General features: G+C 37.0%; 11 protein-coding genes, 1 long non-coding RNA gene and 1 pseudogene across 15 annotated transcripts in view; 8 read left to right on the top strand and 5 right to left on the bottom strand.

Annotated features, from left to right (window-relative positions):
- LOC107593578 (CLIP-associating protein 2-like) overlaps window positions 1-23848 on the bottom strand; it is a 62224-nt gene extending 38376 nt beyond the window's left edge. The window contains exons 1-8 of the mRNA XM_016283355.1: window positions 22982-23848; window positions 20280-20358; window positions 19342-19445; window positions 18988-19079; window positions 18109-18184; window positions 16965-17062; window positions 10960-11030; window positions 2353-2499 (exon numbers count right to left, since the gene is read on the bottom strand). Of these exons, the coding sequence (XP_016138841.1) occupies window positions 2353-2499; window positions 10960-11030; window positions 16965-17062; window positions 18109-18184; window positions 18988-19079; window positions 19342-19445; window positions 20280-20358; window positions 22982-23179 (865 nt within the window). The 5' untranslated portion in view covers window positions 23180-23848. The remainder of the gene's footprint in view (window positions 1-2352; window positions 2500-10959; window positions 11031-16964; window positions 17063-18108; window positions 18185-18987; window positions 19080-19341; window positions 19446-20279; window positions 20359-22981) is intronic.
- A 2631-nt stretch (window positions 23849-26479) lies between these two features.
- On the bottom strand, window positions 26480-37902 carry LOC107593554 (F-box/LRR-repeat protein 2-like). Its single transcript, XM_016283318.1, has 14 exons — window positions 37458-37902; window positions 36759-36820; window positions 36380-36434; window positions 36207-36281; window positions 35858-35952; window positions 35217-35381; window positions 33604-33730; window positions 33435-33509; window positions 33206-33336; window positions 33063-33123; window positions 32891-32935; window positions 31246-31302; window positions 30881-31093; window positions 26480-26758 (listed from the first exon to the last, which is right to left on the bottom strand). Exons 1-14 carry the CDS (start codon window positions 37485-37487, stop codon window positions 26651-26653), a joined length of 1299 nt encoding a protein of 432 aa, XP_016138804.1. The 5' UTR covers window positions 37488-37902; the 3' UTR covers window positions 26480-26650.
- A 2301-nt stretch (window positions 37903-40203) lies between these two features.
- On the top strand, window positions 40204-49364 carry susd5 (sushi domain containing 5). The gene is made up of 5 exons (XM_016283317.1): window positions 40204-40594; window positions 42795-42993; window positions 45391-45500; window positions 47326-47514; window positions 47669-49364. Exons 1-5 carry the CDS (start codon window positions 40519-40521, stop codon window positions 49138-49140), a joined length of 2046 nt encoding a protein of 681 aa, XP_016138803.1. The 5' UTR covers window positions 40204-40518; the 3' UTR covers window positions 49141-49364.
- Window positions 49365-52055: 2691 nt separating this feature from the next.
- Window positions 52056-55899, bottom strand: crtap (cartilage associated protein). Its single transcript, XM_016283371.1, has 7 exons — window positions 55118-55899; window positions 54504-54653; window positions 53523-53694; window positions 53304-53432; window positions 53041-53186; window positions 52863-52946; window positions 52056-52581 (listed from the first exon to the last, which is right to left on the bottom strand). Exons 1-7 carry the CDS (start codon window positions 55574-55576, stop codon window positions 52531-52533), a joined length of 1191 nt encoding a protein of 396 aa, XP_016138857.1. The 5' UTR covers window positions 55577-55899; the 3' UTR covers window positions 52056-52530.
- A 219-nt stretch (window positions 55900-56118) lies between these two features.
- Window positions 56119-63925, top strand: fkbp9 (FKBP prolyl isomerase 9). The gene is made up of 10 exons (XM_016283316.1): window positions 56119-56689; window positions 57568-57713; window positions 58377-58566; window positions 59496-59641; window positions 59729-59918; window positions 59995-60140; window positions 60227-60413; window positions 60560-60705; window positions 63208-63371; window positions 63465-63925. The coding sequence occupies exons 1-10, from the start codon at window positions 56487-56489 to the stop codon at window positions 63642-63644; spliced, it is 1698 nt and encodes a 565-aa protein (XP_016138802.1). The 5' UTR covers window positions 56119-56486; the 3' UTR covers window positions 63645-63925.
- A 1060-nt stretch (window positions 63926-64985) lies between these two features.
- On the top strand, window positions 64986-70429 carry sytl1 (synaptotagmin-like 1). Of its 3 annotated transcripts, none has more exons than XM_016283313.1 (15): window positions 64986-65170; window positions 66104-66246; window positions 66326-66468; window positions 66562-66727; window positions 67134-67188; window positions 67276-67306; window positions 67415-67479; window positions 67559-67648; window positions 67735-67901; window positions 68167-68269; window positions 68381-68542; window positions 68634-68712; window positions 69572-69686; window positions 69763-69962; window positions 70032-70429. In XM_016283313.1, the coding sequence occupies exons 2-15, from the start codon at window positions 66131-66133 to the stop codon at window positions 70172-70174; spliced, it is 1635 nt and encodes a 544-aa protein (XP_016138799.1). In that variant the 5' UTR covers window positions 64986-65170; window positions 66104-66130; the 3' UTR covers window positions 70175-70429. The 3 variants fall into 3 exon arrangements, 2 of the variants coding, with proteins under 2 accessions (XP_016138799.1, XP_016138801.1); XM_016283315.1 differs by having other exon boundaries at window positions 64987-65170; window positions 69587-69686; XR_001610098.1 differs by lacking the exon at window positions 69572-69686 and having other exon boundaries at window positions 64987-65170; window positions 70032-70113.
- A 6077-nt stretch (window positions 70430-76506) lies between these two features.
- On the top strand, window positions 76507-83185 carry LOC107593550 (digestive cysteine proteinase 2-like). The gene is made up of 11 exons (XM_016283312.1): window positions 76507-76729; window positions 76962-77021; window positions 77100-77192; window positions 77304-77476; window positions 77565-77814; window positions 77902-78097; window positions 80168-80358; window positions 80697-80788; window positions 81817-81978; window positions 82224-82413; window positions 82981-83185. Exons 1-11 carry the CDS (start codon window positions 76684-76686, stop codon window positions 83166-83168), a joined length of 1641 nt encoding a protein of 546 aa, XP_016138798.1. The 5' UTR covers window positions 76507-76683; the 3' UTR covers window positions 83169-83185.
- A 1806-nt stretch (window positions 83186-84991) lies between these two features.
- Window positions 84992-93016, bottom strand: LOC107593577 (solute carrier family 22 member 13). The gene is made up of 10 exons (XM_016283354.1): window positions 92287-93016; window positions 90566-90669; window positions 89767-89921; window positions 88645-88813; window positions 88096-88210; window positions 87469-87572; window positions 85743-85954; window positions 85548-85656; window positions 85202-85402; window positions 84992-85094 (listed from the first exon to the last, which is right to left on the bottom strand). The coding sequence occupies exons 1-10, from the start codon at window positions 92623-92625 to the stop codon at window positions 84992-84994; spliced, it is 1611 nt and encodes a 536-aa protein (XP_016138840.1). The 5' UTR covers window positions 92626-93016.
- Window positions 93017-95321: 2305 nt separating this feature from the next.
- Window positions 95322-99336, top strand: psmb4 (proteasome 20S subunit beta 4). Of its 2 annotated transcripts, none has more exons than XM_016283370.1 (7): window positions 95322-95479; window positions 96538-96744; window positions 96850-96996; window positions 97913-97994; window positions 98093-98209; window positions 98330-98418; window positions 99129-99336. In XM_016283370.1, exons 1-7 carry the CDS (start codon window positions 95355-95357, stop codon window positions 99139-99141), a joined length of 780 nt encoding a protein of 259 aa, XP_016138856.1. In that variant the 5' UTR covers window positions 95322-95354; the 3' UTR covers window positions 99142-99336. The 2 variants fall into 2 exon arrangements, with proteins under 2 accessions (XP_016138856.1, XP_016138855.1); XM_016283369.1 differs by lacking the exon at window positions 95322-95479 and adding an exon at window positions 95790-95949.
- Window positions 99337-112075: 12739 nt separating this feature from the next.
- Window positions 112076-115220, top strand: LOC107593549 (retinol dehydrogenase 12-like; annotated as a pseudogene).
- Window positions 115221-119807: 4587 nt separating this feature from the next.
- On the top strand, window positions 119808-125954 carry LOC107593545 (vacuolar protein sorting-associated protein 45-like). The gene is made up of 15 exons (XM_016283310.1): window positions 119808-120060; window positions 120320-120454; window positions 120567-120627; window positions 120758-120837; window positions 121017-121085; window positions 121602-121739; window positions 121879-121989; window positions 122313-122447; window positions 122686-122799; window positions 122933-123100; window positions 123500-123658; window positions 123776-123883; window positions 123970-124091; window positions 124366-124497; window positions 125696-125954. The coding sequence occupies exons 1-15, from the start codon at window positions 119968-119970 to the stop codon at window positions 125775-125777; spliced, it is 1707 nt and encodes a 568-aa protein (XP_016138796.1). The 5' UTR covers window positions 119808-119967; the 3' UTR covers window positions 125778-125954.
- On the bottom strand, window positions 125892-132654 carry LOC107593547 (uncharacterized). The gene is made up of 3 exons (XR_001610097.1): window positions 132645-132654; window positions 128998-128999; window positions 125892-125969 (listed from the first exon to the last, which is right to left on the bottom strand). It is a non-coding gene; the product is annotated as an uncharacterized lncRNA (long non-coding RNA).
- Window positions 125975-141838, top strand: LOC107593546 (pleckstrin homology domain-containing family O member 1-A-like). Its single transcript, XM_016283311.1, has 6 exons — window positions 125975-126139; window positions 127191-127337; window positions 136165-136305; window positions 136657-136761; window positions 138110-138211; window positions 140271-141838. Exons 1-6 carry the CDS (start codon window positions 126113-126115, stop codon window positions 141381-141383), a joined length of 1635 nt encoding a protein of 544 aa, XP_016138797.1. The 5' UTR covers window positions 125975-126112; the 3' UTR covers window positions 141384-141838.
- The last annotated feature ends 1956 nt before the right edge of the window (window positions 141839-143794 follow it).

Genomic DNA, 143794 nt, shown 5'->3' with positions numbered 1-143794 from the left:
GTCCTAATGGACTTCCTGTCTGTCTTCCTGTCCGGTTGCAATTGAATGATCAATCATGAAACCCAGAGGGGTTTTGGCCTGTAAGATCTGCCACACAGGGGGGAGACTCGAAGAGTCTGATAAACATATCAGCATCAGTGAGCTGTCAGTCAGCCTTCAGGAAACCCCATATCAAAGCATTTTGGGTGGACCTTTTTTAATTGAAAGCTTGGTAATGAGCCTCAGTAAAAAGTCAATTCATCTTGAACTGCTGATACAAACCAAGTATTTTTAACAAAAAAGGGATTTGTGCAAACTTTGTGTTCTGTAAAAACATCAATGCATACAGCCACACAAAAAAACCGAATTGCATTGAAATAACAAGCAAACAAAACACTTTGCCCACTTTCTTTCTTTAAGACACCTTTTTTACTGGTCAATCATTAAATGCCCATAAGAGGTTTTGATCTCAGTGGCAGCTTTTCCTTTAAGCCTTTAGGAATGGGTGGTTAGAGAGTATACATCTCATACAATAAGAGATTTTTTATGACTTTACAACCAGTAGAGATATTTCGTATATAGACGTAATGCAAAAACACAAACAGTAATGCAGCGTAATGAAAACATATACAGCAGAATGTGTCCCAAGCAAGTCAAGACATTGAAAAAAATGGCTATTAAGTTATTAACCATAATGCAAAACTATATAAATGTATGGGGGGAGACTCGAAGAGTCTGATAAACATATCAGCATCAGTGAGCTGTCAGTCAGCCTTCAGGAAACCCCATATCAAAGCATTTTGGGTGGACCTTTTTTAATTGAAAGCTTGGTAATGAGCCTCAGTAAAAAGTCAATTCATCTTGAACTGCTGATACAAACCAAGTATTTTTAACAAAAAAGGGATTTGTGCAAACTTTGTGTTCTGTAAAAACATCAATGCATACAGCCACACAAATAACATGAATTGCATTGAAATAACAAGCAAACAAAACACTTTGCCCACTTTCTTTCTTTAAGACACCTTTTTTACTGGTCAATCATTAAATGCCCATAAGAGGTTTTGATCTCAGTGGCAGCTTTTCCTTTAAGCCTTTAGGAATGGGTGGTTAGAGAGTATACATCTCATACAATAAGAGATTTTTTATGACTTTACAACCAGTAGAGATATTTCTCTATACTGTAGTAGATATTTCGTATATAGACGTAATGCAAAAACACAAACAGTAATGCAGCGTAATGAAAACATATACAGCAGAATGTGTCCCAAGCAAGTCAAGACATTGAAAAAAATGGCTATTAAGTTATTAACCATAATGCAAAACTATATAAATGTATGGCTACCAAGCATGTCACAACCGATGAGGTGTCTGTATTCCTAATATTTTACAACAGCACTGAATGCGGTTCATCAACTAGAATTTAAAACTGGAACAATCCATTTTATAATATTACTACTTTGTTCTCATTGTTACGTAATGTGAAGCTGTTTGTGCACTGATGCCAGACTGAATAATTTGTTAAGCGTAATACTCCAGTTTGTGTCCATCAAGTTCCAAATTAAAAGAGAAAATCAAACGAGATACCTTTCAAAGTACTAAGTATATAGACGTAATGCAAAAACACAAACAGTAATGCAGCGTAATGAAAACATATACAGCAGAATGTGTCCCAAGCAAGTCAAGACATTGAAAAAATGGCTATTAAGTTATTAACCATAATGCAAAACTATATAAATGTATGGCTACCAAGCATGTCACAACCGATGAGGTGTCTGTATTCCTAATATTTTACAACAGCACTGAATGCGGTTCATCAACTAGAATTTAAAACTGGAACAATCCATTTTATAATATTACTACTTTGTTCTCATTGTTACGTAATGTGAAGCTGTTTGTGCACTGATGCCAGACTGAATAATTTGTTAAGCGTAATACTCCAGTTTGTGTCCATCAAGTTCCAAATTAAAAGAGAAAATCAAACGAGATACCTTTCAAAGTACTAAGTACCTTTCGTGTGTGAAGTGTTTTCCCCCCCACTGGACTGTCTAAAAATAGGCTTCACCAAATGGTTATTTAATATAAAACATTTTTTTCTAATTCATTTCCATCCATTTCATTTCCACACATATAAAGTTAGCATTATATAACATTTCTAAACAAAAATATTTTTAGACATAACACCAAACTGATAATCTTATAACATCTTCCTGACAGCACAGAATAATGGAGTCTGTCATCAGTCAATTTGGACTTTAAAATGCACAGCATGTTTATTTTATCTAGATAACGTGCACAACAAAGCTGCTTAACAGCATCAAGGCTAAACTGTTCTGCACCCTAGGATATGTAAATGTAATGTCACACTCGTCTCACCTGTCTTTGCAGCTCCAGTGGCACTGGGTCGTCTGGAACTGCTGGCAGAGTCTCCAGGTTTCTTGGGTACTTTGGGCACTTTAAACGCAGCCTGAGCTGATGACGGCCTGCTTCCATCCACAGAGTCATCATCGTCAAAACTACGATCTGAGAAAAGCAATGAGAACATGAATCAATAGGATATCAAAGTCTGAACATAAAGGCAAAATATCAATAGACCAGCTGAGATCAAGTGCCTCAATTTCTGTTCCAAAATAGACGTAATGCACAATGATGATACGTAAAAACAATTTATTTTTGTACCAACTGTCTCATTCAAATGTATCTTGTTCAATAATAATCAGAATATATCAATAAACAAATCCATTACCACTGAAACCCAAGGCAAGTACAGGTCTGATTTCCTCCCAACCACAATATCATCTTAAGTAGGCCTAATCAATGAACAGCCCAGAACCAGGACCTAATAGAGGCCTGAACAGCAAAAACAGGAAGTATAGGCAACATTAATCACTCAAAACACATTCACACACAAAGAGCAATGCCTGCACAACTCAAAGACTCCACAAAGCCACCCACACACAAGAACAGATTGGGCGCATCCAGTAAAGAGCAAGGCTAGAAGAACACACACAGTCTCTCGTTTCATCCACCGGCTTTTAAAAACACCCCAAACCTCCACGGCACCTGGGCGACACCCTATTTCTGCACTGGTTCAGATGTCAACGGTCATTTGAAATGCCAGCAATATTTCAAACACCTCGAGAAGACACTCACAGTCACAGATGCGTTTGCAGATGAGGCGCCTCATGCCTGAAGGCGGGCGTGGCTCTCTCTCGTATCCGAGGCAACGCCCAAGCTGCCGCTCACATGACAGCGGGTCTCACGGTGGCGAAATATCCCGAGACGGATCAGCAAGGCACGTAACAAGGTTTGCAGAAACCACCACCCAAAAGCTGGTCGGCATCTTCCCTCTCAGTTACTCTCTCACTCCATCCCCCCTCATCTCCTCCTCCATCACTCCCTCCCTCGCACTTTGCTCCTCACCGCCCCCCCCTCCATCCCAGTACCCGAAGAGCCAATCAGGAGAGTGATGACATCATCTTTGACCAGCCAGTGAGCTTTGAGATTTGAGGATGCTTCTCGCATCTCAATGAGGCTTGATTTGTCTGGAGCTCAAGCTAAGCTAAGTAGCATCATGGTGCTGCATGATCATTGTAATTTAAAAGCAAATTCATGGTCAAACACACACATGGTTGAATAAAATGTGTAAATACAGATGAGAACAAAGGCCACACTCCTACAGCTCAGAAAGTGTGTGTGTGGGCAATCACACTGTGACCCCGTTACTAAGCCAAGGGCTGACTGCACTGACACATTATGGATGCTGACCCCACTAGCGGAGCTGAAAGGGCTCTGTGTTTAGCATTATCAGCATTGTAGCATAACCCGCCCTTTGTTCAGACGGGAGGGCGTGAACAACAATCCACCAAGGACGGGCCAATGACGACCCTGGAGAGAAAGATCAAGCGAGAATTAGGCAGGCCAAAATGAACAAAACAGCAACAGGAAGCGAGAGCGAGAAAAAGTGGGGACAAGCTAAAGGGAAAAAGGGGAAAAAGGGAGAAAAGGCAAGGATGGAGCAAGACAGAGAGACAGAGAGAGAGAGAGCTGGCCGCTCTCAAAGGCTGCTGCCATGACAACAAGAGCAGCCCGCATCAATGGATTTGAGACAAAAAAAAGACTGAACCACATTGGTTTGAATTTTAGTCTGCCAACAATGGTTAGCTGAAAAAAAAAATAATGAAAACTCTTCTATATATATAAATAAATAAATACACACACACACACACACACACATACATATATATAATTTTTTTTAAAATAATAAATTATAATAATATGGCTGAATCACATTGGTTTGAATTTTGGTCCACCAAAAATTATTAGTATTAAAGGCTAAATTAATTTACAAAGATTTACATTTTGGTCTGCCCAAAATTGCCAGCTGAAACCAGAAAATAAACGTTTATATTTATCATATTTATATATTTTTAGTAATAATATAATTTACATTATTATTAGTAGGAATGGGGGAAATATTTTTTTTAAGAATAAGCTTTTTTTTTTAAAACCAATATTTTAACCTCTAAAACAGTTTCGATACTTATGAGTATTTGGGGGAAAAGACTGCCCATCATGCAATCAAGTCTGTGGGAAATCACTGATGTGAAAAATTGAATGCTATATAAACCAAAAAATTTAACATTCAATTTTACAATGCACCATTCAAGGAAGGAAAAGATTGCAATATATAAATTCTTAATAACATTTTTAAATATTGTATCGTGACAAAGTTATCAATGTAATGACACATCACCCACCCACATTTTGCCAGTTGTGAAGAATATGTAACAGCAGAGGACATTTAAAAAATAAAATTTTTAACTTTTGACTGCACACTAGTATGTGATGTAGGGGTGTGCCATATCATACCGTCCACGATAATACGGGTATAATTTTTTACATGATAAAAAAAAGTGCCATTTAGCGATATCAATGATATAGTGACGCGATGACGTATGGCGGATATACATTCCCTAGCACGCACAACAACAACACCACAAACCCAATAGGTGTGTTCGACTTGAAGCAGCGCTGCGCAGACTGATCGGTGTATGACATCAAAGTATTGCGAGAGCGGTTCTAGAGCATATTCGAGCGCACACTCTTACCTTCAAAAATAGGCGAGGTGCATATCTTTAGCGAAGCTGTGCGGAGAGCCGCTTCTGAAACGTGCCGCGGCTCCGCTGGTGCAAACACAAGCATTGACTAGAGTGGCCGCGTCGGAGCCGTAAAGGCCCGGGTATACTTAACTTTCCGCGTTCCGTTCCGTTTCGCGCACAGCCGCGTCCGCACTACTTTCAAAGTATACTCAACCGCGTATACTTTGGACGAGCTCGACACATATGCGCAGTACCATCTACTCTTATCTCAACATTCACCTTGCACATGCGCTGTTGTACGGACGGGGTGCGTGGCTCTCCGCGAGCCCTCCTGATGACGAAAATGACGCAATGCGGACGGCCGAAGTACTTTTGGCCTTAACGCGCCACAAAGGATTGGATATTGCCCTTCATTTTGTTTGCACTAATAAATGCTGCAGCCAGCCATCTGCAATCACCAATAAAACATTTTCCCATGTTTTTTTTTTCTATATCGTCATAAATATCGTAATCGCAAATTTTTAAATATCGTGATATAATTTTGAGGCTATATCACCAACCCCTAATGTGATGCATTTCTCACTCAAAACTGACCTGGAAACACAAACTGTCAGTCTAACTGCCATTAACGCTATATTGCTTATTGGTGGGTGGGTGATTGAGCGTTGATGTCTAAATCCTCACTGGTCAATCTGTAACCTAACTGGCTATTTAATCTGGTTATCAGGATTACAGAGAAAAGGAAGCAAAGCCATTTACCCAGAAACACAAACAGCTAAAGAGCAGCCTGTGCAATAAGCACGCAAAATCGTGACAGAAGTACTCAAAATGCTTCATTTATAGTCAACGGACAGACAGCATCTCATTGAGTACTTAAATTTCCAGGACAAGAACTGAAGAGTCTAATAATGGGCAGCCGCGGCAACGAAATGCCCTAGAAACCGGGTCACACTTTCAACTCCCAAGGGACAAAACACACTGACGCAGAAACTAATATAACTAGTATATCACAAAGAGATATTAAGTGGGGAAAATATTTATTTGATCCCCTGTTTGCCCACTTACAAAGAAATTTAATTTTAATGGATAGAGACAGAATACCAACCAAAAAAATCTAGAAATTGATTTGCATTTCAGTGAGTGAAATAAGCAAGAATTCTGGCTCCACAGATTGGTTATGTGTCCATGTGGAACACAGTTTAGTTCTGCCGCTTTAAGAAGTTAAGGCTGATTTATACTTCTGCGTCGGACATACGCCGTAGCTTACGCATAGACGCACACCCATACGCCGTAGCCTGATGTGCACCTCTCCAAAAATCTAACAGCGCGTCAATTCTACGCAGACCGCAAGCGCTGTGATTGGTCTGCAAGAACCCCTCCCCCCATATGTACTTGAGTTTTGTGTGTGTTTATGTGCACTTTAATATATTTTAATGTTACACCTCTTTTATTAAATAAAACAAAGCAAAGAACAAGTGTCTTATCATTTATGATACTACATAGCATTATACATCAGTAAAATCTGACCTCAGAAGACTACAGAGAGTAGTCCGGACTGCTGAGCGAATCATTGGTACAACCCTCCCTTCTCTCCAAGAACTGTACTTATCCAGAGTGAGCAAAAGGGCTGGCAGAATCACTCTGGACCCCTCACATCCAGCACACTCCCTCTTTGAACTGTTGCCATCTGGTCGACGCTACAGAGCACTGAGCACCAGAATGACCAGACACGGGAACAGTCTCTTCCCTCAGGCAATCCATCTCATGAACACTTAACAATAACTGTGGAACACACACTATTTATTCACTCATACACTTATTTATCTAACACTCATACTCAGTCTACACCTCAAATTTGCACATAATATACAGTAACTGTACATACAAAACTGTCTATTGTAATATACCTGCACATACAATTGTCGATTCATGCATTTTTATTCCTTATTTACTTGTTCTATTTTTTATTGTTTATTATCTGTGTTTTTTGTTCGGTCATTGTCATTCTGTTACACTGTGGAAGCTTCTGTCACAAAAACAAATTCCTTGTATGTGTAAACATACCTGGCAATAAAGCTCATTCTGATTCTGATTCAGTAGTTGTCCTCAGCAAACCATGTTGATCTGCCGTGGTACAAGTCCTTGTGCAGATTGAAAGAATGCCATCATCTCCTGTTCCGTTGTTGTCTCCTTTTTGTAGTTTTAAATAATGATTTAATGATTTGATATTTATTTGCCGCCGTCACAGCTATAATGCTTCTCCGACGAGTCGCTTATTCTTCAGCTTTTGCCGTGGTACTGCGGGTTACACCAGCAACATGCCCGTGGACACTGCAGACTAGCGGTTTGCATGTGTACTGCACGTTGACGCGGACAACGACGCAGAAGTATAAATGAAAACTGACGCATAGCCTACGGCGTAGGTCCGACGCAGAAGTATAAATCAGCCTTTACTCCTAATGTCAGCTCGTTAGGTGTATAAGACACCAGTCCACACAATCTGTATCTTCCATTCCAACCTCTCCCACCACCATGGCCAAGACCAAACGGCTGTCAAAGGATGTCAGAGACAAGATTGTATATAAAGCAAGAAGCTTTGTGAGAAGGTCACAACTGTTGGTGCGATTATTCGGAAATGGAAGAAATACAAAACAACCATCAATCGGCCTCGGTCTGGAGCTCTGTGCAAGATCTCACCTCATGGGGTAAGGATGATCATGAGAAAGGTGAGGGATCAGCCCCAAACAACATGGGAGGAGCTTGTTAATGATCTTAAGGCAGTTGGGACCACAATCACCAAGAAAAACATTGGTAACACACTACGCCGCAATGGACTGAAATCCCGCAGCGTCCGTAAGGTCCCCCTGCTTAAGAAGGCACATGTACAGGCCTGTTTAAAGTTTGCCAAAGAACATCTAAATGATTCAGAGAAGGCTTGGGAGAAAGTACTGTGGTCAAATGAGACTAAAATTGAGCTCTTTGGCATTAACTCAACTCGCCGTGTTTGGAGGGAGAGAAATGCTGACTATGACCCCAAGAGCACCATCCCTACAGTCAAGCACAGAGGTGGAAACATTATGCTTTAGGGCTGTTTTTCTACTAAGGTTAAAAGGATGAATTCACCGCATTGAGGGGCAAATGGACGGGGCCATGTACTGTAAAATCTTGGACGAGAACCTCCTTCCCTCAGCCAGAACACTGAATATGGGTCATGGATGGGTCTTCCAGCATGACAATGACCCGAAATATACCGCCAAGGCAACAAAGGAGTGGCTCAAGAAGAAGCACATTAAGGTCATGGAGTGGCCTAGCCAGTCTTCAGACCTCAATCTTATAGAAAATCTGTGGAGGGAGCTGAAACTTTGAGTTGCCAAACGACAGCCAAGAAACCTTAAGGATTTAGAGAGGATCTGTAAAGAGGAGTGGATCAAAATCCCTCCTGAGATGTGTGCAAACCTGGTGACCAACTACAAGAAACATCTTACCTCTGTGCTTGCCAACAAGGGATTCTGCACCAAGTACTAAGTCATCTTTTACTTGGGGATCAAATACTTATTTCACTCACAGAAATGCAAATCAATTTCTAACCTTTATATAATGCGTTTTTTCTGGATTTTTTGGTTGGTATTCTGTCTCTATACATTAAAATAAACCTACCATAAAAATGACAGACCCTTCATTTCTTTGTAAGTGGGCAAACTTACAAAATCAACAGGGGATCAAATAAATATTATCCCCACTGTATAATGCAATATATTCTGATTAAACTCCATTGTTTGGACTTTAAGGACAAGTAGGTATACTCATTTTAACAGAAATGCACATTATGAATTGAAAGAGATGCAGATCATCACTAGAAGAGAGTATTTTCCGGACAATAACTCTGTTGTCGTCTTAATTTTTTTCCAAAATATTTGTAAACACATCTCTACACATCATATACACAAACACCACAACAGCTTACAGTAATTTCTATGCTATTTAATATATAAACGCACTCACCATCTCCATCATCACCCACAGACATGGCTTTAACGCTTCTGAGAAGAGGCAGCTCTTTCACTCTCTCCTTCTCTCGTCCTTCTCTCTCTCTCTCTGTCACGCTGTGTCAGAGTAATGCCGTGACAGGCACAGCTCTCAGCTCCCTCTCTATAACCCTCACCTCACAGCGGCTCCATTGGCAAAGCCAAAGGGTAGGAAAAAAAACTCTTTGAATGTCATCTACTTTGTCTTCTGCCAAATTTAAAAATGACTAGTGAGGAAGTTGGCTGCATGGCAATCGACCCCCTTCCTGTTCTTATACTGAATTCTGGCCAGATGCATCTCAAGGCACATAGCCAAGTGAAACAATCTTTTGGAAGTTCACCAATACTTTTGAGGAGACATTATTGAAATGTGCATGGTCCCTAAGACCAAAAGGAATCTATTTTTATCCATTTAATAGCCTATAGCAGCAGAGGAAAAGTCTTAAATCTGGTTTGGAGTTCTATTAACAAAGAAGTAGTAGCTAGCTAGTTACTACATCAAGAGATACTTACAAACTCAAGGGTCATTAGGTCCTCCACAGTAATAAATAACACCCCAAACTCACATATGTCAAAGGTCAAGCAATACAAGTAAATGTTTCAAAACATGAAGCACTATAATAAATAATTCAGGTAAGACCTAACAAGCAGAGACAAAAGAAGAGGTGACTGGAAAAGTTGGTTAAAGAATTAAACACGGCATATACTTAATTATACTGTTAACTAAGCATGTACTCAATATTCAAGGTTGGAGCAACTGTATGTAAAAATCGATATTATGATATTAAATTATTATAAATTACTTGTATTGTTAATTATTAAATTACTTCAATTATAAAATTAATTTAATACTGTTTAACTGATAAACAATCAATAAATATATTTTTTTATATGTCAAAAAATATTATTAATATTTTTCTATTAATATTACATTAAATAAATTAAAGATTAACACTTAAAAACTATTATTCATCTTGTAAAGGTTACCAGCAAATGTAGGCATCATATTATAATGAACAGTATGAAAAATAGATACTTTTAAGATTTTCCTTTAACTTAATAAATTATTTTGAATGATTTTTCACTGTTAAATAATTCCGATTAAAATTTATATTAAAAAAACTATAGCAAACAACCTAAATATAAAAATTGGGGAAATTAGCATGCAAAATTATATACCCCTCCTCCCAAAAAAACTCTACAATATGGTACAAATACTGAGCAATTTGATTGTTCACTAATCTGAAATCCTCCATGTCCCTCCACTCAAGTCAAAGATAATGCTGAACCCATAAACACCAGTATAAACACATGTTTACCCCCATAAAGTCAACAGCTGCAACCATGGTATAAGCTTGTTAAGTCAATGTAAAACACATAACTATACAAGAACAACTCTACACCACAACCAAATGTGAGCGGCATGAAAAGAGCAGCACAGTGCGATCCGCCTGGAGATCCAGCTCTTCCATCACATGACATATGCCAAACACATCATGGAGATTTCCAAGGCCATGAAAGTCTGACACCATCTCCCTTATTTAGATTCCAACACTCACGTTAAATCTAACTCACTGGAGACCGAAGGGACACAGAGAAATCCAGCATTTAGATGTAGCCAGTCACTTTATGTTGATGTTGATGTATTTCTTTTGGTAAAGAAAAACATGAGGATTAGCATTTAGATGAAAGTAGCATTGTGCTTAAAGCTGGGGCTCAGATGTCAAAGGCTTATGTTCAGTACTGTGGTCAAAGACACTGACAAAGACTAATATTAGCATTGTAACTGAAGCCAATGGAGACAAGTGTTGCAAACAGGATTTAGCGAGTTAACAAACATGGTAAAGTTAACTTACCTTGACTTAGGCTTAGAGCCATGTTCCCCGAATTCAGAACTTCATCAAAACGGCTTAAAATGGTCTGTAACCTGAAACACAGAACAGTAATGGTTTGAGATTACTATTAAAACAATACATACAATCTCAATAAACAGCACATAACTTTAATGTGAATATTTTAGTCATAACTTGCCATCTTAAGCAAGAAAAATTAAGGTATTATGAAAAAAAACAAACAAAGGTATTATGAGGTGTAAATGTGGGCAATATCAAATATACACAATAATTTAGCTGGTGATATACAATTAAGTAACAGTGAATATTAAGATTTTTTAATTTGCCCTTTACTTTTCTTACAAGTACGCAAATGTTAAAGATGTTTTAGTCAGCCCAACTTGTCAGTCAATTTAAATTAATCAATTTAAAATTGAGATTTAAAGATTCAATCGTGGCATCACTCAAAAAGATGACATGAGTGAACAACATTTTTCATGAATTAAATGTTTTAGTAAAAAAATACGTAGGTAAATATTACTTTTTATTTATTACTTAATTGAAATGTTGGTTTCTCCGTGTAGGAAGATTCAATACCGTTCAAAACCTTCAGGTCAGTAGGATTTTGAAAAGAAATTAATACTTTATTCAGCAAAGATGCATTACATCTTAAAAGTGACAGTAAATACATTTATAATGTTACAAAGATTTATTTTTGAAATACATTCTGTTCTTTTGAACTTTCTATTCATCAAAGAATTCTATTTCCACAAATATTAAGCAGCACAACTGTTTTCAACATTGATAATAGTAAGTGATGTTTCTTGAGCACCAAATCAGCATATTGGAATATTTCTGAAGGATCATCAAGAATAAATTACATTTTAAAATATATTAAAACAGAAAACATTTTAAATTATAATATTTCTGTCCCTTTTTTAATTGAATGAGCATAAGAGATTCAAAAAAACATTTAAAAACAATCTTTCCAACCACAGACTTTTGAATGGTAGTGTTCATACTGAATATCAACAAAAGGCTCAAAAATACGAGGATTTCTTTTCTTTTTTTGTAATATCACCCACCCTCATGGGATGGTACAGTGTAAAGACAATGCAATAAACGTGTTTCATTCTCTTTCACTGTGCAACAAAAAGGCCTTCTGAAGTAAAACACATCTTGCACACTTCAAACAGAATAAAACTGTGGCAACTGCAGCAAAGGCCTTAATCTGTCCATCACAATAATGCTGCTTCTGATGAAAACAGAAACAGATACAGACAGGTCTGCCTACACATTCATGCACTGCTGTCAGAGCCCAACAAATGCCACTCACAGAAAATCTTCTGCTAAGTAGCTTTAAAGGCCTTTAATTTACTTTTTTCCTTCAAGCTTAATTTTTTTCGCCATAAAGATATGCATTAAAGGCAATTAATATGCGAAGGCTAAAATAATACCACACAGAAGAACCACAAGCACAGTGATAAACATTGCAACAAATGAATGCATTACAAAAAAATACCAAAATTTAAAACAGCACATTTGCAGTGTGCACTTAAAAGTCATCGCTTAATTACTATCATATAAGTGCCTGCCAGGACTATTTTCAGTGCAACGAACAATTAACAAGACGCCGCAGCCTAATTACTGTCCCTCACCGGCCCAATGTATAGCAGATCAAATGCTAAAGTCCAGCTACAAATGATGCTTGCACCCTGCATGAGACTAAATGATATTTGATAAATGTGCTGGACCAGCAGACCGTAATAACATGCACACGTTCACTTTCTCACATGCAATATGCATGTAAATGCACATTCAAGGCCACATGCGAGATGTTGCATGTGTGTGCTTAACGCAGCGCTTGCAGTCCAGACGAATCTGGCATGTTCTTACACACGCAGAAACATGCACACACACACAAATCATCAATTCCTATTAACGCAACCGATTTAGGATCTCTGCTCTTTCTATTCTATGACACGAGAGGCTAAAATGCAATGAAACAAAGAAAGTGAATGAACAACCAAGAACGAGAAGACAGAAAATGCGACGACAGGAAGAAAGAGAAAAGGGTACAGAGGGACGGCATGCGAGGTCCCACCCACCTGCTCAGACATACTGCCCTTCATATGTGGCCGAGCAGCGCTGAAAACACTCGACTGCCGTGTGTCTGCGCCACGGAAAACTAAGAACTGCCCACCGGTGTGTGTATGTGTGTGTGTGTGTGTGAGAGAGATAGACAGCGCAAGGATTCTATTCCCCTTTACATAACCTCCTGTCTGGAACACACACCAGAGGGAGGGGTTAAAGCTGTGGCGCTCAGAGACGGGGCTCCCACCCCTCCCCCTTCCAGACACGGGTGTGCGCAAACACACACTTAAGCACTGATCGCATTCCCCCTCTCCTCACTGCTGACCCCCGTGTCTTGCCTTGGTTCAGTCGGTTCGGATTGCCCTCTCGCTCTCTTTCCTTCCTGTTTTGACTGACATGGCCCCAAGCTCGCGGCCCTGTCCTTTCAAACCATATCCATGTCAACAATATGCATGTCCTTTCTTGTAGCCGTTATCTCTTTGTCAGATGAGGGCAGCGCAGACACTGAATTACAGTGTTTGTATGTACAGTAGCTTAGAGTGATTTTCGGGCTTTTGTGCCCACCCTCGAGTGTGGGGATCAGATCATATCAATCAATGTGATGTGATGCAACAGGATTCCAAAGGCAAAGTGTAAGAGACAAACAACATCGGACCCTCATAAAATTATACATGCAGAAAGAAAGTGTGAACTCAAATGCTCTCTACTAAATCATGTATATTTGTTATACAACATTTGTTATTGGACCGATTTAGTTTTTCTTTTTTAAAGCAATATTGCATATTGTTCAAAACTGGATATTTAATAGGGATCTACTGATAATACAATTCTGGCTTATACAAAGAGCAGTAAAAATTATTTTTCATTTCCTGGGTGATAAATGCTAAATAAGATCAAATACAAATTTAATAAAATAAATAAGATGAATAAAATTCTATACTAATTTAACTAAGCTTTTTTATTATTAAAAATAAAGATAATAATATATCACTTAGCCCTAATATTCAAGACACCTTTATTTATATAGCACTTTATACAATACAGATTGTTTCAAAGTAGCTTCACAGTATTAAACAGGAAAATAACAGAATTAATGATGCAAAGTTATTAAATATGAGGCAAATTCTGCTGTAAAGCAGCTATACTAGAGACAGTAGTGTTGTTATTCAGCTTGAGTCAGTTCAATGTGGATTCAAATTAATTCAGTAAGTGTCGATGCTGCAAAATGTATAAATTATTAACAAATTCAAATCAGATATAAATCAACTATACAGAAGTATTTAATATGCCTCGATAGATTTTTTTTGTATATAAAATGACTTTTTAAAGTTGCAGTTGTATTGATTTATATTTTTCTACATTATTTTTTAAATTGTTAAATATAAGTAAAATATATTTGTGCATATATAAACTTTTTAATTTAAACAAAAAAATATATAAAAATGTGTGCACATACATATATGTATAATTAATTTACATTAACATTATTTTCAGAAATGTATTGGTATTTGTTAACAACATGAAAATATATATCAGCTTTTTTTTTCAGCCAAAATATGATGCACCCTTAGAAAAAGCAACGAAAATGCACAAATTACAAATCAAATAGACTTTCACATATCTTTCGCACGGGCAGACACATGAACTTTTGTGTTCTTGACCAGCAGTATTGTCCGAGATAATGTGTCAGAGTCACAACCAACCATGTCACACACCAGACAATCTGACACATCATACCATAGCTATGGAAACCAGGTGGAATATGTGGGTCATTGCAGACCCCATATAGTTCAGTTTGTGTTAAAACATCTGGACTACTAAACATGAATCATTCTGAACTTTAAATCTGATTCCTGGGAGAATTAATATAGTGCAAATGTGCCAAAATCTAGGACCATGAAATCATAAGAGGAAAAAGAAACAACAACATAGATTCCTCCTGAAATGAATCCATTATGTACAACAACAAAAAAACTTGATTCAGCATCATCAACTGGCATTAGAAAACTGATCATGAAATGTTGATGTCAAGATGCAGCCAATGGAGTCTGTCCAAGCGCCTTAAGGGTCTTACATCAGACAGAGTGGAATGCAGGAGTATTAGACATTAGACACAGTCTTCAAAAACTCAATTTACCACAGATCAACAGTGCACACTGATGTCAGCCTGCAAGATTTTATCAGATTATAAGGAATCCTTTTTTAAACAATGTAAATAGACTGTCATCATTCTATAAAAGGAAACCCATGAGTTAATTTCTTGGAATGTATACAGTACAAAGATTACAAATAACCTGCTTAGAATGTTCAGACTGTAATAGAGTGCACATACTGACATTTTCAATAGAACTGCAAAGACTGACTAATAAATCGAGTTCTGTAATAATCTAATGCCGTTTCTGTGCTCTTTTATTCAATCAAAAGGCTGATCTCAACTCAAGAGAAAATGGTCAAGTAATCCATTCAATGACTTCTGTGTGGAAAGATAATTCATGTTCATAGGTTCTGATTTACAAAAAGCTTTTATGAATAAAAACATGCAAGATTTTTTGCAAACACAGAAATGTCCACTCTAGTGTATTAATGTAGTCTAGTGTAGATGTAAAAAATATATATATGTATTTCAAATCTGATAAAATACACTCAAAAAATAAATAGGCTATACGCTAATACATGCATATGTTATGCTGTCATATTTAAATGAATAGCCTAGTTCACCCAAAAATTTTAATTTGCTGAAAACCTTCAGGCCATCCAAGATGTTGATGAGTTTCTTCATCAGAAAAGATTTTTAGAAATTCAGCACTCCATCACTTGCTCACCAATGGATCCTCTGCAATGAATGGGTGCCGTCAGAATGAGAGTTCAAACAACTGATCAAATCATCACAGTATTCCAAATGACTCCAGTACATCAATTAAGCTCTTGTGAAGCAAAAAGTGTAATAATAAACAAATTCACTATTAAAATAAACAAATTCACTATTAAAATAAACAAATTCACTATTAAGGCCTAACTTCAAATTGTTGCATCCGGCTAAAATACAAAGTCTTCTATCCATAATATTGCTTTCTTCAGTGAAAAAAAGTCGTATCTCCTGATACAGGAAAGTAATCTGAACAGATAAAGCACCATTCACAAGTGTCCAAAAACAGTCCAAAACAAAACAAATCTGATGTAAACAAACATCCCAGTGGATTTTGATGTGAGAGGACAACAGTGGATGGATGTTTTCACTGGAAGAAGCATTATCATTATTATTACAGCTAAAAGTCTTAATGATGCATTTGTTTCATAAAAACGTGCAGCTTTTCACTTCACAAGATGTTAACTGATGTACTGGAGTTATGTGGATTAATTGTGGATTATCGTGGTGATGTTTCTGACGGCACCCATTCACTGAGGAGGCTCCACTGGTGAGCAAGTGATGTAATGCTAAATTTCTCCAAATCTGTTCTGATAAAGAAACAAACTTATCTACATCTTGGATGGCCTTAGGGAGAGCAAGTTTTTTTAAATTTTCATTTTTGGATGAACTATTCCTTTAATGGTCATACCTAAAATCACTGGTTTTTAGCAAGAACCACAAATGAGCAGCACTCTTAACTTAAACACAATTACCACATGCAAAAGACTCCTTTAAATATAGGTGTGTCCAATCTATGTGAATGTGCTGCCATTTGTACAATTCTTCATAATAAATCACCCACAATACGCCTACGATGTGCACAAACAATCTGGTAGATCGAAGTCATTAAAACTGACTCATGGAGTAATTATACCATTCCTGAAACTGTCAACACAACTGTGGTGTGGGCATAACACGTGAGTGGGTTTGAGACGGAATGATGCTTGCTGGCTTAGCACAGTGTCATTAAATTGATAAAACTAAGATTTGTAAAAAGCTTGTGGGTTGAACAGTAAATCATACTAACCGTGCAGATGGTAGATCTCTTTTGTTGAGGTCTGCCCTCACTCTCTCTCCCACATGCCGATACACCTCCACTAGGGTTGTTATAGCTGCTTCTCGTACCTGTGGAACACAAAACACACTCTTAACCAAGAAACACAACTATAGATTGATCTTATTACAGTCCCTGTCACACAGAAAATTCACTCATTTTCAATGAGAGTTGGTGACATGCAGTATCATGAGTGACAGCATCCAATTAAATTGCTGTCTATGCGAATGCTGATTGTTACATAATATGCTATTATTCATAAGTTTGGGGTAATATTGTGAAATGCACACCAAGGCAGATTTATTTGATCAACAACACAGTAAAAACAGTTATATTCAGAAATGATATTACAATTTAAATAGCGGTTTTCTATTTTAATAAACTGGCAAATTGGTGTAGGATTTACTTTGGAATTATTTACCAGAAACTACTAGAAAAGTGAAAAGTGAGTGATTTAAAGAAATTACAAGTAACATGTTAAATCAAACTTGAAATTTTTAAGACTGAAATAGTACTTTCTTATAAAACACTCAATCTTTGTTTAATTTGTAACTTTGAAAAATCATTTTACAGTGTATATTTTAGCATTTATTCATGTGATGGCAAAGCAGAATCTTTCAACAGCCATTACTTCAGTGTCACGTGATCGTTCAGAAATCATTCTAATATGCTGATTTGGTGTTTAAGAAATATTCCATGTTAGCATTGTTGAAAGTTCAAACTAACAGCATTTATTTGAAATAGAAAACTTTTGTAACATTAAAGATGTCTTTACGGTCACTTTTGATCAATTTAATGCATCCTTGCATTAATCTTTTTCTAACAAGAGAGGAACGATTGGGACTGATCAGCCAATTTTTTTCTAAAAGATCTCTCTTCTTCTCATTTCTCCCATCTCAGTCTCTAAATCTAATGCTCTTCTCTGTGAGTGGAACATTCGCCCAGCGGGAGCTTGAACTCAGCTGTACATGTCTAGAAACCTAACATTAGCGCGGACTGCCTCCCTCCCTCCCTCACACACATACACAAAGGACAGAAACAGAGTGTGCACCCAACTCGCTTTACTTTTTCACACACATTCCAAGCATTACAAACATACACAGACTCAGATTAATACCTGGGGGTTTTGGTCTCCTGTTAGCGAACAGAGATGTGGAACAAATTTACTCAAACTCAAGGGCTGAGCGCCGTAACTGAGAGAGAGACAGAAAAACAAACAGTTCACAGCAAGTTCAAATTACCATGCATGTATATACACACAGTTGGAATCATAAGCTTATTTTGCATTTTAAAAAATACATGCTTCAGCTGTTGTCAATGAGCATTGAACCCCACTGACTTTCAGTGAATGGACAAAAAAAAAAAAAACAAACACTGAGATATTTTTCAAAATAAGTCCAACAAGTAAATTGGACCGACATAAGGTTGAGTAAACAATGACAGAATTTTTCATTTTAGGCTGAACTACCCCATAATGTAATACAAAACCCAAAGAACTGCAATTTCAAATTTGTTTTGTAATTAAAGCAAACTATATTGCACACAACATATTATTATTACAATAACAATGTAGCATAAGGCTTTTTAGATAATGTGACAGCTCTTTTGTGTCAACAGTGAGGCATAATGTTACTGAGAAACTAGTTTTGTTTGTATGCGAGTGCTTCAATGAGAATGTTAATCTGTTAATCTGACCATCCTGGTATCGATACAGGCAGGTAAGAGGATTACCTCAGTGGGCCGAGTTTTTTACGATGTGTGACAGACAAGAAACCTGTATGAGCGAATGTCTGTAGATTGCATCTAAATATCAGTGAATTTAGATGTCAAAACAGGTTGCAATGTCTGAGATGCTATCGGTGATAAACCCAGGGGATTTGATTGCATCAAAATACTGTGATATGGAAAACAAGTGCCCCCTGTTGGACAAGATTTCCAGGAAAAATGTGGGTTTGTTTACAAAGTGAGAATGTATGGGATTGAATGAAGGACTTACGCATTTAGTGTGGCAACCAAGCACAAGCAGAGTCCCTCTCTACTGCGGAAGTTTTTGTGTTTGAAGCCAGGACACAGCCTCTCCCAAACATACTACACAGAGACAGAGAAAAAGAAACAGTGTAACTGGTTCGTTACATATCCATTACTGCAAAAGCAGAGAGAGAATGAGATGATGAGCTATGAAGGAAATGATGAATCACTGGCAATAGTAACTGGCAAAAAGGATTCAATTTTATTCTATTCACCCAGCAGCTCTCACACACACACACAAAATCTAGACGGTGGCTTTATGGTTTTGTTGTCTGTATAAATGGGTGTGATGATCTGCCCACCCGCTGTACAGTTAGCTCACCATGGGTGTTGCCGTCTGCTCCATCAGCTTCAAAATGAGTGCTTGTGCCTGTTCTCGAACCTGATCCTTTGCATCACCCAAACGGTCAACTAATGCAGGCACCACTGAGTGGGGAAAAAAGCGAAAAAGAGGTTTAAAAGGCCATCTAAAAATGTAGGGCTGCACAATTTAAAACGCAATGTTTTTCAAAGAAAAGCTCCAGGTTTGCTGTACTTGCTTGTACGGTCCCATATTTTGTAATTATATCAATATGACTATAACACTACTGCTAATAATAAATGGAATAAATAATATGAACAATTTCTATTGCAATATTTACATTACAATAGTAATAAATTGTAATATATTATGATTTAATATTTTACTGTAAAAAAATTAAGAAAATAATAATTATTATTGATTATTTGATCCCAGAATCCAATATGCACATACAACCATTTGTAAACCAAACATAAACAACTCCCCCCCCCAATATGTTTTTAAACATCCCAAAGCTTTAACACAGTCTCAACTAATTGGGGACAAAACTATCTGTTTGGTCGACCAGAAATGTTAATTTCTACTTTTTTTTGTTATGGTCACGTTCTACATTGTTGTACACTAGGCAGACTCAAACAGACTCTTTGTGTTAAGTCATCTCATTCCATTCTCTATACTCCGTTTGTTCCATGTTTTCAGATGAATGAGGTATGATGAGTGAGGGGGGTCATCTGCTATAATCATAACAACCCGTTCCCATGGTAACAGGAGGAGGCGGGGCTCAAACAGCTGAGAGACAAGCACTGAGTCTGTGGATTGTGTCATATACATGGCAAATCATCCAGGCATTCCCCTTTCTGCTGATTAGGCTATGCAATGGAGAAGATCATTATCTAATGCTACCTTTTTGAAGCTCTGACTTCAGTGGAACAAGCAACAAGTGTGCGCACATCGCTTACCTGTGCCGATATAACCTCTGAAGCGATCAGTCATTCGATCCACAAATGCGCTGACGATATCGATCCCCAGCAATGCAATCTGACACCAAACAAGCAAAAGACAAATCAGCTGAAAACGTCAAACCTCACTCTTCCTCTCTCGCAGGCAAACTGTAGGACAGCATTTTCAAACACATGATTTTGCTTATTCGGTATCTGATACAGTATCAGTTACAGAGCTTTGTGTTGATGTGCGCTATGTCTTTAAGGACTATTGTTATTGTGTGAGAGTGGGTGAATGAAAATAAGACATTGTGAGACGGACTATATTTGAGGATTGCGGTGGGATCGCTGCAGTGTGTTTCTTGGCAGTGCAGGATGGAAGTTCACATTCCAGAGAAACAATCAAATATTCACTACATCCCAGAAGTTCCAGTTATGACCTATTTTAGGCAAAGCAGCCAGAGAGAGTCCTGAGTAAGGACAACAGAGAGAGTGCACCTGAAAGGCAAAACACCTGGGTGTTTCATTTTGGAAATTGTTTAAATGCGTTTTAATTGGACAGCGTTCAAATACACACTTTGCAATGAGTTCAGCCACACTTTAGGGATTAACCTAATTTCTTTAAGTTGATACAATCAGCAAGCATTTCTGGTTTCTTCCCTTGTGTGACTTATGGAGAAAATGTGCGTGTAAATCATGTCCATTCTTAGATCATTTCTCATTGAGCTTTGTCAGCATTTAACTCTACATAAACATTTTTCTCGACCTGTTCTTACCAAAAATGGCACCTCTATAACAGATATATTATACAGTGGTGTGAAAAAGTGTTGGCCCCCTTCCTGATTTCTTATTTTTTTGCATGTTTGTCACACTTTAATGTTTCAGATCATCAAACAAATTTAAATATTAGTAAAAGATAACACAAGTGAACACAACATGCAGTTTTTAAATGAAGGTTTTTATTATTAAGTTATCTGTGACTAATATTTAAATTAGTTTGATGATCTGAAACATTAAAATGTCACAAACATGCAAAAAAATAAGAAATCAGGAAGGGGGCCAACACTTTTTCACACCACTGTAGTTCAGAATAAAAGATCATCATAAATGTATAGAAAATTGTGATAGCTCTAATATATATTACCGTTTAATAGTTTGGGGTAAGATTTTAAACATTTTTTGAAAGCAGTCACCACGACAGCATTTATATGATTAAAAATACCAAAAATACCATAAACAATTTTTTATTTTAATATATTTTAAAATATAAATATTAATAACCAATATTAAGAAAATGTAGTGTTGCATATAAATATACACAAATATAATATTGCTATTAATAAGTATGCATTTAAATATAATATTTTCATTAAAAAGTTTAATTATAATTATGCATTCATTGTAAAAGTGTAAAATTTGTTTTAAATGTTTTTAAATATCTCTCTTACCAAGGCAATTATATGATTAAAAATACAGTGGAAAAACTGTAATATTGTGAAATATAACGTTTTCTATTTTTAAATATTTTAAAATGTATCTTTCCAGGATTCTTTGATTTAAAGAAAAAAAAGTTAAAAAGAATACCATTTATTTTAAAAATAAATATTTTGTAACATTATAAATGTCTTTGCTGTCACTTTTGATCAATTTAATGTGTACTTGCTGAAAAAAGTATTAATTTCTTTTTTTTAAAATGACTGACTCCAAGACTTTAAACGACTGTGTATATTAAATAATTAAAAAAAACTAAATTTACAAAAATATTTTAGTGGAGAGATGAAAACGGTCTACCAGATCTTCAACCAGTGAGCCAAAGAATTTGACACCCTGCATTTATCAAACCACATACATTTGTAGAAGTCTGCAGCTGTGTCTCCAATTTATGAATCACCCTCAATCATTTCTAAAATCCAACCTCAATGAGTCTGATGTCATAGCCATCCATTAACATCAGTCCCTGAAGACCACAACTGAACTACCAGCTGAAGATAAAACACAGATGAATGTCTAAAGCTGCTTTTAAAACATCAATACTCAATCATGTTTGGTTCCAGGCTTCCCGTTTCAGTGTCACTGTTTGCAGAAGTGACCATTTTCGCCTCAGCCTTGAACATTAGCAGCAGCATGAGCCAGCATAAAAGCTTCTGCTTGCATCCACTGGCCATTTAAACATGACTCACATGTATCTCCAAACACAAATACTTTTTCTTAATCAACATAACACAACAAAAAGCATATGTAAATGGATTACTCATAGAAACTGCAGTGACATGTGCCATTACAGCCTCAGTGTAACAGAACAATACCCCAAGCGACCCTCCCCCATCCTCACAACACCCCCCACCAGCAAATCCACTCTCTCCTAGACACAAATGAATATGTAATATATGTACATTGATATTAATGTACTATTTGAACACTTTTTACCTAAACACATACACAGAAGCTTCTCATAAATACAGTTATATTAGCATTTTTTTTTCAATCAGTTTGAAAGAATGGCACAGAAATGAATGCACAAAATAGCATTAACCTGATGCAATTAGTGATTTGCATGCAATAATAGACTTTATGAGAATAAACGGCTGGGTTTGGCTCAAGACTGTCACCCCAGAACAATGCAGGCATCCTTCATAACATATGTGCCAAACGGCTTATAACACAGCTTTTATGACACTTAATTTAAATATAAACCCCAAAGCAGGTCACACGCTATGTACCTTGTAATTGCTGGAGTTGACCCATCCCGTCAGCTCATCCATGGTTTTATCCAGGCGGGATTTGTCCTGATCCACATCCCAGGACCTCTGCGGGTCGCTCAGATAGTCTACGAGATCCGGGCCGACCTGCAGCCGCCGGGTCACGTCCTTCTGCAAAACCTGCTGGTAAAAATAGTCCATGTTGTCATTTTCCTCCATCGGGACGCTTTGTGGTCAGTCCTCAGGTTGCGGCGAAACAATAACAACGACAGAGTGGCTGTCGGAGTCGCGTAAACGGCACGAGAAACTGAAATGTGTGCAACGAGGAAGTCAAATACTGCGTTTAAAGACACTCGGAGGGTGGTTAGGTCTGTTGTTCAGTGCATTAACTATGCAGTAACGGAAAATAAACAACTTTGTCAAAGTTTTCCAGAAACAAAATGGTTAATCCCCCGAACAAAAAGTGTGTTTCCACTAAATAACAAAGTGACGCAAAGCGAAGTAAAAGAGATCCGAGGCGAGGCGAGTATAAAAACAGTGGAAATGTATCCGACCGAGTGCAGGCAGTCTCGGCTAACTGTGCTAGCTTTAACCCTTATGGTCGAGTATCCTGTGGCCTGCCGCGGGGGCTCTCTCCCCTCCTGGCCTCCATTTCAGAAAAGCCCGCGTCACGCCGCTCGGGTGATGAGTGGATGAGACACCGGGACGCGCGCTGCTCTCCTGTTTACACTTAATCCAAAAATAATCCGCACTTTGACAGCTGCCTTCTGAGCTCACGACGCGAACACGGCTAACGTTACTGGACCGCCAGTAGCCGCAATACTGGAGTGTTGAATAGCAAACGATCCCGAGGAAAAGTGATTGGGCCGAGGCTTTGAGGTCCTTCAACGCCGCACAGATGTCCAGCATGGCGCCTGAATGAAAATATGCTCATTGGTACACAATTAATTATTTATCAGAGGCTGTGCAGTGCGACACTATTAGAATAGAGACAACATGTATGTTTATTAAATAGTATCAGGAGAGACACTATACGTGCTTATTATTATTATTATTATTATTATTACCACTAGTACTACTACCACTGATCTATATAATGACATATAGATCAGTGACTACTACACATTTGAATGCTATTATTGTAAAAAATATTAATTATTGTTGTTGTTGTTGTTGTTATTGTTAACATTACCATTTAGTAAACACATTATTATTATTATTATTATTATTAATGTATCCATAATGTATATTTTTGATGATGATTCTGGTTATTCCAGTATGTTGACACTTTTCCTCATGGTACATTATCGACTGAAACAAGTTGTAGAAGATTTGAATATATGAATAAATTATGATTATTTCTTAATTATGACATCTTCGTATTATTATAATAATTTTATAAATAAACACAGACTTTCAACGAACCATTTTGTGCACTTAAAAGCACCATGAAGATGAATAAGAAACAAGCTTGTTTCCATACAACACAAATTGTATTTTCAATATGTTCTTCCGTCTCCTCCTAGTGGCATTAAACGTGTATGCCATACGATTAATTCATAAATAAATAAATATATATATATATATATTCACACTAAATGACCTTTTACCACAAACCACATTAATAGAATGTACTAAATATGGTGCATACTACATTTTAAACATACATATACATATACACAGTATTATTAACAATTAATTATTATTACAATACATTAACAGGTTACAACCAAAATCTATATCCCAAATATTTAGGTCTATCTTAATCTTTTTAGAAAAAAAAAAGTTCTTTATTCAATAATTTCATAAAATTTAGGTTATCTGCAGCTTATATGAGTAATCCAAAAAGTTATCTGGTTATTTTAGTATATGTTCCTGTTTGAATTGAGATCATGATTGTCTTTGCCATTTTTATTATTTATTCTATTTTCTATTTATTATAATATATTAAAATTAAGCCGTTCGTATGGAGCTACCTTTTTGTTAATAGTTTGAAACTCTTTTATCAAAACCCTATTGACATTACTGCAAGCTTGATAAGCTATGTCTACAGGACATACAGGTGCATCTCAATAAATTAGAATGTCGTGGAAAAGTTCATTTATTTCAGTAATTCAAATCAAATTGTGAAAGTCGTGTATTAAATAAATTCAATGCACACAGACTGAAGTAGTTTAAGTCTTTGGTTCTTTTAATTGTGATGATTTTGGCTCACATTTAACAAAAACCCACCAATTCACTATCTCAACAAATTAGAATATGGTGACATGCCAATCAGCTAATCAACTCAAAACACCTGCAAAGGTTTCCTGAGCCTTCAAAATGGTCTCTCAGTTGTGTTCACTAGGCTACACAATCATGGGGAAGAATGCTGATCTGACAGTTGTTCAGAAGACAATCATTGACACCCTTCACAAGGAGCCACAAACATTCATTTTGTTTCAAACCAGTATGACTTTCTTTAATGAAACACAAAATATGACATTATGGTAGAATGCTGCAGTCCAAACAATTTCGACTGGACACAAAACATTTTTTTTTTCAAAATATGCTCTTGTGTGTTCCACAGGTAAAAGTCATACAGGTTTGGAATGGCATGAGGGTGGGAAACGGATAACAGAATTTTTATTTTGGGGTGAACTATGCCTTTAATAAAGTGTAATAGGCAGTAAATATACAGGGAAGGGACACTGTGATGAGAACACTTTGAAATATTGAGGAAATGCCAGAGTACAGAGTGTTCTTAATCCTGTCACATACCACAGTTACATGCGCATGGGCTTTTAATATTGCACTGAAACATTGTGAAACTTATGTCAACCTATTCCTGATGTACCCCCTCCCCCCAACCCTTCCTTAGCACATGTATATTGTCTAAATTTGAACATTCACATCATGTGTGACGTACTGTAACTCCACACTGGAGTAAAATCCACTTTATCTCGCATGCACAATCGCAGTCCTTCTCTTCCCCTCACTCGCTCAGGTAAATTTTCATCCTCTCAAAATTAGGGTGAGCACTAACAGAAAATAAAAAACATTTTACTCCAGTTTTAATACGGGTTGATTCATTGTAGTGTTATATTTTGTTTTCTATACTTAAACATTCTGGCAAAACCAGACAGAAATGCTCAAAGCTTCCTGCTCTCAGGTTCGAGAAAGTCACACGATCAATCGGCGGAAGGCGTATCCTACAAAACTCCAGAGACTTGCATCCTGCTGCTCGTTTTCTGTTCTTTTTATTTGTTCTCGTTGTGAGAGAATGCATTCCTGTTGGTTGAGGAAGAGGAGCAGGACGTAAACACGGTGTAGTCGTCATAACGGCATCAAAATGACTCAATGTTGTTTGCGTATCGGTTCTATATTCAGTAGTTCCATAATGCTTTAAGTACTTCCTTCGATTTGTTTACTATATATCCAAATATGAAATATTTTACATGGTAGCTCCTTGATTTTTCTTCTTGTATATCCAGTAGATGGTATCGTATGTCACGTTGCATTGTATTTATTTTGCGTAACTTGTTCAGGTCCATCCTGCTGCCAGGCAACCACTCAGTGAACAAGCCATGCCTCCCGTAGCCACAACCCCACACAGCGTCTCGTAGTGGTGTGGAGCAGAGGCAGGGCAGAGTTTAGAGGTTGTCTGACAGCTTGACTTTCTATGGGATCTCCCAGAAGCCCTTCCTTCTGTCAGAGTATGACGCAGCAGCGGCAGAGACGCTGACCACCTCCGTGCACTGAAGGAGGAGGTGTGACCGGGGCAAAGTATGCGTGGACCTTGATCTCAGGAAGGTGAGCCTACAGGAGAAACAACAGCAGAATGAGCCAGAAGGCAGAATATGACATAACAACTGGATTGAGTCATTTTTCTCGACAATCTAAAAATAAATAAATATATCCTATCGCTTGTCAGGTTTGGTCTAGACCAGTGTTTCTCAACCCTGGTCCTGAGCGCCCCCCAACACTGCACATTTTGTATGTCTCCCTTTTCTGACACACCCATTTCAGGTCCTGGAGTTTCTTTTAATGAGCTAATGAGTTGAATCAGGTGTGTTTGATTAGGGAGACACACAAAATGTGCAGTGCTGGGGGGCGCCCAGGACCAGGGTTGAGAAACACTGGTCTAGACCAAAACTCAAGATTAACGCAGAAGACTTTAAATGTAAGAATTAAATAGAAAAAGTCTGTAGTAAAGCAATATTGTATAGTGAAGCAAGATAAGTCCATTACTAACCAATATTTTTAATAGTTTTATTTCTACTTTTTGATAGAATAAAATAAGACTGCTTCAATAAAACAATTTGAATTATAGATTTATTGATAATATATGTATATATATGCGTGTGTATAAACACCCACTATTATAATGGTTAATATAATTGATGTATGCTACAGTGAAAAAACAAATGTTGCAGTCTTTTATTCATCTTTTTATTGTCTATGTTCTGTAGGTTGCTTATCAGTATGGTACTTAGTACAAGCCATGGGTGAAATGGGTGACTTGCCAGATTTCCAAAATAGACAAATCCTGGGCATCCCATTTAGCAGGAGCATCTGTAACCCTAATGGCCCAATCGTTTGGTGTTTTTACGAGTCTTTACAATTATGACTGTGTACATGAAGCATGGCAAGACTGTATCAGCAAAAACTTCAAGTAAATCATAGATTGTGTCCAAACAACACAGAACTACTGCAGCAAAGTGACAGCAAACCTCAATATTCAACTGGAACACCGTTTTCTAAAAAAAACTGACCACAGAGAACTTCACAACATTTATGAAAAAGCTGCCATTTCTAAAACCTTAATCACAGGCACCAATGCAAAAAAAAAAAAAAAAGTGTCTTTATCACAAAACCTGGACAGTTGGAGCACCAAACCAAAGTCCCTCGAAGGCAAGTCATTTCACTCGGCGGCCATGTTTGAAACGCCTCTCTGGCAGCTATTTCAGTCATGTAAGAGCAGCTCCTATCTCTTTGAACGGGGAAACAAAGTTCTCCAAAACCAAGCTTACAATTTAATTTTATATTTGAAATAACCAATAAAATCTGATGACCGCCGTCACATTAATGTTGTTTCTTATGCTCAAATAGTGTCAAAAAAAGCTTATTTCTCAGGTTAGACCAGCTGATGCACATGTGCAATCCTAAGCGTGCATCTCAGAACGTTAAATGATTCTATCTGCCTTATTTTTTCCCGTAAGAGCGGCGCGGGCATTTGTAAATGTAATGTGTGTGGTTTTCCGGTCTCATTTGCTTCCAGCTATTTTTAGCTGTACAAAACCGCTTGTTTTGCTGCTTGATAATGCAAACTGGTGTGTCTTACCATATTATTTTAATGTGTTGTCTTAATTATGAACACAATGGTTTGTAGTGCAAACAGTTTTACCGTTTACTGCACTTTGTTATTCTTCTCGCTATTTCCCTACAGCAGCTAATGAACCAGAAGTCTCACACATTCACAGAAAACGGAAAACTTCTGCAATGACAAATAAGGTGGATAGTAACCGGAGCTTCTAACGGCAGCTGCAGTGACACAATGACACAATCATTGTTCAAAGACACAATCTTTGTACATCTAAAGTCTTTGACCAGACTGAACCTCAACATCTGCCCTGGTTAGACAAATCATGTGACCCAACCACTGTGGGAGGGTTTTGAGACGAAATGAGAATCCGATTCCCTCCTCCAACATCTCTAAAACAACTGGCAGATGTTCTGATAAACGACAATCACCTGGAGACTATTTAAAAGTTGTATGAATCTATTCTAACAAGGTTAGAATCTGTATTAAAGCCAAATGGTGGTAAAACACTTTAATAAATAAATATTGCCTGTTTCCCAAGTGTTCAATATATTTATGCAAAGTTGTTTTTCTTAAAATAAGTCTAAAATGTCTCAATTAAAAATCTGTAAGTATTACTAAATAAATAGTGTCAAAAAAAGCTTATTTCTCAGGTTAGACCAGCTGATGCACATGTGCAATCCTAAGCGTGCATCTCAGAACGTTAAATGATTCTATCTGCCTTATTTTTTCCCGTAAGAGCGGCGCGGGCATTTGTAAATGTAATGTGTGTGGTTTTCCGGTCTCATTTGCTTCCAGCTATTTTTAGCTGTACAAAACCGCTTGTTTTGCTGCTTGATAATGCAAACTGGTGTGTCTTACCATATTATTTTAATGTGTTGTCTTAATTATGAACACAATGGTTTGTAGTGCAAACAGTTTTACCGTTTACTGCACTTTGTTATTCTTCTCGCTATTTCCCTACAGCAGCTAATGAACCAGAAGTCTCACACATTCACAGAAAACGGAAAACTTCTGCAATGACAAATAAGGTGGATAGTAACCGGAGCTTCTAACGGCAGCTGCAGTGACACAATGACACAATCATTGTTCAAAGACACAATCTTTGTACATCTAAAGTCTTTGACCAGACTGAACCTCAACATCTGCCCTGGTTAGACAAATCATGTGACCCAACCACTGTGGGAGGGTTTTGAGACGAAATGAGAATCCGATTCCCTCCTCCAACATCTCTAAAACAACTGGCAGATGTTCTGATAAACGACAATCACCTGGAGACTATTTAAAAGTTGTATGAATCTATTCTAACAAGGTTAGAATCTGTATTAAAGCCAAATGGTGGTAAAACACTTTAATAAATAAATATTGCCTGTTTCCCAAGTGTTCAATATATTTATGCAAAGTTGTTTTTCTTAAAATAAGTCTAAAATGTCTCAATTAAAAATCTGTAAGTATTACTAAATATTGAAGAAATTAAATTGTATTCAATTAATGTTTGAGGGGACGGCATTTATAGGCAGGCTCTGTATTAAACTGCTGCTAACTGATTTACTAGAAAAGTGCAAATGTGTGTATAAAAAAAAAAAAAGCTGGCTCCGACTGCAAGTAACCACAATTGATATGAACACAAATTGCTGTTCAGCAAAACAGGACACAGTTTACTCCCAAAATGACACAGCAACCAATGAAATTAAAAATAAGGCCCTTTTTGACATTTGATTGTAGATTGTAATGTGATCAGTATGAAACTGAAAAAGTGACATAATTAACATTTTCGTGACTGATTATTGCTGTCAAGTACTCATAAGTATTTACACGCTTACTTGCCAGCACTGTAAACAGACACTGCACATTTGAATCTGCGCATAAGTGGGGATCATTTTTGTCTGTATGTGGTTGCTGCATTTGAGACTATGTGTGGGAGTTGTGACATATCTAGCGATTATTTTCCACAGACCCGGATTCGTTTGATGCCCGCACGGGTGACCTGCTGGCAGTCATAGAGCTCAATGCGTTCCAGATGCTGGCAACTCTTGAGATGCTCCAGTGTGATGTCTGTGATCAAGGGGCAGTTGTCCAGCTCCACGACCTGCAGACGCTCCTGACCACACACACTGCTGCTCAGGTGTCTGATTCCATCATCTGTTATCAACTCACAGTGAGACAGACTCTAGAAAACACACACACATATATATGCCCAAGTGAGCAGGCTACAAAGAGTGAGCTTCAGAAAACAAATGGACATGCTTTATAATTCCTTTACAGAAAGCCATAAGCAAGTAACCACAATTGATATGAACACAAATTGCTGTTCAGCAAAACAGGACACAGTTTACTCCCAAAATGACTCCTTAAAAATAAGGCCCTTTTTGACATTTGATTGTAGATTGTAATGTGATCAGTATGAAACTGAAAAAGTGACATAATTAACATTTTCGTGACTGATTATTGCTGTCAAGTACTCATAAGTATTTACACGCTTACTTGCCAGCACTGTAAACAGACACTGCACATTTGAATCTGCGCATAAGTGGGGATCATTTTTGTCTGTATGTGGTTGCTGCATTTGAGACTATGTGTGGGACTTGTGACATATCTAGCGATTATTTTCCACAGACCCGGATTCGTTTGATGCCCGCACGGGTGACCTGCTGGCAGTCATAGAGCTCAATGCGTTCCAGATGCTGGCAACTCTTGAGATGCTCCAGTGTGATGTCTGTGATCAAGGGGCAGTTGTCCAGCTCCACGACCTGCAGACGCTCCTGACCACACACACTGCTGCTCAGGTGTCTGATTCCATCATCTGTTATCAACTCACAGTGAGACAGACTCTAGAAAACACACACACATATATATGCCCAAGTGAGCAGGCTACAAAGAGTGAGCTTCAGAAAACAAATGGACATGCTTTATAATTCCTTTACAGAAAGCCATAAATAACAATGGAAGCAATACTCCCACACACTCTCTCTCAAACACTCACCAGCGCCTGCAGCCGAGGGCAGTGGATTGAGAGCTGAACCAGAGTGTTATCAGTCACCTGAATGGCACGTACAGACACAGAACATTAATATTAGAATGCTGACTAATCCTGATAAATTGTTGCAAGGGAACAGTCACAGCTCAACAGCAGTAAAAAGAAAGCCAAAGAATATTTTGGCTTTATAGTAGAGGTAGACTTTGCTGAAAATTTGACCTGTGCTGGTAGCACAAGTTTTTTCACCTTTTCATTGTAATAAATTACATACATTTAGAATATTTAATGATTAATTAGAATATCAAAAATTAATTTAGAAAATAAACAATTTGGATAAATTGTTTACATTTTTCATTGTTTTACATCGTTTCTTTTTTCAGTTGTTTTACTATTTAAATTTGGTTGTAGGCTGCCTTGTGACAACTTACCCCATATAAATACAACACCATTCAAAATTTTGGGGTTAGTAAGATTTTCTTTCTTTAAAGAAATTAATACTTTTATTCGGCAAGGATGCATTTAATTGATTGAAGTGAAAATAAAAGTTACAAAAGATTTATATTTCAAATAAATCACAATTTCCAAAAAGAAATATTAATCAGCACAACGTTTTTCAACATTGATATTAGAAATGTTTCTTGAGCAGCAAATCAGCATATTAGAATGATTTCTGATCATGTGACACTGAAGAACGGAGTAATGGCTGCTGAAAATTCAGCTTTGCATCACAGGAATAAATTAAATTTTACTGAAATAGAAGTGTATATTTTAAGTGTATTGGTGTCCAAACCCATAGTGGACGTTCTCGAGTGCACTCATTCAATCCTTTAGTGTATTTATTCAAATAAATTCAGGCTGTATCCGAAATCGCCCCCTATACCCTCAAAGAGGGCACTATTTGAGGAAACAGCCTTTTTTAGTGGTGTCCAAACCCATAGTGGACGTTCTCGAGTGCACTCATTCAATCCCACAATGCACCACAAAAACGAGTGTACAACCGATGTACACTCAACAGCTAGAGATAACCCATAATGCACTGTGAGAGTCGCACGCCAAATGAATTCCCGCGTCTATCACGCCAGACAATGGCGCCTGCAGCTGAATCATCCATTCATTTTACAACACGCTCGTCCACGGCGTAATACAACACGGGTACAAATTCACTGTAAATCATTTGTAATCTTACTACTGGAGCTGCCCGTTTCAAATGATTATTACAGCAAGCAAACTATGCGAAAGAGGCAGACCTTGCAGTACACTCGGTGTCCGAATTCACTCACTCGTTTTCATTCACTCCTTCAAGTGAACTGTATGAGTGGACTAACCTAGGAAATAGTGAATGAGGGTATAGGGGCCGATTTCGGATACAGCCTCAGTCTTTATGAGCATAAGGAACTTTTTTCAAAAACATTTAAAAAAAAATCTTACCAAACTTTTGAATGATAGTCTGTATTTATTTTATATTAATATTTACAATATTATCAGCTATAATAAATATATAGCACATTACATATTATTTCTTATCATTATTTATTTGAAGATGCTAATAAAAATAACAAAATTTTATCCTTCAACGCACAAAAAAAAACAAACTTGTCCATGATGACTAGGAACGATACACCAAATAACTTCTTAGGAATTTTAAACTCACCAAAATACATTCCTCTAAATCCATCTTCTCCAAATCATGACAATTCTAAAACAGAAGGCATAGTTTGTTTAGGAATCCTCCAACATCAGCAATGTCTTCTAACACAAAGCATGCTCTCTAAATTCAATGCGTTTATGTTTTGTTGATTTGGGGTGTTTGTGTGATTACTCACTCTGGCAAGAACAGTAAAACCAGCATCAGTCACATGTGAGCAGCGAGCAGCCTCCAGGATCCTGAGGAAGACACATGCAATGTGAATGAACGATTCTGTGTGGGTATGTGTGCTTATCTGCGTACAGATGAAGAAAGCTTTACTTGATCTGTAGGCAGTTGAGGCCGAGGGCAGTCAGAGAAGCATCTGTGATGTTGCTGCAGCCAGACACACAAACCATCTGCAGTTTGTGACAACCGCGGCACAAACTCACAAAGCCGTCATCTGTGATTTGCTGCAAGATGGATAAAGCATCTTAGTTATGTCCAACAAATTTACATTGTGTGTATTTGCAATATTTAACAACAGCATAGTAATAAGTCAAAGTCTTACTGTGCATGATTGCATGTTGATTGTCATGAGCTCAGGACAGTGCTTTTGAAGGTGCTTCAGTGCAGCATCATCAAGCTGAAATGGCACATTTAACAATTATTATGTTACACTGTCAATGATTTCTCTCAAAGTGTTTTGTGTAAGCGTGTGTTTGTATAGATGTATGCACCTGTGTGCAGCCTCTCAGAAACAGAGCTCTGAGACTTGTGCAGCCACGGCTGAGAGCCTCGATGCCATCACTCGTGATCTGATCACACCAGGACAGGTTCAGATTCTCCAACATCCGACAGCCCTCACTAGCAGACAAAAAGAGCCAATAAGAGAATATTAAGCAAACAAAATGTTAAAAAATAACTTAAACGGATAGTTTACCCAAAAATGAAAATGACCCCATGAGTTCCAGCGGATGACATAGGATGTAGGCATAGCGTAAGTCTCGTGAGAACCAACGTTTGTTTAAAGGAAGCAAAGTTTCCTTACTTTAGCAAAGGAAAAACAGTCTTCTCTTGGCTTTGATATCCGCTGACATTTTTCTTTACAAATCCTTGCTTTTTACTTCTAATTTCTAAAATCTCCAGTATTTTCTAAATCTCCAGTGTTTTGTTTTGCTCTCTCCTCTGCACTTCCATGTTTGTCACTTCTCACCGGAGCTTACGCTAAGCCGACGTCCTACGTCATCCGCCGGAACGGTGCTCTTTTGTGAACGAGAAAGAGATTAGTGTTTATAAAGTTTTTAATATGGATATTTTTCTTACAAAAAAAGCACTGATTCACTACAGGAGGCCTTTATTCAGCCCCCCGGAGCCATGTGAGGCAGTTTTTTATTATGGATTGATGTGCTTTATTGGACTTCTTTTGGACTACTGAAAAATAACAGCCATTCACTGCCATTATAAAGCTTGGAAGAGCCAGGATGTTTTTAAATATAACTCCGATTGTATTCGTTTGAAAGAAGAAAACAACATGTCTTTAAACAACATTTATCCATGCACTATCCAAAACTAGCAAACACAAAAAAAAACAAAATAGTGTTATTTAAAAGAAAAAAAAAAAAAGTTAACTTTTAAACCGCTAACCAGTAGAGTAAAAAAAACAATACTCAATCGGTTAAAAAAAGATTTTTGATTACAAAAAAAAACAACAAAAAATACTTTCTTTTCTCCATTTTTTTCAGTTATAATAAACTCCTCTTATGAGGATCAATAAACCACTAAAATTTGTTTCCAAAACTTTTAAATAATAATAAATGTAAATATAATATAAATATTTTCTTTTTAAAATGTACTTTCTGAATTTCAAACCATACCATGCATGTTAAGATCTGGGAATATAAACAGCAATCTAACAATGAGTTAATAATTGCTCTTCGTCTCCGTTTAAATATTCCTGTGTACATTCATCAGAATTTCCTGTTTCACCAGCTCATACAGAATAATCTACTACAACTGTGGAAAAGATTCATTAGAAGAAATGTGACAGAGGTGACAAGACTCATAATCATTAACAAAGCCAACATCCTGACACAATTCAATCAAAACTAGGCTTTGATTTAACACTCCCAGTTAAGTTTTAAATATTCCATAAAATCAAAATCACAGTTTTGCATTTTTTAGTCCATGTGTTTAAAATTGGAGTCTTTAACTCCTGACAAAATGAAGCAATTTTACACTCAGGCCAATGATTTTCTGTCCAATAAACATCATGCCATTTAACATTAATTACACAATCAAAACAAATAACCCAGCCCTAAATTTGGTCCCCAAGACCTTATGACTGTCCCACCTTAAGGCCTTAAGTGCATGATTGGTGATGGACACGCAGGATGTCAGGTCAAGTTGGCGAAGTTTGGAGCAGAACTTGCTAAGGCTGATGCAGGTGGAGTCTGTGATCTTGGTGCAGCCATTGAGGTTCAGATGTTCAATGTTGCGACAGTTCTGAGCAAAGGTCCTGCCAAATCAAAGGAAACCTCTCAGCTGACAATGTTAAACAGAAAAACTACACAATAAAAATGGTAAACATTGTGCAAACAACAACAGCAACAAAAAATCCTTACACCATCTCCTAACCAGCCGCAATATGACATTTCCAGCGACAAGACATTTGTCACAGTGAAAGCTAAACTGCTGCACAATCCAATTAGCTATTTGAAAGATATTTGTTATCTAATATGCAATTAAATGGAAAGGGACCAATAATATTCATAATGGGCGGGGCCATTCAAAAGTGCTCTACAAAACACCACATATCACAGCCAGTTAACGACAAAAACCGATTTACTGAGATAGTTTTAATACCTTGCTACTTTTGAGTTGCTTAAATGCAGCCAAATGCTATTTTATACTTTGATTGGACAATTTCATTATTGCATGAACTGTGCCATCCTACAGTGCATGTTTTAATTAACAAAAAGTAATGCGGCTCACTTCATGGAGGCATCTGCCACACTGAGGCAGCCCCGAAGACTGAGCTGCCTCAAAAACCCCCCACATCGCTTTGAGATGTTCTCCACGACACGTCCCTAATAGAAAGACACAGAGAGAGAGAGCTCAGGCACAGAGGATCAGGGATGACGTTACAGTCTATGGATTCCATAGAAAAGCCTACTGACTCAGTGTTAATCCCACACACATAACGCCCACAGACAGACAATTTAAAGCACACAGCAACATATCACTGATGAAATACTGATACATACAAAGCAAAAGCCGATAACACACAGGACTGTGTCCGCAATCACAAACCAAAACATTTACTTGACACGTGCTTTTTCACCTCAATATCTGTCTGAAAGTTGAAAAGATCAATCTTCTGCCAGTTACTTCCATCTAATGCAAGAACATTCCACGCCTGTTTATCCACAGAGAAAAGAACGAAGTATTGTTAGAAAACTATTTTAATACTAGACAGTTTCGTTTAATTTTAACTAAACAAGCAATTGAACATACCTTGGATACTTGGGCACACCTACACAATGTCACTACATCCAGGAAAGAGAAAATCCTGAAATAAAAACAGATTTTTGATTACTTGTTTATTATTCAGTTTTTTTTCCTCTCTACTCACTTTCTGTAATGTTTTGACAGTACATACAGAAGTATGTCAGGCTAATAAAGCTATTTTAATTTGAAAACTAAAAACATTCAGATAGACATACAGACATGCAAGTTAGACATACAGACAGAACAATAGATGGAATGATAGAATAATAGACAGACCAACAAATAGATAGGAAGATAGTCAGACAGATAGATAGATATTCACAAAATGTATTACAACGTAATCTGGCATGTATTGCAATAAGAGTCATTCATTCTGATGGCTCACCTGAGCAGAAGCTCTTTGGGAAGTTTTTTGTTGATTAGGGCCTCATCACTGTTTGAGAACACCTGGACAATATGACATGACACAGATGAATTACACAATAAAGCTCATACAGCACCAGTTATGCTCATGCACAATCAATATGCTCAAAGCTGATTCAGACACGCCTCGGCCTGGTGCAACTTCACCCATAACACTTGCACAAGAAGGACAAGTAGCATCAGCGAGTGTCTTAGATAACTGCTGCTTTGTGACATCTTCTCAAGACCTCGCATTCAGGGCACGTCAGCGAGCCAATCAGCTTGATCTAAACTCCAAGAACACCAGCCAACTCTAACGTTAAACGGATTCAGGCGCAGCGCCCGTTGCTGACACGGTCAGCTGGTGCCGTTGTGTTAGGACGGGATTACCCTTGACGAACAAAAGCCTAAACACGGCACGTAAAAATAGAGCCCTGCTCGGTCCAAAACACACACACAGTACCCTTGCAGAGACGCAGAGACGCAGACACACACACACACACACACACACACACACACACACACACACACACACACACATACACACACACACACACACGAGCGAGCGCGCGCCCACCAACACAAACAGACGCTTAAACACACTGTCATCGCTCAGACAGCCTGCCACCGCCCGTTTTCATTTCCTCGGGCAAAATATCACAGTTCGCTCGATATGAGTTACCTCAAATCTGCTCTTGGTGATGCCGTTCATGTCTGTTGCAGTGTCAATAATAAAGACAGTCCTCGGCGAGCGCTGCACACAGCGACGTTTGCGCGTATTGTCAACGCTGGCGATCAAACTATAGTGAGACAGACGCGCAGCTGTAACGTGTGGCGTGCTAGCCGTAGGTGTCTGCGCTGGTAACCGGAGAAATCCCGGGCTGGCCGCCGTCCGTGAACCATCACACAGCCAAAATAACAATAATAATATGGACGGAGCAGACTGCTGCTCTAACCTCACTTCCGCCTCCCGAGCTGCCTCTCTGACTACATTTCCGCTCGAGCGCAAATTCTTTCCTGGCTGAAGTGAGTGCTGCTTAATCTTTAAACGACGCCAATAAAATGCCAGGGCTGTCTGGCAAATAAACTTAAAGAATAGCACTGGAGTTGAGAACGCGCTCGTGCGCTCCAGGGGTTCAAACTAGTGGCTGCCCTGACGTCACTTTTGCGGGAAAACAGGCGTGGTGGGTTTGTTTTGGTAATGATGTATGAGGTTGCATAGGTGTGTCGTGGTTAACACACAAATGGAAGTGTAGGGAAGTGAAAAGTGACACTTTATTCATACAGAATTAAATGTCATCGACTATATATTGGCACAATGTCTCAATGTTAGCAGAGCAGATGTGCATTCATGCTTATGTGCAAATATGGACACTGTGTCATAATTGTAATCGCTTTAGTTTCAAAGCATCTAACCAACACAGACAAGTAAAACATTTCCACAATAAACTATATTTACGTATTTGTATTTAATTTAAATGTCCTTGTTTTGAAAGTCTCTATTAACATCAAATGTTAAACTGTAACCAGTATACTGAAACCAATTAGCTGAGACTGTTAAATACAGCTTTATTGTTGATTGGTAGTTGAATAGTCATAAAATGATTGCTGTCTGTTTACACAAGTTTGTCTGTCTTCAGCTATGCCATGATGACATGCAAAAAATGTACTATGTACTTTGGAAGTCTAAATTAAATAGAAAAGCAGTGTATTATTAGGCTATATCTGGGAAATGCAACTAAATTCAGAAATACTTCAGTAAGGTACAAAATCTCTCTCAAAAAGAGATTTTTTTTGTGTGTTTTTTTACAGCCCTGAAAAATCAGACAGTCTGAATGTCATAAAATGCTCATTTCTGTATATGAATAGACAGTGTTTTTGCAATGCAGTATTCCTGGTCAACAGCAGAGGGCGAAAGAGAGCCGCATTGCAGGTGACTTTTGATCTTTCATGATTTTTCAGTCTGTGAACGGCGCTTGAATATTTTCTCATTAATAATTATTCAGCTATTGAACAGTCTTTAAGTATATCCCAGTTAGTCATTATTCAGCTATCACGTTTAGTAGGACTGTAGGTACTTCCCGGCAAGAGATGCAGTTTGTGTAGATATGGCTAAAAACTCGTTCTTTCTGCATCAGTTTGAGGCTGGAAAAGGTTACAGAACTAAGGAGTTTGGTCTTTAAAATGGAAGAAGGGAGGAACTTTAACATAACTGTTACTCTAACTAGGAGTGAAATCCAACAAAAATCACTCCAAGAGCAAGATTCCAGAAGGTTCCAAAGAACCCCAGAGTAATATCAGCATCTACAGGCCTCTCTTGCTTTGGCTAAGGTTGTCCAGGAGGCCACCATCAGGGACTGAACAAGAATGGTGTGCATGGCAGGACAACAAGATGGAAGCCAAGAACATTGCTACCAGTTTGCCAAAGACTGTGTGAATGAGCCAGAAGACTATGAAAAGAATGTTTTGTCAACAAATGAATGTCAGAAATAGAACGGATTGATATAAAAATAAGTGTACAATTTGACCAAAAAGCCCCAGCTAACGGGACATTCTCAGAATTTTGGCTAACATTCTGGGCAAGGTTCTTTCAAAGTTAAGAACAAACATGATTCCAGTAGCATTAAATGAACGTTTATTTAAAGTGATCTGGTCTTTAATAACGTTCTCAAAACGTTAGCACAAATTATTATGTTATAATACATCATTAATGGAATGTTTTTCTGAAACATTTTAGTTGGATGTTCATTACTACAGGTTTCAAAATGTTCCGAGAACATTCAAAAGTAGCATTTCCATTGCAAAGTGATAAAAAGTCAGTGTAGTTCAAATGTATGCACGTTCACAAAAGTTCTAGCACGATGTGTGTGCCGGCTTTAAGCTGTAATTGCTTGGCTAATACCTTGACTAAATAATAAGGTAAGGAATTTAGGATCACACATAGCTCTGTTATTGAAGTAAATAACATTAGAAGCGGTTCAGAAACACTCAGCCTGAGCTGGCCACAATCCTGCCACTTACTCACTAAAAAACAAACATACTTGCTAATTCACGCTCACTATCTCTTTCTCCAGCACAGACGTACACATAAACGCCTTTACAATTAAATGAATGTGAGTGGGAGTGTGTGTATGGGTGGTTGTAGTGGGCCAAGACACCCATTATGCTTTCGCGTCACATAGTGTCCAACAGCGCCCATATTGGGCAGCTTCATCAAAGTTACTGTGTCCTGAGTTTGGCCTCAAGAATTTGGGACACAGACACACAGTTGGTTTTGTCCTCCTCGTTCTGAACTGACATGCAGCCAGGAGCGCTATGGTGACAAAGACTCACCACAATTAAGGGTCCGGTCCTAAAAAAGAAAAAAAAAGCACATTACACGGTGGCAAACTTTCCTCTGATGGAAACCATTATGAGCCGGACTCCCCACGGCACTGGAACAGTCCCAGTGCTTGGAGCATCTGGTCTCATGCGGTACTGCACAGGTTCTGAGTCATGACGTATTTACTGACAACGCCGTGCGAGTTTTCGCACGAGCGCACGAGCAGCTCGGTAATGTACTTCTTGGTCAGATAAACCTCCCCTTGCACCTCTGTCACTGCGCCTATTAGTTCTTTTCTCTCGGCTACCGGAATCATCGGACCTGTCCGTTTGGAGAGCGCAATTCAATTGGGATTTTTCACCTTTCCTGGCAGATTTGGAAAAGTTTTACCTCCGTTTTTTTCCAGAAACACTGTTTCATTATGGGGCGAGCCTGTCACCGAGAGCTCGCGCTCCTGCAGCTGCTGGGATACTTGGCTTGCCTGACGCGCGCGGACGGTGGGTTTCTCTTGTTGATCTGGTTGCGGTCATTTGTTTCACGCGCTGCAATACACATTTACGCGAGGTGATGAATGGGCGCATGCGTGTGTCCAGCTTCCAAAAGATTAGAGCGTTGTTTGGATGGTGTGTGGTTATAAATCTTTGTGTGTGTGTATAGTTGTATATTCTTTTTAAAGTAGTTTTATCATTTTGAAAGTAATTTTTGTAATTTCTAGTTTCTTTTAATGTCTATATTAAAATTGTATTACATTTTATTACAGCTTGAATTTGAGTTATTTTGGTACATAAAGTTAAACTAAATGAAAATGAGAAAATCTGAAATAAAATAAGTTTCACTTTCTAAATATATATATATATATATATATAATGTATAAATATATATAAATGCATGGGTCAGTGATCCGTCTTGTTCATTCTATTAAGTTATTTAAAAATACTTTAAAATCAGTTTATACAGTGACTTGAATATATTCAATTTGTTTTAATAATTTTCTTATGCAACTTAAAGTTAAAAAAAGTCTAGATGGTGTCTGGAGGCTCATTCGAAGACTGAAATTCTTGAGAAAAAAGAGAAAATGATAGTCTGTAATAAGTATTATCAAATGAATCTTTTGTTGTTGTAAAATATTAATATTTAAAATAATTTGTCAGCCAAATTCAAAGTCAGTCTGGCGTATCCAACATGAAAGAAACCAGTTTGTTGTCATGTGACAAGAGAACTATACAACTGATAGGACCCCTTTAGATGTTTCACTGTGTGTCAGTATGATTTTTAAGAAAAACCACATATTCTCATATTTTTAAAGAACTGAATAGTTCAAGTCAAATGAAAGAAAACTTCGGGGGGGAAATGGCTTATGTGTTTTTGGTCTGTTGTTGTAGGCTTTTTAAATTATTAATTTTTTTTACTGCAATCCAAACACAACATAAAGCATCTATCCTATTTTTATCTCATACTTTTAGCGTCTTAGAGGCTAGTTAAGTATGTTAGAGTATGTTTAACTGGCCTTTCTCACACATGTACTGTAGTCTATACATATTTGCTGTCATACTTTCCTTTTTAGTTGTTAGTGGAGTCAAAATCCTTTACCTAAAGATCTAATTCACTTAATGAATTTCATGTTCATCCACCACAAACCCCTGATATCTTCACATCAGCATAACAGACTCATCAATATGACACTAATGAATTTGTAACAAACGATTGATAAATGACGGGTTGTTTGTGGTGGGTCTGCTTGATTAGTCAGACTTCTGAACATGACTCAGTCTGGATTTACCTCACTGACACCAACCTGCTAACTTTATCTGTTCCAATTCAAATTGATCCCAAATGATGATGTTAACTGATGTGTATTTATTAGACATGGAGGCATGAGACATTATTCTATTATGAGGGGGGAAATGCTGCATGTTTGGTGACGTGCATGTAACCTCGGTTTAATTTTGATCTATAATTAGCTCAATTTCAGATGGTTTACACAGGAATTGACTCACTGAAGCTGCTATTTTTTTTCCTCTGTGTGAGACTGTGACAAACTAATGATGTTATTAAGGAGCTGCCTTATTTAAGATTTGATAGGATGCTGTCTGATGTGTGTACAATATAGTCTGCCAAGGTGGGGCTTGTGAAAAAATGGATTTATGTTTGTACCTTTTTTTTTTTTTTTTTTTTGCCAACAATGCCAAAGGGCGAAACTTTTAAATAATCTAAAGAAACGTTTTTGACTATAATCAGCTTTTTGTGCAGTTGAACAGTTCTACATGGAACCATAGCTGCTGATAAAGAACTTTTATTTTTTATTTTTAAGAGTATATGACGATTCATTTTGAACCTGATTTCTGTTTGTCTTTATATTGACTGTTTATCTCTGTTTTTTAACCCTTATTTGGTATAGCTTTACACCTTCACACTGCCAAAACACTTCTAAATACACTTTATACAGTAACCACCCTCACTCGACCCTATTCAGGTAATATCCTGCTGTTAAAAATTGCCTTTAGCCATACAAAGCTCTTTGGTGCTGTAATTCATAGCATTCATACCACCTGTAGATATCAACTTGCTGTGGTTATATCCTTGTATTCTCCTAATTTCTTGATTTCCTTCTCATTTCCCCTGTTTGAGGTAATGTATTCTCTCTAATGTAATGCTAAATGTGCATTCTAGGAGTAACACTGGTTTATTTTTTACCAGTCTCTCCATTAGGACGTGTGTTTTTACTGGAGTTGGAGAGTTTTCCAAAAGGTGGACAGGAGAAAGGGTTCGAGGCAGCAACACATGCCTGTATGGCTCAAGGGGCCCAGGTGGCATCCGGGGCCCACCTGCATCATGCAGTGTTGGAATGTGCCTTCTCAGCCTGCTCGCGTGGTTGGCTCTCCGGACCGAGTGTTGGGTAAGAACATTAATTACCTGAAGAACAGATGCTGTCAATCAAAGTGTTGTTTTGTTGAACGGGCATAGTGCTTTTTTTGAGGCACAATAATGAGCTAGCTTGCTTGCGTATATCTGTGTTTTTGTGTGTGATTGCAAGACAGAGAGAATCCTACCTGTGAATTCAGCCAGAACATTCCTATTTACACCTCAGGGCCTGAGAGAAATGGACCTGAGCTGCTGTGAGGGAACACATCAGCACCTTCCGTGTGTTCATTTTCTGTGCTGCTCCATTGCTGAGGTGTATTACTTTACCACTACGCACAAATCCCAAAATAATTATCACATCGAAAATGTGGCCCAAAACGACTCTTTCTTTTTCAAATGAAATATATATAGTGGGCCCTAAAAGTATTAGTAAAGAAATACATAAAATATGAATTGCATTGCCTTGAATAACAAAATATCAAACCAAATGGCAAAACATTATATTTTTATATAGTAATAAATAATATATATTATAATAATATATAATAATATTTACTGTATAAAATATAGTAGGTATTACATTTTATTGTATTTTATTGTAATAAACATAATTTACAATTTGGTACATATATTAGGTATATGTTCAAAAGTTTTGGTCAGTAAGATTTTTTTCATATTTTTGAAAGAAGTTTCTTATGTTCATCAAGGCTGCATATTAAAATACAGTAAAATAGTGACATTGTGAAATATTATTACAATTTAATTTTAAATTTACAATGAATATATTTTAAAATGTAATTTATTCCTGTGATTGCAAATTAGAATTTTCAGCATCATTACTCCAGTCTTCAGTGTATCATGGTCCTTTAGAAATCATTCTAATATGCTGATTTGATGATCAAGAAATATTTGAATTATTATCAACAAAAGTGGTGCTTAATTCCTTAATTGGAAACCTTGGCACATTTTTTCAGGGTTTTTTTCCTTTTTTTTTTTTGATGCATAGAAATTAAAAAAAAAAGAACAGCATATTTGTAATGTAGAAATGTTGTCTTTACTGTCACTTTTGATCATCCTTGCTTAGTGATTAGTTATTATTACTGAACCTAAACTTTTGAACAATAATATATATTCACTTACATTTATGCTTACAAGAAAAAAGCAATGGGGTAAGAAAAATAAGCTTACTTCAGTATTGTTTGTTCTTAGCTGTACACTTCTTTCTAATAAGTCTGGAATACAACATTCAAAGCATTCTGTTGTTATCAAGTATGAATTTGTGAATGTCTGAGGCCTTTGTTGAATATCACTTGCATCTGCAAGTTTTGCCAAAAGGAGTGGCCTTCCCTTCAGAACAACCTATAGATTGCACATGGATTTCTCGGTCGTGACACATAAATTGCACATAAATGACATACACGTGAAAATCTACAATCTACCTCAGTGCAGCTGAGCCTTAATAACTAAACTTTGACATGGGTGTTTCCTAGTAACTTAACACTGTCCCAGGAGAGTCCGGTCTGGTAAGGACTCAAGCAGTCTGGTTGTGGTTTGAGCCCCCCTCTGCACCCACTCAGACATACCCACGTGCTCATAATTCTGATTAAGACCTCACAGCTGAGTGTTAAAAGGTGAGGTAAGCAATGTACTTCCCTCACAAACATTTGGAGGAATGTCTCTAAAAGATTTGGGGCGAAACAGACAGACATTCTTGGTTATAGACATGCACAGTATATTCAGAAACCTTGACTGACTTCTTGAAGTCAAGTTTTAAATAATTGATAGTTCTGTTTGAAGCCATTGTAAAATGACTATAAATGCAAACGTCACATTCTATATTAATGCGGCACGTTGCTATATTGCTTGGAAACTGCGAACATCCTACAGTTAAAATAATGAACAATATCACTTGGTGGAAGAGCTATTTATTCTGGTGATTAATAATACTTTTTATTTGTTCAACTGTTTAATGATTAAATGTTTTTCTAAATGTTGATTAATTGTTGATCACTACTATAGGGTTTTAAGACACTGTTTTGCGTTGTCTACAAACACTGTGTGGTAAAATCACTGTAATGCAGGGTTTTCCAGATTTTTAATGCCAAAGACCCCAAATATTATGAGTTTCTTGTGGCTTATTGCATATTTTAATCACTCGCATTTTTGTTCTAACAGACACATAATCAGAAAGTGGTACTGGCCGACACAAGCTTTAAAAACATACGCACACACGACAGAAAACAGACCTGTTATGTAAATTTATACAAACACTGGAGACATAGCAATGTGATGGGGATATACTGCATAAAGTGTGTGAGCTGCTTACATGAGCTGACTATGTAAGCAGAATTTAACAGTGACATCATGTCTGTTGCCTTTATAATGAAAAAGACAAAAAAATTTAGAAAGAATTCCTCTAATTTACTTTCAGGACTACAGTGTGCAGCGGCGTCCCGGGGAGTTTGAGGCCAGTTGATGTGCAGTTGGAGAATTTAACTGCGGACACTGAGAGACTGGGCGTGTTCTGTGTGAAAGATAGCGGTCAGTTTTAAATCACTGAAACTGGAGAAGGGGACTGTGTTTTTTCACTTATGAGGGATCATGAGGGACTATTTCATGTTACACATACCTAAAGACTTTGGCCTGTTTCATACCGCATGTGAAAACAGAAGAGCAAAAGCATGTGTGTTAGTTTCAGCGCAATCACAGAGGAGTTTCTAAACTTTTTATGTCAAGGACCCCTAAATATGATGATCTTGTGAGGGACTCCTTTCATTAAATAAAAAATAAACAAAATAAAGGTAAGATCCAGACTATTTCAACTATTTAGATTATAGCTTGGGATTTGGAGTAATTGCCATTGGGATGTAAATGTGCTTCCCATCTTCATGTTAGTTATATTTCCCCTAGTAAAAAGGTAGTATTTTAAAAATCAATGTATTTCATACTAAGTATATTTCATTTCATTTATTTTATTTATAAAGCACAATAACCATTGACCATTGTGCTGAACAATATAGTTTAAAAGGAATCAAAATACATAAAATGGTAAGACACGACAAACAAATAATAATTTGAAATAAACTCCTGTTGGCTCATACACTAAATGCCTTCTCAAAGAGGTAGGCTTTAAGCCTTGTTTTAAAAAGGGATTCTGCTGCAATTGTTCTAATAGAGATTGGAAGGCTGTTCCACAATTTAGGGCAAAATCCCGGTCACCTTTTCTCTTCAGCCTAGATCTAGGCACCAATAAAAGTTTCTGATTCGATGACCTTAGACATCTAGCTGGACTGTTTAAACTGTGTAAAAGGTCAGAAAGATACAAAGGTGCCAGTCCATTTAAAACCTTAAAAACAAAAAGTAAAACTTTAAACTCTATTTTAAAATGGACTGGCAGCCAGTGCAAAGAGAGTAGGATGGGTAATATGTTCGTATTTGCGAGTGCCAGTCAAAAGTCTAGCAGCAGCATTTTGTACTGTTTGTAGGCGATTCATACATGATTGGTTAATACCAATATACATTGAATTACAGTAGTCTAGTCGAGATGAGATAAAAGCACGTATAGCTCTCTCGAACTCAGCACAAGTTAAAAAACCCTTCACCTTAGCAAGGAGTCTGAGCTGAAAAAACTTGATTTAACTACTGCCTCTCACTAGTATAGTTCAAATCTATTAACATGTTTCCTGACATATCACTTGAGACTTACTGATATAAAAATTATAATTAAACTTTATATGGAGTACTACTTTGTGCACAATGCATATTTCTTAATATTAAGCCTAAAATGTAATGTTTTAATGTCATTATTGATGAGGATTGTATGATCTTTGAATAATATCAGTCTTTAATGCAAGATATTTAAAGTGTACCCAAAGTATACTTGCAATAGTTCCACTTTAGCACAATCAAATACAGTATATCTTTAGTTCAGCACTACTTCTGCACAATTAAAGTGCATTAAGTATAAAATTTGTTGTTCCAATTTAGCAAACTTTTAAGTATTCCAGAGTAGTATACTAAATGTACAATTGCAGGGTATTTTTATCAATCACATATATATGTAAATGTATTTGTAGTATAAATGTATTTCAAAAACATTTTAGTATATTTATTTTTCACTACCATCACATTGGTAAAGATTCTCAGCAGCCAACCTCCTATAACCCTTTTATAATTTATGATGTTAATAAAGGGATTATTCAATATATTACTCCAGAAATGACTTTTCTTTTCTAAAGCTGTCTCTATATAATGCTGTCACAATGTGAGTCTAACAGTGTGCAGTGTGAAACTGGCTTTACATGTAATTTAACCTGAAATGTTTCTTTTATAATTTATGACACGCTCTTCACCTTTCATCCATCAGATGCTCCATGTGGGCAGCCACCTTCATTCCCACACTCACATCTGCAGGGGAAAACTGGTCTGGACCTCGGGGATGAACTTCTGTATAGCTGTGACCCAGGATACAAACTTCCCAATGGAGATACAGGCTTCAGCCTGCTTTGCGACAGTTGTGGAGAATGGTACGGCCTGGTGCAGCATTGCGTGAAAGGTGAGCTGCGAACACAATGATCCGATTTAAAAATAAAAGGAGCCTGGCTGAATATGAGACAGAGGCTCCAAGATGCATAATTCTTAAGGTTCAAAGGGTTTATTTGGCTTTTGGGTGTATCTGCGTAGTCTTCAATATGTTTTATTTGTTGCAGATGATCCTGAAGGCCACATCGACTATGAAGATAAGTTCACAGATGGCCATCTCCTTGAGAATCTGAGGGAGGAGCATCATATTTCTTTGAATCCAGGAGGAACGCAGTCCACTGTTCATAAAGCAGAAGAATCCTCTCCTGAACCTGAGCCAGAGCCTGAGCGGACAGTCATGTCTGAGGAGGAGAAGGAGAATGATGGAGATTCAACTATATCAGTCTCTGAACCTCCAGTGTCTCAACTCAGTCAGAAGCACATGTTCTGGTTCCCTTCAGAGGCCTTCCAGGAAGAGAAGGAGCAGCCGGGTATCTCCACTGATTTCTCCTCTGTTAAAAACCCCAATGAAGATGAGAGTCACATGACGGTCAAAACAACCAACAGCCAGTCTGGTCCTGACATTATCGCAGAGGAAAGTGACTATACGACAGATCCTCCCACCGATGAACCTACCAGTCCCAGTGCCGGCGGCTCAGACGAGTCCTGGCTAGATGGATACCCTGTTACTCAGGATGAAGATAAAGCTGGAGGTGAGTCCACAGAGGAGGCAGGGCTAGAACAAGGTGCGGAGTCAGAAACCGAGACCTTGACTGGCCACTCGGAAGTTGAGGTGTTTGAGGATGTAACCAAAAACCCTGTGGAAGAAGAGACCGGGGGTTTGATTGACAGCCCTGAGGAGGACGAAGATGGAGAAATAAAAACTCCTGAGGACACAATCCACATGAAAGGAGACGAGGAGGAGCTTGGTAAAGGGACAATCAGACTTGAAAAGGAAGAGTCTGTTGTAACACCTTATGAGGAAACAATTGAAGGACTTTCAGAAGATGAAATGGTGAAAGAAACATACACACCAGAGAAAACAGACTATGATGGATCCAAAACTTTGGGGTTTGATGGTGTTACTGACAGTCTAAATGGCGTGGAGGTGAAGCCCACCACCTTCATTACTCAGATCACACCCAGTCCAGATGATACTGCTGTACACAAGCGGCCCATGCCGTACACACCAGCTTCCGCTCCTGAAAACGTGAGCACCAGTCAAGGCGGCTTGGGTCCTGAGAACACATCCACACCTTCTGGGATGGTACATCTGGATGGTCCACCTGATTATATCACCAGCATGCTAACACCCATCATCAAGGATCCATGGGAAACCTTCGATGACCACTTGCTGGAGCACATCCCTGGTCACGTCCCAACTGAAAACCCTGAAAATCGGAGCGTGATGGAAAGAGGTGGAGATCACAGCCTTGATCAACAGGAGCGGGCTGGAGAGGGTGCTTGTGCAGAAGACCCCTGTCACGGTTCAGGCCGTGGGCCCATGATCGCGGCCATTATCATTGGCATCGTAGCAGCGGTGATGGGTGTGGTCTTGGGGGTGTGGTGTTATAAAAAGAGGCAACAAAAGAGCTCTCACTACCAGCTCAATGGAACTAACAGGCAAACGCAGTGCATTGAATTACAACAAACTGTGTAAAAGTCACACAGATCCTCATAAAGCCACACAGCTTACTCAGTCATCCATACAAAGCCATTTATGTGTGAACATTACAGTCTACGTCCACTATCTATCTATCTATCTATCTATCTATCGTTCTATCGGCTATCTTTCTAGGATAACAAAGCTTTCTGTATCCAACATGCAAAGTTGACAAACTTTGCTTTTCTAATTTTGTAGTAAAATTACAGTATTATTAATTTCTTTAATTTTTTAATTCACTTAAATTTCCTTCAAATTCAAGAATTGCATTGGAAAATAATCTTAATTTAATTCTGAATGCCACACAACCCTGACTTTCACACTAACACAAGGAGTGTCTCTGTTTAACACTCCTTTATGGCACAAGGTTGGATTGTTTAGTGCTTGTTTAGATAGTATTTCTATTTTTACAATGTTTTCTTTTTTTTTATATTTTCAGTGTATTGTGGATAATTGATGGATCATGAATCTGATGTCTTCTCTTGCTTTGGACGGACTGCGGGTCAGTGCACGTGTGTATGTGGTGCCCGTCTGTCCAGGTTTGTACGTGTTTATAGCTTTGTCCATTAGTGAGTAAGCGTGTGTAAGAGAATCATTGTGACTTTAGCCTGTTTTGGTTTTGAAAGAGAGCATTCAGTTCAAAAGAGAGTGTGGTTGAACTGTGTGCACAATTGACAGTTTCTAGCTTGCAGACAGGTGAGACATTCTGGTCAGAGGAACTGAGGGTGAATTCTGATTGGCTTTCAGCTCTTATAGACCTAGAGCAGGCAGAATAAATAGCTTTCATCCCTAAATTTAGAATATAATGAGCATTTATTCATTTCAAACCTTTTTCCTATAAATAAGTGAGTTTCCTGGGGTTGAGCTCAAGAGATCAAAAGATCCACACTCACAGGTGAGACATTCTTCTCAGAGGAACTAAGGGTAGATTCTGATTGGCTTTCAATGCATTTACAGCTTATTGAGTTTCAGTTTCTTTAAAATATATGTAGTGCTATAAAAGTTGTATCATAGCAGACTATTTTCTACATATATTTTCCCTAATATCTCATTGATGTTCAGTGCAAACCTTTTGGCCATGTCTTATACAAGATATTCAGTCCGTTCTTCACCTCCAACGACGTTTATGAGGCATATTTATATCGTGTATTATAAATGTAAAAACTTGATTTTAGAACTAGTGAATTAAAACAAAACAAACACAAATCAGATATGTCTAGAATCACTTTTTAGTTCAATTGTCATACTGAAATCAAACATATAGTATGCTATTTTTAGATAATATTAATAATAGGTAATTAAGTGTAGTAAAGCCATTTATTTCTAGGTGTTGTTAGAGCAAATGTAGCATTTTTATATTGTTTGATTGAATTATAAATGAAGAAAAGTGAAGTAAAACTTCATGAATGCTGCAGGGTCATCGACTGACAGTATTAACATTATCTAACTGTTTGGGTATTTTTGATTGTTGGCTGTTGTTGTTGTTGTCTTTTAATATGTTTTCCAGCCCTGACATCTCTATTTAGCAGAGAAGCTAGCACAGTCTTATTTTACATTAGCCATTTAGAGGATGCTTTTATCCAAAGATACTTACAAATGATGAGAATCACAAGCAATTGATCATGCAAGAGCCAAAACACTTGCATTTACTTGCAAAATAATCTCATTTCTAGATCAATAAATCAGTTCCAGTTGGCTGCTGTAGATATATTTAAAGCTACAGTGGATAAACACATGAACTGCTTACCATAAAATTGGTAATTTGCTATTTTGAGGTAAATGTGGCTATTGGAACTATTTTATTTGCTCCGATATCTTCTGAAAGTTATTTTCTGAACTGTAAAGTGTTTTTATTGTGATGTGGAACTGTGAGACTTCATAATCTTTGTTTTATTAATCTGTAATCATTTCAATTCCATTTGAAGCTAAAACTGCTTGATAATATCAACATTACACTGTAGCAATGTCAGTTAGATGTGACATGAGGGTATCTGACTAAACATAGCTGTGAAAAACTAACGGAACCTTAACCAATAAATTACTTTAGGGGGAAAATGGCCGCTCTAGTCTTCCTTGGTGTCAACATTACTTAAATTGGCGTAAAAAAAACATTTCCTTCCTAAAATAAGACTGCAAACATTTGCGTAGCGTTGCCAGGTGTCTCTGTGTGTGTAAGAGCAGCAGAGCCAAACCTGATATCACAAAAGAGGGACATGTTTTCTGTGTCTATGCTGTCGTTTTTACCACAAAACAAAGACGAAACACTCAGAAACACTCCTGCATACAAATACTCACACAGCGGGAGAACAGAGACTTGTTTAAATGTGTTTGAACATGGAGTATCTGTGCAGTTTATCACACCATAGTAGGAAAAACCCACAGAGAAAAGGAAAGAAGGGGTGGGGAATGAGGAACGAGAGAAGTGGAGGGAGTCGGGATTAAAAAATGACCGTCCACATGCACTCTTAAAATTCGAGTGTTTTGCTTAAGGTCCAGTGTTTAGTCTTTTGCTATTATATTTAGTCTGAATGTTTACTGCTTTTAAGGGCAGGCAATACTGGTTCAGCCTTCGAAATAGACAAGTTTGTTTGATTTCTTCTACGCAGCACCATTTTACACAAATTTTGAATAATAGCCAAGTGAACATTTGTGAAGTTATCAACAACAACATATTAGTGCCAACATTTGGTCCAAACAGATTGTGAGGCTTGGCATTACCAAAAAAAAGGCAAAGCTCAGGATCTTAAAGTAAGCCAGTCCTTCTGAAATGCCAAATACACAAATCCTCCACCAGAAGGAGGATTGTACAAAGATAGTGTAACACTTGAGGTAACAAAAATGAATTGAAACAATACAGATATAGAAAATGTCTGATGAGTTAGCCAGTATTTCACAGCACAAAAGTGGTGAGGTTAAGCATTTTCATCCATATTATTTATTACGGCAGCATCCACATCTGTCAGAAAGTCAGAAAAGCCAAAAAGTACATTTTCAGTGTTTAACCAGTTCTTGGGGCTCAATTCTGCCTGGATATCTTCGCATGGTAACAACATTGCTTGGGTTGTATTCAATATAGAAAAGCATTCCTTATTAAAACAATCCAACCAACAAAATAAAAACACATCATTGTTTTCTCTGAGATACAGTAAACTGACAGGGACTAATATTCAAAATTATAATCTTTTGGCTTGTGGTGCATAATCTGTACTTACATGTGCAAATATAAGTACACATTTTAGTACAGATGTGTACAGTAAAAAGATATCAACACTTCCAGTCACCAACCCCGGCCTAAATAAATACAAGAACAAAAATGGTACAGTATGGAGAATACCTTTATGGTCTTTTTCACAATGTTTTCATTTCAGTGCAAATAAAATCATTTTCTTATTCATCCCCAGCATCAAGATATTCATCAAGAAACTCTAAGACTTCACCCTGAAAGACAAAAATGGTTGGAGGAAGAGTTAGAGAGAGAATAACAGTATATCGTTGATACTAAAATTACACTGCGCTGTAAATAAATAAGCATATAAACACTTTCATTTATGTGACGCAGTAAACGGCTCAGAGTAAATCGATAAGCATAGTGCGCACCCAAGTGGCCAAAACTCACACAGCACGCATTCAGCACTACGAATATTTGAAAAACACCTTCATGTTTGTGAATATTCAGCAAGCATCCAAATAACCCATGCACAAACACTCTCATCTCTCACCTCATCATCTGACAGTAACTTCTGTTTGGCAAATTCTAGCATCTGCAGCTGTAGCGTTGTCTGATTGTGGTACCGTACTGCTTCCTGTCATGTGAGAATGCATTATAAGTACAACATCAACTATCTAAATGAAAATAAATGCATTTATTCATTATTTACCATGATGTGAGACACCTACCGCTCTAGGGAAGAAATCCTCATCAGTCAGGCCAAATTTTTCTCTGTGGTACCGATAATAATCCACATTATTCTTCATCACCTCATCACTGGGATCAAAGAGCATGTAGCTGGCCACACACGGTACAGCGTTCTTCAGATCATTCACTGAAATGAGAATGAAGGAGAGACACTTTTGAATGGAAGCGTATGTTTCATATGTCAGTTATTCACATTCATGGTTCACGTAAGTAGTTATGTAAACAGAGAACTTTCTAGACTTACATTTATAATAAGCAAACTGGAGGTAGTGGTACATGGTTGCCACAAATTTCTCAACAACAAATCCACCTACAACCGGCGTTAGCTCGCTTTCACAGCGTACCTTTCTCTCCAGAACTTCTGTGTAATGATCTAAAGACAAAAACAGATATGTTATGTTTCAGCTAAAGTTACAAAGGATCTCAGAGGCAGACATGACAAGAGCAGCAGGTATATGCCAACCTGCAATGGACGGGTAAAAGTCTTTGAAGTCTTTGATCTGTCTGGATCCCTCTGACGCGGCGATGCACTCATCATACACTTTGAAAAAGTCTCTCAGTGCCAGCTCCATATCTGACACTGACGTTCTGAAGTTATCACCATTGTATGCCCGCACGGCCCGAATAAACAACGTCTGAATAAAAAGAACCGGCATTAACCATGTGTAACTGTAAACTACAACACTGTTTATTACATTCAACAGACGTATTGCAGTTGTATACATTTACCTGAGCTTAGATTACACAAATGTAGACATATATTATTATAGGTAAATATTATATATGCACTACTGCTTAAAAAGTTTGGGGTCTTGACATTTTTTTATGTTTTAAAGTCTCTTATGCTCGTCAAGGCTGCATTCATTTGCTACAAATTACAGTAAATAAGTAATATTGTGAAACTTTTTTAGAATTTAAATGACCTGCTTCTAATTTTATAGATTTTAAAATGTGTATTCATTCCTGTGATGGCAAAGCTTTAGTATCACACCCTTCAGAAATCATTCTTATATGTTGATTTGGTGGTCAAGAAACATTTCTTATTATAATCAATGTTGAAAACAGTTGTGCTGCGTAATATTTTTTCTCAAGATTCTTTGACAAAGAGTAGTTCAAAAGAACAGCATTTATTTAAACTAGAAATATGTTAAAATTATAAATGTCTTTGATCAATTTAATACATACTTGCTGAACAAAAGATGTGTTAATCATACTGCCCCCAAATTTTGAACAGTGATGTTCTTATGTTGTTTATTGAATTGAATTACTATCAGCATATCTGAAAGAAAATTTGAATTTGAATACTAACATGAATTTCAGGATTTCTTAGTATTTCTTAGTATTTAGTTTGACCCCATTTTGCTTTAATCAAGCTGCATTAACAAGAAGATTAACATAAGGATTTTATTTCCTTTTATTCAGTGTTTTGTGTATGCGGTCTCACCTCATATGACTTGGTCTCCAGGTCTTTCATATGCTCATCAGCTCCAGGTAAACTCTTGTAATAGTTCATGTTCCTCTGCATCATCTCATCATCAGGATGCTTCAAGAGGAATGTGTATGCTGCAGATACAGCTTTGGCCACATTATCGCTCTGGAATAATTCATAATAATCCATTTTGTCAGACATTTCCAAACCAAAACTCTACACATAAATATATTCAAACAAATCATGGTACCAAAATGGTAAAGCCACTGATTTTTTTTTGCCATGTACCATAGTATGTTATTCTTTTGACATGGTATTTTGTTAATATCATGGATTTTTCCACATGCACTTGTACAATGCATAGCACATGATAGTATTCTTTGAAGTAGGCTACTTTGAAATACCATGTATTTTGATATATGGTACACGGTTAGTACCATGGTATTACCATCTAATACAATCTACACAACGAAAAAGAGCAAAAATCAACCATCGTACTACCATGTTTTTCACTGTGAACCATCTGCAGTCCTATTATTCCCATGCTACAGTATTGCAAAGCTCTCACTTACCCTTAAACTAGCTTTATAAATAATTGTTGATGTAATGAGAGAAAGTAGTAGACTCACTTTGAAGTAAGCAAACTGCAGGTACTTGTAGGGTTCCCGTTTCTCAAACTCCTCGATGGTTTCACGGCTGGGGAGCGTCTGTCTGAAGGCAGGTAAGCCCTGCTTGCATCGCTTCAGACACTGAGCTCGCTTCATCACGTTACCGAAGGCGTGCAACTCGGGGAAGTCTCTGAAGCGCGTCTCGTCGTCGAGGCGCACCGTGCTGCAGTTGAGGTTACAGAAGGCCTCGCTGTCCCTGAGCAGCCGGTACAGCCGGAGACTCATCTCCAGAAACTCCACGCTCTCGGGCCACTTCTCCTCACTGTACTGGTCTAAAGCGTGTCGGTACGCCGAGTCCAGGGGCATAAGCTCGTGCCGTGGAAAACTGCGAAAATTGTATTTCTCATACTGCGCAAGAACGCAAAAAGAAAAACAGAATAAAAGAAATGCAAGCCCGAGGCAGTGCGATGAGGAGGCCATGGTCCCGTATGGGAATCCCAAAGTACGCAGGGGTGTTAGAGTACAAGACCCGCCCGCTCCGCAGCCTCTCCACGTCCCCAAAGTAAGTCAGAACGCACCCTTCCCCCAGGCAGCTAAAAACATTACCGATTTACTAAAATATATTTATTTATTCGTCAAATCCCACCGGTAGCATTTTGAAGGGCCTAAAAGAGTATATAGTTAACTATGAAAGTTCACACTCTTGATTTGTGAACTTTTTCATGGCTGCTGTAAGTTAGCTAGACAACCAGAACAGTATAGTTGTGTCCAAACCCCGCAAGGAACCATACATGTCATTATATAACTTAGATACAACATCTGGTGTAGCCTAAATATCATATAATTTAATCATTTGATAATTTATTATAACATTTTTCACATTATATAGACTGCAAATTATTGTTTTATTCATTAGGCTAAAATAAAACTAAAGTGAATGGATGCATTTAGGTGTAAGAAGAAGTTGTATCTGAAATTTGTATAATATATGCATTTATCAAAACGTACTAAACTATAATAAGGAGACATATGATCATCATTCTGATGTAATGAATATAACGTTTAAAAGGGCCTGTTGCACTGCTCGGTGGGACATCTATAATGACATGCTCTCGTAAACCCCCATCATAAAGCGCAAGCCGCCCCTCTCTGTGCCACGTAGAAAGCATTCCAGCCTCTAGGCCTGCATTTCCGCATTTTCCTTACAAAACAGAGCCCTTTCCTGCGCATTCTCCATGTAAAGAGACACCGGAGTCATAGGAAGAAGTTCGAGGGAGTTTGAGGATCCATCCACCACGTCTACACACTTGCCGTCTCAACTACAGTGAGCGAGAGGGTTCGGGGAGACTGCTGCAGCGCCCGAAAGCACTTTGCAAAACACAAACGGAAGATGATACGGTTAACGGTTCAGATGATTCTCCTGGCTTTCCTAGTGACTTTCGTGGCGTGCAACCCGCCGCCGTTACCGTTAGATGACATCGTGATTGAGAAAACGTTCACTCCGGATCGCTGCGACCGGATGGTCAAGTCTGGAGACTTTGTTCGCTATCATTACATCGGCATGTTCCCCGATGGAAAGAAGTTTGACTCTAGGTTAGTGCAAAATGCATGGTTGACCTCCATTGTTCATCTTCTCATCTGGCCTAAAGCCATTTGCGTTTGCAGAGTTTACAGTCTGTGGAGCGCACAGCCACGCAGGCAGAGCAGACGGGACTTGCTCAATTACTATGAACGTTTACTAATGCGAAAGCAAAAGTCATATACATTTACAGCTGATTTAAAACAGGCTAACATTTTGTAAATTTTAATATGGTCATTTTCATAATGCTTAATGAAAGGGCATATTTTTCAGCTTTTTAAAAGAAATTTTCAATTTCGAAATTGATGACTGGAGTATATTGTACAAGAAAATACTGTTTCAGTCTTTCTTCTTCAAAATTTCATGTTTAATTCAGTTACATGGTGTTTCTTTTTAATTAATTGTGAAATTTACTAGCAGTTTGTGAGTGAAAAATATTTTTCAGTGTAGATTTAATTTATTTAATTTTTCAAGTAAAATTGAAACATAATTATTGCATTATTTTTTTTTTTTGCAAATGTATTATTGCACAAAATTATTATTGCACTAACCTAATTTTAATTTAAATTAATTTCTTACTAAGAAAGACATCTTTTTTTAAAGACACATTTACATGAGAAGCAAATTGTATGAGATAATAACTAAGGCTTTTCAGACAATATATTTTAAATAAAGTTTATTGTTCTTAACCCACTGGCAAATATTTAAATTAAAAATACTGTTTAAGCTCACTAGATTTTGATAGATAAATGTTTAATGCAAGAAAATTATTCAATTATTTGCCTATATATATATATATATATATATATATACTGTATGTGTGTGTATATAAATGTGTGTATCAGATTTTAAAGACATTTTTACTGATGTTTGTTGATATGTGTGTTTGCAGTTATGACCGTAGCACCACCTATAATGTGTTTGTTGGCCAGAAGCAGTTGATTGCTGGGATGGACAAAGCTTTAGTGGGCATGTGTGTTAATGAAAGATGGATGATCAAAATCCCTCCACAGCTTGCTTACGGAAAGGATGGTCACGGTAAATGCACTTTTTAAAAACACAGCTCTCTTTTTACCACTTCATGCGTGAATGTCTGTCAGTGTAGGTGCCATCAGCACATTTACATTTAAATAGCCACATACCACTAGGTAACATGCTAATGCATGAAACTCACTGAGACCTACAATACCCATGATTCTCCTGGACTCCTGCTGGAGGAGCATGGCATCTCCAGGTGGAGAGAGAGAGAGAGGGGGGAAGTTGAACAGACTGGGGTGTGAACTCCCAAAGGGAGTGATCCTAAGAAGAATGTTGAGCCATGTCCACTTGTCAGAACTAGTTGTGAAAATAGTGTGTGTCTGCCCAATTCAGCTGCAGGAGACACAGACAGATGTGTATAATTTAACTGCACATATATACAACAGACTTAAATTATAAGTAATCTCAGATGCATTCATCTCATGATCAGCTCTTTCAGTAAAATACACAATACACAGCATGGCACACTTCCCCTTGTTTTATTGTAGTGAGCAAACAACAACTAATAATAATGCAGCCTTTATAGTAAACACAAAGTCTAAAGCATTTATTGTCCTTCTTTAGAGTAGCTGGTTTTAATCATGCTTCAGTGGGCAGATTTCAAAGCTGCCAAGCTGGTTTGGTTTTTATTTCTCACAGTATTTTTATGTCATTCCTTGTCAGGTGACAACATCCCCGCAGATTCCATCCTTCACTTTGATGTGTTAATGTTGGACATTTGGAACACAGAGGACAAGGTGCAGATAAAGACCTACCATAAGCCAGAGAGCTGTGGCCGCACTGTACAAGTGTCTGATTATATCCGTTACCACTACAATGGTACTCTGCTCGATGGCACGCTGTTCGACTCCAGGTGAGATGAGTCATTTGGACCTCAAAAAAAGAGGGGATAAAAAAAAAAAGATAGATAGATAGATAGATATGTTTAGTAACTCAATTTTTATATTGAATAACTTTTATTACAAATATTATATTGAATAAACACTTATTACACATTATTGCCAGTTCGGTTTTTGCTTAGCCAACAATAGTTCCACAGCCGCCGTGTTACAACAGCGAGGGAATGTTTTGAATGTTTATGAACAGATCAGTTAGCCCAATGATTCAATGACTCATTCATTTCAAGTCCTTTGAAGGAAGGCATTAAATGACTCATATAGACAGTCACATGAAAGAGCCACAAAAAATCCCTATCACTAATGACAGTTTTATTTGTTTATTTAAATAAAAATAAAAAAACAATAAAATTAAATAGGATTAAAATAATATAATAAAAAATTGATTGCAATAAATAAATATTAAAAATAGATAAATAAATAATGAATCTAACAGGACTATAATGAGTATAAAAATAACAATGCAAGTTAATAGAAACAAAACCTTTTCCAAAAAATATTTAACACATATTTATCTTTTTTTTTCATAGTATACATTAGGTCTTTATACACTCTTGGACCTCTTGACCAATCAGGTTCGAGAACTAACAGCACAATAATGTGTGCATGCAATATATGGTGTATATGTGAAATATTAAAAAAATGTAAAATATTTTTTAAGAATTCATCTAAAAATTATTGATAATTAATTTATAAACATATAATTAAACATGAACATATTTCATTTTTGGACATAAATAGGTTAAAACATCTTAATCTGAATTCTTATGATTATTTTTTTTATTTATTTATTATTAATTGAGGAAAATATTTATATCATTGAAACAAATGTGTGGATATCTGAATTTTATGTAATTATTAGTAATTCTGATTCTTTTATTTGCAGTCACACACGTATGCGCACTTATGACACTTACGTGGGGATTGGCTGGCTCATTGCGGGAATGGACCAGGGGCTTTTGGAAATGTGTGTGGGAGAAAAACGCATCATCACCTTGCCACCTTTCCTTGGCTATGGAGAGAATGGAGATGGTGAGAGTCATTTTATTAGAAATATATACTAACAATACTTGTGCATTCAAAATAAGCATTACAACATCCAGTTATCTCCATTTACAGGAAGTGACATCCCCGCTCAGGCCTCTCTGGTGTTTGATGTGGTTCTGCTGGACCTTCATAACCCCAAAGATGAAATCACGGTAGAGGTGCAAAGCCTTCCAGATCACTGTCCACGCAAGAGTGTAGTAGGAGACTTCATGCGTTACCATTATAACGGATCCCTGTTGGATGGCACATTCTTTGACTCCAGGTAAAAACCCTTGATTTGAACAGAAACTGTTTTTAAAGTGATATATAGTGCACTTATGCTTTTGTTTATGTTTCAGTTACTCGAGGAATCGCACATATGACACTTACATCGGTAAAGGCTATGTGATCGCAGGCATGGACCAAGGACTCCTGGGTGTGTGTATTGGAGAGCACAGGAGGATTGTTATCCCACCTCACCTGGCATATGGAGAAGAGGGCACAGGTGTGTGCTGATCAGTCCTTTTATAGTCAAAAGAACATGAGGTTAGCCTTTATCTCTGTACTAATCCCTTCTATCTCCTCTTACAGGAACTAAGATCCCTGGCTCAGCTGTGCTGGTGTTTGTTGTCCACATTATTGATTTCCACAACCCATCTGATACAGTTGAGATCACCAGTGTGAAGCCAGAGAACTGCAGCAACAATACAAAACGTGGTGACTTTGTCAAATACCACTACAACGCCACTCTCATGGACGGCACTTACATTGGCTCCACGTGCGTTTCAATTATACGTTTATGTGTCGTGTTGTTTTGGCATGCGTCTAATTTAACATTACAAGTATTTGATAATGAACAAACGGTTTATATTTAAGAAATTTTATGGAATTCATGTTTTCCCTTGCGTCTGTTTGTAACTGCAGGCACACCTTTGGTAAGACATATGATGTGGTTCTGGGGGCTGGACAGGTGGTCATAGGCATGGAACAAGGCCTTATAGGAATGTGTGTCGGAGAGAAGCGTAAGCTAGTCATTCCACCTCACCTTGCCTATGGAGAGAGGGGAGTAGGTAAGACATCCTCTCACAGACACAAAAACAAATTTTATATATATATATATATATATATATATATATATATATATATATATAGAGGGGGGGTGTCTAGAGCTGTATAAATTAATCAAATTTCTAATCGCAATTACAATTATGGCTGCCACAATTACGTAATCGTTCAAAGTGGCAATTAATCGTTCAAAGCCCACTTATGTTATTCTGCACGCTTAATATATGTTTTTTTCTTTCTACATGTTATCTTAAGGGTTTTTCCATCGTTTTAGTTTTAGTATAACATTATAATACCATTTCTATTTTTATAATTTAAAGAAGAAACCAATCCGATATATATTTGACATTTGAGGCTTAATACTATAGAAAAGCACTAAAGGTTTTTCAGTTAGAGTGTTTTCAGCTTGTTTATTTTCATATAAAAATACGGCATTCAGTTGCATCAAACAATGGTATAAACAACATTCAAAGTAAATTGTGATAATTGTAATTAATAATCGCAATTACAATTTCAAGGAAATAATCGACAATTATGATTTTTGTCATAATTGTGCAGCCCTAGGTGTAACGATACACGTATTCGTATTGAACCATTCGGTACAAGGCTTTCGGTTCGGTATACATTACAAACCGAATGATTCGTAGGACTAATCCTATTACAGCATATTATCCTATTAGGTTAGACTAGTGAGAGTGCGTATAGAAAGTGCGTTCTTTCACTGCATGATTCAGTCTATTAAAATGCATTTAGAATGATCACAAAATTCAAGATATGGGGGCAGAAAATGTATATATTTACATAATTTTATATAGTTAATCAATATCACAGAAGAGTGCCGTTTTTTCTCTCCAAAAATCAGCATGATTACAAATGATTTTTACAACAGTTCAATAAGCAAGAATTTAATTAATAGACTTACGTTTTAGATAGCATATTGCCTGTTTTTGCTCAACTTCGCCAACAAAAATAATTCCAAATACAGCCGCAGCACGTCTCTGAGCAACATGACAGTGTTTCGTTCCTGAATGAATCACCCGTTTAAATGATTCAGTTCAATCGCAATGACTCACTTCTTAACAGTGACTTGCTGCCACCTACTGGCGGGGTTAATTTTACATTTTAAGTATCTTAATTTTTTTATTAATTTCAAACATCAGTTGCCAACGTTTTATGTTTAAAATATCAAAACATTATTTATGCATTTGTAACTGCAGGTTAAAGCATTACATGTCCCTCAGAGCTGCATTAAACAGAGTGTAAATGCATCTAAATGCCATTCAGATGCAACTTCTATGTTTCCTCTGCATTGCAAAGATGAATTTTGTCAATACTGACTCCATTTGCTTGGTAAGAGCCCAAATGTCTTATTGACTGATTAAATGTAAAAAAAAAATTGACTCAAAAGGTGATGCACACTTTTAGAAAAAAAAAGGCTTTATAAAGATAAAGAATGCCCATAAAAGATCAAAATCAATTTAAACTTATTGGAAAAGATTAATCTGCTACATGACAATAGGCTATATCAGCTGGAATACTTCAAACCGGAGCTGTTTTTGTTTTAAATGCTGCTAAGAAGACACCCCAGAAGATGGGTCAAGTATAGCTCCATCATTGTTCAAAGTAAAAAATTAGTATTGGGTAACACTTTACAATATAAAAGTTCCATTTGTTAACATTAGTTAACTAGAATAATTAACATGAACAAACAATGAAAAAACATTTTTTTATTAATATTTATGTACCTTAGTTAATGTTAGTTTCAACATTTAATAATACATTATTAAAATCAAAATACGTATCTGTTAATATTATTTAATGGACCTGAGCCAACATGAACTAACAATGAACAGTTGCATTTTTATTAAAGATGAATAAATACTTTAACAAATGAATTGCTCATTGTAAGTTAATGTTAGTTTAATGTTAGTTAAAACATTCAAAAGAAATGTGACCTTTTCTAAATTTTATGATATAATTTCTGGTGCTGAATTCATTCACTAAAAGAACCAGCTCATAGGACTCATTTGCTCGTGAGTCAAACTGGTCAGGACTCACGCTGTATGTTTGTGCAGGAAACACTGTTTATCCTCGGAGCAAAATATCAGATGCCTTTTATTTGTCAAATAAAAATGTTATGTTACATGTGTGTAATGTAAAATGAAGTGTTAAAATGTTATGTTAATGTTAAACATGTTATGACAATGCTTAGCTGTACTGCTGGCTTCCTGATTTTTTTTTTATTGCAATTTGTGGTGGACCCACCAGAGAGAGCCAAAGTAAATTCCTCTAACAACCTACTCAGCTAAACTAACAATTTAGTTGCTGATGTATTGATATTCAGTGAGGTATTTGCTGAATTCGAAACTGCATATTTGAATACTACTCTTACTATTTTTGCCATTTCTTTCTGTGGCAGTAACAGTAAGAATAGTATGCTTGTATATTTAGTTCAAACCTCCATATTTCCCACAAAAATAGATTATTAAGCACTATTTCTTGCTCAGATGGGGAGGTCCCTGGAAGTGCTGTGCTGGTGTTTGATGTTGAGTTGGTGGACCTTGAGGAAGGCCTTCCTGAAGGCTACATGTTTGTGTGGAACAGCGATGTCACACCCAACCTATTCAGTGAGATGGACAAAAACAAAGATGCACAAGTGGACGCTACTGAGGTATATTGTTTTATATTGTAAGTGCATGCTTAGCATTACATCTCCAAAATGTTTATTAAGCTAATTTTTCCATTGTCTGTCCCTTCCATACAGTTTTCAGATTACATCTTCCAGCAGGTAAAAGAGGGCAAAGGTCGTCTGGCGCCAGGTTTTGACCCGCAGCGCATCATAGAGAATATGTACGATAACCAGGACCGCAACAAGGATGGGCGAATCACAGAGGATGAGTTTAAACTCAAGGCAGATGAAGCAGCCGCTCATGATGAGTTGTGAGGCTGGACTCGGGGATGGAGGGTTGGGATCGGTCATCTTGTGGTCGAATATTATAAATGGGAAGGGTATAAAGATTCTGAATTTGCCAGTGAAGTGTCTCTCAGTAATGTTATTGACTTTAGATGTTTGTCTGAGAGGTGTGTGCATGTGTGAATGTGCATAATTGTGTTTATATATGATTTTTGTTTGTACAGGTCTCTGAATGTTTGTAAGAGTCTGGAGTGATACAAATGTGCAAAATATTACTTTGTAAAAAATCCCTTAAATAAACACATTACAATCCCCAAAGTGTTATTTCAGTATTTCTCTAAATCGCTATTTTATTAGAACTTTAAAAATATTGCTTAACATAAGTCATGCTCAGTGTTTCTTCAGCCTAATCCAAAACCTTGTAGTTTCCTCTTAAAGTGAACAGCTGCAAAACAACCACAATTTAAGGTTTTAGCTTGTGGATTGACAAGCTGAAATGCAATATGCTGAAAAGGAAGTTTGTTATCCGAGCATAATATTGATGAACTTTTGAGCTTTGATTGTTTTCTTCATGATTGAGCATGTCCATTCTGATATGTTCCTGATAATGTTCCTTCAGTCTTAGCAAATAAGAATAGCACTAAAGCAGTCACTACATGGCTCAATGAACAATGCTTAGGCATAACATGAGCGTCTAAGTGTCTGTGTCTGTGTTTTTATAATCCTTTGAACGTGTGTCGGTGTGTGTTTAGTAGGTGTGGGCTGATAGAGACTCCAAACCGGAACTGACTGTAACAGACTAACAGACATGAGTACTATGCATACACAAATGTAACTTTTCTGTCCCATAGACAAAATAAATAAAATAAAAATTGTGTACAAAATATGCATATAAATAAGAATTGCTGTCCTCAACAATGCTGTCATTACCAATATTGTCAAGCATTTAAAAAATATTAACCTAAGCATTATTCCAAATTTTTTTTTAAATTCAGAAACAATCCATTTCTTTTCATTTTTTAATAAGTACAAAGTTAATTGAGTGCTAGTTAAATTGGTGTGTTAAATTCAAGGCTTATTTTTCCAAAAAGAGAGAAATATGTGAACATTACATCACACAGGCTACATACATACAATCCACGCCGTCACACATTACACCAAAAACGTTGATTTTAAAAAAAGTAGTCCAATGTGCCCCAAATGACATGAAAAGCGATACATCTTTATGCTGAAATACCACACAAAAGTAATACTGCCAGGCTTTTTTTTTACTGACTAGCTATCACAATACCCTAATGACAAGAGAGAGAGAGAGGTGAGGGAGAGAGACATACATAACATGCTGTGTGAACGTGAAGTGATTAGTAAAATAAGTGCATACTCGGTGAAGTGTGAGAATCCGGTTCGTATTTTGCTCTGTGCCTGAGGGCGGGTGTGAGAGTGCCAGTCCGGCCAAATCAGACACAAGCGAGTGCGTGTTTAGAAACAACCAACAACGAAACTTGACAGAAAAACTACGAGAATGGCCGAGCCAGAAGACATTAGATGAGGAAAAGGTATTACATTTTGTTGTTTAAGTCAACACCAATTGCTTCTTCTCTTTCTTTTTCACGATTGAATTTGGTTCAAGTGAATTTGGTTGACAGGTGCGTCCTCGAGTGTTGGACATTGAGTCTTTAGCAGCTTGATATAAAGTGCATTATAATAAGTTTATGTTTACGTTATATGTGGAAGTAGATATAACACTTGGCCTTAGTGAAGTGGTAATTTTTTGTTTACTTTTGTCTTGTTTGTCACTGTTTGTTGTGCGCGTGCGCGATTCAAGCATCGTTTCACATAGCTGAATTAAACCTTTCCTGATATTCGTTAACATTTATAGTGGAAATGACAAAGTGGTTTGGAAAACAAATCTATTTGGTTTACTATTTTCTTTATTTAATATCGTTACGGTAGGATTTAGAGAGTTATAGTAGGAGAAAGTTGATGTGTGGTAATATTAAAGATGACATTTTGGGCTAAACTAAAACAAATCTAAAAAAAAAAAAAAAAAAAGCATTGGAAATGTAATAATCTCTAACGATTTTGTTGACGATATTAATGTAACAGTACTTTTATTTAATCATTTATTTACTATTTACTTTTACGAAAACATTCAAACGAAATATTAAAGAGTATCATTGAGCTGTTCACACGCCTATGTTTTTTCCCCTAGTTTTAGGGAAATTTCTTATCTCTATATTTCATCTGGAGAACATTAATAAAAATTGAATGCAGGTTGGAGCATTAAGGAATTTTATAATTTCGTGCAATTAAAAGAATACATCTGATACTACAATAACAACTTTCAATCTTTTATTGTTAGTTGTTTATTTTTTATTCTCTCATTAGTGCATTCGTGATTACCAAAACTAGTTCAATTCCCACATTTCCATCTGCAACTCTTGGGTGTGGTTTCTCAAAAATCTCATCTAAATCATCTTAATAACCAGGTGTGATCAGTGTGAGGTGTGCCTGTAATGGAAGGGGAACCTTTCCTAGATCTGTGTCACCTGACTGAGGTGGAGCAGACTGTAATTCTCAGTGTTCTGCAGAGAGATGCTGAACTACGCAACAAAGAGGAAGGGAGAATACAGTCAGTGTGTATACAATACTAAACATATTTGGCAAATATAAGTTCTATGAGCAATGCAGGATGAAATGCTTGTTTTCAGGAAACTGCAGCAGACGGTGTCAGATCCTGTCCGTCTGCGCTCTCTCTCGGGCGCTTGGTTTCATGAAGTGCGTGCTAAGAGATATCAGAAGGGAGGAGCTGATGTTGTTCATGCCTCTATACGCCATAAGAGGCGTGAAAAAGGTCACATGATCTCTTAGTCATTTCTATAGTGTAGTGTTTATGTATTTGTGTGTTGTCTCACCCAACACTCTGTTTTTTGTTTTATTTCTGTAGATATACCTCTGACGGCAATATTTGCTGAAGAAAAAGGTAACTCTTCTCAACTACATGAGCAGCAAGAGGAAGACAAAAGTACAGAGAGAGAATTGCAGGAAAATATAAGTGTAAGAGAGGATGACAATGGCCAGGAAGAGAAGGAAAGAGAAAAAGATGGGGAAAGGTTGGTGCAAATTTTGGTGTCATCTCTCTACTTGGGACTGAATAAACTGAATGGATCTAAACAGTCTGTATATTAGTATGAGTATACAAATCCATACATGCAGGGTGCATGGTCATATTTCAGTATTGAATGAGAAACAGGCAATTATGTGTGATTAAAATGCTGTTTAAACATCTAATACAGTTGAAAACTCTTTTGGGTCTCATTTACTAGCTTTGTACGCAAGTACAATATGTGGGTAAAGCGTGTGTATGAACATGTTAGCATGCAATCATGATTTGTTTATTCTATGTCTGAAATCATACATTTTGAATTATCGTTTTTCCCCCTGTGCAAATATTACTTGCAATCATTTATTAGTTTAAATATGTTCCACTGTCTTGCTTTGCGATTACTTTCTTTTTAGTTGCATTCCTGTGGTTACCCCTGAACAACAATCCAGGACTAAACACATCACAAAGGTCAATTTACATTTTAGATTACATTATATGCTTGTGAAATATGTGCTACTGCATGTGAGATATTTCTAATGTTCTTGCTTTTAACAGAAAAATGCAGCAAAAGAAAATTGTCTTAAAGGTAAAATAAACTATACTGGTAGGCAAATCATCTGATAAATGACGAAAGACAAAATATAAATGTATCTAAACTCCACTCTGCTTACTTCACTTTTCCTTCATGCTCCAGAAAGTGTTGGAGAGTCTGAGGACAAAGAGAGGAGAATTTTGCCGAGTACATCACCATCTCTGCAGGTCTGTTTGGCAAAGCCAGTTGTTCAGATACACACATCCCTAAAAAAAATATTTGTATTATGTGTGTGTGTTTCGGTAGATCGACTCAGAGGGGGACATGGACTCTGGCAGCACTGAACTAGACTATACTAGGTTTGGGTCAGTTAGCAGCTTGACCTCCCATCATATGGTAAGATGCACTCTCAAGCACAACACTTGACCTTCTGCACCAGTGAAGTTTTGAAGGTGTAAACGGTCCAGTTTCTGTGTGGGTAGATGAATGGCAGTTTGATGAGCCTGTACAGTGTGGGCGATTTCGGGGATGTTGTAGTATCAGGGCAGATCCTGTTCTCGTTGCAGTATGACGTCAAGAAAGAGGAGCTTCATGTGCACATAATACGCTGCCAAGATCTTGCGCCGGCCCGTAAAAATCGATCGGACCCGTAAGTATACTTGACTGTGGTCATTTTCAGTCAGTCATAACTATCAACTATTTATGAAAGCAGTCAAGCTACATTTAATATTATTATCAAACAACAGTGACAACAACAATGGTGCTTAATATTTCTGTGAAAACCGTTATACATGTTTTCAGGATTATTTTGATGAATAGAAAGTTTAAAAGAACAGCATTTATTTGAAATAGAAATCTTTTGAAACATTGCAAATATTTTTGCTATCATGTCTTTATCCTTCTCTTAAACACAGATACGTTAAAGTTTACCTTCTCCCTGACAACACATCCCGCAGTAAGAAAAAAACTGCAGTGAAGAGGAAAACATTAAATCCAGTCTATGATGAAACCATGAAAGTCAGTTTTAATCATTTATTATTTCACAAATTATTCCTATGCATTTAAAATACATGATCAAACTTACAGTAATTATTTCTCCACTCAACTATGAAATGTTGCCTATACCAGTACAGAGTGCGGAGACTGGACCTCCAGGCTCGTGTGCTGAGTATGTCAATCTGGCACATGGAGAGAATGAGGAGAAACCTCTTCCTGGGGGAGGTGGAAGTGAGGCTGGCTCAGTGGGACTGGAGCCAGAGCCAACCAACATGGCACAACCTCCAGCCAAGAGTAAGGCCATTTCAAAGATGATCTGATATCTTTAATGAATTAAACATGTGTTAGTCAGATTCTCATCATGAGAGTCTTTCTCTTATTGTAGGTTAAGTTAAGTCCAGATGACATCATCAGCAGAGGAACCATTCTGTTCTCAATTAAGTTTGTACCTCCAGGTTCAGAGGGTGAGTCTGAACAGACACTTCATATTTACAATCTCTATATCCGCATTTATATGCAGGGCCATTGATAAAATAAGTGTGGCTCATTATTAATTTATTATGCACGGGCCCACTCCTCCCTCAATAAAAGGCTATATTGCAGAGCAAATAGTAGTAAAGCAAATTTTTTTTATCAGGTATCCCCCTTTCATAAAAAATATTTACTTGAAGCACCCCCTGAGTTATGTTGATATTTTAATAATTTAACAATGCATTCCCAAATTCACAGTAATGCAGGTTAAAAAATGAAACATTTAATCTTTTTAAGTGTTTTTTTTGTTTGTTTTGTCAGAAATTTGTCATATTTTGCAAAGCATTGTAAATTCTGTTGCTGAAAACAGGCAGAGAGAATGTTTTATATTATCATTCTTTATTGTTTTTATATATCATCATCATCATTATTATTATTGTTGTTGTTAAGTCTAAATATAAAAAATGAAGACCAAATATATTACTGCTTAATAACACAGTTAAATATAATATAAATGGCATTTTTATTTAAATTATTTTTAATAAAAAGGAACAGAATAATATTTGAAAATCATAAAAAAATACATTTTAATTGCAATGCAAGTTACAAACTACCAGTTGCAATACTAATGTTCATTTAATTATTCATTTTCAAATGTGAAACCCTCAAGCTTTCATTTTTAGTAGAAAATAAATTATTTGTTGTTTAGTTGACAACACATTTGTAAACGCTTCTGGTTACAAATCTGATAAAATGCACAAAAATGTTGATATGTATCAGACTAACTTTCAGTCTTTAGTGATTTCACTAAGCCATACTGTGATTTCAATTTTATTTTGATTTATTGTACAGCTCTGTTTATTTTAGGAAGTGGTTGTCCACCGACTGGTGAGCTCCATATTTGGTTGAGGGAGATTGTTGGTCTACTTCCCACTAAACGTGGCGCACCTAGTACATATGTGAAAAGGTGTGGACACATTCATAGTAGTTTGTCTGTTTTTTGTTATTTCCTGAGCACATCAGTATGGTTTGTGTTTGTACAGTGTGGTATTACCAGATGAGAGTGGCGTCAGTGGCCAGCAGACTCGGGTGTTGCGAGGATCTGTCAACCCAGTGTTCAACCACACCATGGTTTATGACGGGTTTCAGTCTAGCGACCTTATTCAGGCCTGTGCAGAGATAACGGTCTGGAATCCACATCCCCCCAGCTGTCTGGGTGGAGTACGACTCAGCACAGGCTCAGGTAACACAGATTTGAACATAATATACTTAGAATATATACATAGCTGAGAGTTGTGTTCATATGTTGCAGGTGTGAGTTACGGTCAGGCTGTCTGCTGGATGGACTCAACAGAAGATGAGATTAGTGTGTGGTCAAGTGTGATTCAGAGCCCCAACAGCTGGGTGGACACCAGTCTACCAATCAGAACCAATTTACAGCTCTGTTCTGATTGAACTTTGTTTAACCTATTCACCCTGTGACTTTGGTTATGTAACATTCTGGAATACACCACACAACTTTTCCCCAATCTATGACCTAGTTTGTAGTCTGGATGGGTTGAAGCTAGTCGGCAAAAATCAGAGCCAGTCTGCAACTTTTGGATGTTGGAGTTGACAGATTTCACAGAACATTGTGTAGTATGTAATGGGCACAAACTATGGTTTTTAGCTTCAGACTATGACTCCATCCAGTTTGAGGATATCAAATATGTTTTTATATTTTGAGCCAATTTTAGAACACGGTGTATGACTGTGTTTTTTAGCGGTGTATGACATGACCTAACTGACTTAACACCATTCACCTCCAACCACGGTAGCAATCGCTACAGGACAGAAATTAGATCACCCGCCTTTACATAAAATGGAGCAAATTCTATAAGAGGAATGGAAACAAATGATACATTTTGCATAGTGGATTTGTTAGAAAAAAAAATAAATTAGTATGTTGCCAAATAATATGATACAGTTTGGTTTACTTTTTTTTCTGATTAAGTGTTTTTGCTAGAATTTGCTAGTGTCATGCAAATCTAGAGGGGAATGAGAATTCGTTGTCAAACTTTAACTGTCCTCTTATGAGAATAATGGTATTTTCATCTTTCTGCTTGTGGTCTCATTGTGACACTGAAGGTCAAGCCACAAATGTAATGAAATACTAACTGCTGATTAAAACCTCACATTTTGTCTTTAATTAAATGCACATTGCATCAGTTTTACAAAAAAAAATATCAAAGCGGTATATATTATTGTACATATTTTTGTGTCAGACTGTTTGATAATCCGTTTTGAAACAAGTGTTTATTTTTACTTGCATTAGGATGAATTAAAAAATAGATTTATAAAATGAAAAGAGACATTCTATGTAATTGTGATGTGTTAAATGTTATTGCATTCCATTTATTTAACTTGGCCTACATTTTTTCTGCCTGTGGCAGTATCAAACATTTCTGCACAGTTACTTCCCGTCTCCCATTTTAGTTTTGTTTTCCCACTGTGTGTGCCTGTCAACTTCAAGCATAGCATTTATTTGACCAATGAAAATGAGGTAGCAGGAATGCTAAGGTAGCTAGCTTGAAGCCAGTGGGCTGTCGCTAAGAACAGAGGATCTAGTCCGGTCACATCAGACACGGATGGGCAGTATTTCAGATCCATGTATTTAAAATACGTATTTGAAATACATTTTGTATTTTAAAGCCTTTGGAAAAAAATCTAATGTATTTTGTATTTAAATACATTTAAGATTAGTATTTTTGTATTTTCAAATTACATAAAACAAAATAAAAATACTTGGTGCCAGTCAACCTCTTGATCAAACCTTGAGGGTGTATTGGGAACAACAGGAGAAGGGGTTAAGGACACACAGGAAGCTGTTGTAGAATACCTAAAGGTTGTAGGGATATATTATAGGATTTTTTTAAATTTATTTTTTTATCACTATGTTATGTAATGTGGTAACACTATTTTAAGGTGTTCTTGTTACACGTGTTACATGTAATTACTATTATAATAACAATTTATTATGCATAATTACATGCAAGTAATCCTAAAACGAACCCTAACCATACAGTAAGTATATGTAGTTAATTAATATTGCTCAGTAATTAAATGTATAATTACACTGTAACAAGGACACCTTAAAATAAAGTGTAACCAGTGATGTAATCAAATCACAGTCCACGGTACATACTCCGGTACAGAAGGTGGCGGTAAGCACCTGATAAATCATGGCTGTAATCCGCCATAAAACTAGAAGAAGAAGAAGAACCTCTTTATCAGGTGCGAACATCAACTAGTTCAGACTAGTGACGGGAAGTTCGGATCATTTGACCGACTCGGACCTTTGAGTCTCGTTCAGCAAAATGAACGAATCTTTTTGAGTCATTTCGTTCATTTTAGCAAAATATAATTAAAATGTTACGTGTTACTTCCCTAATACGTCTACTACTTACGCAAACGTTGATCACACTACAAACAATACAAAACTGCTATAAGAAACAGAAAAGATTAATTAATTGTTTACCTGGGTCTTCAGTCTATGATTAGCTCACCTCACCTCTTATCTGACAAGTCTTCGGGTTGCGTAACCCGAAGACTCCAGACTGCATTGCTTAAAGCTTATGGGGCTGTCACGTGATGAATGAACGACTAGGAAAAACCCGAAGACTCTAACCAGGTGAACTACTTGACTAATTCCAGTACAGAACCTATAGGATTTTGCGCATGCGCGATTGAACGAATCACTCCCCGAGACGACTCGTTTTTCCCGAGTCACATTAAAGATTCGTTCAAAATGAACGAATCGTTCAAGAACGACCCAACACTACACAAAAATGAAAATTCTGTCATTAATTACTCACCCTCATGTCGTTCCAAACCCGTAAAACATTCGCTCATCTTCGGAACACAAATTAAGATATTTTTGATGGAATCTGAAAGCTCTCTGACCCTCCATAGACAGCAATGATATTACATCGATTAACGTACAGAAACGTAGCAAGGACATCGGTAAAATAGTCAGGGGTTCAACCGTAATTTCACGAAGTTACCAGAATACTTTTTGTGCTCAAAGAAAACAAAAATACCATAATTTATTTAACAATTCTTCTCCCCGAGTTTCCATCCTCTGCCATTTTGGAGAGTACCCCAGAACGTAATCAATGTAATCAGCATTGTTTACGTTCAGCATGTGCGCGCTGTCTACTGAACTGATTACATGCTGATTACACTGATTACAGAAAGCAGTGGTGAGAGGAAGTAGTTTGCCGAGTAGTTTCCTCTGGAGCTTCACTCCACATCGCGGAGCTTCTCTGCTATGGGAACTCCTTCCTTCCAACTTTTCCTGAAGTCCTATTGGCTCACGCCAGTCCAATTGACTGGCCAATTGTCGCAAAGTATGCAAATCGCATGCAAATACTGACGAGCTCGAGAGACCGAATAAAATGCGGTGCACGTGACAATTACAATTACAACTACAACCTGAAGAATGGCTTCGTTCTGTAAGATTTGCACGGGACCCATCGAACCGCCAGATCAACACGACAACTGCGTCGCCTGCCTGGGCCTGGCCCACGCTAAGGCAGCGCTGAAGTAGTCCGACTGCGGGCTTCTGACTCGCCGCAACGTGGCTCGTGGCTTGTTTGGGGTGAGGCCCGCTGCCGCCAGCGTGCCGCTGGTGGGCCCCCCCAGCCCCCTCCCGGAGGGGGGAGCTTCGACCTGCTGCGCCGCCAGTCACCCCATTCCCCAGTCACCTTCCCCGAAGACTGCTTCCACCCTCCTGTGAACATCACGGACTTCATGTCGTTCGGCCGGGAGGAAGAAGACGAGGACTCAATGTCCATCTCGGCCTCGGAGAAAGAGGATTGGGCGGGATCGGAGCGAGACTGCCCCGACAGCGAGGGGCCCTTATCAGTTCTATTTACTACAAACTCAATTTGTGAATGTGTCATCGTTGACTATAATTACAGTACAGGCATTTCATAAATCATCCCTTATTCTTATTAAACATTTAAGGCTGATTTATACTTCCGCATCGGACCTACGCCGTAGGCTATGCGTCAGTTTTCATTTATACTTCTGCGTCGTTGTCCACGTTGACGTGCAGTACACATGCAAACCGCTAGTCTGCAGTGTCCACGGGCATGTTGCTGGTGTAACCCGCAGTACCACGGCAAAAGCCGAAGAAGAAGCGGCTTGTCGGAGAAGCATCATAGCCGTGACGGCGGCAAATAAATATCAAATCATTAAATCATTATTTAAAACTACAAAAAGGAGACAACAACGGAACAGGAGATGATGGCATTCTTTCAATCTGCACAAGGACTTGTACCACGGCAGATCAACATTGTTTGTCGCGGACAACTACTTATGTATAATGCTATGTAGTATAATAAATAAGACACTTGTTCTTTGCTTTGTTTTATTTTATATAAGAAGGTGTAACATTAAAATATATTAAAGTGCACATAAACAGACACAAAACTCAGTACAAAGTACATACTGGAGGGAGGGGTTCTAGCAGACCAATCACAGCGCTTGCGGTCTGTTAGATTTTTGGAGAGGTGCACATCAGGCTACGGCGTATGGGTGTGTGTCTATGCGTAAGCTACGGCGTATGTCCGACGCAGAAGTATAAATTGGGCTATAGAGTCTTAATTATGGTCCAACATCCTGACAACAGAATCTTCAACTTAAAGTAAACAGATTAGATCATCTTTTAAAAAAAAATATATATATATATATTTATATTATCACACTTTATGATGTTTAACAAAATACTTGGATAACATGCTTTTCGTCCTCTTGAAAAATTACACGCATGCGCAGTATCATCTGCTCGTCGGTTCTCAAATCGGACGTGTCCGAAAGAAACGGTTTTCGCATTGCTTCAGTAGATGGCGGTAATGCTCAATTGGTGATTGCGTGCCGCCAATAAAAAAACGAATAAGAAGAAGAAGAAACGGTTCTCGGTTGAGTGTACTGGTGATCTGAAAACCGGTTCTTGACTCGAGAACGAGAACCGCTCCAGCAGTGGGCTTGTACATTCGTTACCCGGCTCGCTACACGCATATATGCTGCTCTGTGTTCAGTATCAGTTCTCTCCTCACAGCAGTTCAGTCAGTGTACTGTTTGAGTAAATTAATTACTCTGGGGATATTGGTTTATTTCGAATTGGAGGGAGTGTCAGTCATGTTAAAAAAAAGTGAATAAGTTAAGTAATTTGTGGATTAGTGCTTACTGGAGACACGAACCGTTTCAAACGATTCAGTCCGATTTGGTGAACTGGTTCAACCGGTTCACTAAGAAGAACCGGTTAAATCGAACGTTTCGTTATACTAACCTGACCTCGGCGGCTGGTCTCGTTTTGCTCTCGCGGTACTTTGATGGCACATATGTGATCGTAAGGCGGCTGCAGCGCCTTGTATCTAAGTCGGGCAAATGTTCTACCCAGAATGCATTGCTTTTGTCAGGCGGCAGCCGATCTTTGGAGATTTGCGGCGCCGCATGAAGTCGAACAAGCCTTATTATTTTGGTGGGTCTCTGACGACGAGCCGCGCCGCGCCTGGACATGTAACATACTGAAAATGAAGTCTACTGAGATGTAGCCTACAGTGTAGGCAGAAATGTACCTTTGAAGTGATACATCTTTCCAAAATCAGGAACTGTTCTGCACCAGCTGGTGTGGCATCTGAGAATGAAATCACAGAGAAATCACATAATTATTCATTTTTCTATAACAAAGAAATCAAATGTTATACTATTGCATAGTTGCGGTCAGTGTTAAAAACACAACAGAAATTGTGTCTCATCTATTATATCATGGGATCAAATATACACGTTGCTTCTTTTACTGAGACAGCACTGCAGCATGTAACGTTCATCTAAAGAAACCAGACCGACATCCACTGGAAATTGTGAATAAACCCTTAGTTTTTCAACTGCACTTAATTAACATCTACATAATAAAGTCTGTGCTTGATCTGTGATAATTTAGTGATAGTTTAATCACGAAGCCTGAGCTTTTATGTCTATATTTTTTTCACTCTCAGTAGCTCATCTCATGTTTCAAGCATTTCAGCAATGTTACTTCCCATCTCGCATATCACCACTACGTTTCACTTTGTAATAGATTATTTCTTCTCGTAGAATGAAATCACAGAGAAATCACATAATTATTCATTTTTCTATAACAAAGAAATCAAATGTTATACTATTGCATAGTTGCGGTCAGTGTTAAAAACACAACAGAAATTGTGTCTCATCTATTATATCATGGGATCAAATATACACGTTGCTTCTTTTACTGAGACAGCACTGCAGCATGTAACGTTCATCTAAAGAAACCAGACCGACATCCACTGGAAATTGTGAATAAATCCTTAGTTTTTCAACTGCACTTAATTAACATCTACATAATAAAGTCTGTGCTTGATCTGTGATAATTTAGTGATAGTTTAATCACGAAGCCTGAGCTTTTATGTCTATATTTTTTTTCACTCTCAGTAGCTCATCTCATGTTTCAAGCATTTCAGCAATGTTACTTCCCATCTCGCATATCACCACTACGTTTCACTTTGTAATAGATTATTTCTTCTCGTCTTGGCGCTTAATTCTGATTTCAAATGATTCGTTTAGCCAGAAACATGTTTAAGATATGTACTACTTGTGAACATCTAGTTAGAAATGAAGTCAGCAATTTTACCTGCCATAGAGGAATTTGGTCACAGCAAACAGCTGACTAATCATGTGACAGCAAGACCCTCTTGTCATATGACTTGAATCTAGTCCCTCCTTCCCGTGGTTTTTTTGGACCTTTCTGTTATCTTGAGCGAGTCGTCTTTGGCGTAAACACATTTAGGCTACGTTAAACCTTTGCGTGATTTTCTTGTTTTGTTTCAGGACTTTTTTTCCAGACGGAGAAAGCGTATTCATCTCCAGTGGATGTCTGTCTGGTTTCTTTAGATTACACTATGTGGCTTCTTCTAGCTGGGGTCGTGCTGCTGGTGTGTGCTGCAGGTAAAGCTCTGTCTGTGTAAAAGAGAAAACAACACCCAACAGGAAGAAAACACAAAAGCGTATGATAGTTGATCTTGTGATTTAGCGGCTGAGACGTTTCCTGTGTTGATGTTTTTAACACAAAGTGTTTTGGATGAATGCGATAGTATTTTTAGGCTCAGTATGTTACGCTTTGCATTCGTAGTGTATATATTATGTTTTGTGTTGTTTAGAAAATTGTTTTCTTCCCCAGATGCCACACCAGTTGGTGGCAGACCTGTTCCTGATTTTGGAAAGATGTATCATGTTAAAGGTACATTTTTAAATGCCTACACAGTACATCTCAGTACAGTACACTTCTTGTTAAAGTTACAAATCCTCTTTTATGTAGGTCTGCTTTCTTTGCCTTATGCTGAGATAAAGGAACCATTTGAAGCTTGGTACGACCTCAAGGGGAACAGAAGTCGAATCGACTATTATCATGGTCAGTTATCATCAGATAATAAAATAAAATCGGGACAGTATTTAAACATGTTTATAGACAAGCTGTTGGTATTCTATATTATGTTGTTTTCCTAATTGCTGCTGTCTATAGGTACAGTGTGCACTTTTTTTATTGGAAATGACTTGGATTATGGTGCCACTTACAAGATTACACCAGTCACCACTGAGACTGAATTCAATACTATGAAGTGTTTCCAGCTTAATGGTACCAAGAAGGATCCAATACTTCCACAGTCAGCACTGCCTGATCTGCAGGGCTTTGAAGTATGTACTACCTGTATGACTTACTATCTTCTGTGGAGCAAACCAAAGGAACAAGGCTGAAGTGTTTATGAAATTGTTTGTTTTGCAGTTTGAAAAGATGGAGTATTACGCAGGCAATCTGTGTGAGGTCTGGAAAAACGTCACTCAGGTTGGCCATAAGAAGAACACGTATCGTCTGTGGGTCACACGTCCAGAGGGAAATGATTCCCCAGCCACCCCACACCACTATGAGATGATGGGCTTCAACACCCTTTTGGGGTCTCACTATGATAAATACCTTATCGACTACAGTGACTTCAGCCCTCAAATTGATTCAGACATTTTCAAACTACCTGGAGGTAAATACAATAAATAACACATTCAGTGATATGACATTTTTCTGCCACTTACAAACCATCTAATCAAAAGCTCACTTTTGTGTTTAGGATTGACCTGTGGTGACTTTCCTGGTCCTGGTCTGGAGCATCATTTATTGGCCAACCCCATCCAAGACCTTGTCCACACCTCCCCTGTTGGTCACGCCCACCGTCTGTTTGGCCACTTTAAGGAGAAGTATGAGCGTCAATATGAAAATGAAAAGGAGCATGAGGAGCGTGAGCACAACTTTGTACATAATATTCGGTGAGGAAAAACTAAGAAACATTACTAGAGATTTGGTGATTTTGTATTAAAGGGGTGGTTGACTGCCTTTTTTCTAGGCTTGATTGTGTTTATGGGGTGCAGTCTAACATGTGTTAATGCTTCATTAAAAAAACACATTATTTTTCACATAATTTACCTTTATTCTACACTGCTCTGTCCCTTCTCCTATGAACACTGATGATTTCCTGGTTTTATGAAACCCCTCCCTCAGAATGACACACTGGGCTCAGATTGGTTAGCTGACCCAGTGTGTTGTGATTTGCTAAACTGCCTAGCGTGCATTCAGAAATCACGCCCCTCACCTCAGAATGTGCTCAGGTTGTATTGTAAACAATGACGTTGTCAATATTGCTTATCAATTTGAGCCCGATTGAGACCCAGAGAATATTAGTGAAGAGGATCGCGCAGAATCTGTGCAAGCACAACTCTTACAGGACGTTTCAGACGGTTTTTTTTGTTTGTTGTCTCATACTTTTAGATACGTTGTTATTTATAAATGCTACTACTTATGTTAGCTTTTAATACACAGTTTTATCCTGATTAAATCTTTAATACAGCAGAATACATTATATGAATACAATACACTTGGCCACATAAATGTGTCTTCGCAAAATGGATCTAAATCCGGTCTTCAATTCCCACCCTATATGCAAATTTAACGGAGTTCACGTCAACAAAAGCAACAGATATGTGCTGCATTGTATGCTATTTTATTTATTATCAGCTCATTTCAAGATCAAATACAAAGATAGGTTAGTCTTACTACTTTTAATGAAGATGATTGTGTGTTGCGCAGTTTGCGCGTCGGCTTGCTGAAGAGATACTCGGCTACTCATCTGCGACGATGCTTGTTGCATTAACGCTGTCATATCTGACTATAACATGCCATATAGCCCATAAAACACTCTCACACGTTTATTATTTTAACATTTTGGAAGGAGTAAAATTTGCATATGTGGTTTCAACAAGCAGATGCATTTACACTTGTCCAGTTTCGTCTGGAATGTGGCCCAGACCACCTCCTGAAGTGGTTTGAGCGATTAGATTTAAATGTGTCTCGAAAGCATTTCGCAGGGCATTTACACCTGGTCTTTTCACGATCGGATAGCTAAGTGACCAGGTGTAAACAGGCCCAAAGTGTATAATTGGAACACAGTTCATTGCTTGAGCTGATGATCTGAATCAGGAGAGAGAGAAATGCAGAGCGTGTGCAGAGCAGGGGAAGCGAGGAACGAGAACTGCTGCTTTAGAACATTGATTTTGAGACTTGTGATTCCATTAGTCATTAGAAGACAGAATCGCGATTCATGTATGAATAGATGTTTTGACAGTATGGCAACAACTCTTACTCTTCTCTAAAACAGTGCAACATGGCCTTTGATGCATGTTCCCAGGGGAGGATTTATGTGAATTTCAAGGTTTGTGATGTCACAAACCTGGGAAGTAGCTCTTTTGTAGTCATATATATATATATATGTAGATGCCTCATTAGTGACTGTTTCTATGGGCCGCGATATATTTTTGGAACGTTCTGCGAACCTTTGAGCGCATTGACTGTGTGTCTACAACAGCAAGTTATACGCTTGTATATCTTTGAATATTCATTGATTATTATGGTGAATGACGTCAAGTTGACAGTTCAAAGATGGCGGACGCGTCAATGTATCTGGAGCGGTCGAATAGGGCATCTATACATATCTATGATTGTAGTCCCTACTAACCATAACTATTAAACTGCCATAATTTTAATAGACAATATCTCCGTTTGCATTGAACTTTCAGCGTCGTAACGGTGCAGATATTGTTTATGCTCAAACAGCAACATTACACACTAACTAATGTTACAAAAGTGAATCACAATCAACCACCCCTTTAAAATTTGAAAAAGCTTTTTTTTCTCTCTTGGTTACATTACATGGACATGTTAACTACCTAGAAATAAATGAGAATATGGAGCCATAATAATCTATACAAAATTATATAATGAAAAACAGGAAGCAGTCTGTGAACTTGTCTGAAGACATTCTTTTTACATACATTTTTCCTCAGGTATGTGCACTCTATGAATAGAGCTGGTCTTTCTTTTTCCCTCTCTGTCAATCACCTGGCTGATCGGTCACAGGAAGAGCTGGCCATGATGAGAGGACTTAAAAGGACTCATGTTCACAGAAAGGCTCAGCCTTTTCCCTCTGAAGTCCGCTCTATAGCCACCCCTGATTCAATAGACTGGAGGCTGTATGGTGTGTATATCTTCTTTGAATTTGTTGGTTTGTATGTGAAGTCAGATGCATGCAAGTGTGTTTCCTGTTACCGACGTGCCATGAGCCTCGCTGCTCAATTTCTGATTGGCTGTCTGTTGCCAAGCGTCCAGCAGGAACAAGCAAATACCGCTCCGCAATGGGGTGCTAACCCTGCTCCGGAGCAGGGTTTCATAACCCCAGGTAAAAAGTGCTAACACCACTTTCAAATTACAGGTGTGAAACGTTTCTTTACCTGGGGTTAAAAGCGGTGTTCAGAACGACGATAACCCGGGGTTAAGCGCAGTGTGAAAAGCCTTAAACATATTATGTATTTTCAGGGGCTGTGACACCAGTGAAAGACCAGGCTGTGTGTGGATCCTGCTGGAGCTTTGCCAGCACTGGAACACTAGAGGGAGCACTTTTCCTGAAGGTAAATCTACATTAAAAAGCTTGGCAACCACCATATCCACTTTATTTTGTAAGAGCTTAAAGGGGTCATATGATGCGATTTCAAGTTTTCCTTTCTCTTTGGAGTGTTAGAAGCTGATTGTGCATAGATAAGATCCCTAAAGTTGCAAAGACTAAAGTCTCAAAACCAGAGATATTCTTTATCAAAGTTAAGACTCTGCCATGCCCCTCCTAAAACGGCTCGTTCTAACACGCCCCCACATATCTACCTCACTATGTGGAAATATTAGCATAATACTGCCCAAATGTTCATGCAAAGAAAGAAGGCGTGGTTTCAGTAACCGCAGTTAGTGTTGAAGCAGCATGTCAGGGAGACGTTGTGTGTTTCTAGGCGAAAGCAAAAGCACTTTATTTGGCCTTCCGAAAGTAGATGCATTTAGGAATCTTTAAGATTACTTACAACAGAACAGCAATGCATTTTATGGACGACCGTTTCGTGAACCTAGGAGAGGTAATTCTGACTTTGCTATGACAATCTGGCGCTTCTGAATCAGCTACTGTTTTTATTAGTTTAAGTATTTGCTATTGACTGATTAAATGCGGAGTTTTGCGCATAGTGTGTGTGCGCGAGCGAGAGAGAGTCCGTCTCCTGTCTCTTTATCAGTACTTTCATTTTACTGTATACAGATATATATGATATATACTTCTATTCTTATGTATATTTGTGTTAAATGTCTATTTAAATGTTTCTATGCTTTGGCAATATAAAGATACTTTTTTTACCATGCCAATAAAGCTACTTGAATCTGAGAGAGGGAGAGCTGTGTGTGTGTGTGCATGCGTGAGAGAGAGAGAGAGAGAGAAACAGATTACCTGCTGATGTTTCATGAAAGAAAAGAAAAGATGCTGTCATTAAATTTAATTATTTTTTTTTATTCTTACATGATGATAATCTGTTGTTTTATGAGCTGATCTTTGTAATGTCCAACTGAATAAAGTGTTTTACTTCACTGACACAGAATTGAACTAGTCCTGGTCTTTCTCTTTTAGACGGGACAGCTGACATCATTGTCCCAGCAGATGCTGGTCGACTGTACATGGGGATTTGGGAACAATGGCTGTGATGGAGGAGAGGAATGGAGAGCTTTTGAGTGGATTATGAAACATGGTGGCATTTCTACCGCCGAGAGCTATGGAGGATATATGGGCATGGTGCGTGTACATACACCACACATCTCTACCTAACCCAAACATTTCTGATTGAATTAAGAAGTTGTTTAGGTCCCTGCGAAACTGTACAGGAATTGACATCTATAATCAGAAACACTATTTTCTGATTGCATGAAAAGGTCCACGGATTATAATTTGCTTTCTAGAAAGTAGAAACTGCTTTTTTGATCCATCAGATTTTGGTGGTTAAAAGAGCATCACTAAACAGATCACTGTGTGTGTTTCAGAATGGTTTGTGTCATTACAATAAGTCCTCCATGGTGGCAAAGTTGAGCGGTTATACTAATGTGACCAGTGGTGATACTGTGGCACTGAAGGCTGCTATCTTTAAATTCGGCCCTGCAGCAGTCAGCATTGATGCTGCTCATCGTTCCTTCGCCTTCTACAGCAATGGAGTGTATTACGAACCAGCATGCAGTGAGTCTTCACAATATTTAACATATTATTTGCTTTGTGTAATTTGCCTGATCATCAAATATATCTAACAAAATAAAATAAGTAATATAACATATATACATAGTATTTCTCAAAAAAGGATTCCATCTGCAAAACTTTAACATTTTTCAGATGGAAACATTTTGGTAAATATGTATATATTAACTATACATATTTACATGCATAATGAACAATTAACCGCAATAAATAGGTCATTTAGGTAGGTAATAGGTAATTGTATGTATTTAATTGTATTTTATTATATAAAAATCTGAAATAACATTTTGCAGCCTTTTTTATATGCAAAACCTTTTGGCGTGTGTGTGTATAAATGCACTGTATATAAATTTTATTTTCTATTTAGAATTAGATTGGTTTTTATTAGGAAAATTTGATGCACGGTTAATGTTTAATATTTCAAGTTCATACAAGTACATTCATATTATTTTATTGAGTACAGCAATGTCTTACAGATTGCCTAAAATCAAGTATTCAGTACTCTTTTCTGTAGAAACCAGCAATTCATGTTTTATGTTTCTATATCCACAGAAAACGGGACTGATGACTTGGATCATGCTGTGCTAGCAGTTGGTTATGGGATAATGGATAATGAGCCCTATTGGCTAGTGAAGAACTCCTGGTCCACTTACTGGGGCAATGATGGTTATATACTGATGTCCATGAAAGACAACAACTGTGGTGTGGCCACTGATGCTACTTACGTGACATTAGCCTAATATACTTCCATCCTTCAGAAAAGTCATACAAGAATTGTTTTTGACTATTTTATTGCAGATGATGGACAATTAATCACAGTTTTATTGTGCATCAGTTGGAATGTCAATAAATGGAAAGTCTTAATAACAAAATGCTTGTTCATTGTAAAATCACATTAAGACTTGGATTCCATCATGCAGCAAAAGTAACACACACACTCATACTTCACAGGCAATGGTCAGTAACTAGCAGGCCTATATAAGTTTAATTAGACCCCAATTGATTCATTCTTATGTCCTCAACATTTTAAGACTGAGGACTGTGGTAACCATCCAGTTTTCTTAATGGTAGTTCCACTAATGGTGCCCTCTTCTGGGGAAAAAAATGTTTTTACATTTCATCAGGTTAAAAGACATCACAGTCACAGATGTAACAGACAGTTACAAATTAAGGTCTTATGACAGAGTAAAAACATTTAGATCATGATAATCATGCAGTAATACATACAAATGTTTTGGTTAAAAGTATAGTTAATCCAAATATGAAAATTCAATCGTTATTTACTCACCCTCTTGTTGTTCCAAACTTTAAATCAGATATTTCGAAGAATTTTGGTCAGTTAGTCATTAGTAGTTTGGTCGGTTAGTGAAACTCAGATTCAGGAATGAATCCTTCAGCCTGAACCACCTAATAAGAGCAATTTGTTCACTGATCTAGTTCTCTGGTGCAAGCCACTGACTCAGTGACCTGGTCACAGCTTTTTTCAGGCTTTTATGTGAATAATGACTTAACATTTTAGTCTGTTACTCATTCAAACAGATTTTACACATGGATTCAGAAGACTTGAAATACAGTACAATGCTTTTATGGTATTCTCCAGGACACAGAATAAGGGTTTAAAATGGCATGGGGGGGGGGGGGTGAGTAAATAATTATAGGTGTATATCCCTTTAAGATCTGCACCCCATCAACATTTAGAACATTAGACAAATCACATTATAATAAAATAGAGTTAATTTCTATCAAACAATTGCATGCAGTAAAAGTACATAGTTAATGTCAGGATATAAAGGTAAAAACTAGATTGTGTCATTTGGCAGTGTGCGGCTGAGATTGAAGAGATCGTCTGTGAATTTGTGACCGTGGATCATCACAGAAATCTCATGACCTTCTGCAGTAGTGTATGTATCATTGGCTCAAGCAAAGTTTGCAACATAAATATTACTCTCACTCTACATATGTCAAGAACTACTTTACAAAGAAGGCACTGGTTCACTCTCCACTAGACCAAACACTCACAAATTTGCCATTTGGTGAGTGGCAGTTGGTGTTAGTGGGAGGTACATTCTCATTCTAGAGAGCATTTGACTGGACAAAAATCTGCGTAGTACAGGACCAGTAATGAATATTTTTGGTCCATTTGCCAGAAAAAAAAAAAACATATTTTAAATGTAAATATCTGTTGAAAGTAAACTGAATGAATTTAGTTCGGCTTAATAATTCACAAATGTTCCCTTATATTTGTTTAGAGCATCTCTCTTTGTTTTGCATTTAGAGGTCTGATAAACATTTGAGGCACAAATTACATTGTTTCCAGACCCGGTCATCCATTTTTTTTACTTTACACTTAAGTTTTATCAAAACTGCTAATCCTGATGTAAATCAATCAAATACACAACCTACAGCCATTTCAAAAAATGTAAGAAACGTTCAAATATCTGTCAAAGTCACAAAAGAGGCATTTTTGTATCCAAACCTGAACCATTTCCAAGTTTCACTGATCATCAGCAAGACTAATAATGTAAACACACTAGAATGAGAGTTTGTGTGTTATCATATACATCTAACTGGACTCATCTGCTAAACACTGCAGTTCCTGTCCTTCTGTGTTGCTTGGCAATTGGCTTGTATGTATAGGAATTTGTCCGTCATATTTCAGAGCTGACCTAAAGGAGGAGAGAGAAGGATAAACTATTTGAGATGTGTTTTCAGGGTAACAGGGTTTTAATTTTGCAGTAAACTATCCCTTTTATTGTATGTGGTTATTATTTACCTCTCTGTATCATGAATGCTGTCTGGTAGTGGTTGACTGGCAGTCTCGGGCAATACTAGAGCAAGCACTGCAGCAAGCAGAGGGGTGAAGCCAAATATCGCCATGGGCACAACAGGTGCGTGGCGTCCAAGCAGGTTTATTAGTGGCGCTAAAACTCCACCCATCCGTGCAAACATAGAAGAAACACCAATACCTGTTTGCCTGTAAACAAAAAAGCCAAATCAGATATTATTTCCATACGTTTAACTATATGCTTAAATCAAGCATGCAAGCTCTTCACGCCCACCTGATTTTCATGAACTTGCTAATAGATCGTGGCTTTTGAGAAGGTTTTGTGTGCGAGTACCTGAGAACAGTCGGGAATAGTTCTGCAGAATAAATATAGATGATGGCAAAAGATGCTGTAATTCCAAATTTCCCCACCATGGCCAAAGCAGTCCGAATATGAGCACTGTCTAAGAAAAGAATGTTTGATAAGAAAATAAATTAAAAAGACTAATAAATTCTAGAAAAGTGCCTCTAGCCATGTTTGACTGGTCACCTGCTGGAACAGTGAGAGTCAACAGACATGCACCGCCTCCCACAGCAAGGAACACACTCAGTGGGATTCGTCGACTGTAGGGCAGGAGGACCAACACCAGCGACCTTGCAGGAATTTCCACCAATCCAAACATGAACTGAGTGAGGTAAAGGTCTGCCCCGAAGTCTGACACACCCAGAGACAGACCATAATACACCAACACATTAACAAACCTGGAGAAACACAGAGACGTTAAGTCAATTAAGGGACACCTTTATGTGTGTGTGAAGGGCATGACTACAAACACTTAGTGTTGGGGAGTAACTATAGTTACATGTGGCTAAATTATGTCATTTAATTACAAAATAAATGTAACTGTAATCAGTTACAGTTAATAAGAAAAAAGGTGTAATTAAATTAGTTACTTATGAAAATGTTAACGATTACAGAGGGGTGGTTACATCTTAATTTTTTTTCACACACCCACATACAGATTTAATTGAGTTCATTCATAAATTGCATTGACTGCTCTAAAATGTGAGACACCAATGTTTCAGGAGTTTAGTGCACAGAATAGGACACATGCTTCTTCGATAACTGCTTTATTTCCTATTTGGGTTTATGTATATGCTTTATTATTTAAGATTAACTTTTTTCCAAGCCATTATTAGATGCCAGTGTTTCCTGTCATAACTATGCAAAGATTTGATTTAAAAAACAATATCATAGCTAAACTATTTAGCTACTAATAGTAGCTAATTGCATACTAAACAATTTCTTGTTATGGTTTTAAATCTGTATTTAACCTTTAAAATTAAATTGTTATAATCTTAAATCAAGTGATGAAGGATTTCGAAAGTGACAGTAATCAGTGTTGAGCACTACTGTAAGGTTAACCCTGCCTGGTTTACGTGTTTGAAAATAGTTACAAGTTGAAAACATTAGACATTTAGAAAAGTAATCAAATGTAATCACTTACATTATTTTATTAAAGTAATTGAAATAGTTACACTACTTGTTACATTTTATATAGGGTAACTTGTAATCTGTAACCTATTACATTTCCAAAATAACCTTCCCTACTGCACACAATCGAGTTTGTGGGTGCTTCTTCAACTATAGGAGCATTTGGAACTCTGTGGATTTTTAGAATACAAACACTTTTCACTCGCTGACTGGAGACATCGGTCATATTTGGGTTATTTTTTAAACGAAAATCATGAATTCCCACCACAGTGTCATTTCCATCACATGTATTGCGTTTTCATAACATTTTATAGCTTTATTTTTTTTTTTATAAAATGGCTGGTTTCTCTGTCTTGCTAAAGCAAATTTCATAACTAGCATTTCATGTAGCTTAAACATATACAATTTTTGTACATTTTTGCAGAATTTAATAAAATTACAGCTTGATTGGAAATGACACACAACAAAAACATTCTGTTTATGGGGTGATATTTACTTTGATTAATATTAATGTTAAGATGGATTTTCATGTTATGGGACCATGGTAAAACATTAACATAATAGCCATTTGAAATGTAGCAAGAATAAAAGATAAAGGCATAATCAAATGTGACTTTCATATAACAAAAAGCACAAAGTTTAAATCTCTTAGTTTGAATACAAATATAAACTGTTTTCACTTTTTTTGGCTTTTTTCTCAAATAAAAGTCATATATAAAATTGTCTGAAGTTGAGGAAACATAAATATACATATCTATATAGCTACTCATTGTAATCTCACCAGATGTAGAAGAGTATGAGAGCTCTCTTCCTCATCTGGGGAGTTCGGAGCAGGTCAACAGCTGTATATTGACTCCGTCCTTGTGGGCCCTCATATCGCTCCACCTGTGATAGCAAAAATGACACTAATACTTTGTAACAAATGTTATGAAACATCCTGTTTTTGAATGATTTCTGAAGGAATGTGTGACACTGAAGCCTGCGGTATGCTGAACAATCAGCTTTGCCATTTAAAATATATTTAAAAAGAAAACTGTTTTAAACTGTAAATTGTACAGTACCGTTTTTACTGTATTTTTGATCAAATAAATGCATCCTGTTTTCCAGTTCAAGTTACCCAAACACATATACATTCATAACAATAAGAAAAACCTTGCTAAATGCAGTCATTGACCTGATGATGTGAAAGTAATCTACTTGTTGCCCTGGTGATGTGAAGTGAAGCTTCAGACTATCACTTCTTAAAGACTAAAAACAAAACCCTCTTGGTTGCCCAGGGTGGAGGATGGCATTGTCATGTTGATGCTAACAGAGCTATTAGAGAGTTTATGGGATTTGAAGATTGTGCCAGAGGCAAGAAAAAAGCCGAAAAGAGAGCAGAGAGTGAAAGGGTCCAAATTTTTGATACCTGAACAGTGGGAGGTAAGGTGCGACCATTGACCGTAGCTGCCTTACGCAGAAGATCAATCGCCTCCTCATTTCGGTTTTTCACCAAAAGCCAACGGGCTGAATGTGGAAGAACCCTGAGAAAAAGGAGGAGAGGAGGATGAAAGGAGATTTATGCTGTCAGACTGATAAAGGCAGAGGAAGGGAGGAAGTCAAATAGCAAGAGTGAATGAAAAAGAGAATTGAGTACTGCTTTTTATGTACTCTTTTGCAAGGCCTGATTGTGCAGGGTAAGACACACTGAAAATTATACCGTCAGTGCTTTTTATAGTAATTATTAATAAATAATAATAATAAATGTACATTTATATATAACAGATTTTAAAATGTTTATCTCATAGAAAAATATTTCACAATATTATTTGTACTTTTACTGAATTTTTGATCAAATGTATGCAGCATTGAAGCATAAGAGACATCCTTCAAAACAGTCAAAACTCTGATCGACCACAAAAACTCCACTTCTCGAAATATATGTGTTAACTCAATATACACTTGTGTGCTGTCTCACCATATATAGAATATGAAGAGAAATCCTGGTGCAGAGATTGCCAGCTGCAGCTTTCTCCAGTCTCTGATGAGATAAGCCACACCTGCCAGCAGCGTGTAACCAAAACCAAAGAAGTAGTCGGTGAAGATGCCAGCCAGTATCCGTCTCTGTGTGCAGGTCCACTCTGTGCCTGTGCAGGAGGGGTGAGGGGAGGTTAAGTGTTCAGGGGGTGGTTAGGTTTGGGGTTTAAGGGGTCAGCCTAGGGTATTTAGGTCTGTGGTAAAGAAGAAAAGTGTGTTTGTTACTGTTGGCATATAAATATGTCAATGGCACTGCTTGGGGGCACTTGAAGGGTTTGGTTTGAGTACAGGTAGAAATGAGTTAGAGAATAGTTTCTATAGAATAGAGTTCATGGATTTTTAAGAATGTTTAGTATGCATGTTGGTATTTGAGGTTTTGCAATTAATCAGGAAAAAACACTCCACAGCATAATAATGAGGATGATACTGAGGTCAATCAGACCCTCCTATGGTATAGCCCACCTGCTACAAGTCAGGGCATGTCTGAACTTGTCTTGACTTGTCTAGTAAAGGCATTGGGATATAATATCACATTCCTATATCAATTGAGAGGAATATTTGGGGTTTTCGGAAAGTCACACTGTTAGAACCTTTTTTTTTATGTTTCTGAAAGGTAAGACATTAAGTATGCAGATGAGCATAGGTTCACTATGCAAGTTTTACTTAAAATATCATTTAGATGATTTTTTATCCAGCATGGCTAACTTTTTTTTTTATTTCACCTTTAACCTGAGGTTAAGTGTCTTGCTCAAGGGAACAATAACACTTAAACAGGAGAGGGGTCAGATGTAACCTTTAGTAAAAGCACAGATTCTCAATTATGCCAGTTAATGTTCAACTCATTCTATTATTAGTAAATGTCTATAATTATGTCAAGAAACATGCATGATCAGTGATAACTAATAAAAATAGATTATGTTAATTAAGTTGATGTCTTCCTGATATTAAAGGGATGGTTTCAAGTTCCAGTGACTTCCAGTGGTTTCAAGAGTCAGTGATTTGTATTTTTGAGTGAACTATCCCTTTAGTGACTAGAGAGTTACTTTAGTACTCCAAGTCTCACCTAGAACAAACGCATTGATTATCACGCCCGACACTGTCATTCCTATGATGAAGCGCAGGGTGACATAAACAGGGAAGTTTGGAGCGAAGGCAGCAGCCACACCAAACACTGGCTGAAGGGCTAAAGACAAGAGCATGGCAAACCTCCTCCCATACCTTACAGAGAGAAAGAAAGAATGATAAAGACTTGATGAGAAATGCTGGGGAATGGACAGTTTAAAAAAAATTAGAATCATACAATAAAGGCTTAAAATTATATATGAAGTGGATTCAGCTCAATTGTTATTCAAAAACCCTGCTGACAAGTAACTCTGGTACTTGCGTTGTAATACAATCTCAAAAATATGATGGCAGTTTAATATTGTACATTTTTATTTTTAGTGTTATTTTAGCATTTTAATGCTAATAGCATTTAAATGTATGTTAATATAGCTACATTTACATGATTTTAAGACATATTGGGGCCCCCCTGGAACTTTGCCGAGGCCCCCTAGTGGGCCCTAACCCCCTGGTTGAAAACCATTGATATAGTACATACAAAGTATACAGACCACTAAATTGGAAACAGTGAAGCATATTTACTTTCTGTGAATGCATAAATAGCTCTAGGCAATGTGCATTTGACATTAAAAATTTATGTATGGGCATTTAATGCATAAGACTTGAATGGGAAGCAGGACAAAGAAAGTGAGATCAATGAGCAGGGTATGACCACTAGATTCCTTCAGGTTGTTTAGGGTGAACAAAGCACACATGTGAAGTGTGAGGATGCAAATGTATGTGAGATTGTGTGCACATACTTGTCTGCCATAGCTCCAAACACAACAGCTCCTACAAGCAATCCCAGCATATAGATAGAGGAGCCCAGACTGTTTAGACCTGCCTTGTCACACACCAGATCCCACTGCACAAATACATACACAAAACCCTAGTATTAGTCGACAAAAGTAATTACTGGCATATTATTTTTTTTATTTTGCACTTTTTTCTTCCTTGCAAATCTTATATTTATATATTACCATACAAACGTTTATAGGATTTATTAAAGTCCCTTATGCTCACCAAGGATGCATTTATTTAATCAAAAATACATAAAAAATAGAAATATAGTGAAATATTATTACAATTTAAAATAACTGATTTCTATTTCTATTAATTTATTTTAAAATGTATTCCCACACTGGCAAAGCTAAATTTTCTTCAGCGTCACACGATCCTTCAGAATCATTCTAATATGCTGATTTGGTGCTCAAGAAACACTTCTTATTATTATCAATGATGAAAAATGGTGCTGCTTAATATTTTTGTGGAAACCGTTATACATTTTATGTTCAGGATTCTTTGAAGAATAGAAAAGAATAGCATTATTTGAAATATAATTTTTACCTTTGTACCTAGGTTTTGTTGTTGCTGTGTGTGTGTGTGTGTGTGTGTGTGTGTGTGTGTGTGTTGTATTTTACTGTCACTGTTGCTCAATTTCTTAATTTAATGCATCCTTGCTCAATTAAAGTATTAATTTCTTAGGGGGAAAAAATCTTAGAGACCATCTTAGTGACCCCCACCTTTTGAACGGTTGTGTATAGCTTATATTTTAGATTGTGTAACATTATAGATTATAAATGTTATTTTATTATACTGTATGTAATTACTTAAACTAAATAGTTTGTTTTATTGCATATTCCTGTTATGTTAAATACAATTTTGTTGTACCCATTTAAGAAATAAAAACTTTTTATTTAATAAAGGGGTCCTATTATGCTCTTTTACAAAGTCTTGATTTTGTTTTGGGGGTGTACTAGAACAGGCTCTCATACTAGGTTGTTCGAAAAACACATTAGTTTTCACATATTTTACATTACAACACCGCTCTCCCCAGTCTGACGTGAACGGCTCAAATAGTTCCTGTATCAAATGAAGGCCCGCCTTCTGAAATACAAAATGTGCTGTGATTGGTTAGTTGGGCCAGTGTGTGCTGTGATTGGTTAGCTGGGCCAGTGTGTGCTGTGATTGGTTAGCTGGGCCAGTGTGTGTTGTGATTGGCAGCCCTAGGTGCCTGGTCGGGAAATGTCATGCCCCTTACCGCTGCAAGCTTCAGTGCAATCAAAATCAAATCAATTTGAGCGTGAATTAAACATTAACACAACAAACTCAATTAAAAATGATTGTAACCATCGAAGTTCGTCTGCCTTGGGAAAGCTACCGTGTCTCCGACACACTCGTTGCCTTCTCTAGTGCAGCTCAACCAGGTCTCGTCCCATTCGTCGATATTTGTGATATCACAAATCCCGGAAAATATGCGTTGTAGTCCAAACGAGACGTTCGTTGTAGTTTTTGAAAAGTGATTTCTGTTAAATAAAATATCTCCTTTTTGACTTAGACTTTGAGCTTTGTAACTTTGCAGATCTTTTTTATGCTCAAACAGCAACATTACAGACTAACTAAAGTTGAAAAAGTGAAAAAGCATAATAGCACCCCTTTATTTAACATTTAATTATTCTGAAGAATGCAGACCCGCGTTTACCTCGGTGACAGTGGTGCTCTGGAAGATCTCGTGGCTGTACACCCATCCTGTCTCACAAGTTGAGTGTGTACTGTGGTTCTTTGCTGAAACTGCCGTGCACGAGTCCGCATGTCCTGGCAGAAGAGAGATGCTCAGATTCACATTTGAAAGGTTGCCGACAGTAAGGGACGCGTTCTCCATCCCTGAACCCCAACAATGGTGGGGTGGCGTGGCGCCTGTGAAGACGCTCGCCATCATGTGGAATGCGAGAAAGATCTGCGGTAGACATATCCACACATACAGAAGCTTCTGATATCTCCCAAAGCCACCGATTGTGGCCAGCAGTTGATCGAAATTCATTTCCGACCTTGGAAAAACAAGTCTCGAGAGTCTTCACACCTCCATCGAAATACAGTGAGCAAGTGTACAGTGACGATCAAAATTAATGTAGATTTCTGAATATATGCCAGAAATAATTTTTCAATCCATCATGTGTTTTATATTCTGAAGAAAGCGCACGGAGATCAATAACAAATGTTTACACAGCACGTGCCATTGTTGGTCTACAGCAGCATCTTAAAATTATATTTGTGGCTTAAAAAGACGCTCAAACAAATCCTGATCAAGAAACAAAGAAAAAGACAATTAAAAGCCAAAAAAGGTTGATGTCCACTTTTCAGGCGCCTATATTTCCACGAATCGCGACAGATCTGGTTTGACTGCACGGTTTGCAACAAAACAACGAGAAAGGCTGGAGCAGAACCACATCGTCTGGAATGGATCGAGAACTGCTGCGTTGCGTTCAATCTTTGGACAAGCAATCATGAAGAATATAAAGGTTAATAAAAAGCAAACTTTAGTGTTTCTCCGCTATTCTCTGGAGTGAAATGGCTGACTAGTTTGGAGTTTTGCATTAAACCCGCGGCTGCTGAAATGCTGGTCTAAATACTAATGAGACTGTAAGATCAAAGCTCTCTGTAAATTAGTCCCACGCGACCCACCTTACACGGGAAAAACAGCCTCCGGGCGAAAACAAGAAATGAGATATGGTGACTTGGAGAATCAAAAGCGTGCTTTCAGACAGAAAGAAGTCAGCTTTTCATTTCAAACGCCAGATAGGCCTACTTTTGAATTACAACCTTTAAATTATAAAAACAGAAAAAACTGCTGCAACAGAACAACAAAAGAAAAATGAATAATGAGCATCCTATAATGGACATGCTGCATACAGACATTATTCATATGTCTTCAGTGAATCCCAGCTTTTCTGCATTATAAATTAGTAATACAAAATGACTAATTAGTAGGCTAATATATTACTAATCAAAAATTAAATTTTGATATATTTACAGTAGGCTAGAAAATGTACAAGCTACCTTCATCAACATGATCTTTACTTTTTATCCTAATGATTTATGGTGTAAAAGAAAAATTAATAATTTTGACCCATACAATGTATTGTTGGCTATTGCTACAAATATACCTGTGCTATGACTTTTTGGTCCAGGGTCACATATCAGTAAGGAGTGGTGATAAAGATGCAGTACTAAAAGCAACTGCTTACTAACCTGTTAATAGGCTTTAACACAAACTATTCACCATGACACAGGGTGGCAGAAGAGCTGGACAGAAATCAACAAACACATTTAAATTGTAGCAACGTAATGTGTTGTTCTGTACATGTTCATGCAACCGTGTGAAAGAAATGTAAGATCCAAGAGGGTTGTAGAAATCATGTTAAGCAACATTCATCAGTTGTGAGGTAGGCAACCTTCTGACTACATCTGTTATTTCCACAGCAGCACTTTATGGATCACACACTTCCTGTTCTTATATTTTTTGTGGTAATACTGTGGTAACATTTTATTTTAATGTATACTGATACAGTAAAACTACAACCAAAGATTTGTAATATTATCTAAATTAATCTATTAAATAAAAGGGGAATTGCTTTAGGGGTCCATATTCACATGCAATGTCAACATTTTAGACTCAATGTGTATAAAATTATCATCATTATCTATTATGAGGTGGCTGATTAACAAAATGAAATGTAAAGCATCTGTATCCAGTTAACTTTTATTTGTTAGTCTTGCCAATAACTCCCAATGTTCGCTACAGCGTTTATTCAGCTGCTAAAACAAATGGCCTTCACTTTCTGATGTGAATGGAATTTAGCATCCTGGTGGGCTTGTTTTTTTGAGCAGGATTTTACTATTTACATGCTGTGTGAGGCATGAAAGGTTTCAGGCACCCCATGAACAGAAAGGCCTTAAGTTAGCATGACCATGTAAATGTGCCTCTTTTGATGTGACTTTAGAATCAGTATTAATTTAACTGTTAGTTCTAAGAAATAAAAAATTTAATGTATTATTTCTGTCAACTAGAGCATCATCATCTACCTCTTACCTGTTGAAGGAGGGTCATTTGTTACCTGCCATTTAGCAGACACTTTTTCCTTTGAACATTCTCTTATTCTTTAACTAAGAAGTAGGCCTAATTGTATTTTTATGAGGCCTGCCCAGTGAACTGAAGCTTAATCTATAGAGCTGTTCAGTCACATCGAGTTGTAGGCCAACCAAGAAGTCTAATTCACAGAGAAATCTAATTTCCTTTGGGTTTTTAGAGCAGTGGCTTTGGATTTATGAGTACAATAACATCTACGATATATAAGGACTACAACAGTAAACTCAAATTCTTGTGGTAGAGTAGTAATTTACCATAATGTTAGCTCATTGACTTAGTACTCAATAAATTAATAGTCAATAATAAAATAGATCTTCCAGGTTTTAGGTTAACAAATAAAATAATTAAACAGTTCTATTTCTATTCTGAACTCATTTTTAATATTCTGCTTATTTTTGCTCACGTAGCCTAAATATTTATTTGATCGTTTTTTTTATTGATTAATATTTTGGATTATTATATTTAGCTTTACGTATAAACTTCAAACACATCACTTTCTCAGCAGAACACATTCTACATCTAAAGAAATGACCACAGAAATAAACACAACCCAATATCCCACAATGCCTAGCGCGTATTACATGGAGCGCATAGCAGTAGCGTCATTTCCGTCAATTTTGAACATGGAGGCGAATGGACTGAAGCTGAATTTCTGGGAGAACGGACCGAAACCCGGTCAGTTTTATTCATTCCCGGGTAACAGCAGCAGTAGTGCGGCTCCAGGATGTGGACCCATCAAACACACACTGTAAGTTCATCACGACTTGTAATAATAAAATAGATCTTCCAGGTTTTAGGTTAACAAATAAAATAATTAAACAGTTCTATTTCTATTCTGAACTCATTTTTAATATTCTGCTTATTTTTGCTCACGTAGCCTAAATATTTATTTGATAGTTTTTTTTATTGATTAATATTTTGGATTATTATATTTAGCTTTACGTATAAACTTCAAACACATCACTTTCTCAGCAGAACACATTCTACATCTAAAGAAATGACCACAGAAATAAACACAACCCAATATCCCACAATGCCTAGCGCGTATTACATGGAGCGCATAGCAGTAGCGTCATTTCCGTCAATTTTGAACATGGAGGCGAATGGACTGAAGCTGAATTTCTGGGAGAACGGACCGAAACCCGGTCAGTTTTATTCATTCCCGGGTAACAGCAGCAGTAGTGCGGCTCCAGGATGTGGACCCATCAAACACACACTGTAAGTTCATCACGACTTGTCAGTTTTGTGCTTAGCAGTCAGTAGGTTTGTGCTTTCGATTTGCCTTTCTCTGCTGCATCATCATGGAGGTAAGTCGCTGTTTACCCCGGAAAATTGTCTCGGATATATATTTTAAAATATATTCGATTAGTTAGATGTTTACGTTACTGTGAATGTAATTTATATCTCTTTCTTTTTCCACTCTTCATCTAGTGAAAAAGTACGAGTGTAATGGTCCAGTGATAAGTTAGCTTGTTAGCAATAATGCTAATGAATAGGCAAATATCAAATCCAGTGTTTTAATAGACTTATTATGTACAATATATATGAGGAAGTACAATATATATGTCTTGGCATAATTGTGGACATGCATGAGACTAATAAAGACAATAATTAAAATAAAAACACACAATATAAAAATCTATACGGCCAATTAATAAATAGAAATCTGCATTTTTGATCAAGTACATGCAGCCTTGGTGAGCATAAGAGACTTGAAAAATCTTACAGACCTTTGAACGGTAGTGTTAAATGCATATTTACATTCAATTAGTCTTTTATTAATTTATAATGTCTAATGTTTCTCAGCAACCCCATGGTAACGGGCACATCAGTGCTGGGTGTGAAGTTCACTGGAGGTGTGATCATTGCTGCTGACATGCTCGGCTCTTACGGCTCCCTGGCACGCTTCCGCAACATCTCCCGACTCATGAAGGTCAACAACAGCACCATCCTGGGAGCCTCGGGAGACTATGCTGACTACCAGTACCTTAAGCAGGTCATTGAGCAGATGGTGTAAGTACACACACATTTGTTTATGATTCGGTTGAATACTTTGTCAGGTTTGAGACCTCACATCAGTGTACGTTAATAGGTAGAACTTGATCTGTGTTTGTTTAGGGTTGATGAAGAGCTTCTTGGAGATGGACACAGCTACACCCCTAAAGCCATCCACTCCTGGCTCACGCGGGTCATGTACAACCGCCGCAGCAAGATGAACCCCTTGTGGAACACAGTGGTCATTGGTGGATTTTACAATGGAGAGAGGTGGGACAGTGTCCAGACAACTACTGTTGAGTGTACAAAGTAGATGATTTGCGTTTGAATGAAAGTCCGTTTGAAAGAAAATTCACAATCCAATTTTTTTTTGTAATCAGTGAAACAGAGAGGGAGAGAGAGACTTGATTTGATCTAATGGGAATCCCTCTCAAATAACAGGTTGAAAAATTAAAAGACATTGGTGACTAAGTTTGTTAAGAGGTGAATTTACAATGTGCAAATTATTACATTTTGATGAAACATTATAAAGAGCATTATTTTTCTTTGAATTACTGTTAGGCCTAGTGTCATTTTAAAGTCAAATTTATTTGCTTTTCACAATACACATTTTTTTTTTCATGGTGTTAATGTTTATAATAATATCCTAATATCTTCATGTCTAATAGTCACATTTAGCAGATTAGAGCTGGGTGATACTGTAGTTTACATTTTGCTATATAGTAATAACAGTATACATAGAGCTGGGTGGTAATACTGTTATATTTTGTGATGAAAAAAAGGCAGTTGATATTTTCTATATAGTATGTATCACTTTACATGAGTGTATTGTATGTAATTATTTTACTTTATTTACAGAATGTTTATAGTTTTGACAGTAGAACATTTAAACCGTTGATTTTCTAGACTGTATTCTATATTGTGTAGCACTTAACATGAGTGTACTGTATGTATCTATGTAATATATACTTATAGTAGTTGTATGATTCATTATTATTTATTTGTTGAATAATTTCAGTTATTCACCTGTGAGTTTTTGTTCAGTTTACGACAATTACTATTCGGTGATGTGTATCACTTACAGTTATATAGAAAGTGAGGTCAGTTTTGTGACTCGATGACTTGGAGTTGTCTGCTGTTATTTAAATTGAATTGAACACAGTTTTTTTTGTGTCGCTCTCTTAAGCTTTCTTGGTTATGTGGACAAGTTAGGAGTTGCATATGAAGCCCCAACAGTAGCAACAGGATTTGGTGCTTATTTGGCTCAGGTAAGGTTTTCTTTTTTGTTCATCAGATAATCTTGCTTTTAAGATTTAGTTAAAACCCTTATTATAGGAACTCATCATATATGCTTGTGTTTTTGCAGCCCTTGATGAGGGAGGTGACGGAGAACAAGGTAGAAATCACAAAGGATGAGGCACGAGCGCTGATAGAGCGATGCCTGAAAGTTCTGTACTACCGTGATGCCCGTTCCTACAACAGGGTAAGGCATGCTTTCTTCTATTTGTCCTTCATGAAAAGATCCTTATCTCAGGTGCAACATTTCATTGTAAATGTGTTTTAAGAAACAGAAAATAATACATTTTCTTGGGACTTCCTGTAGCATGAAATCGCCATTGTAACAGCTGAAGGCGTTGAGATTATAGGACCACTGTCATCTGAAACAAACTGGGACATTGCCCATCTGGTCAGGTAGGCTGAAATTCATGATTCATCGAAATATTTTCTCACCATTTATGGTTTAATAGACATTTGATGGGATTAGTATAATCTACATTTCTGTTTGGAAACGTGGGGTTGGTAAGGCTTTTTTAATTTTATTGAAAGATCAGGTGTAGATTAGTTTTTATTGAAAATGACAGTAAACAGTATGTATTTCTTTACAATTTATTCAAATATTTCTTTACAATTTATTTATCTTTTCTATTTAAAAATGTCATCTATTCCTGTGATGGCAAAGCTGAATTTTCAGCAGTCATTACCACAGTCTTCATTGTCACATGATCCTTAAGAAATAATTCTAATATATTGATTTAGTGCTCAAGAAACCTTTCTTATTATGATCAATGTTGAAGACATTTATGCTGATTAATATTTGTGTGGGAACCGTCATACATATTTTTCATGATACTTTGATGAATCTAAAGTTCACAAGAATATTATTTATAAATGTCCTTACTGTCACTTTCAATTCAAATTAATGTGTCCTTGCTCAACAGAAGTATTAAAAAATTTAAAAAGAAAAAAAAAAGTTCCTTACCTCAAACTTTTGAATGGTAATGTATTTAGTGCTGTGCAAAGTTGTTGTATATACATATCAGTGGAGTGCATAGTTGAATTTAGTTAAATCATGATTGCTGATTCATTGTATTGACCTAAACTGATGTTTGTTTTTATTGCAGTGGTTTTGAATGAGTCTTGTTCTGCTGCCCGTTTTGCCACATCATCTTTGGACATGCTCTTAGCACCACCAGATCACGATTGTATTGTCAAGACTAGTTAGAATTGTTTCTTGCTCTTTTGTTATACATAAACTTCATAAAATTGTTTGCCATGTGTTTTTGTTTTTCTATAATTGGTCAGTAAATCAAAAATTCATATGCAAGTTTTCCACCAAGGGTGTTTATAAATGAATGGAGTTACATTATTGAGAGTTTTCCAACTTGTTCATTCCCCCCCCCCCCCCCCACATGTTTTGCAGACATAGAAATACATGGCTAAAATTTTATTTTGTGGTGGGGCCAATGAAAACAAAGTAAAAATTCACTGAAATACTGGTTCAACTAAGCCAGCATTAAAATAAAATCCCTGGTGAGGTAAAAAAAAGTTTCTAGGAATAAAAACATTCTACCACATTAAAAGAAACACACTGCTTACATTACATCCCTAAAAGTGTTTATTCATCATGTAATCAAGTATGTTACAGTATAACCCTAAATATAGCAGGTAATGATTTCAAATAATTTCTATTTACATTTATGCACATTATGACAACAGATCAAATCTGATGAAAAGGCATTAAGTGATAAGCTAAACCACAATGTGTAACACGTTGGACCTTTGTAATTCAATGAACAATAGAAGCCATGACTACGCAGGACTTCACACTAGGGATCTTTAGCCCCCATTAATACAACAAATATTTACACATGCTAGCATTTACACAACTCATTTTCTTCTCGAAACATGAAATCTTGGTGGAAGGCGGCACACAAAACACCTGCAGATTTTAAAAAAAAGTTCTTGACCTCTTGATTCCATTTGACTTAATGATCTACAATTTCTGAATCCTCAAAACCATGGAAAGACTCCACATCGCTGTCCTTCTCAAAGAGACTTCTTAACGCAAGCATGCCTGATTGTGGAGAGGACCAAGATTCTGCAGAAACAATACTAGAAGTCTCAGCTTTCTGCTGCTCAACTTTTTCTCCTTGCAATTTACTGACAAGCAGAGCTTCAGTAAGACTTCGCACCAGCTCAGAGGGTTCCTCAGATGTCGCCTCTGGGTTTGTGCTCAAAACCTGATCAATAGAGCGAAAAAGTAGTTTGGGCTCTGCTATAAGGACATCCAGTACCTCAATAAGCCAGCGAGACAGCAGAAGGGCAAGGTCAGCTGGTTTGGCTCCAACCAGTTCTTGTGGCGCTTTTGTCACATGCTCGCTCCAGCGAGCCTGCATAAACTCACGTAACACTGGCCCCATACAGGCTTCAAGGGGCTGTAGACGGCGAGAGCAACTACGTGGGATCAGGCCTGGAAGAGTATTAACACTGTTGAGCGTCACCAAGAATTCATTGGACATGTGGCCTTTGTATGTGTCCATTATCAGCAATCCTTTGCCTCCAGAACTAGGGTTGATGTGCCGACACCACACTTTGTCCAACCAAAGCTGAAGTCTTTCTTCATCTGTAAACCCTTCTGGCCTAGCCTCCAGGATGAAGAAGTCTGGCAATGAACTTGCATCCTCTTTGAGAGGTTCGCCTCTGAGGAAAACCATGGTAGATAATAAGGTCCCATCAGCCAGGGCTGTGAACACAATATCTATGAGTGGATCTGTGGTGCCCATCAACTTAAAAGCAGACAACATGGACGACGAATCTGCAGAGGCTTCTTCCAGCTGCTCCATATCTACAAAGATGGAAAGCTCATCCATGGCACCAATAGAAGACAACCTAAAGGATTCTGAGGTCACTTGCTTTTTTAGAAAGCTGCTGAAGGAGCTCTCCAGCTCCTGGGATTTATACGGTAGCAACTTGCTGGATGTGGCAAACGCTTGCAAGCCCAGATCGTGGCGTAGCAAGAAATCAACCATTGAGTCGTAAGATATATCTTGCACACCATGACTTCTCATGAACCCGAACAGGTTAGATTCATCGATAGGCAGTTGTTGCTCACGTTGGCATAGCACCCATTCGACTAAGCTATCAGCCACCTGTGATGTCAAACCTTCTCGGCTTCTCGAGGGATCAAGCTGAAGTTGCCGTTTCATAAGCAATGACTGGACTTCTTCTGGTGGAGTGTCGAAGTGATTGGCGGCCTGAGGGACCCCGCAGCAGAGTGCGTACAGTACGACTTTAAGCTGTGCCATGGTAAATGAGTTTTCTGCTGTATGTTCTGTATCAACTTCAGAAAGCCCTCCATTCAAAGCATCTGGATTGGCTTTACATTTTTTGTCTGGGACAGCACTTGGTTCAATTGGCTGAACCAGAATGGGAAGTGACAGTGTGCAAGCGGGGCTAGCAGGGAGCATTATTGTGAAGCTGGGTCGAGGAAGGGGGTTGGAGGAGAGAGGAAATGAGCTCCCATCCACTTGTAAAGGCAAAAAGACCCCGTTGTTGAGTCTTTGACCTCCTTGAAGAAGGTCCGTTGGGATGAAGACAAATCTATAATGACAGTAATTCATAAGTTACCTCTTCTGCTAAACTGAAAGTTAAATGTCTAGCAACTTCAATTCCATTGACTTTCATTACATGGGCAAAAAAAACCTGAGACATATTTCAGAAAAACTTTTTGTGTAAAGGCTTTCACACTGCGTAGTTCTAGGAACTGAACTCTAGGAACTAGCCAGCATGGTGGTTCCTAGAGAACCAATTTCTCCCTCGGACCGAACTCCGAAGCATCTGACAGTGACGTCTTTATTCATGTAATTTACAAACGCCAACAACTGGTGAATGGAGGATGCCGTGATCGGAGCTGTTTTTGTTGTGTCGTGGGCTTCGTGATAACGAAGATGGAATGTAAACGTACAAAGAAATCTGACTAAATCTCCAATGACAACTTGCATTGTTACATATCATCGAGGCTGAGAAAAGAATACAACGCTGCAGACAACAGGTAGCTAAATGCCATTGTCGCTGTTTTCCATGTTCGTGGAGTAATTATTTTTATAGTTTTTTAATAATGCCGGGTAGCCGGTGTTTCGTATGCGTTTGACCAATCAGCGCACACTTGCGTCACTAATAGTTCCTCCCCGTTTTTAAATTAGTTCCCCCAAACGGAGGTACTAGAACTAAATACGTTCCTAGTTCCTGCCAAAACATGCCTAGAACATGCCAAAAAACGGGTACTTCTGCCAATAGTTCTAGGAACTATGAAAAGGTTCCTCCGGTGTGAAAGCCCCTTATGTTCCACAAAAGAAAGTCATACAGGTTTGAAATAACATGAGGGATGGTAAATGATGACCGATAATAATTTTTATGTGAACTATCCTTTTAAAACTTAAAACAAATTGAATCAATGTACCTTTTATAGCCAAGTGAAAATCCTTCTGAAACATAAGGAATATTGTTAATAACTTGATTGTTATAGGATTATTAATAAAAGCTTGAGTTTTCTTTGTCAAATTTTTTTGACAGAAATAACCAACTTACCCCGTGTGGTGCAATGGCTTGCTTTATGTTTAGGATAATCAGCAAGATGTTTGGCCATCAAATCCCCAACATGAGTTTTGTATCTACATGTGGTACAGCTTAACCGCCCCTTCCTGCAAACATTTTAATTATCATTATTGACAATAAAAGTAACATTACAAGCACACCAAAAGAAGAGAAAAAAAATCTTACTTTGGGCAGGGTTTGTATAGGGTAATATATTTTTTAGTGCTTTTGCGAGGAACATGTTCACTGATCATGTGATTGGCATATGCTCTGGAACAGCAGGTGTTGTATCGGCAGAGGGAACAGCTCACATAGGTGGGGAAATGGTTGGAAAAATACGGAATGTCATAGTTGCACTCCATGCAGAAATGTTTTTCTGTTGGCTTGCTGGAAGAACAAGATGATAGCCATTTGTCAGAAGATAAAAATCTATAAATATCTTTACGAAAGTCTGATCTGCAATTTGTTTTCAAACAAAAGTAAATTAAAAGCAATTCAAATTAGATAGACAGCGGTGTAACGATACACGTATTCGTACCGTACGGTTCACAGGGCAAATTCCAAATGGAAGTGATCATCCCTATGCCTTTGAAGGACAGAGCCCTTGGGAGTGGGGACTTTGGAGTGAGCAGGGCATGTGCGTGCCATTATGTAGTCGTTTGGAAGGCACTTGGCAAAGGGAGCGAAGTAATTTCCACATTATCTTCAGCTGGGATGTTCCCGTGACAACGCAGCACGGTGTCCATCAGCAGATGTCGCAGTTTTACTGGCATATGTCTTTTTATTGTTGTTAGCATAACGGTTGCAAATAAACATACATTTTATATTTTAAAAGTTTTTAAAATATGCTATATAATATATAAAAACTAATATATATATAAAACTTTTTAAAATATAAAATTTATATTTTTTATGCCGGTATCCATCAGCGAATCTGCTGACAGACACCGTGCTGCGTTGTCACGGGAACATCCCAGCTGAAGATAATGAGGAAATTACGTCACTCCCTTTGCCAAGTGCATTCCAAACGACTACATAATGGCACGCACGTGCCCTGCTCACTCCAAAGTCCCCACTCCAAGGGCTCTGCCCTTCAAAGGCATAGGGATGATCACTTCCATTTGGAATTTGCCCCATGAACCGTACGGTACGAATACGTGTACCGTTACACCCCTAATAGATCGAGCGAGCAAATACTCACCACTGACTCTGAAACTTGACCATTAGCTCCACCATGCTTTCCACTGTTTTTTTCTTCAATGGGACATTTTGAGATGCTACAAGTGTTGATGTGGTGTTTGAGGGAGTCTTCAGTGGAGGTGCTACTAAATTATCTCTGTTGTCAGTACTGTCAGAATAAGCTCGGATGGTTACCTGAAACAGACATAGAAAATGGTAATGCTATCAAACATGCAGTTAATAAGCAATAAATCAGTAGCGGTGTTAACATTAAGTGACATGGCATCTGTGACTGGGAGTTAAAAACAAACTAACCCTAGTGCCAGGCACAAGACCCTCCAATTGCTTGGGCTTGACAAAGGTCCTGTGAAACTTTTGTCTGTGTTGCCACTCGTCCTTCTCACGGATGAACTGAAGTCTGCACTTGTCACAGTGCCTCGCTGTTTTTTTCTGGATGTACAAACACATACCTTAACAGGAGCTTTCTGACACATCAGCCAATATTAACATTTATAAGAAAATTTCTCATATCAATAATCAATAAATCAGCAGACAATCAATATATGATATTCCTAAGTCTAATCATAGGAAAGCAGTTTAGGATCTGAAAAGTCTTTCCATATTAATAATTATTTACTATCTCAACACTTATCTACAATAAAAGCCTGTTGTAGTGCTAAGCACTTTCTTTACCTGATGTCTAGTGAAGTGCATTTGGAAGCCGCCGCAAGACTTAAATACTTTTAAGCAAAAGGGACACAGTAAGATGCAGGTGTTCTTGTGCTGCTCTGCAAAGTGGCTTATGACATCTTCGTAGAAAGAAGAGCGGAACTCGCACACCTGAGGTACACAAGAGTAACTGATTTACACAAACGTTTTCAAGACAAAACAGTTGTTGCTGAGAGGAAAAACAAAGCCTGAATACACAAACTCAGTCACCTGACACATGTAGGGCATCTCGCCAGGCTTGTGTGCATGTTTCATGTGGTTCAGAAAGAGAGGTTCGTCCTCAAAGGACCACTCACAGATCTTGCACACTTCTGTATAACAGAACGAAATGTTAAAAGATGACACTAAACTACCTGCAGTCAAATATTAATAACTGTAAAGGTTCAAAACCTAGTTCTCAAACATATTAAAATATTTTAAGGACATATTCTAGGAGTATAGACTCACTTGAGGACTCTGCTTTGTTATGGACTGTCTCAACATGGCACTGCAAACGGAAAGGTGTCGAGAAGTTTCTGTAGCAGTGCTGGCACATAGTATGATAGTCTACTTCCCCTGTTTGTCGCTCCAACTCCATGTGATGTATTGTGTGGTTCATCAGCCTTTAAAATTAGGGTTAAAGGATGAAAAAACTATCGATACCAACAACTCCCCTCAAAAAAACTAACTAAAAACCAACTTACTTGATGTTGCCCTTCACCTTCTTGTCACAGAGTTGGCATTTTATCATGACAGGCTCTGCATTGGGACTTACTGGTGCAGGCTGGCCAGGGTGCTGCCCATAGAAGAAGTCTTCAACTAACATGATCATTCTGCCCTGCTCATCAAAATCCCCAGAGCGAGGACTAGGCGCTCCTTCAGGTATCTCAGAAGTGGTGACTTGTCTGAGAGACGTTTCTGAGGAGGTGGAGAGGGAAACTGGAGTCTTGGATGTGGAGGGGTTTGAGTGGGTTTTGTCACACGGGCGCTTGATCCTTTTTCTAGCTTGGGCTGTCAAGTCCCGGACACTCTTGATAAGTTCTTGATTACATTGCTGGAAAATGGGGAACAAAATAAAGGAACATGAGTAAAGACCTCGGCGAAAGGTTTAAATAATTACCACAGCAGAGGTTCTAAACCAAAAATGGTTTAAAACCCCTGCTTTAAAGTATTGTTCATAGGCATTTAATCTCAAAAGGGTATGAATAAAAACTTACACAGTAGTATCCACGCAGGGACTGAATCTTTTGGTAAAAGGCTTTACAGCGAACACAGAATTTTGAGGAATTGAAGCCTCTCTTCAATGCTGTAAAACAAAGATGCTCTTCTCAATTCCTTCTCAATAGGATAGATCGCACAAAAATAAAAATTCTGTCATCATTATCGCTACAAATCCATATGACTTCTGGTCATCATCAAAATGCAAATTAAAAAATCTGAGAGACTCCTGTACCTCCATAGAATGTCCACTGAAATGTTACACTTTAAAAAGTTCATAAAGAGATTGTAAAAGGAATCCAAGTCTTCGGAAAAGACACAATCTCTTTTTATAATGAATCTCTTTTATTCACATGTAAACTTTGATCAACACTCATACATAGAGCTCATTAAATATGGTAAATGGAAGCTCAAACATGCTTGATTGACCAATGAGGTTCATTCTTGCATGGCAAAGTACAGATGAGCCAAAAGCCTACATTAAGTAAAGCTCAATTCGTATGGATTCAGTTCATTCAAATGATGACAATTTTCATTTTTGGGTGAACAATCCACTTAAACACCTAAAAGACTGTAACTAAAAATGAGATCTGAAAAATCTGTTTTATTAGAAAAAGGTCCTGACCGTTAGTTGCTGTGGCAGGAGCAGGTTTTGTGACCTGAAAAAGCCCACCAGACAGGAGCGGGGCTGGAGCTCTGTTTGTTATATTGTTTTGGATGGTGACGGCCTTGTTTGGCTGCACTAATGAACTCACTACTTGACCAGCAGCTGCAGGTGCTCCAGTAAACTTTGTAAACTTTATTACTTTTATCGTTGCTCCTAATAAAACAACAAAATAAACAGGGTTAAATCATCTAAAATGTTTCAGTTGTAAAATCTGAAGTATCAACTGCATAAATTGTCACCTGGATTTGCGGCTGGTAGGACGTTGGAGGGTGTCATGTTTAGAGTGGTCACTCCAGGGGCTGCTGAAGTGATGCTTTGTAAATTTGAGGGGTTGCTGATGGTCAAAGTGACTGGGATCTGCAATGCAGACATTTTTCCAGGGGTTGTTTGCTGTACTGAACTCGCTGGGGTAACCATCCGAGGAGCAATTAACTGTGGTGTCTGAGCTGATAAGGACACACAAAACTATTTCAGCAAAATAAGTACTGTTTTTGAGTAGCAGAGGAATAAAAAAAAGAAAACTAAATGCCTGGCAACAGATTTCTGGAATACTGTAGACTCTTGAACACTTTACATATTTATTTATTTTATAAGTTTGATGCAAGAACATTCACACTGGTTGTTGAATGTTGAAATGTGAGGAGTGTGGTTTAAGTCAGGCATACGTCACCAGAGAAGTGTGTGTATTGTAATTTTTTTTTATTAAACATTGAGGTCAAAAGAATTAAGCATATGCATGGATGAATTGTTCACCATATGATATATAACATTTAAATATTCATTTCATGCCATCTTTAAAGACAGCAACGCATCCCACAAAATGTGTCTGAGAGTAACTGAAATAAAATCACTGGTTTGAGTTAAGACTTACCAGAAGTCAGAAAACTAATAGGTTGTCCATTCAAAAGATAACCAAGTGATGTTCCCAAACTCATTGAACCTGCCAACGGCTGCCCTGGATTAGGCTAAAACAGATGCCCATCATTTAAATACAACATGTCTAGTTTCAATATGTAAACAGAAGGTTAAATGCCTTATTGACAGTAAGAGAGAAAACTAAAACCTGTGCACTGATGAAGATGGTTTGGCCACCTGCAGCTCCAGCTGGTTGGGCAGCATTAGGCAGTAACGTAACAGCAGGAGCTAGAGGTAAAAACAAAACACTTGGTTGTTTATTTCCATCACTACTTGACCAGCAGCTGCAGGTGCTCCAGTAAACTTTGTAAACTTTATTACTTTTATCGTTGCTCCTAATAAAACAACAAAATAAACAGGGTTAAATCATCTAAAATGTTTCAGTTGTAAAATCTGAAGTATCAACTGCATAAATTGTCACCTGGATTTGCGGCTGGTAGGACGTTGGAGGGTGTCATGTTTAGAGTGGTCACTCCAGGGGCTGCTGAAGTGATGCTTTGTAAATTTGAGGGGTTGCTGATGGTCAAAGTGACTGGGATCTGCAATGCAGACATTTTTCCAGGGGTTGTTTGCTGTACTGAACTCGCTGGGGTAACCATCCGAGGAGCAATTAACTGTGGTGTCTGAGCTGATAAGGACAGACAAAACTATTTCAGCAAAATAAGTACTGTTTTTGAGTAGCAGAGGAATAAAAAAAAAGAAAACTAAATGCCTGGCAACAGATTTCTGGAATACTGTAGACTCTTGAACACTTTACATATTTATTTATTTTATAAGTTTGATGCAAGAACATTCACACTGGTTGTTGAATGTTGAAATGTGAGGAGTGTGGTTTAAGTCAGGCATACGTCACCAGAGAAGTGTGTGTATTGTAATTTTTTTTTATTAAACATTGAGGTCAAAAGAATTAAGCATATGCATGGATGAATTGTTCACCATATGATATATAACATTTAAATATTCATTTCATGCCATCTTTAAAGACAGCAACGCATCCCACAAAATGTGTCTGAGAGTAACTGAAATAAAATCACTGGTTTGAGTTAAGACTTACCAGAAGTCAGAAAACTAATAGGTTGTCCATTCAAAAGATAACCAAGTGATGTTCCCAAACTCATTGAACCTGCCAACGGCTGCCCTGGATTAGGCTAAAACAGATGCCCATCATTTAAATACAACATGTCTAGTTTCAATATGTAAACAGAAGGTTAAATGCCTTATTGACAGTAAGAGAGAAAACTAAAACCTGTGCACTGATGAAGATGGTTTGGCCACCTGCAGCTCCAGCTGGTTGGGCAGCATTAGGCAGTAACGTAACAGCAGGAGCTAGAGGTAAAAACAAAACACTTGGTTGTTTATTTCCACACTGAAGCCCCACAGCTATTCTTTTTACAGTGCTTTTTCAGTGTTTCTAATCACAAACTAATGACCATTAGGTGTCAGTACATGGAACGGAAGTTGTAAGCCTCTAATTAGAAAGCCAGTTCTACCAGGCTTTGGAATATTTTTTTAGAAGCATGCTTGTTTTCTTCTTACCAGACGCCAAAGGCACAGCTTGATTTGCGAGGTCAGTAGTAGCTGATGTTGGTTCAGAGGTGCCATCAGACTGTATTGGTATCAGTACACTATTGCCACTTGGGACTACAGTAACTAAGTAAATGAAAAAATGAACAAAAGGCAAAACACTTTTATTTGTATTTACACTAATTTTCTGAATATATGATTCAATTATATTCATAAAACACTTAAAAGCCTTCTAGACCACATACATTTAAACAATACATAATAAAGAGTAGTTTTTACTTGTAGTAAAACAAACTAAAAAACGTAATTACCTTTGTTATATATCTGGTCCCTGTTTTCTGTAAAACTCTGGCATGGCTCCAGATCATCTTCATCACATTGCATGTAAAGGTCTGATTCTGCCATGTTTCTGTAAACAAAAGATTGATGCTTATACAGTGTCATCACTCCTGTCAACAAGACTAGTAATGTTTGTGGCTGAACATATAATGACAATCTATTTGACAGCTATAAAGCGACAATAATAATAATAATTGTTGTTATTATTATTATTATCAACATGACAATATGAAGCTTTTTGTACAGCTTCTAATCATAATCTAATTCTATATTCTAATATACATATATTTATTATATAATAACATTATTATTTTGTAGCAATAATAAGTTATTACTACAAAACAGCAAATGTACTAATGTTACAGTGGAAAGCAGGGGAAATGTGCTCGTAAATATGAATTATTTTAGTCGTCAGTGCTTGTTTTGTGTCTGCTCTACTCAAAGTTATAAAAAATTTAAATATGTGTTTACTTTCTGTCATACTTCGGCAGAAAGTGACATGGATCCGCCGCTAAACCGATTCCGAGTCCCTTTAACGCCATAACAGACGCACGCACGCACGCACGCACGCACGCACGCGATCTGCTAGTAGAGCGCGCGCGAGGCTAGCGTTAGCACGCTCTGCTAACTGCACTCATGCGCGACCCCGTGCAGCTGTGAATGCTTAGCTACAGGGCTAGCATTTACCTGACTGAACAACTTTTAACAACTTCTTTACGAACAACGACGCGCTGCTTCCAGAGAGAAGAAGGGAGATTCTTACCTCGTGCACGGTTTTGCATATGCGCAAGATATTATGCAAATGTACAATGCCTTATTTCCTTTAATTCTTCGCGGGCTTTGCCATGATGGAAAAACAATGATCCCTGCTCTGCAGACCTTTTCCCTCTCTAGCGAAACATTTAAAAACGTCACTTCCACGAGCGTTTCCCTGCACGCTGATTGGTTGCGATATTTGTGAGAAAGGCGGGTCGATCGTGATTTTTTATTCATTATTTAATAAAAAAGCGAATAAAATAATTAATGTCGATGCTAGCGAAGAGTCGTTGTTACATTACACGCATATAATCATATGAAAAGGTGCCTGGAGTATCACTTCCAATAATAAGAAAAAATGTTATAATGTTGTTTTATCGAAGCTAATTACCATTTACAGTAAATATCAACATTACGAATGTTTTCACATTGTCGAGCATTTGTCGTGCTATCTGCTGCACTGATTTGGTTGTTTTATAACGGCAGTGTTTATCTGCACTAAACAGGATACACACCCACTAGCTTTGCCGGCTAAATAGTGTAGGCTAATGATCCAACATGACCGCTGCAGAGCTAACGACACAAACTCACAACTCGATCATCGAAAGGAAAACGTTGCCTTTTTTAGTCAATGTATGCTAGTCTCGCGCCATAACTAGTAGCACCTGGATAAACGTTTTCTTTTCGTATTAGGCTTCACTCTTTGCCTTCACTAATTCTAAGATGGCGCCTAGCCGGCTAAATAGTGTAGGCTAATGATCCAACATGACCGCTGCAGAGCTAACGACACAAACTCACAACTCGATCATCGAAAGGAAAACGTTGCCTTTTTTAGTCAATGTATGCTAGTCTCGCGCCATAACTAGTAGCACTGGATAAACGTTTTCTTTTCGTATTAGGCTTCACTCTTTGCCTTCACTAATTCTAAGATGGCGCCTGATGTTTAGAAGTCAGGAACGCGTTACTCACATAAGATATGAAATGGTTCTATCTAAATATTCCTCGATTGAAACACCAACTCTTTCATATTAAAACGAGTATGTTTCTCGAACAACACCAACACAGTTTTGGGATTTTTATAGAACGAAATGGTGTCATTATAGAGTCGTTTAAGTTTATACTCTTAAAACCAAGAACAGAATTTGGATTTCAGAGCAATGGCTTCCCCTCGAGATTTTCCTGTTTTCTTTCCCATTTCTTAGGATGATGGTTTAAATGTAAAAACATAACTTAAATAAGATCTGTTTTGTTCAAAATTCATACCTTAAAACCTTAGGCATGAAGCAGCTGCGTTTTTAAATTATGTGACAATTTGTTAGCATCTTCAAAATTCACCTTTATTGTTTGACTGTGTAGCCTATTTTATGTTCACAAAGTTATTTATGGGCATCTATGGTTCCATGGATCTATGCTTCATTTATCATCCATGGAACCTTTCCATTGCACAAAAGGTTCTTTAGTGGAAAAGGGTTCTTTAGATTATTAAAATGTTCTTCACATGAAGAAAAAAGAGTTTTAAGATCTCTTCACTAGAAGGTTCTTTGGGGAGCCCAAAATGGTTTTTGAGGCATCTCGACGAAACCCCCTTTTGGAACTTTAATTTTTAAGACTTAAGTGTAGAATTTTTTTTTATCTTGCACTAATTTAAATCACAGGCCATATATCAAAAATATTCCTTAAAACCCATAGGAAAATTCAAAGGGAAAGAATGTCCAATTAGCCTATTTTGCAATAGTCATTGGATAAACTGCAACCTATTTTAGCCTGCTACTCAATCAAAAAAAAAAAAGTAGGTTGTCTTGTTTACAAACTCATATGGTTATAACAATAGATTAAGAGAAAGCGCATTTTAAAATATATGCAACCCTGACTGATTTTTTATTTTGATCCCCATATTTCTGATTTGGGAGCTATAACCTAATAAAATCATCAAAATCATCAAAATAGTGCCAAACCAATGAATAAGGCCATAGGAGGGAAGATGACACATGACTCATACAATATACCCCCAAGAGCTTTTTATAGCTTAAAAGATCAGGAGCTGTTTTCAAATACCTCAAACTGCACAAATGAAGTCAATCTTAAATCCAAGAAACTTTTTTGCATCTAACGAAAATCTCTTGTTTCAGTTTTCTGTTTGAAAAGCAGAATTTGTTTAGATCACTGTTTTTGTTCTTCACATCTCTGTCTGAGCGTAAGCCGTGGAATCTAGCATGATCTTGACTTAATCTTCTTATAAAACCTTGACCCAGCCTTAAATGCAGGGTGATTAGATGTGTTAGCCGGCACTGAGCTTGACGGTGGCCGTACAGATTTTTGTAAGCAGTTACTGTACAACAGAAAATAAAATGAAAGCAGAGCTGACAGCACATCACAGTGGATGACATGTATCTCTCTATTCAAGTAACTCAACTGTGGGAGGAACTGAAGTCAAATCGTCTCGCCAAATATGGCACAGTAACTGTGGTCACAGCTATTAGTAAGTTACGTCATTTCATTTCCTCTCATTCTAACTGTCGGTGGGCTAAAATAACATTTCAGTCAGTTATAAACTAATAAGTTTCTTCCATATATTGTTGAATATAATAATACAGAGCTATTGTGCTGAATGTACAATGCTGTGGCTCAAAAGGTATTTAACATAGCTTAAGGGATTTGGTTCATTTTTTGAGGAATCTAATAGAATTCAGAAGCTGTGTGATCATATTTTTTTCCACTGCACAGTAATATCAAATCCATATATATTTGGATATGTGTTCAACTTGCATGGTGTTTACACAGCAGATGTACACATTTACAGCAATAAATTTAAAAATACATTTTTCAAAAATGACTCTTAGTATTATGGACCTTATGAATTTGATAAGGGCAGTGAGCCAACTCTTCAGCAGTGCTTCCAAGCCAGATCTAAACCAAAAGCACTTTTTCATATTTTCAGAATCTTTGTAGACCACATTTACAACGTGTAGAATTCCCTGGGACTTGAATGAAAGAATGTGGCTTATAATAGACCTTCAAAAACAGGTTTGGTTCTGCTGAGAAAATGGATTGCAGGTGGAGTTTGCCGCTGTCGTGTGCGACTGGATGGGAAGACAGTCATCATTACTGGTGCCAACACTGGCATTGGAAAAGAGACAGCACGTGACCTGGCCATGAGAGGTAAACACACTGTTGAAATGTTTTGTCATTTTATCCTTACAAAACCACTGAAAGGTCTAGATTTTGGAGGATTTTAAGGGATATAAGGTGCACTTTGCATCATAAACTGATGGACAATAGCATCTGTTTTTTTAGGGGCTCGGGTTGTGATGGCTTGTCGAGATCTTTCAAAAACAAAAGGCTGCGGCAGAGATTCGCCGATCTACAGGAAATGGCAACATAGTAGTTCAGCACTTAAACCTCTCATCTCTGCTCTCCGTGCAGCAGTTTGTGCATGAATACACTGCCGCTGAGGATCGACTGGATATACTTATTAACAATGATGGTGGGACCTTTGACCTCATTATTAGTTAAGCAACAAATAACACCGTGCTTTAACCTGTATTGTTACTTGTTGCACATTTTGTGTGAACAAACACTTTAGGAGTGATGATGTGCCCTAAAAGCCTTACAGAGGATGACTATGAAACCCAGTTTGCTATCAATCATTTGGGCCATTTCCTCCTGACTGTCCTGCTACTGGACGTGTTGAAGAAGTCTAGTCCTAGTCGAATTATTAATGTATCCAGTATTGCTCACAAAGGAGGTAAAACCCACCCATTAACATCGTAGCTTCACATATTTTAGTTGCGAGGCTTTCCAGAAAACGTTTGTTGTACATGTGATAAACAAAATATACCAGAAAATATCCATATTTAATCTTGTGTATATCAGGAATGTTAGCAGAAATTATGAAATCATTGACGATACTGTTAAGACAGTAAATATTTTAACAATTATGGCCAATCAGCAATACGAGTCTGATATTAAAGTTCTATATTTGTCTAAATAAATAAAAAATAAAACAATACAAGTAATTTTAAATGCTAAATTTATTGAATTTAGTGAATTTTAATGCTGAAAAGGGTAATTTATGCATAACTAAATGTTTATGTATACTGTACATGTGAAAAATGTATATACATTTTGAGATTACAGTATTATTAATTTTGCAAATGAGACTTTCGTATCCATGTGACATATTTCAGTCAGATGACCTTTTGCAGGTAAGACCCACTTTGATGACCTTAATTTCAACAAAGCACCGTACGATTCCTTGGTCAGTTACAGGCAGAGCTAACTTGCCAACCTGCTGTTTACTCGAGAATTAGCACGGAGGATTAAAGGTTTGTGCACTCATTCCAAATGCATCAGTCACATTCAAACATAGAAAATGCTTTAAAAACTGTTTTACAACTGAATATTGCATTAGGCTTGTTTATTCCTGCTCTATTTTAAATCAGGGTCTGGTGTAACAGTGTACTCTCTTCACCCTGGAGTAATCCGCACTGAACTGGGACGTTACGTGCAGACACGCCACCCTCTGCTCAGTGCTCTGTTGTCTTTTCCTGCTCTCTTACTGATGAAAACCCCCAGTCAAGGTGCTCAGACTTCTATTTACTGTGCGGTTGCTGAGGGGCTGGAGTCTCACCTGCTATTTCAGGTGAGTTGTTAATATTAATATATTTTTCACCATGATGGGTTTGTATTTAAATTTGTCTAAATATTGAACCTTTTCTAATATGTTTATTCTTGACACTGAATGACAATGAGATCTGTTTACAGTGATTGTAAACTGAAGGAACCAGCTCCTGAAGGTAAAGATGATCTCGCTGCCCTGCGATTGTGGGAAATAAGTGCAAAGCTTGTCGGCTACGATGAAGAGAACTGACAACACTCCACCAAGCTCTATTCATAATACCACATGCCTATATATGAATGCTTTGTATGCAGCTATCAACACTCAGATCATCTTTTCCATCTTTGTTGATGTTTTTAAAATGTAAAACTTTATTTAATTGAATTTATGATTATTGATGATTAGTGGTTTAATCAACTAGAAGAAGAAACCAGAATCTGAATGGTGTTTTTGTCTGGATTGGCAGCCTACTGTACTGTGTTCCTTGACTTGCCCATGACTGATGTCATTTGACATTTTAAAGCTGTTTTGAAGTATCTCATTTGATGAGTAATAAAGGTTTCATTAAAGGATATCTTTATTGTAATTGAATTGTAAATTCAAATAAGAAAAATAAATTTTAAAAGTGCAGTTGGTGCTTGTAAAATCAGTGAGTGTTGTGATGTCTGATTCGTGAGTCGTGACCGAATCGTTCTCCTGTGTCGAATCTTTCAAATAAATTTGTTCACGAATCAGACTGAAATGATCCGACAATGAAGGAATTTTAATGCTGGTAATGTTTTATTTTATTTATTTAGTCATTTAGCAGATGCTTTTATCCAAAGCGACTTATAAATGAGGACAACAGAAGCAATCAATTGTAGTATTAAAACAACTAAAAACAGATCCAAAACTAAAAGCTAAAACTTTATAAATACTACCCATACACATTTTAAAAATAAAGAGATTATATAAAAATGACAAACAAAATTTCAAAACTTAACATTGAAATGAAAAGCAAAAAATAAAGCTAAAAACAATTCAAAATATTAAAGAACAAAAGGTATAAGAGTATAATAATGATTCTAACATAACACTAAGCCAAACACCAAAAAAACAACTACATGTGTGTATGTACAACCACACACACATACATATATATATATATATATACACAGTATATATATATATACATACACATTTATAAATTCAATATTGAACTAAAATTAAAATAAATAACAAATACAAATAATACAAATCAAATAGTATTTGTTAGTAGTTTATCAGTAATCCTAAAAAACAACACTGCCAAACACACATGCTAAAAAACAACAACTTACACATTTTAAAAATTTCTTACACATAGTAAGAAATGGTTATAAAAATTGAAACAGAAGTGAAACAAGTAGTAGTAATGTAATAATATTTATTTTGATGATTAATAAATTTTTTGATGAAATCATGTTATTGTAACTGTTTACAAAATAAATTCAAAACACTTTAAAAATGTCAGTAGATGCTATGAAAACACTGTGAGAGTGTAGCTGCGATGTCTGATTCGTGACCGAATCGTTCTTCTGAGTAGAATATTTGAAAATAATTGTCTTTTCTTTATTTATTTATAAAGCACTTTCACACAAAAGTGCTTGATCCAAAGTGCTGTAGCTACAATACAGCTATAATAAAACAAATAAGAAACCACAAAACATCAAAACACAATATAACAATACAATTGACATGGCTAAATAAAAGCTATTGACAAAACAGCAAAGACCAGCAACAGCGAAGGCTCGATCACATCAATGGAACCTCTATCTAGGAACAGAGAGGAAACTGAGATTACAGGATCTTGGGGACCTATTTGGTTTATGAGCAGAGATTGCCTCAGAGATATATGTTGGGGCTTGATTATGCAGAGATTTAAAAACAAAAGTTACAATTTTTAAAATAATTCTAAATTTGACTGGTAACCAGTCAAACCAGTCGAACCTCCGTCTGCCTGTCAGCAACCTTGCAGCAGCATTTTGGACCATCTGTAAACGCATTATAGTACTGACTTAGCTATAGCCTACCATATAGTGAATTACAGTAGCCTAATCTAAACGAGATAGAACAAACAAGTGAATAATCTGTTCAAACTGTTTTACAGAGAGTAACGTTTTGATTTTTGATAAACGCCGTAAGTGGAAGAAACTTGATTTGACCACTGCACTAATTTATTTCTTAAAACCCAGGTTGCAATCAAAAAGAACACCAAGATTTTTAGCACAGGGTGTAAAGTAGGAAGAGAGATAACCAAAATGAAGGGCACAGTCTTCATATGACCAAACAAAATGATTTAGGTACATCTTCGGTATTTAACACTAAAAGATTCTGCTTTAACCATATTTGTAATTCGTTTATAGACAATCCAACAGAGGTCCTAAGAATTCTTTACTTTTATGCTGCAAGGGAAAAGGGTTTCATGAATCCAACGGATTGGTCCGAGCACTGACTCACTGAACCAGCATTATTAAAATATATTATTCATAATATTATAATAATAAAATTATTAAAAATGAGCAGCATTAAAGGCACAATAGCCTATGTAAGATTTTTTAATTAAAATATCCAAAAACCACTTGAACAGTGTTATATATTGTACTTACATTATCCCAAATGTTTTGAAGAATGTTTAAATTCAGAGAAATAAGCAATTTTAACTAGTGACACGGACCGTGTCCATAGTGTCATTGTGTTGACCCTTATTAAGAAGCTTAGTTGTCACCCTAAAGCATTTTATAAGTGGAAATTAAATTACCCTTTTCTTTCTACTATTAAAATATGGGCCGGTATTAACAAGTTTCTGTTACCTAACAAGATGAAAGAACTTTACTATAAAATTCTTCATATGTACTATCCCTGTAATTCTTTACTCTCAAAATTTAAGTTGGACATCTCTTCACAATGCACATTCTGTAATTCTAATTTGGAAACATTATCACACTTATTTTTTTAATGTGATTATGCAAAGGTTTTTTGGAAAGAAATATCTTGGCTTGTTTTCTAAGCTTTCAACAAACGTTTTAGTTTTGAGATAATTAATGTGTTAGGAGTTTTTGTATTGATTTGAAACTATTTTATGAATCTCTCTGCTCATCACTTAATAGGAAAGCTGCTAAAACTACTGTATTGATGGAAAAAATAATGACTTTGATGTAAGGGTTACCTCCTGAGTATTCTTTGAAGTTGCAATTTTATGTGTAATTTTTTATTTTAGTTATTTTGTATTTTAATTTATTTATGATTAATTAATTAAATTTTTAAAAAGGTGTTTGTTAACTTTTTTCTTTTTTTCTTTTCTGTTTATATTTCATTTTTATTATTATGTATTTACTGTTTTGTATTCTGGTTATGTATGTATTTTATTGCTTTGACTGTTTCCCTGTGAATGTTATATCTTTAATTTTAAAAAAAAGATTAAAAAAATTGTGTCATTGTGTCGCCTGCCAATGACGTCATAACCCCTCGATTTCTACTTTTGTTTTGTAGAAAACATCTCGGTTACATATGTAACCTTGGTTCCCTGAATAGGAAACGAGATGCTGCGATGACGCCATCGCTTTGGGAACATCTTCGGTGTGACGAATGTCTGAAACCCTTATACCATCATGCCAATTCATTGGCCAAATAGCACTTAGTAGGTGCTAGGAGAGGACCATCCTGCCGCAGCACAAACATCTTCCATCGAGGACCCTTTGAAGAAGGCCTGAGAAGAAGCTTTAATATGGTATGCGTTTTATTAGACAGGTGACGACCACACAGAGTAGCATTATAACAGAATTTTCAAACGTATCTAGTATGATGAAACAGAACTGCTTTTTTCCCCCACATATGCACGACCAAAAGGAGCGGAAGTGGTTGACTGTGGCATAATAAAAGCTCTGCTGCTTTCGAGCCGTGCGTCACCCTCGTTCAGTGGCCTCGTTTCACTTCGATGGCTTTCAGCCTCACCCTGCTTCATTCTACTACGTTAATAAATCATTGAAGACGACAGCTCCCATGATTCCACAAGGCTACGCCTTTGTTTGTTTGTTTATTTTGAATATGCGCCCTCTAGCGGCGAAAAATTACATATTGTGCCTTTAAGCTGGTAATGAAATTGGTAATGAAATTGGATCGAACGCTTGCGTACACCGGAAGTAGTAGGAAGTGCAGTGAGTTGTCTCCCAACAAGAAACAGTTGAACATGTACTACTTCAATGTGTAAAATACAACAATGAGAGATGTCACCTTATTCAGTCAATGAAGAAAGTAAAACACCATGACTTTTCTTTGTCAGGTTTATTGGGGAAATCAGCTAACAAGATATATGATGATATTTTTAGGTTTATAAAAGAATGTGAATTAAGTAAGATAATATAGAATATAGATAATATATGTGTGTCTGTATGTGTGTGTATATGTGTATAGGTGTGTGTATGTATGTATGTATATATGTTTTGTTTGTTTTATATGGCCCTTCCCCCTCTTTCCCCATCATATTGCATAAATCTTGATCCACACTGCAGTCCAGTCGGTGGCGGTAATGCACCTATAAGCTGGTTTGCCATCTGAAATAGAGGGAAATGAGGAAGCTGATCAAATGGCCAAGAAGACATTAAAACAAACCGATATAGATATAAACATATCACTTAGTAAACAGAAATGAAAGGAATAATCAGAGCGGCTATGATTAGGAAATGGCAAAAGATGTGGGATAGGGAGGTAAAGGGTTGGCATCTATACAACATTCAAAAACAAGTTGGAAATGGAAGGAAAAACTTTGGAAGTAGGAAGGAGGACACAATAATATCTAGACTCCGTATTGGTCACACAACTCTCAATCAATCATTATTTATTTTTGGTAAACATGAATCAGGTAATTGCAATAATTGTGGTATACCAGAGACTGTGGAACATATCCTATTACATTGTGAAGCATATGAAAGAGAAAGAATGCGATTAATAGAAGAGTTAAGTTTGTTGAATATTGAAAGAATAACAATTAAGACAATACTAGAGTATGCTCCAGCACAGTATAAAGTCTATAATGCAATTATTAATTATTTTAAAGCAATAGGTTTAATAAATAGAATGTGAAGATCACATAATGAAGTATTTAAATTATTGTATCCTTGTGTAATACTCCTTTGGTCAAACTAAAGGTTATTTGATTTTTTTTTATTTATATGCCTTCACCAATAAACGGCATGCTCCACACTCCAGTCCAGTAGGTGGCGGAAATGCACCTTTTAAGTGGGTTTGCCAACCGCCATTAAAAAGAAAAGAAGAAAAAGAAGAGTTGTCTCCCATTGTCAACAGTGTTTTGTATGCTGGAGTTTACTGATGAAAAGAGCCCTTTATCGTTCGTTAAACAACTTTGAAACGAACTGATCATTTGACCCGTTCTCACTGACAATTTGAACTTAAATACAACGACAAAATGAACGTGACTCTTGCTGTCAAGCAGTACATTTCCAAAATGATAGAGAGCAGCGGACCCGGGATGAAGGTGCTGCTGATGGACAAGGAGACGGTAAGTGAATTCAAACTAGAGGACAGTTGGGCTATATGCTTTCAAAGTTAAGAAAACGCAGATGTACTTAAGCCACTGGTAGTCTAGTGTGCAATGTATGGATTTTGCCGACATGTTAAATGTCATGTGTCCAAATCATGCATGAATTTAACTAATTTGTTTTTGAAATATGGCACTAGACAGGTGTTGACTGTGATCTGCCACCAGTAACAAACAGTGATCAAAACATTGCTTTCTTGTTCTCTTTTCCTGTTAATAGACCAGTATTGTAAGTGTGGTCTACACACAGTCTGAGATCCTGCAGAAAGAAGTCTATCTTTTTGAGCGCATTGACTCACAAAACCGAGACAACATGAAGCACCTTAAGGCAATCTGCTTTCTTCGGCCAACCAAGGTGAGCTGCTATCAGTTTTATCATTTTTTATTGAATATATAGTTTTGAACTGATTATTGAAACTAAAGATTATTGAAGTTATTTATTCATACATGAACGTCTCTGGTTTCAGGAGAATGTAGAGCACCTGATTCAAGAGCTTCACCGGCCCAAGTATAGTGTTTACTTCATCTGTGAGTCCCACTAATATATCAGAAGACACACTGCATCAGTTTACCTGTCATTCATATGAGTTTGCATATGTGCTAATAAGGGTGGTCAGAAGATGCACATTTGACCAACTTATGGACTTATTTTGAGCAGATTTCAGTAACGTGATCAGTAAGAGTGAAATAAAGGCTTTGGCTGAGGCGGATGAACAGGAAGTAGTTGCAGAAGTGCAGGTGGGTGAAGTCATTTTCATAATTAATATATAAATATTTATTCAAAATAATTCATAGTTCTTCTCTACATCTCTGGAGTACTTCTGTCTGTCTGTCCATCCATTCATAAAAAAGGAAAAAATTAAAATCAGTGTTTACACAATGTTCTGGTCAACCAATTAGATTTTGTGTTATTCTAGGAGTTCTATGGAGATTTCATTGCTGTGAACCCTCATCTCTTCTCCCTCAACCTTCAAGGAGTATCCAGGGTAAGAGAAAATGTAGGCTTTTGTTAAATTTGAGGAGGCTTAACTATTTTTATAGAAAACTTAGAGCTTGAATTGTGTTGCTTTGTGTGGTTTAACCTGTGTATGAATCATTAAAGCAACTTGAAATATCAGTTTCAAAGTCATTCTGGTGGCACACTGACTTCTAACAAGGCTAATGGCTTCTGTTTCTTTCTCATGCTCCCCCCTTAAAACCTCTGTCCTCAGAGTGTGTGAGCCTGGTGTGCAGGTGCAAAATCCTGTGAAAATTGCTTTTCAGTTGCTTTATGGCAGCAGAAAATGCAGGTGTACTGCTATTTACTTACTCAGTGAATTTCCCTCACATACCTAGGGGGCTATGTTACGATACTGAACAGAAAACTGGTGGAGATCATTTACGATAATCATAAGATCTTATAAACTGATAGTGCTGTTTGGAATAATTATTTCTTTCTTTTACAACTATCTGACGCTCTTTTTTTTCTGTTTTAGGCTCATTGTGAATTTTTCTGTTTATAGGGTCGCAGTTGGGAGCCCGTTGTACTGCCTCGTGTCACTCAGGGTTTGACATCAGTGTTGCTGGCCCTGAAGAAATGCCCCATGATCCGCTACCAGCTCTCTTCTGACATGTCCAAAAGACTGGCAGAAAGTGTCAAAGTAAGGCTTTATTTTGTAATTATATCACAAATCTGTAATGTTCATTATTAGTAATTTGATTTAATTATAGATGTCAAGTTTTGATAAAAATAATAACAGATAAAAATGTATGAACTTTTGATCTGTTTGTTTTCCACAGCAAATCATTACTAAGGAGTATGAACTGTTTGACTTCCGAAAAACAGAAGTGCCTCCTCTTCTCCTGATTTTAGACAGAAGTGACGATGCTATAACTCCCCTTCTTAATCAGGCAAGAAGCAATGTCTCTTAGTAATGTTACATTTGAGTCTCATATTACAGAACAAGATCTGCATGCAGAATCTTAGACCTGGCCACCAGAGGGAGATGGAGACCATGGTTTTATTCTGGATTATATTAGAAAACTGCTAAAACAGTATGTTTTAGTGTTGGACATTTATTCTTTTTCTCTACTGTGAGATTTACAGGAGACAGTGTGTTCTGCTTGCTTTTGCTGAAATGGTTGTCTTACTGCAGCAAAATAAACGTTACATAATGATTTAGTGTGCTGATATTGCAGCAAATTCTACATGTGCATGCATTTGCTTCCTCTAGTGGACGTATCAGGCCATGGTTCATGAGCTACTGGGCCTCAATAACAACCGCATAGACCTGTCAAGAGTGCCTGGAATCAGTAAGGACCTACGGGAGGTGGTCTTGTCTGCAGATAATGATGAGTTTTATGCAAATGTGAGTAGCTTATCATTCAAAATATCATTGCTAGGCAGATTCCATTAAAGAGTAATACATCCTGCAATTATGTACTAATTCGATTTTATTTCCGAAGAAACGCCCATAAGTAAATATAAGCTCATGCAATGTACTGTAAATACACAACGAGGTCTAACATGAAAAGAAAAAGGTTTCGAAAAATTTAAAACATAGAAACTCGACGTTGTTGTTTTCTTTTCTTCTTTCTGTTAATAAGAACTTGTACCTGAATTTTGGTGAGATTGGAACAAATATCAAGAACCTGATGGAGGATTTCCAGAAGAAAAAGCCCAAGGACAAACAAAAATTAGAGTCCATATCTGACATGAAGGTGAGTGTAGTTAATATTGTTCATTGTAACACATCTTATATGAGGAGTGAACCATGAAGACACCTGTTCCAGAACTTTTATTATTGCATTATCCAGTTCTGTATTTAATCACCATTTTCTGGCCCTTTTGTAGGCATTTGTGGATAATTACCCGCAGTTTAAGAAAATGTCAGGCACAGTCTCAAAACACGTAACCGTGGTTGGGGAGCTGTCTCGCCTGGTCAGTGAAAGACAGCTGATGGAAGTGTCAGAGGTGGAGCAGGAGCTGGCCTGCCAGAATGACCACTCCAGTGCACAACAGGTCAGAGTGCAGACACTGATGATAATAATATGTTTCTTGAGGGAGCAGATCAGCATGTTCATGATGAAAGATCATGTGACTGGAGTAATGGCTGCTGAAAATTCAGTTTCGCAATCATTAAGGTTTAAATTACATTTAATCATTTCATTAATAATTTTAATTAATTTGGAAATATATTTAAAAAATAAACAATTATATTACATTTTAATAATATTTCATAATATTACTGTCAAATAAATATAAGTAAGTTCTTTCAAAAACATTTTAAAAAATCTTACCAACCCCAAGCTTTTGAACGGTAGTGAATGTCTATCTCCAATGTTCCTTGTGATTGCCTACAATATATTAAGATGGGATCTTGCGCCGTTGTTAAAGATATACTCATTCCTCTTTCTGCAGAACGTGAGGCGGCTGTTGCAGAACCCTCGGCTTTCTGAAATTGATGCTGTGCGGCTGGTGATGCTATATGCACTTCGCTATGAAAAACACAGCAGCAGTATTCTGCCCAGCCTTATGGAGGAGCTCAAACGCAAAGGGCTGTCAGAAAGACACCGCAAGGTGAGAGCCATCAGATCTGTCTTGTAGCACGATGACAGATCCAGATGAATCTGAAGCAAAGTCATTTTATTACTAAAAATGAAAGTGAGCTCAACGTTGCATACATCTATGCTGCAGATGGTACAAGCCGTGGTGGAATATGGTGGCAAACGAGTCAGAGGAAGTGACCTCATCACTCCTACAGATGCTGTGGCCATTACCAAACTGTTTTTCAAAGGACTTAAGGTAGATCATCTGTTTACCAATGTGTTTTCTTAATATGTCATATTGGCATAGTCACATACTCAGAACTTGTTTATATATTTGAATAGGGAGTTGAGAATGTGTACACACAGCATCAGCCACTACTACATGACACGCTGGATCAGCTGATCAAGGGTCGTTTGAAGGACAGCCAGTTCCCATACCTCGGGCCAAGTTCTCTGAGAGACAGGTGACATGGATACATAAATAGACTGGCATGCACACTCATGCATTAAAGATATGGCCACACTTATAGACATTTAATGTGAGCATTTTGATTTTGCTTTAAAGGTGAAGTGTATGATTTCTATAATAATGGAATGGCTGTTTTCAAACATCCTACCAGTTAAATTAGTTTTGAATAGTCTGTTTAATGTACAATACAGAAACTTTTTGCTTGGATTGAAAAACATGGACTGCAGTTATATAAATGTACTCCTTCACACTCTGTCTCGACCCTTCAGACCTCAAGACATTATTGTTTTTATAATTGGCGGGGCCACTTATGAAGAGGCATTGACTGTTTACAACCTGAACCGCACAATGCCGGGGGTACGGATCGTACTCGGGGGCACAGCCATTCTCAACACTAAGAGGTCAGTGTCTTAAAATGCTCTCAACGTGGTCGTCTCTTTTCACCATCTCACCTCTCTCTATCCATTTGCCCTCTGGCACACAAGCCTTTATGCCTTATTCAAGAAGGATCCCGGTTACAGAGTGACATCAGCCCTAGAATTGCATTATGTAAAGAACATACAATTGTGGTACTCATATGACTTATAATAACTCATCATTCTATATAACTCAGTCATTCATTCTTATTCTGCAGGAGGTTTCACTGATACTCTAGAATATATGGATTCCTGTTTATTAGCGGTCTCACTCAGAGATTTTAATTTTATTGGATATTGGATTACTTATTTAATATATATTTTATGTACACACTACTACTCAAAAGTTTGGGGTCCGCAAGATTTTTTAATTTTTTTAATTTTTTAAACAAATTAATACTCATGTTAACGAGGATGCATTCAAGGGTTAGTTCACCCAAAAATGAAAATTCTGTCATTAATTACTCACCCTCGTGTTGTTCGAAACCCGTAAAACCTTCGGAGCACAATTTAAGATATTTTTGATGAAATATGTGGGCTCTCTGACCCTCCTATAGACAGCAAGGTAACTACCACGTTCAAGGTCCAGAAAAGTACCAAGATGATCGACAATGTAGTCCATGTGACATCAGTGGTTCAACTGTAAAGTTACGAAGCTACGAGAATACTTTTTTGCGCAAAGAAAACAAAAATAACGACTTTATTCCACATTTTCGTCTCTACTGCAGAATTTTCATTTTTGGGTGAACTAACCCTTTAAATTTATCAAAAGTGACAGAGATTTATGCAATATATATGTGTGTGATATAAACTCTGTTTGAATCTTAGTATTTTCAACCAAATAAATTTAGTTTAAGCTAGATTTATTCATAAAGCTTCAGTTTATTTCCACCTAATTTAACCAGAGCTGTGGCTATTTTAAGCTGTAGCCATTAGATACAGTTAACCCGCTTGACTTTTTATAAACTTCCTGAAACAAAATATGTAATTTTAATGTATATGTGGATGAGCATTTTGCTTTCTGTTTGTAACTTCTCCCATAAAGGTAATATGTAAGTATTCATGATGTTGTGTCGATGTATTCTGTTAACCACTCTAGGTTGTGTATACCTGACTCTGTCAAATACAGTGCTGACTGTACTCATCCATTACAACCCAAATATGTTCCCCTTCTTTGTTACAGCTTTCTGGAGGAAGTGATGCTTTCAGTAGGTTCAGGTGGTGACAGAACACTAGGCGGAGGCCGTCAGCTGAGCCGACGCTGAGCTGTTATCATCACTCATATTAATGTGTGCTTACACTCCCAGCGCTGTCTATCCTCTGAACCCTGAGCTGAGCACATTGGTCTTCTTTTTCTCTCTCCTGACATTCCTTTAAAATGTTTCTAATAGTTTTCGGTAAGAAAATGGGAACACTGCACAATAAGCTTCAATTTGTTGACATTAATGGACAATGAACTGAGAGCCAGCACCTCATCCCATCCATAGCACCTGCACGAGGCGAATTCACAGCAAAAGATAAACAAAACCATCTCTGTTTCTTCTAGAAAACGGGACAGATCGCGGGATATACTTCGGGAAAGATACATTTTGCGAACAGCATGAAGAAAAGCCATTTGGTCAAAAGGGTGAGAATTTCATACACTAATGAGTCTATGATGTGAAAATATTGATTTTGAATGTTCTTAATTTAATAGTTTAATTGAACAGGGACTGAATGTAATACAGCGCAAGTATTTGTACTACTCTGTTTTCAAATAGGCTATGTGTAAATTAATTTAACAATGACTCCTTTGTTATGCATCGCCGAATGAGACGGTATATCTTTTACACTTCTTCGTTATATGCTGTAGTCACTCGTGTAATTGGCTCATCTTTTATTTTATTTAACAGAATATTCAATTAGCCACACCCTTAATTGACCAACTCATAGTAAATCATTTTAGACCACGGTAGTGAAAATTTGACTTTTATTAGGGTGCAATATATTAGGCCATATTAACATTTATTTCTTTAATTGAACTAGTGTTAATTTTTTGTTCCCAGTATTTTTCATTATTAGAAAGTAATCCAATACAAACTACTGCCTATATTTGTAAATTTACTTTCAGTATCCTGCTTATAGGCCTACCAATAGTGAGTTCAATTTATTTAGACATGGGAACTAATAGTCTATTTCTTAGTTGTAGTCGCTTAATAGTTAATATAGACTATCTATTCCAGCTTTACTAGTACTTATTAGATAATATTACCTATTCTTATGACACTAATATATATTTCCAGTTGTTGCAAGTTACATTTTTCACTAGTCACAATAGATTTTTTTTTTTACTTGCCACATGACAGCAATTTGTTCAATTAAAATCTATTACTAGTGAAACATTTTATATTCACTAGTATGTAATTAATTGCTACTGAAAAACTGGATCTAGTAACTAGTAAAAATGCTTGAAAACTGTTTGAAGAGACATACTGGGATTTACTAGTTAAAATACTAGTGAAAAAGATGCCAGTCACTATTGGAAGACTTACTAGTTAAAAAAATAAGTACGAATCACAGATACTGAATAAATGTTATGAAGGCTTAGCACAGTGCAGTGCGACAGAGATCTGTTTGAACTCGAATGCTATTATGTAAGACAGGCGACACACTAACCGGGTCATTGTTGACACACTCAGGGTCTTCAGGATGCCAACCAGCCATCATCCCAACCAGACAAAGTAGGCTGGATCCGCAGGTTCAGTGGCAAAGGAATATTTAGGGAAATATGGCGAAACCGCTTTGTGATGCTTAAAGGAGATCATCTGTACATCTTTGAAAAAGAGGTGAGTTATTAAGATTTTAATGACTTCATGCTCAAAATGATCAAAACAATGCAGACATGTCAAATTTCCAAAAGTATACCATGTCAACTACTATATAGTGATTATGTAGTGAGTTATGAATGTTAATAATGAATGTTTGCCAAAACCTCCTGCCCTTGATATAAAAGACATACTTTTGCAACATCAAAGTAATCCCTTTGACAAGCTATAATTTTCTAAAGTCATGGAAAACTATACAGCGATGCCCTTGTTTTTCTCATTAAAGTGATATAAGTGGATTTAAGAGTTGAGAAGGCAGTTGCACATCCCTCATTCACACAGCTGCTGTTTTTTTTTGGATGACATTGTTATTTACATTAAAAGATTCAAGAGCCAGCTGCACCTCTCTCGCTCACTGGGGATGCTCAGGACTCTGAATCCAGTCCCATGTAAACAAACCACATACAACATCTAAATCAAGGGTTGCTGTAATTTATGCCCTGTTAGTGGCACAAATAAGAAACAGATAAGCTTTTTAAAGTTTGCCATGAACAGGAATATTAATGCAACTCTAAAAAAGATCTTTAGTTGTTATTGTTATTGGGTCATATTTTGTTTGGCTTAAAATCAAGATCATCACCATACTTTCACTATTCTTTCTTTTTGTTAATCTGTTTTTAGAAATGAACTTGGAAATAATGAATCAAAGAAGAATCCATACTTTAAAAAGACGTTGATTTACTTGTGGAATCAAGCGCACACAGAAAATGCAGGTGGAGGCAAACCACACAAACATAAACTGGACCTGCTGACACTGATGCAGTTGTCACCTAGAGTTCACTGTTATGGTTTTGTATAGATTTTAAATATAAAGCATTACGGGAAAATAAAAGTTAAAATGTTTTAATGTTTTAATGTGTTTTAATATCTGAATATATCACTAATTGATCTGATAAATGATTAGAGGAATAGCCCCCCCCCCTCAAAAAAACCCATAAATACATACATAATTTTAAGATGTAGATGAGTTTGTTTTTTCAATGAAACAGAGAAATGTAGCATTACATCACTTGCTCACCAATGAATCCTCATCAGTGAATGGGTGCCGTCAGAATGAAAGTCCAAACAGCTGATAAAAACATCAAAATAATTTATATTCACTAGTATGTAATTAATTGCTACTGAAAAACTGGATCTAGTAACTAGTAAAAATGCTTGAAAACTGTTTGAAGAGACATACTGGGATTTACTAGTTAAAATACTAGTGAAAAAGATGCCAGTCACTATTGGAAGACTTACTAGTTAAAAAAATAAGTACGAATCACAGATACTGAATAAATGTTATGAAGGCTTAGCACAGTGCAGTGCGACAGAGATCTGTTTGAACTCGAATGCTATTATGTAAGACAGGCGACACACTAACCGGGTCATTGTTGACACACTCAGGGTCTTCAGGATGCCAACCAGCCATCATCCCAACCAGACAAAGTAGGCTGGATCCGCAGGTTCAGTGGCAAAGGAATATTTAGGGAAATATGGCGAAACCGCTTTGTGATGCTTAAAGGAGATCATCTGTACATCTTTGAAAAAGAGGTGAGTTATTAAGATTTTAATGACTTCATGCTCAAAATGATCAAAACAATGCAGACATGTCAAATTTCCAAAAGTATACCATGTCAACTACTATATAGTGATTATGTAGTGAGTTATGAATGTTAATAATGAATGTTTGCCAAAACCTCCTGCCCTTGATATAAAAGACATACTTTTGCAACATCAAAGTAATCCCTTTGACAAGCTATAATTTTCTAAAGCGTATTATATAAACACTGGAAATTGAAACTGAACTGTGGCCTGAAACAACAAGCAGCATGTGAACCTGTGCTTGTGTCGTGGATTTTGTGCCTGTACCAAAGATCCCTGAAGGTTCTGGAAGTTGCTTACAGATATTCAGTTGAATTCAATTTCCGGTTCATTATAGGAGCAACAAATCTTTACAATTGAATCATTTGCTCACTTGAAGCATGTGTAGAGGGATGGTTTTAATTTTCATGGAAGTGTAGCAGCTTGTTTCTGTCACTGCCTGCAGGCCTTCATCAGTTTCACAGAGTCATCACTTAACAGCATATCATCATGGAAAACTATACAGCGATGCCCTTGTTTTTCTCATTAAAGTGATATAAATGGATTTAAGAGTTGAGAAGGCAGTTGCACATCCCTCATTCACACAGCTGCTGTTTTTTTTTGGATGACATTGTTATTTACATTAAAAGATTCAAGAGCCAGCTGCACCTCTCTCGCTCACTGGGGATGCTCAGGACTCTGAATCCAGTCCCATGTAAACAAACCACATACAACATCTAAATCAAGGGTTGCTGTAATTTATGCCCTGTTAGTGGCACAAATAAGAAACAGATAAGCTTTTTAAAGTTTGCCATGAACAGGAATATTAATGCAACTCTAAAAAAGATCTTTAGTTGTTATTGTTATTGGGTCATATTTTGTTTGGCTTAAAATCAAGATCATCACCATACTTTCACTATTCTTTCTTTTTGTTAATCTGTTTTTAGAAATGAACTTGGAAATAATGAATCAAAGAAGAATCCATACTTTAAAAAGACGTTGATTTACTTGTGGAATCAAGCGCACACAGAAAATGCAGGTGGAGGCAAACCACACAAACATAAACTGGACCTGCTGACACTGATGCAGTTGTCACCTAGAGTTCACTGTTATGGTTTTGTATAGATTTTAAATATAAAGTATTACGGGAAAATAAAAGTTAAAATGTTTTAATGTTTTAATGTGTTTTAATATCTGAATATATCACTAATTGATCTGATAAATGATTAGAGGAATAGCCCCCCCCCCCTCAAAAAAACCCATAAATACATACATAACTTTAAGATGTAGATGAGTTTGTTTTTTCAATGAAACAGAGCATTACGGGAAAATAAAAGTTAAAATGTTTTAATGTTTTAATGTGTTTTAATATCTGAATATATCACTAATTGATCTGATAAATGATTAGAGGAATAGCCCCCCCCCCTCAAAAAAACCCATAAATACATACATAATTTTAAGATGTAGATGAGTTTGTTTTTTCAATGAAACAGAGAAATGTAGCATTACATCACTTGCTCACCAATGAATCCTCATCAGTGAATGGGTGCCGTCAGAATGAAAGTACAAACAGCTGATAAAAAAATCAAAATAATCAACACGATTCCAGTCCATCAATTAATGTCTTCTCTGTGCACACGTCTCTACCAATTAAAATGAGAAAACAATATTATCGATAGTCGGAAGCAACCATCTAAACCCAAAATGTCCCAAAACCAAACCCAAAACCATCTAAACCCATACAATCTTACAAACATAGAGATTTTTCGCTTCTCAAGATGTTAATTGATGGACTGGAGTTCCAATGAACAAACAAATTCTTGGAGTATATTTCAAAATTTCATTTTTGGGTGAATTATTTCTTTAGTTTTATTTTGATATACATTCTTTGCTCATAGCAATTGAGTCTTAAATCTCTCATTCTCCACTGTCAACACTTCTTGAATTCCCAAAATATTTGGATTTGGCATCCATGACATCATATTTTCACAAGATACCTCAGTTATTCAGTGAAATTAAAGTTGTAAAAGGAGCCACAGACCAGATTATTAGCATTCTGTGTACCTACTTCCAGTCCTGTGAATTCTTCCACTGGTCAGGCAAGCAAGGTTATTTTTATAATATCAGAACACAATGTCAGCAGGTTGCATCAGTCTGAGTATGTGCGCTACAGGTCTGTCCTCTGGTGATCGCTGCCTTTAGGCTGTGTGTATTGTTTGCCGTGGCTGTCTATAGTACTGATAACGTTATGCACCGCTGCACTTGACTTTCCTTCAGTGCTCAAGGTAGACCTGTTCTTGCCAGAATGATGTCACTTGACAGAACTCTTCAATTGATCTCACTCATATAGCATAGTGAAGCGCATCTCATGCAACACGAGTCGTAAAGGCTGCGATCCTTCCTGACTCCCAAGGGAATCATTTGAAGTTTATACATGTAGACAGCTGAGCATCTATAACTGTGTTCAAAGTGCTTCTTTTCAAGCTCTCTCTATATATCTTCTAGACTCTGTTGATGCTCTAGTCTAGTATTCACTGTATTCAGGCTGATCAGTCATGGCTGCGAGTGCATCTTGTGCAAATGGATCATATGTAAACATGTACTGAGGATTTACCCATAAACAGTGTTCACAGAAATCTGTAAATATGTCAGTATTGCTCAAAACATCATATATTCAAAACACTGCAGTGCTCAACAATAGGGATTTTTTTTTTACTGTGTTAGACCCCTTTGAAATCCTTTTTAGTTCCCAAATTCCATTTGATTTCTGTCCAAAATCTTTTTTTTTTTTTCATTTTCATTTTTCTGGATACTGTTTGAATTTTTCTAGACTCTGTTTTAATGGTTAAATTAAATGTTATTAATCAAAGAGCATGTCTAATTAATTGAAATAATTACTAGTGCTTCTTTTCAAGCTCTCTCTATATATCTGGTGTAAATAATTGATGCTCTAGTCTAGTATTCACTGTATTCAGGCTGATCAGTCATGGCTGCGAGTGCATCTTGTGCAAATGGATCATATGTAAACATGTACTGAGGATTTACCCATAAACAGTGTTCACAGAAATCTGTAAATATGTCAGTATTGCTCAAAACATCATATATTCAAAACACTGCAGTGCTCAACAATAGGGATTTTTTTTTTACTGTGTTAGAGCCCTTTGAAATCCATTTTAGTTCCCAAATTCCATTTGATTTCTGTCCAAAATCTTTTTTTTTTTTCATTTTCATTTTTCTGGATACTGTTTGAATTTTTCTAGACTCTGTTTTAATGGTTATCTGGTGTAAATAATTGATGCTCTAGTCTAGTATTCACTGTATTCAGGCTGATCAGTCATGGCTGCGAGTGCATCTTGTGCAAATGGATCATATGTAAACATGTACTGAGGATTTACCCATAAACAGTGTTCACAGAAATCTGTAAATATGTCAGTATTGCTCAAAACATCATATATTCAAAACACTGCAGTGCTCAACAATAGGGATTTTTTTTTTACTGTGTTAGAGCCCTTTGAAATCCATTTTAGTTCCCAAATTCCATTTGATTTCTGTCCAAAATCTTTTTTTTTTTTTCATTTTCATTTTTCTGGATACTGTTTGAATTTTTCTAGACTCTGTTTTAATGGTTAAATTAAATGTTATTAATCAAAGAGCATGTCTAATTAATTGAAATAATTACTTAATTACTAATTAATTGAAATGTACACAATTTAACTGCAATTTATTAAAAGTTTAACAAAAATTAAATTTTTATGACCCTATGAATTTTTTTTTCTCAAATTCAGTTTTATTTTCACCAAATTCTGTGTTTTCCATTAATTTTCTGAATTCCACTTTAATGGTTTCATTAAATTATAATAATTAAAAGCATCTCTAATTGACTGATTTTATAAAAAAAAATATTTATTATTATTTTATTTATTTCATTTTGTAAATACTGTGTTGTGTATTTACATTTTTCTGCTAAATTCTGGTAAATATTTTTTCTGATAAATATTCCTTAAAATTTGAATAATAATTTTATTAGTAGTACTATTAGTAGTAGTATAGTAATACTATCATTACATTAGTTCAGAAAATTTATAGCATTAACATGTTTTTTTATTAACATTTTTACATCAGAAAATTGAAAATCATTTACATTTTTAATAATAAATTAAGTGAGGTTTCATGAGGTTTCACATTTGTTCTTGTTATATGTGTGTGTGTGTGTGTGTGTGTGTATTTGTATATTTAATGTATATTATTATTTACTCTCTATATATAGGCCTATATAAAATAATATGCATATATTATTATACTGTATATCTACAAATAAGAATGTTATTGTTGTTAATTTAATAAGGTTTAATATATATATATATATATAATATATACATTCATATACATATATTAGATTGATATAAGTATTTATCTTTCTTTTATGTCAAATAAATGAGGTGTCACTTGTCAGTCTAATCATCTTTGTTTATTCTGATATTTGAACACTCGCTCACATCCATTTGGCAGGGCAAACGCTTTTAGGTTTACCTATATGGTGTTTATTTTAATTATGTCTATTTTAGGAAAATTGGTTGACCTCAAAATAATGCAGTCAACCAGATTACAGAACACTCTGAACACGTGATTCGAGGGGACTCTGCAAATCTATTTCCACCTTTAATTCCTGCCTGGTCGTAGAAGTAAAACTAGGCAAGTAATGTCAGTGTTCACTTCATGTTTACTACACTGTAGTCTCCATACATCCTGAAACAGTTGTATGGTTGTATGGCTTAATAAAATACCAGTTCACAATGCCTCGAAAACCATCTCTCTTCTGAAATCCTTGGGAATTTCAGGGAAAAAAGCATCAAGAGAATGTAATATTCATAGGAGTACTCTATACGATGCCTGCGTTTTTAGTCCTTACATCTAGTTGTTGATGGAGTTACCTCTGTCAGAATGAAGATGGTCGGTTAGTGGGTTATTTTTGGAGGTGGTTAATCCAGAGATCAGGATGGCCCCCTGCCGGGAACGTGCTGTGCCAACAGTGGGGGAGTGAAATATTGATGTGGTGAAGAGAGGCCAGGCTCTTTTCCTCCAGGGGTCTTTTGCCCCATATTAGCATCACTAGTACGCTCTTTCTCAGAGTGTGCGCTCACTCACATTTAAATGTGTGACCCCAGGAGGCCATCTGGAGGCATACGGTTACACAGATTACCTTTGGCCATATGTGCCATAAGGAGGATGTTACCTACATTTAACTCTTTATTTTAAAACCGGTGGTTTTCTAAACACGACCACATTTAAAGCAGAATATGATATTGCAGAGTCATATTAACTAGAGATGTTATGAACAGGCCAGTTTGCTTGTGCCTGCTCTATGATCACGGATCACTTTGATCTTTGTACTTTAATCTCAAGCTCACTGACACCAGATTCATTTGTTGCGTATTTCTGTTGCTATGGTGAATGCTTGGGAACCATGCAGAACTCTGACCCAAAATGTCTCTGTTTATCTTTTTTGCTCCGTGTGACATCACATAGTGCATGTTAATACCTCTAGCATTGAGTTTTTGTGTTCGTCTCAGCAGAAACCCTTGTGACCCTCATTGTGTCTCTTTGGGATTTAAAGTCCCACTGTGGGTTTTTCCTCCCTCAGGTTCGGTGAAATTTACCACTTTTCCACCACAGTCAGCTATAATGAGGACTGACCTGTCTTAAAATGAGGCATTTTCACAGATGGGTCACTGGTTGAATAATTAGAGGAGGAGCTGGACTAACTGAAATCCGTTTGGAACATCTGTCTTGATTTCTGATGAAAAAGAACACCAGTCACAGTTCTATTCATTTTGTACTATTTGGCATGAAGAGAGAATTTATTCTGAGCTAGGCTTGGTTATATGTGTGTGAGGTTTGTGCTGTTCTTGAGGTTTCATTGTGTAAGCATTGTCAGAAAAAGAATGTACTCTCACCTCATCATTTTCAAATAATAAATTCACATTGAGTGATATAATGTCACTGAGATACACATTCAGAAATTGTGGTCAGTGAGAAATTAATACTTTTATTTAGCAAGGACACATCAAAATGACAGCAAAAACATTTATAATGTTTCTAATTTCAATTTCAAATAAATGCTGTTCTTTTAACATTTCTATCCATTAATAAATTACATTTTAAAATATATTTAAATAGAAAACAGTTATTTTAAATTGTAATAATATTACACAATATTACTGTATTTTTTAACAAATTAATACGGCCTAAAGACATAAATTAAAAAATGAGCGGTTATGAGCAATAAAGTTGCCATTGTGATGTATAGTTGTAATTGTTAAAAATAAATTAGCAATTTTGAAAAATAAAGTCAACTAAAGTATTTTTTTACTCTGAGGTAGAAACTGATTTCCATCCATAGACAGGTAATTAACTTTAGAATTGAACAGTTAAACATACTTTCGGTTGCTTTGTTGTTGTTATTGTTGCCCACAGAAACATATGACCAATTTAATATACAAAATATATTTAGCTGTACTTGTTCTATGTATTGTTCATATAACCTTAAAGGGATAGTTCACCCAAAAATGAAAATTCTGTCATTAATTACTCACCCTCATGTCGCTCCAAACCCATAAGACCTTTGTTCATCTTTGGAACACAAATTAAGATATTTTTGATGAAATCCGAGAGCTTTCTGACTCTGCATAGATGGCAATGGAACTAGCACATTCAAGGCCCAGAAACGTAGTAAGGACATCATTAAAAGTCCATGTGACATCAGTGATTCAACCTTAATGTTATGAAGCTATGAGACCTTTTTGTGCGCAAAGAAAACAAAAATAAAGACTTTATTCAACAATTTCTTCATTTCCGTTTCAGTGTTCAACACGTGTTCACGAGAGTACCATGACTCAATTATCATTTTTGGGTGAACGATCCCTTTAGATAAGGGTACCGATGTTTTGTTACTTTATGTAAAATAAATGTTTATTGTGATTTGTGATTTAGTGTTCTGTCAGCATGGATTGAGCCTTCAATGATCTCACAGCAGTGTTCTGTTGAACATTAATTATTGCTGTCCTTGGAGCTAAAATCAATATGTTCCATCATGATTCACTGTGGTCTGCACAGTTGGCCTGGGAAAGCACTGCTGATAATTTCAATTAATGATAGCAATTGTTTCTAGCTTCAGGCCTGGTGATGGCTTGTGTCTGTGTGCTGATGCTGCTGTCCTTGTGTCCAGATGAAGAATGATGGGAAGACTCATGAAGTGTTTGACCTGGCACAGTATGAGCGCTCGGAGGAACTGCGAAAGGCCAAGAGCCATAGCAAGAAGAACCACAGTAAATTTACCCTGCTCCGATGCCAACACACTGGAAACAAGGTCAGAACAAAACATTATGATGTTATGGTTTAAAAAATAGGGTACAATTCAATTTGTGCCTCTTTTACTTTTGTGAAGTCTGATTTTAACCAGTTTCTTAATTTATTGCACAGTAAAAAAAAAAAAGAAGAAGAGTCTTTTTGATGAAATTTTAAAAGAGATCATAACTTCAAAAACATGAAGATTTTGCAATGAGCAACTGATTCCTTAATGAAAAGATCAAGGAAAATTTGTTTGTATTTGTTCTTTCCAAAGACCCTAAAAATGCATGTTTGGAAATTCAAAATAACACCATCATTTATTTAAAAATCTTTGATAGTTTATATTTTAATATATTTTTTACTCCATTAGGGCCCCAATCTTGTATTTCTCGCCGTCAGTCCAGAGGAGAAGGAATCTTGGATCAATGTTTTAAATAATGCTATTACCAGAGCTAAGAATCGTGTGCTGGACGAGGTGAGTACAGACATTTCATATATTCTTTATTTATTCCTTGCTGTTTAATGCTCATCTTCCCACCTATATTTTAGCTTTCCACTCCTGCAGTCTCTTCCCACACTGTCTTCTCATTAGTCAGTCTCTTTCTGTATATATTTCTTTCTCTTTTATATTCTAGTGCTAACCCTCTTCCACTTCCTGTTTGATTTTTCTATCTTCCTGTCATTATTTGTGTTTTGAACTTTTAGGATACTGGAAATTTAATTATTTTACAAAAGCAATAAATGTGGAAAATATTTACTACTTTTTTTTACATACTAATGAAAAACATTTCAGCTAAGCACTGTTAAACCATCAATATTATTATATTTTATACAATATTATTATATTGTATATTGTTATTGTACACATGACTGTGTGAAATATTATATTAAAATATATGTAATTGATACAATATATAAAGTTTGGGGTCAGTAAGATTTTTTATTTAATTAAATAATAATAATTTATGCATTTAGCAGATGCTTTTATCCAAAGCGACTTACAGTGCATTCAGGCTATACATTTTTTACCAGTATGTGTGTTCCCTAGGAATCGAACCCACAACCTTTTGCACTGCTAACACAATGCTCTACCACTGAGTGACAGGAACATTTAAAAAAAAAAATCGATTTAAAAAATGCTGTTCTTTTGAACTTTCTATTTATCAAAAAATAACTGTTTTTTAACATTGATAATAGTAAGAAATGTTTCTTGAGCACCAAATAAGCATATTAGAGTATAATTCTCATGGATTGTTTGGCACTGAAAACTGGAGTAATGACTGCTGAAAATTCAGCTTTGCATCACAGGAATAAATTACATTTTAAAATATATTAAAATAGAAAACGTTTTTTCTTTAATTATAATATTTCACAGTATTACTTTTTTATTGTATTTTTTTTTCAAATGCAGCCTTGAGCATAAGAAAGACTTCTTTTCAAAGCCTTTTTTATTACTCTAGCCACAAAAATTAAAATGAGCTTTCTTGTATCTTATAGAAAGAAACTGATAACAACAACTTTATATGTAGGAAAGGATTTTACAGTCTTGTTTTCACTTGTAAAATCACTGCATTTCATATAGCAGAAACCCACTTTTGTGAATTTAACATCATCTGCATATAGCACTTTCTATTTATAAATCTGCAAATTCATTTTCACACCAACAACTGCTGGATTAAACTGAGATGAATGTGAGACTAATTAACACATTATGTCATATAGGCCTTTTGTGTTGTGTAAATTAGAAACCATATAAGGCTGCTGAAAATGACTGTTAATATAGTAAAAATGATCTCAGCTCCAGTTTTGTTTTGTTTCTGCAGGTCACGATTGAGGAGGAGAGTCTTCTGGCTCACCCTACTCGCGATCGGGCCAAGATCCCACTTGGGCGCCGTTTGCCCACGCGGGGTCATCTCATGGCTGTGGTGGGTGGCATTCTTGTTTAGACTATGATTCAGATGACTGTTGTTGTTTGTCTGTTTATACTGGTGTGCGCCAGTGGAAATGTACTGACTTCATGGCACTAGGTGGTTGTTTGCACAGTAGTGATGAAACTTACATGCAGCTATTTAGCTATTTATGCAGCTATGCATAACAGATAGTCCAGAAAACTTTACTGAAACCTAACTATTTAAATGTATTTTTCCTCATTTAACAAGTTTTACACATAATATGAATGTTTACCTTTCAGTTGTGTCTCTTTGACTGGGATTCTGTTATTTAATTTATCTGTCGTTTTCCATCTAAATGGTCAAAAATTTAATGACCCCAAATAAAAGTTTTGGGGTCGATAAGATTTATTTATTTATTTAAGAAATCAGTTTTCTTTATTAGTTGTCTTTATTCTGCAAGGATGCATTAATCTGATCAAAACATACAGTAAAGACTTACTTTCTATTTTAGAAATGTTTTATTTCAAATAATTGCAGCTCTGAACTTTTTATTAATCAATGAATCCTTTTTTTAATGTACTCCACTGTTCAAAGGTTTGGGGTAAGTAAGATGTTTTAAAAATAATTAATACTTTTATTCAGCATTCAAAGAGCAAAGATAAAGTAAGATACGTAAAGACTTTTTAATAGTTTTACAAATTATTTCTATTACAAATAAATTCTGTTCTTCAGATTTTTCTATTCATCAAAGAATCCTGACAAAAATGCACCATGCGTTCCACAAAAACATTAAGAAGCACAACCGTTTTCAACATTGATAATAATATGAATTGTTTCTTGAGCACCAAATCATCAATGATTTTTGAAGGATCATGTGACATGGAAGACTAGAGTAATGGCTGCTGAAAATTCAGCTTTGATCACAGGAATAAATTTAAAGGTGCAATAGGTGATTGTCTTCAGAATTTTTTTTTGTTATGCTGGTTGAAAGTCTCTTCATATCACTATAGCAATCATTAAGTTAAGTGTTCTAAATGTATTTATCTGTATTTATATATTCTGTGGAAGGCGTAGGACCAAGAAATGTTTGTCCAATCAAAGCGCTCGGTCTGGGCTTTTTAATTGGCTTTCCTACCTGCCTGTCAAGTTATGTATTAGCATACCTCTGCACACCCTGTTCGCGCAGACAGGATACGTCATCAGCGTGTTCACGCATGCTGTGCAGACAGAGCGAGAATGGCAGACAAACATCAACAACCCGATCTTCCTTCCTGGTATTGTAGTACTTTTACATTTTTCTCACCGGTGAATGACATATGATGTAGCCCAGCGGTTGTCAATTCCTGTCCTCGCGCCCCCCAACTCTGCATATTTTGCATGTCTTGCTTAGTTAACACCCGATTCGGATAACCAGCTCGTTAGAAGTGAGCTACGTGCATGAACTGTGCTCCGATTGATATGATCCCTACACAGTGTTCATTGCTCCCTTCTCTCTGAGCAAGGGAAATCCGTTGAAGTTTACTTCACTTCAGAACATTCATTCACGGATTTGCGCTGCGCAGCGTCTTCACGCACATCACACTCACACACACGTCACGACTGGAATTGGGAACCGCTGATGTAGCCTATTGTAGTAATGTTGTCTCTGGTATTCTGGTCTGTGAGCGACAAGCGTATATGCGTTCAGGGGGCGTGGCTTTGGACTGCGATTGCAGGGAGGGTGGGACATTCGCTTTCAGTGCTATCAGGCTAAAGTTAGCATTTTCCAAGATCTCCTACTGCACCTTTAATTTTTAAAATATATTAAAATAGAGAACAGTTCTTTTAAATTGTAATATTATTTAACAATATTGCCATTTACTGTATTTTTGATCAAATAAATGCAGCCTTTCTGACTTAAAAAAACATGTAAAACATCTTACTGACCCCAAACCTACATGTACATACATTTGGTTTAATATTTTTAACACCTTTTTAAAATGAATCTGTTATAAATCAGGCATATCTGCTAGAAAAACAAATAAAAGTGAGTAAATAAAAGTGAGTGCCTCTTTAATAGAAAAAAATTGTGGTTCATGCTTTCTTGTTTTAGGCCTCTGCTTCCTCTGATGGAATGCTGACACTGGACTTGGTGAATGAGGAGGATGCTGGTATGCTGGATGATGATCAGGATGGGTGGTTGAAGGACCATCAGGTCAGCCAGGATAAACTGGCTCCCGGCCGTCGACGTGCTGGCACTGATGCATCCAGGCCGCCGGCCTCTATAACAGACAGCAAGGTAAAAACCAGCAGCTTGCCACGCAGGAGCGAGTTCTCCTGGAGCCATGAAAACCAGCCTCACACACCTCAAAACGAGAAGAAGTTAGCTCAGGGCCGTAACCGATGTGCTTCCATGGATGGCGCTCTGTCCCGAGGAGAGAGAAAACCAAACAAGAAGAATGGGGTCCAGGCAACACTGGCCCAGAGTCCCACCGGCCACCTGCAGGAGCTAATCAGCCAGCGGCTGCAGAGGACTCAAGAGCTGCTAGCGGAAATTCAGGAACAGGAACTCCATCGGGGAAGGATGGGATCTTATCCCCACTTAAGAGGCATTGACTCCCCCCGTCTCCGCCACCTCAAGGGCTCTGATTCACCGCACTCCAAGGGCTCAAGCTCACATAGCTCACCCCACAGCAAAGGCACAGACTCACCCTCAGTAAGGGTGAAAGATTCACCTGGTTCCAAAGGGAAAGACTCGCCACATGTGAAGTCAAAGGACTCGCCCCGTTTTAAGTCATCCAAATCCCCTCATTCCAAGAGTGCACTTCGTTCGAAGAGCATTGACTCACCCGATTCAAAAGAATCAAGTTCACCCCATACAAAATGCATTGATCTGACCCACATTAAAGGTTCAGACTCGCCTCTGTCCACTGGCTCAAACTCGCCCCAAATGAAGTCTACAGACCCCGCTTTTTTTCGAAACTCTTACTCGCCCCATTTCAGAAGCATGAAGGGTACTGATTCTCCTCTCAGTGAAGCTTTGGACTGGGACAGCAGGAGGGCAGCTGCTGAGCGGCTCTTACAAGAGGCCATTTCCTCCTGGCGAGAAGCTAGAGAGGTTCTGGCTGAGGTAAAGGAGCTACAAGCCAGACAGCAGCGGGCAGAGCACAGTAAAACTGGAACACCCACAACACCCTCACAGAATCGCAAGCAAAAAAGCCCCTGATCAAATCTTTAGTCAGTCATAGTGCTTTCTAAGACTTGTGAGCCTTTACAATGAATGCAAGGGAGGAGAACAATAGGTGGAACTTTCCGTCTTGCCCACATCACAAACCAGTGTTCTGTTTTATCTCAGTCTATTGTTTATATATTAACTGTTGTTCCTCTGACACCTCAACCCTTTGTCTTTGCACTTTGAACAATTGTATTTTTACTTGTATTTCAAGGCTGTACTTCTTCTTTTGGCGTTGGTAATGTGGAATGCTACTCATGATTAAACTGGTTTATAGTTCTCTCTTTGCTGAAACAGCTCAGGTGAAAAAACTGATGGGAATGTTAAGCTTTGTGTGGGAAAAAAAAATTCTGGTAAAGGTTAGCAATGGTCCTAGACACAAATGCATTTTAGCAAGTCTATATACTCCCCAATATCAAGAATATTTGTATATTTCCCCCCAAATTACTAAAGACACTCACATTTTAAAAATAAAACGTTTTTTCTTGTTATTGTACTTTTTATTTAACAGAATTTAAGTATATAACTAGAGCAGTCAGTATTGTTGGTAGGAGTGGAAAATCCTCTCGATTCGATTCCGATTTATTTAGTCAATTTTGCTTCTTAGAATAAATTATCTTTCTTATCATGCTCTAAAGACTGATTCAAAAGTTACTTTTAGAACTATGCTTTTTGATTCCAAAAGACACAGTTCATAAGAGTCATTTGTTCGTGAATCATACTGGTCGTGACTCGTGTTATGTTGGTCGTTCGCAATCGTTTGCAGCCAGCGAGGAGGACAGCTTCAACGTACTCACATTCACAGCTCAGGTAAAATATGTTTTTTTTTTTGTCGTGGCGCTGAGTATTATATGTTTTGTAGAATTTGAGTTATACACATAGAATTGAAGTTATACAAAACATCAGTACTATTAGAACGCTTGTACAATCAAATTAGGGTTAACAGGAACTAACTCTTCCATATACCATGTTTTTATTTAACAATACGAATGTGACAGAATTAGACTATTTATTAGACACAATTAGTCAAGACAGTTGATTTTTTAGTCACAAATATATACATATGCCTCAGAAACAGACTTTATCTAGCCGGATACTACTCTTACACTTGAATTGCATCACTCTGAGATTAATTTTTCATAAGGCAGGTTGACCCCCTCATTTTAGAGGCCTGGTGTTGTTTTGAATAATTACTGTACTGAATTCCATCAAAGAATACCTATGAATGGGATACATTGTGTTTTGAAGAAGCTACTTATTAACATCTTTTGTCTGTCTGGATGAATAGGAATTATGAGGTCATAATTACAGGCCTGATCATCAGTTACTGATATGAGCTCAAATCAGGTGAGTGGGTGAACAGAGTCAACAAATGCTCATGTATTCAGTCAGCTCAGTTTTGAGCCATCTAATAGAACTTACAGTCTATTATTTTAACAGAAATTGCTCCACATGATTAAAGTTTTTATTAGGAAACACAAGTACCCATTAGATTATGACTGTTCGGAAAGCCCAGAATTTTAGGCATATTAGATGACAAAATGAGCATAAATCATAGACCACTAAATTAATAATGACTGTAATCTAGGCTATAGCTATCCAAAGCTGGCTTGACTTCAGCATGCCAGGTTTTTATATGAAAAGCTTATTCACATCACTAAATGTATGGCTAATTAAATTTGGTTTAAGGCCAAGCGAGGTCGTGGCGTACAGCTTTTAACCTCATTGCTCTACCACCCGCCTCTCATGTGCTCTTTAATATTAAAGACATTTACTGATCCTAAATAACATGATTACTATAACAGTGACAGATTCTGATAGTGACAAAACTAAAACACATTAAACTAAAACTAAAAAAAGTTCTCATCTTTATTCACTGCACTGAAAAAAGCCCGCCCTATATGTATAGATAGATAAATAGATTTGTGTGTGTATATATATATATATATATATATATATATATATATATGAGAGAGAGAGAATAAATTTATTTTAAAATGTAATTTATTTAGTTATTTAGAAAGTTGAATTTTCAGCAGTCATTACAACAATCTTCAGTGTCATATGATCTCTCTGAAATTATTTTAATATGATAATTTTGTGTTCAAATTATTATTGTTGAAAACAGTTGTGCTGCTTACTATTTTTGTGGAAACTGTAACGCTTTTTTCAGTATTCCTTTATAAATAGAGAGTTCAAAAGAACTACATTTGCTTGAAATATACATATTTTGTCTGTACTGTCACTTCTGATCAATTGAATGCATCCTTGCTGAATAAAAGTATTAATTTCTTTTAAATAAAATGGGACTGACACCAAACTTGTATGTATGTAGATATATATATATATATACAGTGGGTACGGAAAGTATTCAGACCCCCTTAAATTTTTCACTCTTTGTTATA

This window comes from Sinocyclocheilus grahami, unplaced genomic scaffold (genome assembly GCF_001515645.1).
Source record: "Sinocyclocheilus grahami isolate Dianchi unplaced genomic scaffold, SAMN03320097.WGS_v1.1 scaffold173.1, whole genome shotgun sequence".
Taxonomy (NCBI): domain Eukaryota; kingdom Metazoa; phylum Chordata; class Actinopteri; order Cypriniformes; family Cyprinidae; genus Sinocyclocheilus; species Sinocyclocheilus grahami.
This window is presented reverse-complemented; position numbering and strand designations above follow the sequence as displayed.

Coding starts and splice junctions, on each gene's coding strand:
- LOC107593554 (XM_016283318.1), bottom strand. CDS start 37,487: ATGAACGGCATCACCAAGAGCAGATTTGAG. Junction 33,510..33,603: donor TTCTGAGAGGCTGCACACAG/GTGCATACATCT, acceptor GTGCCATTTCAG/CTTGATGATGCTGCACTGAA. Junction 31,094..31,245: donor GCCCTCGGCTGCAGGCGCTG/GTGAGTGTTTGA, acceptor TGTGTTTTCTAG/AGTCTGTCTCACTGTGAGTT.
- susd5 (XM_016283317.1), top strand. CDS start 40,519: ATGGGGCGAGCCTGTCACCGAGAGCTCGCGCTCCTGCAGCTGCTGGGA. Junction 40,595..42,794: donor TTGCCTGACGCGCGCGGACG/GTGGGTTTCTCT, acceptor ATTTTTTACCAG/TCTCTCCATTAGGACGTGTG. Junction 47,515..47,668: donor GGTGCAGCATTGCGTGAAAG/GTGAGCTGCGAA, acceptor TATTTGTTGCAG/ATGATCCTGAAGGCCACATC.
- crtap (XM_016283371.1), bottom strand. CDS start 55,576: ATGGCCTCCTCATCGCACTGCCTCGGGCTTGCATTTCTTTTATTCTGT. Junction 52,947..53,040: donor AGGATTTCTTCCCTAGAGCG/GTAGGTGTCTCA, acceptor CTCACATGACAG/GAAGCAGTACGGTACCACAA. Junction 52,582..52,862: donor AGTTACTGTCAGATGATGAG/GTGAGAGATGAG, acceptor TTTGTCTTTCAG/GGTGAAGTCTTAGAGTTTCT.
- fkbp9 (XM_016283316.1), top strand. CDS start 56,487: ATGATACGGTTAACGGTTCAGATGATTCTCCTGGCTTTCCTAGTGACT. Junction 59,919..59,994: donor GGCACATTCTTTGACTCCAG/GTAAAAACCCTT, acceptor TTTATGTTTCAG/TTACTCGAGGAATCGCACAT. Junction 60,706..63,207: donor CTATGGAGAGAGGGGAGTAG/GTAAGACATCCT, acceptor TTTCTTGCTCAG/ATGGGGAGGTCCCTGGAAGT.
- sytl1 (XM_016283313.1), top strand. CDS start 66,131: ATGGAAGGGGAACCTTTCCTAGATCTGTGTCACCTGACTGAGGTGGAG. Junction 67,902..68,166: donor CGTAAAAATCGATCGGACCC/GTAAGTATACTT, acceptor TCTTAAACACAG/ATACGTTAAAGTTTACCTTC. Junction 68,713..69,571: donor TGTACCTCCAGGTTCAGAGG/GTGAGTCTGAAC, acceptor TTTATTGTACAG/CTCTGTTTATTTTAGGAAGT.
- LOC107593550 (XM_016283312.1), top strand. CDS start 76,684: ATGTGGCTTCTTCTAGCTGGGGTCGTGCTGCTGGTGTGTGCTGCAG. Junction 76,730..76,961: donor GCTGCTGGTGTGTGCTGCAG/GTAAAGCTCTGT, acceptor TTTCTTCCCCAG/ATGCCACACCAGTTGGTGGC. Junction 80,789..81,816: donor AGGGAGCACTTTTCCTGAAG/GTAAATCTACAT, acceptor TTTCTCTTTTAG/ACGGGACAGCTGACATCATT.
- LOC107593577 (XM_016283354.1), bottom strand. CDS start 92,625: ATGAATTTCGATCAACTGCTGGCCACAATCGGTGGCTTTGGGAGATAT. Junction 90,670..92,286: donor AGAGCACCACTGTCACCGAG/GTAAACGCGGGT, acceptor GTATTTGTGCAG/TGGGATCTGGTGTGTGACAA. Junction 85,095..85,201: donor AGCATTCATGATACAGAGAG/GTAAATAATAAC, acceptor CTCCTCCTTTAG/GTCAGCTCTGAAATATGACG.
- psmb4 (XM_016283370.1), top strand. CDS start 95,355: ATGGAGGCGAATGGACTGAAGCTGAATTTCTGGGAGAACGGACCGAAA. Junction 95,480..96,537: donor GGACCCATCAAACACACACT/GTAAGTTCATCA, acceptor AATGTTTCTCAG/CAACCCCATGGTAACGGGCA. Junction 98,210..98,329: donor ATGCCCGTTCCTACAACAGG/GTAAGGCATGCT, acceptor GACTTCCTGTAG/CATGAAATCGCCATTGTAAC.
- LOC107593545 (XM_016283310.1), top strand. CDS start 119,968: ATGAACGTGACTCTTGCTGTCAAGCAGTACATTTCCAAAATGATAGAG. Junction 120,838..121,016: donor AAGTAGTTGCAGAAGTGCAG/GTGGGTGAAGTC, acceptor GTGTTATTCTAG/GAGTTCTATGGAGATTTCAT. Junction 124,498..125,695: donor GCCATTCTCAACACTAAGAG/GTCAGTGTCTTA, acceptor TCTTTGTTACAG/CTTTCTGGAGGAAGTGATGC.
- LOC107593546 (XM_016283311.1), top strand. CDS start 126,113: ATGAAGAAAAGCCATTTGGTCAAAAGG. Junction 126,140..127,190: donor AAAGCCATTTGGTCAAAAGG/GTGAGAATTTCA, acceptor TGACACACTCAG/GGTCTTCAGGATGCCAACCA. Junction 138,212..140,270: donor GGGGTCATCTCATGGCTGTG/GTGGGTGGCATT, acceptor TTCTTGTTTTAG/GCCTCTGCTTCCTCTGATGG.